Here is a 121,896-nt window from a genome sequence, read left to right on the forward strand (position 1 = left end):
TATGACGATGTAAAATTTGATTGTAATTTTTTTAATGTAGTTTTGATATGTATTTTTAGGTTTTTTAATGATCTATTGACAGAAAAGTAATATAATATACCTAACTATGTGTTCAGAATTGTAAAAAGACATAACATAATGAAGCGTTATGTTTTTATTACCTTAGAATGTATTATTTTGTCCACATACAGAGCAGGTACCGTGCATGTATTTCGCCATGTCGTGACAGCCGTCGTAGTGCTTCAAAAGAAGGAGGGAATGAACCGTTAGTTGCAATCCGCAACCTTGCCGCTAGATTTAATTTAATTTTACAGAATCATTTTATGTTATTTAGAGAAATGTATCATTGAGTTAGCAATATGCTTTGTACACAGATGTACTTGTATGGCACATAGAATCAGCCTTTATAGGTAGCTGTATATGTAGGGGCAGAGAGTGTTAACTGTTGTGTGTACAGGGAGCGAGTGGCCGTATGTGATCCTTTCTACTGTCCGTTCCTGCTCCATGACTGACACAGACATTAACAAATTCAGTAAAGCCTGGCTGGGCAAAAGACTTGGATTTATCACTGATGAAAATCTGGTTAATGTGGCGATAACTCGTGCACAGGATGGACTTTGCATTCTGGGTAAAGAGTTAAACATACTCAAGCATGTACACATATTTTTACTATACATTTGTTTTCACATTTTTTGCTGCTTGTTTTTTTTGTCAGGTAACAGTGACCTCTTAAGATGCAGTGATCTTTGGGAAAAGATCCTGGATCATTATGGTAAAAAGAAATGTGTGGTAAATCCAGCTAGTAACATTCAGGTTCAACGCAAGAAAACAGACAACGGTGTCAAATCTGGTACAATTTGAAACTTGTGACCAAGAACTGTCCAAGCTCTGTTCTACATGAAAGACTTCATTACTTCATATCTTCCCTTGGGTCATTTCTACAATTCCCAAATTTTTAGAACTTTCAGGGTCGTGAAAACTCTTTTTTTATCTTTATTTTGTTTATCTTGTTGAAGATATGTTATGAGATTTACTAAATTACTATTTACTTCTGATCAAACACATATATATATATATATATATATTGGCAGACGCTTTGATCCAAAGTGACTTACATTGCATTATACTATACATTTGTTTTTGTGTGAATTTTTTTTATATTTTTAAACTTAAACTTAAAACTATTCTATTGCTTATGCTTATGATTTTGTCCTTTTTAATATGAATATTTCCTAAAACTACATTATTTTGATATCCAGAAAACTGAAAGACATCTAAAAATGAGACAAACCAAACAAAGTCTGTCCTATTAAATGTGACTCTGTCTATGAAAACCTAGCTGAAGTCAGTGTTTTACATACAAAATCATCCAACGGCCTTCCAGCCGGCGTCATGTCTTATTTTGACTTCTTCTATTATTCGTGTTTTTTTATCATGCTTTGTATAGTTAGTATTATTGTTTTGGTTTGTCTGTCTTGTCTTGTTTGTTCCTTGATGATCAACAGGATTCTGCTCCTTAAGAGGGGGCTTCTGTCATGAATCTGTCCCATCTTGTCATGTTTCTCTTGATCTAGTGGCAGGATCATGACAGAACCTCATGTTTTGTGTGGAAAGAGGCATTTTTGTCCCAGTTGGCGATCCACATGCTCTCTCCAGGTCTTGTCTCTGTTCCCGCACTTTAGTCTCATTATTGGTTGTCAAGCAGTTCATGCCCTACACCTGTTACCTCTTGATTTGTCCCATTACTAAAGCCCCTGTGCCTTGTGCTGGTTCATTTGTGGGTGAGTTCCTGTTGATTCTAGTTAAGTTATTTGTAGTTATGTCATGTCATGTTTAACCTTTTAGTCCTGTTTAAGTGATCTTAGTCCTGTCCTGTTAGTATAGTCCCCTGTTTTGTTGTCACCCCATCGTGTTTTTTTTCTGTCTTTCTGTTATTATTTATTAAAGTCTTGTTAACCCACTAACCGCTGTTTGCACCTGGGTTCTCTGTCCGTGTCTCACCCCCCTACGTTCATGAAATAGTTACCATGAAACTAATTATAATACAAATATTTAAGAGGTAAAGTTTCATTATGTTGTTATTTTATGTTTTTTGTCCATTTTATTTACCAGAAGTGAGTCATACTGTGAAAGTATATTTATGGTCATAAAAAAGGTATTTTAAAGTATTTTAACATACATTAATTGTTGAACGAATAACTTATAAGTCATGATATATTGCTGGAATACATAACAAGACGTTTGCTCAGATTTTTGCCCAGATTTTCAGTCTGGAGTTGTTGCAGAAAGGCTGCGCCAGTCTGCAGATTTTATCATGTGTTGTTTTTATATGTAATTTTTCAAAACGTCTACAATGATGTCTAATTTTTTCATCTGTTCCAATTTTAAAGGTCTTGTAGTTTATTACAGCCTTAACAGTTCACCCAAAGAAAAAACAAATGCATCATTTATTTACTCTAATGTCCAATGTTGTTTGTAGTCAACATTCAAAATCTTATTTTGGTTCTGCAGAAGTCATACAGGTTTAAAATAACATGAGGGCGAATAACTGATGAATGAGTCTTATTTGTGCGTGATGTCAAAGATGCTCTAAATAAGTATGAGTCTTTATTTGGGGGGCTACACAATGATACACTACTTAAAGGGGGCGTTACAATGAAAAAGTTTGAGAACCACTATCTAAGGAGATTTAAATGAGTTCAACATTGTGTTTATAAAATTAGTCTCAGATGTTCCATGTAATTTAATATAATGTTGATTATAAATGCTACTTTTCTTATCAAAATCAGAATGAATAGGATAAAACTATATTTGTGTGATATTGCACGACTGCCATTTTATGACTAAAAATTGCCATATCATATATAATTGCAAGATTTAATTCATTGTTTTAAAGATTTATTTAGACTAAGAGGATTTCTTATGGTTTCACATATACACTTTTAGGAATACACATTAAAACAAACATATTATAATCAATCACTTGGTTTAAGTCATTTTCATTAATACCAGACAACAGAGGGCAGCACACTCATATCAGATTCATGCAACTACAAAAATGAGTTGATGTGTTTGATGTTAAAATACATTTCTAAGTTTGTAAATAATTGTTATACTTCCCAAAAGTCAGTCAATGTTTTTGATATTAGTAGCATATATCACAATTTACGTTTCAATGTTTTTAATGACAAAAACGTGCTTATATATTAATGGTTGCAGACAGATGAAGCTTTATAGAGAAAAAATCTGTGCTAATGTGATGATGATTAACCTCTTACATTAACATCACTGCCACCGCTTAAGAAATCAGAAGAGATGTATTTTGCCGAACACTTTTGAACGACACAAGCGCCAGCTCGACCTGCCAAAGTCTGCTGCATCTGGCCCATTTTGAGTTTAGAGAGGAGTATTGTCAAGAAAAAAGATATGAACTTGTGCATTTGTGCTCTTAAAAACTGCCATACGTACTTTAAATTTAATGATAAGAGTTTAGGGCTCTCAAAGGGCTGCAAATACAGGTTTTTCTCTGCAATGTAAAAATAGTCTGTGGAATCCCCAGAATGTCTCTGTAAAGTTTCAGCTCAAAATACACCACATATCTTTCATTATAATATGTTGAACATTACCATTTGTGGCTGCAATGGAAAACACGCCGTTTTTGTGTGTGTCTCTTAAAATGAAAATGGGCATCTGCTCCACTCCCCGTATGCAAAATATGACGTAGAGAGCTTAAACATGTGCTTTGGATGACATTAAGACAGGCAAAATCAACTTAATGCCTTGTTCATAAATACGACTTAAATAGAGAAGACAAAAACATAGATAGAACAACATATGCTGAATGAAATGTTGGCCATTGATGATTAATCATGTGCATACATATTACAAACAGACATAAACAAGGATATAGGCAAAAACATGCATTTTTGGACCAGTGTAAAGTCTCAGGTTTAGCCGCGAACATGTAAAAAACAACAGCCCCTTACGTGCTAAACACATTATTTAAAAACGATGTGTAATACTTTCTTCTTCCGGAGATGAAGTTTGATTGCAAACAGCTGATACTGAACCACTCTTGAGAATCTTTTGTTTTTGGCGAAACCCATGCTATACTGACAGGGCACCGGGTCCCGGAGCTTAGATTTTTCAACCTTTCTGGCTACTGGGAGCTAGTGGGGACGCAGTGACTCGTGGTCAGCGTTGTTCGGATCCCCAGGCGAGAGGAGTCTGCAAGCGGTCATGGGCAGGAGTAAATCAATGTGACATCAGAATGATAGGGGATCCCCAACAGCCTGTTTTGTGTCACTGTTGTGGTTTAAAGGAGATTACAAAAATGAAAAGATGGATTTGTATAATTACAGGGGTGTTTCTGCATACACGCTGGCGTCTAAATTTATGGAAGAAAGTAATTTTAAATAGCATTTTCTGGGATGACCGCCCTTTAAAGCAGCATTTTAAGGCATTGTGCTCCAATCTCAAGAATGCTAAAGATGTTTTTGGGGAAAATTTAAAGGCGGCTTTGCACTTGTTTAGGATTATATTATCACAAAGGAACACAATTTTTGCTAAAAAGGTCGCCATACATATATTAACAGTGAGTCTTTAATTTTTTGTCAACTAGCGCTTTCACTTTAAGAATGAACATGCATTCTTGTAATGACATCATTTATTGCCTTTTTGGCTCTGGATGATGAAGTCACAACCTGCTTCACTGTCAGCTGACCTTTATTTATATCCCACGTTATCTAATATAGCTTTGCAGTGATGTGTACTGTTAACAACTCAATGAGTGAACATTAAAAACCTTTATTCTTGGTAATGCGATTGACTTGAAAAATCTGATTCATTTAGACAATGATATCTTTCAACAACGATTCAGGGTTGTGCAACACAAAAGGCACTTATTAAGAAACTTCGGGCCAAATAAATAATTCCGCTCTGGAGTTCCTGATAGCCATAAAATAAATCTAGACTGTAAAATGTTTTCCATCAAAGCACAGCTTTCAGCACAGATAATGTATTTGAACAATATCTCTAGCAGCACTGAACCCTTGTAAACGTCTTCTTTGAGTTCATGAGGTTTAAAGAGTCCTGTGAATATCAAGCTTTGCATTATTTCTTATGTTGCTTATGACCACGGCTTGACAGAGATTCAGATCAATATCTCATGTATCTCATGTCTCAGACTATACAAACCACCTATTGCAACCTCCTAAATTACCCTAGCCTAGCATAATGGCAAAACATTTTGTACGCGTCTGTTTAACTCTAAATCAACATATCAAGATGGTTAAATGTGGGTTAGATTATGTTGATTCTCATTAACAGACTTATTCTGATCATTTATAGGTGAGTATTTGTTGTTTTATTACTCTTTACGGAGAGATGGTAGAGGGACACAGAAAAAAGAGAATGATTTCACAGTTTATCCAACAGAGCTTGGCTGTGAATTCATTTGAATCAATTGTATTATGCAGCTTGGGACAGTATACTAAACTATAGATGAAGGATCACGCAAATCACTTATGATGACTTCTTCTTTCATAGAGACAGGTGGCAATGCGCTTCATTTGCGTGCAAATGGCAACATTCTGTCATTTATTCACCATCATGTGTAAACCTGTATGTTTTTTTTCTGTGGAACACAAGAGAAGATATTTTGAGAAACGTCTAGGTGGTTTTGTGTCCATACAGTGAAAGTCAATGGGGCTCATTGATGTTTGGTTACCAACGTTATTCAAAAGATCTTCTTTTGTGTTCTGGACAAGAAAGAAAATTAGATTAAGCTGTCTAATGTGTTTTTCTTCTTTGCCTTTTTTTGTGGTAAATACCCTACACTTTATAGACAACTGAGAATTGTGCGTTTCATAAAAAGCGTCTACATCCTCCTACATGCAATATTGTTGCAGTCTATTCAAAATAAACACGTCATACATTTTTTTTGCTTTGAAAACGGATTTTTTGGCGTCTATGTGAAGTTGCTCATCCAGACGCATAAAGACGCGCGATGCGCTCGTGCTGCCAACCTCAATTCACGCGCATCCTCCTCTCTTCTTTAGACTTGGATAACAAGACTCGTTATTGGCTGTCGTGCAATCCATCCTCATCCTGAAATTGTTGGATGTTTACGGTTAATCTAAACTTGTGTCCCAAAAGGATCGCTAAGCGACGAAGTGGTGTGTGTGAGGGAGAAGAATACTGGAGTAGGCTGAGGATGCCTCTTTGGCACCATATGTTTTGGACGCATCGTGTGTCAGCAGTTAAGAGCATTTGACGTCCATCAACAGTGTCGTTTTTCCGCGAGTTTTGAGGACACCGGTCCTTCCTGAAGCGTTTCCGCAGTGATAACATCCTGGACTAAGCACGAGAAATATGGACGTGTTGGTTGTTTTTGTTTTGTCAACTTTTTGGCTGTGGGAAGCGTCGCGCGCTCGGAGCGTGTTCACGAACCACTGGGCTGTTCGCATCCCGGGAGGACCAGAAGAAGCGGAGACACTCGCCGCAAAATATGGCTTTGCTAATTTGGGTCAGGTGAGCACATTTAGGCTTTTTATAAACGACATGCATAACTGGACTGATCGAGGTCATTATCAAAAACATGCAGTTTTCGTGCACTTTTGTCAAGTGCTCTCAAATGTATTTTTTTTTGTATGGTTTAAGGAACAGGCCATACTTTTACTCGCGTAGATTTGAAAGACATTGCTTTTAAAATATATTACTTATCCAATTACGCTTTGGTATTAAATTACTTTAGCGGCAGAAACCCCATCACGAACAGTGCTTACCTTCGTCAACATGCATCAGTGAGTGCTGGGCGGATGTAGTTCATCCAGATTGACTACGAATTTCAGGATGTTTTCAAAATCATGTGCGCGTCCACATCCACATACATAAGTTCCATAGAAGTGTGTACTGTTCACGTATGTACTCGTGTGACCTATAGACGGTTTCATCTTGACAACGTTAACAAACGACCCCAACTGAACTTCCGGTACACATTCACATACAAGCCAAGAAGAATCGTTACTTGACGAAACTTGTCTCTCGACACCAAGCTCAACCGCTAGATGTCAGTGTACCATACGGTTTCTTTAAATGGGACCGAACTACTTACAGGACCCTTTTAACAAATTGTTTATTTAATAAAATGAATATACAACAAAATTCAACATTTGTATTTATTAAATACAATTATTATACAATAAAATAATAATAACAATTAAATAAAATATAATCAGTTATAATATATTAGACGCTAGCCAAACAGAAACCTGGGGGCGTGCGATGAACTTCGGTAGTGGGTGTTGTGTCCTTTTTGTATTTCAACGTTTCATTCGTTATAATTTGTATTTATTGTTTATTATAATTCATTTATTTTAGAGAGGAATCCGTTATTCTACAGAGTTTTATTTAGTGCGCCGTCGATAAACCCCTCCCTCTCGTAATGATTGGTGAGACGTCACAACCGAGTTGAGTCGGAAAGCCATGATGGATGCGTTGAGGGAAGTAGCAGCAACATAAGCCGATAAAACTCATTTTGTAGCTGTATTAGATATTTGATGTATTATATATGTATTATATGATGTATTATATACACAACTGGTATGAGATCATGTTAAATATAAGAATATATGCTAGTGCTTTACTTACGGTTGATGTATGTAGTGATGGGAAGTTCGGATCATTTTACTGACTCGGACCTTTGAGTCTCGTTCAGCAAAATGAACGAATCTTTTTTCGAGTCATATCGTTCCTTTCGTTCATTTTAGCAAAGTATAATTAAAATGTTACATGTCACTTTCCTAACAAATCTACTACTTATGCAAACGTTGATCACATTACAACCAATACAAAACTATAATGCTATAATAAACAGAAAAGATTAATTACTTGTTTACCTTGGTATTTCGTCTATGATTAGCTTATCTCACCTCTTATCTTGATTAATTTTTCATTTCACCGTCTTTGTCTATCAATAAACAAACACTAGGGCTAGGCTATGCACCCGTTTGTTAAGGTTGTAAATGAACTAATTTATCTGTCCAAAGCTGTCACGTCACATGACAAAAGACCGAACGACTCGAACCCGAAGACTCGAGAGGTGAACTAATCAATTCTCTTTCCGGCTCTGATTGCATTTGTTAAACGTCCGGAGCATGTTGCGCAATGCGCATGCGCGACTGAACGAATCACGTCCGATGACGACTCGTTCTTCCCGAGTCACATTTAAAATTCGTTTAAAATGAACGAATCGTTCACGAACGACCCATCAATAGTATTGAGCAGCCATATTAAATTCTGAAGTCAGGGTTGGTGCAGCGTTTGTCTCTACGATAAACAAAAATCTGACTGTACCGAATGATTTACGCACAATTAAATAACTGAACTGACGGAAAACGTCGGCAGGTAGCTCCTCCATCCATCACATGCGACCAAATGTGATAATAGCACCACCTAGTGATCAAAATAAAATCCACTCCATAAAATGCTAATCTGGGCCTGCACTTCGGTAAGACTGTAAAAGTTATTTACTCATGTTGGTGGAAAGAGTACTGGAAATGTGTACTTAAGTACAAGTACTGTTACATTGCTGAAATTGTACTCCCTTACAAGTAAAAGTACTAGTGTTAAAAAAGTAATTGGGTGTAAATTACTCTTCCCCAAAACTACTCAGCGTAGTTACTCGTTACTATAGTCTGTGCTATTTTATGAATTAAGAATAATTCATAATCAAATTTGGAGATTTATATAGAAAACAGCGTATTTTAACAAAACACATCTTTACAATAAAACATATAACCGCAGTCAACTACTCAGACGAAATAACCTTTCAATGTGTTGTTCGGTCTGTCTAATATGAGCTTCCAGTTAAATCCATTTATGCACTTCCAGCACTGTTCAATCATGTGGAGGCCCCGCAATGCTGAAATTAATAAATAAAAGCCCCAGATACTGCATGCAGAAAATGCAAAACATTTATAACCTAAAATGCATTGGATTAGCATTAACTGTAATTAATCTGTAGAGGAGCTGGCTGATCAATTTCTCAACCTAAAGCCATCCAAGATGTATTTGACATCGTTTCTTGGGTAGAACAATAAAGATTTTTACCTGGAGTTGTGGTCTATGGTTATTCATGGATCATGTCTGTAAAAGTTCAAAGCACAGACAGAGGCAACATAAAAATAATCCCTGCAGCTTCTTTCAATGTAATTACGTTTTATTTAAGTGAATCGATCGAACTGTGCAAGAAACTGAACGTTATTTACAACATTATTACTGGTAATACACAGTTTGCGAAACTGCTTCGCATGCGTTCCAATAGCATATTTTCCTTTCACACTTATAAGGGCAGAGCACTTGATGTATATACTACTCTAATAATAATATAATACTATTATAATATTCTTGACTTTTCATTGGTCTAAGGACAATGTATGCAGAGTTATAGACATAATGCTTGTATTTATATTCAAACCATATGCCTTTTATCTGATACTGTGTGCTCACTCTTACTGTGAATCTATCCTCTGTGGGGTCACGGTGGGCCTAGTCTGGAGCAAATCCCAGAATCTTGGGCCACAGGTGGTTTATATTGTCTTTATATTGAAAACGTATGAATCTGAATTTGTTTGACCTCTTACACTTTGAAATTGTGATATCTATGTCCGTGTTGTGTGTTATGCTAGTTTTTGAATCTTTCCTTTAATTATTTGGAAGGACCCAAGCTTTATGTTCACAACCAGTTTGCCTTTTTTGTATGTTTGCAGTCACATTGTATTCCCTGTGAACCCGTGCTCTCAGTGCTTGGGCCTGTAATTGCTGCTTGCAGATACATTAATGGCTGTGATGTCACTTATCTTCAAACAAATCCCTCAAGTCTTTATCAAAGCCATGAAGCTTTGTTTGGAGAAGATTGGAAATTGCAAATAGCTCAGTGCCCATCACAGCCTGTCAGGATTCATTTCTCTTTTAAAAGCACAGCGTAGTTTCTCAAGGTTTTATTTGCTTACATCAAGTTTAAGCAAATGCATTTTGTCTTGTTTTTACTTGACAAGTCATGTCAGTGAAGAGAGACAGAGGTCGAAAAAAGAAAGTTAGTTTTGTCCAGTTCTCTGTTACATTAATCTAAGTGTCCTTGTGTCACATAAATTAGCTTGAAGGCAAAAATACAATTGAATACAATTTTTTAAGCAGTCATTTATTATTATTTGGAAATTTGGTTAATTAATTCTTAAAGCAGAACTGGGTAATATTCAGTAGTCTTAAAAAAATCATGGATGCTATCAGAATACTTATTTTTAAAGTTTGCTTTTAAAGTACACACACTTATTCTCCAGAGAAGTCTTTAGTATGTTTTCTCAATACTTGTACTCAATCTTTTGATGGAGATATACTCTATAAATGTATAATGAATTATACTTGACCTGTAGTTGTGTTTACTATCTTAATTGAGTAGAAAATACTTTTAAAGATAACTTAACTTGGAACTTAAAAGACATGTACATGCAGCATAATACGATGCAGCACCCAAGTTTTGCGTTTTTTCGTGATGTGTGTGCATCATGTCTAGAACCTTTGTTCTACGTTGTGAAACTAAGTCCGTATTATTTAAACTACCAAAGGAAGAACTTCTGAGGAAACAATGGTTACAATTCATTTTTCAAAGGACACCAAAGGAGTATAACCCCAGGGTTTTAATGTACATGCATTTCACCGAAATGCTTCAACAATCTTGACACGTTCACTGCAGGATATGCTAAATGACTATCCTTGAAATAGGGGGAAATACCAACCTTATTTGAACCTGTTAGCTTCACAGGAGTGGAGTTTAAGTGTTCAATCTATTATTGTCTATCTATTATCTACTATCGTCTTCGGATGTTTCTTCCTCAGACTCGGGCTCAAACTGGTAAGGTAAAATCCCTGCCATCTCTTTCTTTACACTGGATATAATATCCAAACACCTGTAAACCGTAATCTAGTAATGATGGTAGGCGTTCCATTTGCGACACATGATGAACGCGTTTGACCAATCACAGCAGGCTCGTTATTATGATAGGCGTTCCGTTTGCATTTGACAAATCACAACCGACAGCACAGTCTGACCAATCACATGACACTGGGCTAGCAGATAGTAGGGGATTAGACGGATGAATCGCAGAACCAATCATATGTGAGTCAAACATAAAGTATGGTAAGAATAACTACCTATTATTACGACATAATAGGGTTTTTACACCTTGTACATAAACTTGTTGTCGGACACTCCATAAAATGTGCTACTTTAAAAAAAGTAGTGAAGTAGTAAACTACCTATAAGATTACTTAGTAGTAATTGAAAAGTTGCAGACTAGTCGTGAACTCAGCGTTTACTTTTACACTTGAAGGTGGGATGTCTGATTTCTCATAGCCATTGTTGATGTTCAAATCACCAAAACAGACACACCCTTACCTCCATCTTTCGGTTTCGTCAGCGCTCGGCTTGACTATAATGTCCACCCTGTGCACACTGCACTGTGCACCTTACTGCTGATTTGCTTTGTCTAAACAAGCGTAATTCAGAAATCGGACACCCTGGCTTTAAAATGTACGCTTTTATAAACTTAAAAGGGGATCAGATTAGCACCAAGTAGTAGCGAAACTCTCCAAGTGTTTCTTTAGTATAATACATTGGATTACTTAAAATATACTTGAACTCTACTTAAACAGACTCAATAAAATTAACTTGAAGAACAGTATACTTATTTTTGCATGAGGTGAGATAAGAAAAATACATTTTGGCTGGGATCTAATCTTTTTTTATTGGAAAATAAGACAAATGTATGAATTTGATGTTCAATGCACTTACAAATATTTGTAAATGAGAATATTTCAGCGAATTCTTGAGGGCATTATGTACAGTCATCTTCTTTCTCTGTGTCACCACCCATCGTTTGCTGTATGTTAACTCAGATTCATGAGCTGTTAGAATTGTAATCTTTCCGTAGTGAAATCTGTGCTGTTGTATCTGTTGAATTCGGTTGAGATACCTGCCAGATAATTTCATGCCCTCCACAGAAGTGTTGCTGTTCTTTTACCTGCTGTTTTTCATGCTTGTGTGGTTGTTGCTCTGTAGATCGGAGGTCTGGAGCATCATTACCACTTTCATCACAGCAGAGTGGTCCGCAGATCCACCTTCACCACCAGAGGAGCTCACAGCTTCATCCACATGGACCCGAAAGTAAGTCTGGACTCCCGTGGCCGCTCCAAACCCTTTGAACCCTCTGGTCGCATCAAGAGCTTCAAATGTTTTTTTAGTGAAAACATTCCAGAGAATCATGGTCGAAAACAAGTTTGATTTAAACAGATCCACTCCAAACTGTTCCTAAGTATGGTGAAATGTGAATTTGTTGAACCTTGGATGACATGAAGAATTGATGCCTGTTGAGGACCGGTATGCAGACTTGTGATTCACATCTGGAGGATGATAAAAATGTTGAGAAAATGTTGCTCTTTCATAGTTCAGTTTATTTGATGGAGTTCTCGGTCTCTTAAAATTGAAAAAAGAGAAGCATACAAAAACGTAGATTTTAGAGGTTGAACAATCTGGATTTGAGTAAATGTGAAGAAAGATGTTTGAGTTCCTATTGAGATCTTCAAAAATAGGTTAAAGTTTCCATTTCTAAATCAAAAAAGTTCCTGTTACGAAAAAGTGTTTCATGCATTCTGACTTCTTTACAATGTTAAACGTGCTGTCTTCTCAAGCTTAACATGGTCAACTTGTCAAAAAACGACGGTTTCTTAACAACTTTTCTTAGACCCTTATTGGACAATTCTCCAGGATACGTTAACGAATTTCAGGTGTTTGTTTGTTCACTGCATTTGGTTGATGAATGTAATATAAACTGTGGATATAACACTGGATTTGGAGATCGTTTGAAATTGATATATGGAGCTGTCCCAGCGCTAAAAGATGCCGGACATGCGGTGAGTGAAACTGATGTCTGTGTTTTGTTGACAATGGATGCGCACATGCTTTGGTTCAGCCTAACGTTTGATTGCAGACTTGACAAATCTTTGAGACATATCTTTCAAAAATTATCTCAGAAAACTGTTTTTTCTCAGGAGAAATATCTGAGATCAAAAGACAAAAGAAACAAAACTATTCGCCATTGAAAACCACAATACAAAACCAAATAAGATCAAATGTAGAGAAATTTTAAAACCTCTCCAATCGTAGACGTATTAATATATAGAGCAGGCACTTTCGCCCAAGACTTCACTTTTTAAAAGCAGTCAGGCATTCAGAGTCAAGCTGTTCTCTGGTTTTGGAAGGCGGCCTGCTCCTGCTAAGATTATCTCCGGCATTTGGGGAGTAATAAAACAGTCCAGGTCTGTTGGAGGGCATATGATGCCGGCCCTCTGATCGTATCTCGCCCCGGGCCATGTGTACAAATGGTGTGGTGTGGCAAATACCCAACAACCCGTTTCAGCGGTGTCAAACCACAGGCAGAGGCCATTCGAGGCATCACTAAATGTTTTGTACCCGCAAGCGAAAAGATGTCCAGCTGAAATGAAAACAAACTTCCAATAGTTGTTTTGTTTTGTCCTCACATAGGACATCTTTTCGGTCTGACATGCGGTTGGCTGTGTGTTTTACCACAAGAGATGAATCAGAGTTAGGAGTTAAATGTTTTCTAAATAATATATATATACATATTTTTTTAAATGATATAATATTATGACATATTAAACTAGCTAGCTACATTACACTATGTAAATGTTGCTCCTCTAGTGGCTAAAGCCTAGAACTGCAACTTACTTTTAAAGTCGGCGTGAAATGGAAGCATCAATTGTCCCTTTTCCGTATCGTGATGTATACTCGAATGAAACAACCTCTGAAATGTGAAAAAATGTAGTGCGGGATTTGATTTCAATCAACGACAACTTTTTGGATTGTTAAAAGGGTTGTTGCTAGAAAGGATACAGCTACAGCCAGAAGTGGTGCAAAATATCACCATATAATTACAAAAAGGGCGTTTTCAGATTGTGCTCGTTTGCCTCTGTCCGAACTTGATTGTGGATTCGAAAAAATCTGAAAATCTAAGTCCAAACCTTTTTATGACATGGGAAAATATCAGAGGCATTATGTAAATGTGATTGACACAACGCGAGGTCGTATTTATTTTTTAACGTGCGAAATATTCAGACGTTCAGTTACTCCTGGAGATTCCACAACATGCATCCTTTTCGCAATTATCCATAGTACACCATAACCACTAGAAACCGGACGTGTCACTAAATAGTGGAACATGCCAGAGCCCTTGAATAGGCATATGCCACTAGAAACCGGATGTGACACAATACTTAATGGCATGTGCCAATGGCTTCTGTATGTGAGATGCCATGCCACCTCGTGTTAAAACCCCCGGCGCCCCCCAGCAGTGTTGGTTTGGTTTCAGACTCAACTTGATTCTGTCCAACCCTGGTGTGTTTGTGTTCATCTTTCGTCATCGAAAATGTGCACTCCACATGACAGAAAACAGAACACGGATCAATATATTGTGTTTCTTAATAATTTGGTGCTATTATGCGCAGCAGAGTAAATGACATTTGGATTTACTGTAAGCACGTTACATGCAGACAGCTTTCTGCTGCTTGCAAAAATACTATTTTGAGGAATCAGTGAATTACGCTCTGATTTCACTATAATGTGAGTGAGGTTTATATTTCAATAAAATAATTGTCAACATCTCAGTTCTTTGGTGACAGGATTTAGGGTGTTAGCATGTTTTTTAATACAGCACCATCGTTTGTTTCTACTGGAAAGCGATGAATTCAAATGTTATGTGTTATGGAAAAGTTAAATCGTGGTTAAACACGGGCAGCGTACTGGCAGAAATGTTTAAGCGCAGGAAGCGGAGCTTGTAAACTGTTGAGCGTTTGATGTGAGGGGGAGACTAACGCTGTGAACTCCGGCTCTTTCCGCAGGTGGATTGGGCTCAGCAGCAGGTGGTGAAGTCACGAGTGAAGCGGCACGCCAGGAGCGACCACATTCATTTCAATGATCCCAAATGGTCCAACATGTGGTACACTGTTAGTACATTACATATTTCACATACTCTCGATCTGAAGTCTGTTCTAGTTTTACTTCTCAAGTTTTTTATACCGTGCAGAACACTTCAAGTCAAGCTGATGTTGTTTTATTAGTACAGTCAGAAGGGCTGTAAAAGTTGAACTGCCTGAAGTATGTTCCTGTTAGACATGTGCGCTATTGTCTTCAGAAACATTGCAGATTTTTTTCTAGAAAGAGTCTTTAGAGAGGTTTATATCATTGTTCTTTTTCTCTAACACAATCTCACGGCAATGCAAAACTATTTAACAAGGTTGCCATTTCGTATAAATTCAAACCATTTTTATTTTTACATTTCGATATGCCAATGATGATATCTCGCACGGTGAGATTTACAATATATTAGATATTTTATTGCATCATACAGCATAATTTCTTAGCAAAATCAGAGATTCTGTATGCATAATTTCTTCCTGAATATTATGTCACTGTTTTATATCATCACTGTCCTTCTGTTACCTCGTATGTCCTTATTCGTGTATTTTCAGGAACACTGGTGCACTTTTTACATACTTTTGTCATCAAAGTTAAAAATAACTTTTTAGTCCTTTTTATTGTTCAGATATTTGCAAAACCAGGCTTTGTGGAACAAAGTAAAACTGCAAAATATGGAGATACATACATACTTTTGTATTTCCTGAAGCTGCGACAAGCTTCCGAATGCATTAAAATATGTTTTAGACCTCAACGCAGCGTTAAATGAGTTAAAATCTTAATTTTTCTTTCTAATATATCAATTTTTTTCAAGATACTAAGACATTTTTTACCGTCCATACACTGAAATCAAACACTACATGATCAGTGCTTAATCCATTAAAGCACTTTCAGTGTTTATTTGTTTTTACAAGATTAAGATAACAGCAGAAAGGGATTTGAGATCTCGTCCCATCCTTCCTCTGATGTTGACTTCACATCGGGACGTCTTTGTTGATTGTGTCCTCAAGGACTGCCTTGAAAAGCATCTGAAATGGGAATCTCAAGGACACACAAACCTCTGCTATTGAATAAACATCCACTGTCCTTTTTAATTTACAGCCTTATGCCGACGTTTGCAGTGACATATTTCTATACAGACCAATTCAGTTGTAAGGTCATAGAATTAATAAATGTTTGGATTACAAGAAAGGGGAAATATCAGGCATTTCCAGGCATTGAACATGCATTGATGTCCGTGATTTTGTCCTCCAGCACTGTAGCGATAAAAACAACCGCTGTCGATCAGAAATGAACATCCTCGCGGCCTGGCAGAGAGGCTACACGGGACGAAACGTGGTCGTCACCATCTTAGACGACGGTATCGAGAGAAGCCACCCGGATCTGGCCCAGAATTATGTGAGATTATCAGTAACCTTGTTCATTTGGCGACATACTTTCAATTAATAACAAAAAAAATTAATAGACTTTGAAAAGACAAATTATTAAAGTACATTACGTAAAATAATACAAAAAATAAAGAAGTTTATTAAATGTTGTAGTTATTCATACATTTCACCTCTTGACCTTTAGGATCAGCTTGCCAGCTACGATGTTAACGGCAACGACTACGACCCGACTCCACGATACGACTCCAGCAACGAAAACAAGTGAGTCCTTCACTCTGAGTGTTATTGTGAAATTTCATTTGCTACAAACACGTCTCGCTTTGAAGCAGGTTTGAAAATCTGTTATTGTTTAATCCTATGAGAAAGAAAGGGTCATAAATTATGTCGTTAATGTCTCAGTAGTTTCAAATGTTACACTTAACATACACCAGGAGTTGCTTCACTGTGATCCTTCTCAAGGCAAACATATTTTTTTAATTTTTAAACAATGCTATTTGAAAGGTATTTTGACGGCTCACTTTATGGCATACACGTAGTTTGTCTTGCTAAAAGCAGAATTGATATGCAGATATTTAGAGGCACACAAATAAAGCTGTTGCACTGGACGTTTGTGGTTTCGCATGTCAGCAGAATAAGACGAATTTCTTTTGTGGCAAAGCGTCGAAGCCAATCCAATCCCGCGGGATTTAGGGCGTTGTGGATTTAATTGAAAAGCCTCCGTCTTTGATAAGCACCTGATTTAATGCTTGTTCTTCAGCCACGCTGCTTGTTTACCAATGAACTCTGCCAAGAGCTCTGGCTGAACTTCAAAGCGTTATTCTCTTTATACTCATCCTGATATGTGAAACCGGAAAACAATGCGACGTTCAGTTAATTTTTCAGTTGTGGACCGTGTCTCCCGGAGCAGAACATTCATTCAGACTCTATTGAAAGAGACTGCTTTGAGAGAGAGAGAGAGAGAGAGAGAGAGATCCTGTGCTCTGTATTCACTGTGTTAACTGTGTGTTGGATACAGCGGTTGTGCCCACATATTCACTTTAAAAATGAAACTCCAAAAGAAATTTGTGCTTTTGTCAAACACTGAAGCTTTTTACATCCAACCAAGTAATCGAACTCATGACTCAATCGGAAAAAAAAGTGTTCAAGTTAACATCTTAACCGATCCACCACACAGAGTTTTCAGATGTGCTCTGATTGGTCTCTATAGCTCGGTTATAGATTTAAACAAATATTTCGATATTTTCTATATGTCGATAATAAATATTGAGAAATGACAGCAGCTCAATGTTATCTAACTGTAATGCAATGTTTTTCTTGCAATAAGTTATTTTGTCCAAACTTCTTTAGTTTTGTCGTGGGTTGCGAACAATGTTCGATGTAACTAGATACTAAGTAATAAGTTACTGTAATTTAATTACATTTCCCTTGAAAAACTAAAGTAAGTGATTACTGTAATGTTTTCTGTAATTGAAATACAGTTACTTCTCATGTAATTAAAATAAATTCTTTGTGTAATACATGTGTGGGCAATAGTGAAACTGACATAATTCAAAGTCTAACTTTAAAATTTGAGCTTTAATGTATTATTCTCATATTTGTAGTACTTTGGCCAGTTAATAATACTATTTTATATAGTTTTATATTATTTATTTGCATAAATTAAAAGAACCGTTTCATATCCAGCCTTGAATCACTTAACTAATCAAGGTTGATATAGAAAGTAATTAGTTACAATTAATTAAATACTTTTTGGAGAGAGTCATTTGTACAGTCATCTACTTACTATTGACTATGTAATTAGTAACTAGTAATGAATTACTTTTTCAAAGTAACTTACCCAACACTGGTTGCAAACCAATTTTAGAAGTGCATACCGCCACCTACTGTGAAAAATGTCCAGAGACCACTTCTGTTAATGTTAACAACGCTGGTTCAGAAGAACTTCCTGTTCAATTCTTCAACACTAAACAAACGTTTGTACAAAATACATTCAAAAGAATATTTATAATTGAATAAAAAAATGTCAAATACACATATTTAAGATTTAATTATGTATGTAAAATTTTAAAATAAAATAATGAAACCGGAAGTGCTTCTGAATTTTTGTGTTTACATCTTATGAAGGGGTCTATATGTCTCTGTATTCCTTCTATTAACCCACTATTGCTTATATAAGATTAGATAGGTTAGTACTTCATTCAACTGTTTCCAGCGCAGTTTTGCTATAAGTTCCTTTATCGAATTGCCTGAAAAAACACCTTGTGAGACAAAAAGCTTGTTCATGATATATGGGAGTTTTTGCAAAATTTTAGCAAAAAAGTTATGTATTCGATTCACAATTTTAATTTGCTCAATTTGAAGGGTAATACTACTAATTAAAAAACAAATTCCACATGTCGGGCAAAAAAGCTTAATTTCGAATGTAAAAAAAAATGCATTTTCACATTCATTACATGATGATGTGCTGAAAGATGTTCTGAAATCTTTATGTAAATATATTCATCTGAAAACACTAAAATCTGTGTTTTGTCGTAGTTAGGATTTTGAAAACTAGAACTTGCACAATACTAATTATGTTTATACTGTATATTATTGTGCAGTACTTATACAAGGCAATGATAACACTCAGACATTTTGTTTGTAAAATTTAATGTACATCTAAACAAATGTTTGTGTAGGATTGCAGTGTTTTGGTTACATATAAACCAGTATGTTTATAATCTGTAATTGAATTGAATTCAGTTGGATGGAAGGAAAGGGGAAGTGAAGCTTTCAACATGACAAACGTTCTTGGTCTAATTTTGTAGTGGACTGTTAGTTGACATGTTGCACAATACCTTTCTGGGCGTCCCAAGTTCAAGTCTACGCTTGTTTTATTTTCTTGATCTCATCCCATATGATTTCTGTCTTCTCTTCACTATCCGGTCCTAAATGTTTTTACTTGTTCTGCCTATAAAACACATTAATGTCACTGATATTTTCATCTCTTCAGTTCATGGCTTCAGTTTTACTATACAATGCCCAGTTTAAATGATCCAGTGGATTCAGTGTTGTTGGTGTGAAATAATCTTCTCTTTTTTTTGTCAGGCACGGGACGCGATGTGCAGGGGAAGTTGCAGCTGCCGCCAACAACTCGCATTGCATTGTGGGCATCGCCTACAACGCCCGCATAGGAGGTAATCTGTGTTCAATACATTACTCTCACTGAAATTTAGAATATGAGTTTCAAATCTGAATTGACCAAAAATATGGCCAAATTTAGATGCAGCGGGGGCAGATTAAACAGGATTATTCCGCATGTGTGTGCAGGATTAAACCAGTGACATGTCCGGAGGCACAGAGGAGAGAAACAGATCTCATTAATTTAGCGGCTTGACATTCACGCGTTCATAAGCAATTAATCCCGTGAACATGCTGATGGCTTTTAATCAGAACGCCGGTGTCATAATATCCCAGCAGCCATCTGGGCTGGTTTTCTGATTGCTTGCAGCTGTGCACGCTGGCGTTAATATTTCCTTATTGTACTAGCAGGTGGCAAGAACCACATCACCAAACCTCGGACTCGCATTATTAAAGGCGTGAAAGTGTAGGGATGTAACTATGTATGCTAACTAGAAGCATCTTGTAGGGTGACTTGGATTTTTGCGAGGATGGGTGGGAAAGGTAGAGTCAGTCTGAAATAATGAGTTAAGTAACCAGAGGTTAATTTCTTATCGGTGCATCATCATGACTTCAATGTCATTGTTTTTATCGTTTTATTTCGATTGGAAACCATCTGAGACATCATTTATGTCTGTCACTTAACCGTAGATATGAGCAATATATATAATGATGCAAGCTTAGCAAACACTGTTATCACATCAAAGTGTTGGCTATAAATCTTTTAAAACACATTAAGTCCTGTACGGTTTCCAAAATATTACATCTTGTGCAGAAAATAGCTTTATTCTATCACTTTTACTAAATTTGCACTATGCTAAATGTTGGGTGAGATTCAAGTAAATGACTTCATCGGATTATAATGACATTTCTGATCTCGATTGGGCTGTAAAGTGAAAATGTAGAAAAGGTTCCTTTTTTCTCAGAAAAGCGTTTAAAGCCTGTTTACGTAGTGCCGTTGATGTTGAAAAATCAAGTGGAGGTGTGATGCAGCTTGTAAGAAGTGAGGGCAACGTCATAAAGTGTTGATGTTTTTCTTGGAGGTGTTTCATGGAAGGAAACATTATGTTGTAGAATAAACATTTTGACATATTTTGACATTATACAGTCAAGCTTTATGTTCAGTTTCACGAGCACACACATTAACAAATTACATATGGTTTCATTGACTTCTGTTTTATTTCAAGTCACAGTTCACTTTACATTATTTACTTCTCGTGTTGGTGCAAACTAATTTGGGCTTCCTCCAGTCAATGATGTGGAATTTTAACCTGAGGATGAACTGCATCTTTAAATGAAGCAAATTTATCAAGTTTATTTTGTCCTAGAAATTTAACTGATGTTGCGCTCACACTAGACTTTTGTTTTATTGACTTTTTCATACGCGTGTAGATCGGAAACATAAGCTCCAGTAAAAAAAATCACATTTTGATAAACTTTGGTTAACGCTGACCTGCAAATGGTGATGTTTTCAATTGGAGGAAATGCTAATAATAAAAATATCACAATCCAATTTTGTACTGTACAAGTGCAGATACGTTTCATCTTCTGGCTCATCTGTTCACCTTATGAAAAAGGAAGCATGTTTTTTATAGTGAAAATGTAGGAAGCATGGTTGTATAATTTTTGTAAATGTTGTGAAGAAATGAAAGCTTTCAAGCTGTGTTTCCATTTAACAATTAATCGCATCCATAATAAAAGTTTATGTTTATAATAGTGTATGTCTGTGTACTGTGCATATTTATTTTGTGTTCATAAACATGTACACATGCACATACATGTAGATATTTATTAAATATTTGCACGTATATATTAATATCTATATATCATTTAAAATATAAACAGTTTTTTTAAGATATACATGTATGTGTACAGTGTATGTTCATAAATACAAAGCAAATATGCAGAGTAAACAGACATTTATTATTATAAACACAAACTTTTATTCTGGATACGATTGATTGATGAACAGTCATAATCGAAAAGACACAGGAGATGCTGCTTGAATCCATTGAATTGTTTTTTTTTGTACAGTGCATTACAGGACTCACAAGAGTCGGATAAATCTGACACATGACGCAAATCTGATGCATGAGCGGTTGTTGCTCTTTCACAGGTGTGTGTGCTCTGTGTCCTATCTTTCATTGGTTTGTTTGCATCTCCCATTCAAGAAGATGAAATAAAGCACCACCATCTGCTGTTTAACACAGCCGAGAGCAGGTGAAGATTCCTGCAGGGCTTCTGTAAACCCAGCACACCCATACACAATCTGCCATCCACAAATCTACGGCTGACAGAATTGTTTTGGACTAAATAAGATGACGTCCATCGTTGCACGGAAACCACAGCGGAGAGACACTTGCTCTCTGATAGAGTCAAACTTCTTTGTGAAGAAGTGGAGTGGAAAATAATAATTTTAATTTCAATCATCTGGACTGTCTTCAAGGGCAAATCCTTCGGCATGCACTTTCATGTGTTGGGAAAACAGAACCTCTTGCTAAATGAAAGAAAACACAAAAAATATTAACAAACAGATATAAATTAAAAAACTATTTTATCCCTTCAAGGTGTTCGAATGCTCGATGGAGATGTGACAGACGTGGTGGAAGCCAAGTCTCTGGGGATACGGCCGGACTACATTGACATTTACAGTGCCAGCTGGGGTCCAGACGATGACGGGAAGACCGTGGACGGGCCGGGACCCCTCGCCAAACAAGCCTTTGAACTGGGAATTAAAAAGGTTGTTGACTCAATAACACATGCGATTCATAACATGAGTAATTGTCATTCGGTTTCCAGTTTTCATTAGCTGCTAAATTAGAACCATAAGATTTCAGATGGAAAAACGGAAGATGTTGTGGTGAATCACAGCCTGAGGTTAAGTGTTGTTTTAGTTGAAATCCTGTGGAAAGCTGGTATGTCGCAATAATATCTGACACACAAATGGTGATTTTGTAGTGCTTCTGTGTAAAAGTGTTAAGTACGTTTGCCCGATAAAACATACACACTACAGCGTTACAAGATCTGCATATTACTGATACGGTAAAACGTATAAAAATGTTATTATGTATAGATATATAATGCATGCCAGGGCAGGGGGTGATGATGTTGCGTTTTAAGGAAACAGCACATCCGCATACACTGTTTTAATTTCAAACCGCCTTTCATACACTTTGTTATCATGTATGTGTGTTTATAGTAGTGGGCATATAAATACTACATCTCTGCTGGTTGTAGTAGATAGTGCATTAAAATCTACTTTTTGCTGTGGAAATGATAAAAAGTATGTCACGCCGCACAAGCATGGAGCATGAAACCACCATTATTGTTTGGGGAATACTCGAGTTTACACAGAAACGATAATGCTGTTGTTTTCAAAAACTTGCCCTTTGAGACCCGTTTAATTTCTAATATTTCTTCAATCAAGATAAATTTCCTTTAAAGGAAAAATAACTAGAAACAAGACTAGAAATCTTCTCAAATAAATATATCTTGATTTAAGCAATTTTGGACATTTTCTTATTGGAAAACAATTTTGTCTTAATTTAAGTGTTTTTGCAATAATTTGAAATACTGAGTAAGAATGTTCTTTGCAGTGTTGGGGTATAAACTTTTTTTTTGTAGGTGGCTCTGTTGTAATTACTGTTGCTTTTGTGTGTAAAGCTTTTTCTGCTAAAGCTGTAATCAGAAACATTTGCCACTCCATTGCCACCTCTGTTTGAAACATACAATTGTAAGTAGCTTTACAAACTTATGTTTGCATTTGTTGAAAAACAACTTATATTTTGTCATTTTAACCAACAGCTCAAATTAGATTTTTTTTTAAGTTTAGCATTGAGAACCAAGTTTTATCATCTTTATTACTGTACGTACAAGCAGCCTGATGTTATAGCGAAATGAGCCCCTTCAGTGCTTATTTCTGCGAAAACAAACGGCTGCCTGTACATTATCCCTTACATATTAACTGGATCATGAAAAATTAAGTTTTTAATATTTTTTTGCATGATGTAATGTTCTTTCTTCACATACGCATATGTCTCTGCAGGGTCGTAAAGGTCTCGGTTCTATCTTTGTTTGGGCGTCTGGTAACGGAGGCAGACAGAGCGATCACTGCTCCTGTGACGGTTACACAAACAGCATCTACACCATCTCTGTCAGCAGCACTACTGAAAACGGCAACAAACCGTGGTACCTGGAGGTCTGCACATCCACCCTCGCCACCACATACAGCAGCGGAGAGTTTTACGACCGCAAAATAGTGAAGTATCCATTCTCTCTTTCTGTGAACGTGAGCTGATTGAATGAAAATGTTTACTCAGCTTCCCCACATAAACTCTGAGATGACTATTATTTTACAATGCGGGTATGATCAATTTTTCTCTTATCTTTATTGCACACGTGGCCTTGAGGTTAATGTAAAAGTAGTAAAAATATTCAAAAGCTAAATCGCTTCTTAAAAGCAGTTTTCAGTGAGGAAACAAGAAAACACATCATGAATATCAATGCTGGGTTCTCGAAAGTTGAAGTGTGTATCTTTATAACACTGGCTCATATGTGCGTTAATGTGCCTTTTGCATGAGAATTGAGTGCAAAGAGGCATCATATCATACGCCTACTGCCAGTGGGAAACGCTCTCCATGGAACCCGACTCTGTAGCCAGAGCTGAAGCAGTTTCAGGTGCATCAACCCAAGGGAGAGGACCCCTGCCAAGGACGCCATGTGCCCTAAACTAGTTTGAAGTGGTCCCGCCGAGAAGGGGGCTTTCCAGGTGTTACTGAGTTCCTCATGCACTTCCTGGAAATACGCCATCGGGGGCGGGCGCAGCTTGGAGCCAATTTCATTGCCCTTTTCTAATCTAGTCAGAAGATGATAGGTTCGACACAAAATTGAGAGACCAACAGAAAGGGCACCAACATGAGCTATGAAGATGATTAAAGGGATACTCCTCCCATAAATGGCCATTTACTCACCCTCAAGTTGTTCCCAGACTGTAGACATTTTTTTGCTCTTTTGAACACAAAGCATGATATTTGGAAAAAATGTTAGGAACTGACATTTCTGGGACATCATTGACTACCTTTGTAGAAAATGATTGTATCTTTGTTAAGTTAAACGCAAAATTAGATATTTTGAATACTGTTGGAAAGCAAACAGTTTTAGGACACCTTTAGCTAACATTTTATGACACTTGATGATCTCCCAGAAATGTCAGTTGCTAACATTTTTCTAAATACAGCTAGAATGTAAATAAAATTAAAAGAAATGATCCTTTAAAAATATTTATTAAACAAATTACTTTATTTTTTACTGGAATTTAAAACAAAATAAAACTTAAATAGTAATATAATTATAATATTTTAAAATTAACTACAATAAACATGATTTAAACTATTAAATACAAATCAAAAAATATATGAAATAGAATTATTTTACTGGAATAATAATACATTGAATTTAAAAAGCAATATATTAAATAATTAAATGATTAAATTACAAATTGCTACTTTTTTTTAATAAAATCCACTTGAAAACAAAATCTATTACATTTTGTTATTTTCACTGGAATAACAAAAATAATTAAATGTTTATAGCAATATAATAAATAAAGAAATGATAAAATGATGAAATTGATATTTAAAAAAAAATAAACTAAAATCAATGTGACAAGGAAAAACTATAAAAAAAAATCCAAGTGAATATAATTTCATGATTTGAATAAAACTACAGTAAAACTTTGATTCAAACATTTTTTCTATGTTGTATATGAATACATGTTCTCATTCTGTAAGGTCATGTGACAGATTTTAGGATTGGACAATCTTTGTCTTGAAAAATCTTTCTCAGATTTGACAGTAACCAGGTCAAAAATGTATCCTGTTTAGATGTACAGGTCTTAAAATCAGAAATCTTTCACTTAGAATGTAGTGAAAGGACATCAAAGACACCAAATGCAACGTTGTTTTCATGGTCTTCTTGTTGAGCACATGTGTGTCTCTTATCGTAAGGAAACACAGATCTTTCTGATTTGAGTTCATTTAAGACTCAAGCTCAGTTTTAATTGATCAGAAACGTTCTGTTTGCCTGTGGCGCACCAGCTGAGCTCTGTGTGTGTCCCGAAGTTACTCAGAAGAACCAAAGACAGAGAATATTTACAAAGCGAGAAGCCTCACAAACACACATTCCCTCACATTCTTTCAATTAATGCGATCCAGAAATAAACAGATGACCTCATTTCTTTTAAACAGATAAAGTGACCACACACCGATGCAGACAGACAGACATACCTGCTCATCACAAACCACATAAACAACCGCATTCTTCATCCAAATTCACTTACTAAACATTCAGTGAGTGACTGTTAGATTTTTTATCTAAAAGCTGATGAAAACATACAGGTTTAGACATTGGAATGAGACAAGGGAGAAGACAGAATTTAAGCAGATGGAAGCATGCAGTGTTTGTTTAGTTCACGTGATCCGTGTGCACTTCTTCACAGGCGTAATTGTTTGTTTGCAGGTGACCACAGATCTGCGTCAGAGGTGTACAGATGGTCACACGGGTACTTCAGTATCTGCACCAATGGTGGCGGGAGTCATCGCTCTCGCTCTGGAGGCAAAGTCAGTTCACTGTTTCTCAATCCTTCCGTTACCTACCAGCCAACTTGATCTCTGATCATTTGAAATATGAAAAGCTTTCATTTTAAGCAAACATATAAAAACAATATAAAAACAATAATGGATAGTCAACAATTAATAGTATTGACAGTTTCATCGGCCGCAAACGCCTGGCCTGAAGTTTATTTCCGGTCTGTGATTTTGTTTATAATATAACTATTTATTTTATATTTCATTTCTATTAATATTATATAGTTTGTTTATGTTTTTACTGTGGAAACTATCTATAGACTTATTCTAATATCTCATTATCTTGTTATATTTCAGTCCTCTGATAACGTGGAGGGACGTCCAGCATCTCCTGGTGAAGACGTCAAGACCGGCTCACCTGAAAGCCAATGACTGGAAAACCAACGCAGCCGGACACAAAGGTGACCGCATCACAAGAGAATATCAACTGTACACTTCTTCATTTCTAGAATGTGGTTATAATATAAAAAATTTAAATGCAGAGGTGGATTTTTATTACATTACCTACCTTACATTATCAAATACATTTTACAAGTATCTGTACAAAAGAAGCACACTGTATGTCATACTTTTACTATGCTACATTTCATTAAAACATTTGTACATGTATTTTTACCTTTAATACATGAAAATCTAGTACATTTACTTTGGATCTCTTATATAAGTATTACAGTCAAAATAAAAAAACGTTAACGTTTAAAATGAGTAACGGCAACTCGAAAATAAGTGCATTTAATCATGAGACACAGAGGCCGGATTCACAACACATTCCTAAAAAAAAAATGAAGATGTTCTTAAGAAAATAATAAGAAATTAAATTGTGTGTTTGTTTACTAGTCAGTCATCTGTATGGCTTTGGTTTGATTGATGCCGAGGCCATGGTGGTGGAAGCCAAGAGGTGGAGAAACGTTCCTGCTCAGCACACGTGCACCAAGAGCTCAGAGCGCCGAACCCGGTGACGAGAGAAACTTCTTCACAACTCACTTTCACTCCATATACACTTCACTACTGTCATATCACATCAGAGAAAGAGTTCACCAAACATATAGTATCTGTTCTAACCGACACAGTGTCTACAGCAGACAAGACCACGTTGCGCATCCGGTGTGGACAAAATGTCAAATTATAATGGGTTCTAATGCGTTCTTTTCACATGTTGCATTGCGCCGCGTCCAGTGTAGACACCGTTTGACTCACTGCCAGGTCATCTCTGAGGAATATATTATTTCATAGATGTTGTTTTTTCATAGTTCAGGAAATTTAATGTTTGAAACTCAGATGACAGACACATTTGTCAGATTTCGGACCCTTTCGGATTTTACTTTTATCGTTAAAACAAACGGAGAATTTTTAGTACATCACATGAGATCATGAAAAAGACCTTTCATGCAGTGTGTAATGTTGCAGTGTTTGAAAGTAAGCAGTCTGCCAAGTTGTAAATCTAAAGGTGAATAAATAACAAAGTTATTGGCTTGGAAAAAAGGGAGTCGACTCTGAATCACGCAAACGAGTCGTCCCTAGTCCGATTCACAAACTGCCGCAGATTTACGTCACTTCATATTGTCCCGGCATACATTTTGCTAGGACTGCCCGCGAAAACTTCACTCTTCTCCCCCAAACACTGTAGATCGTGAGCCTCATTTGCGGTAAACCAATCACATCAGGCTAGACCATCTGACCAATCAGATCTAGACCATCTGACCAATCACATCAGACTAGACCATCTGACCAATCAAATCAGACTAGACCATCTGACCAATCACATCAGACTAGACCATCTGACCAATCACATCAGACTAGACCATCTGACCAATCAGATCAGACTAGACCATCTGACCAATCACATCAGACTAGACCATCTAACCAATCACATCAGGCTAGACCATCTGACCAATCAGATCAGACTAGACCATCTGACCAATCACATCACACTAGACCATCTGACCAATCACATCAGACTAGACCATCTGACCAATCACATCAGACTAGACCATCTGACCAATCACATCAGACTAGTTCTCTTTAAGATTCATAAAAATGTTACAATTTGCCCAAATATGAGAGAAATGACATGAGAGTGAGTGAATAAATACAGAATATCATTTAAAATTCTTAAATGAGGTGAGAGATGTCTGGTGGGTTTAAATCAGTCCCTGTGGGTTTGAAAGACTCCAGTTCTTTCATTCGAAAACTATATCTGATTATACTGAAAGGCTTTTACTTCCATCAGGAGGCCATTGGAAATAACTGGAGCATGTCTAACATTTTTGGCTCAAAATCTGCTCTTCTTTGGCCCTAAAACAGGAGGACGCATCCCATCAGCAGACATGTCAAGATACAGTGTATTTTCTGAACACCATTGGAACAAGCAAGGCGGGATGAGAGCCGTGAGGGAACAACGCACAGCTGACAGTCATTATCACTCACGTCACCGGCCTCGCGTCGTTCACTCACGGCTCTCGTTCAGCCTCGATCTTTACAATCATAAACTGTCACTTAAACATTTAAAACAACATTTAAATTTCATATCCCTGCAGAAGTCTAAATTGCTGTCATAATGTGATCAAGACAATGATCATGGATTGTGCCCACGTCTACATCTGTCGTTTGGTGGCAGTTGTTTGCCTGTTTATCTGCGTGTATTTTTTCATGAAAAGCATGTTGACACAATGCTGTGTCCGTGTCAACATCGCAGGCGGACGGGAACGTGCGGTTCACCATCGAACCCAGAATGCTTTGGCGCTGGTTCAAGGGTCGTTGGCTTGAGTTGTGTCCTGCGGCTTTGTTCCCAAACACAGTTTGAATACTTGACTGTTCTGTGTGGCCTCATTTAAAGTGCAATATCTCCTGTGGCTGTGAGTTCATCAAATTTGATGTTGAAGGGGATTGTGGGTCCTTTCATATCTGGCCTCGGAGGATGAGCTGTCACTGCATTCAAAGGCAGATTGTGGTGTTGATGTGTTAAAGGGCATGATGAAACTCGTGTGACCTTCTTTATATTATGATTCGTGCATTGTCGCATATCTTGTTTCCATTCAGACATGCGTCAAGTAATTAAAGCGTGTTGAGAACAGCACTGAATCCGGACATGAAAGAAAGAGAAGTTGATTAAGTTATGTTACTTTTCTATTGTCCGTGTCATGGGATGTGATGCTTTCACACATACTGAAGTAGTTGATTGTTTCGTTGGTCTTGGAACAACAGTTGTGCTAAAAAATCTCTAGTCATGATTGTTATAATAATGGTTTGATAGACATGTTAGTCCTGACACTAACATTGGGAATTAAACTTATCTTAAAATAAAAAAAATTAAGTCACCGGTCCTTTACATAGGACTGATGATGTCATTGATACAAAAAACAATCATCTTTGCATACTTATTTCTTTATGTATTCTTGCCTACGAAACCTTGAATGCACTGTTCTGTAAGTCGGCTTTATCCAAAGCTTTTGCCAAATGCATAAATCTAAAAAGAAGTTTTGTCCATTGGATTTCAGAGATACGCTGGATAAGGGATTTATGTAAACAGCTGCATTACGTTTAAATGATCTTTTTTTTAGATTATTTTGTTGAGGACCGATGGCCAGAGGTGGGTAGAGTAGCCAAAATCTTTACTCAAGTAAAAGTACAAGTAATTAGAGAAATAGTTACTCAAGTTGAAGTCACTATTTAAAAAAATGAAAAAAAATGAAAAAAGTATACAATGAAAAAACTACTCAAGTAGCTAGTCACTTAGTTACTTTGTATTTGATTATAGACCTACTATTCATAAAATGAATATTAAAACCAAAATATTTTAATATTACATTTACATTTATGCATTTGGCAGGTGCTTTTATCCAAAGCAACATTGCAATATCCTAAACATTTATACATAGGTATGTGCAACCCCCTGGGATCGAACCCACAACCTTGCTCTTACTGCTGAGCTACAGGAAAGCTATTCGATTTTAATCAATATTTTTAATTATCATAAGCACATATGTTTGCAATATACACACAGAGACTTAAGAATAGACAAATAAAGAAGAGACATGCAGTTCTATAAATCTTCATCTAGTCCTGATGTCAATATAGTTAACACTATTTTTTTTAGAATAATAGACCATGCCAAACTTAAGTGAACCTTCAGAGTTTTGCGTTTAAAATGCATTTAACTAAACTCAGAGCATTTCCTAAGATGATCTAGGACATCTGCAGTGGTCTATTATATAAGGGTGACCATAATGAGCCATTTATCCCGTACACTTCCTTTCCAGTATTCGGATGCGTCTTCCAAGGAGTCGCATTTCTTGACCACACACGTCATGAGGTTTATTATTTCAGGTTTTATTTTAGAAAGGCAGCTGTTATATTTCAAGGTAAGAATGACTACAATGAATGATGACAAATGATAAGTTAAATGATAATTTTATAATGCTTTTTTTTACTGAAATGTGAGAACCTCGATGATGTATGCGGTTGTCAAATGTGACTCCCGGAAAACTTACCCAAATCCTGGCAAGTACGCGTCCGAGAGAAATGGCTCATATGGTCACCCTATCTTACTTGAAATACACAATTTTGACAAAGCTCATGTTTTCTTGTGTGTTGTGACTTGAACAGTAAGCAACACGGCGCCCATCATAAAGTTTTCTTCCTTCTGTTCTTCAAATGTAGGTCTATATTTCTGCAAGCCCACGTCTCTGTGTCTGACAGGTAGAATGCATTATGCTGTGTCTGACGAACAGGTTGTGTGGTTGCGCCCATATGGCGGGGATTTATCATTGCTGGCAAACAATATGACACATTTGATTTCATAGATATAGATTCATATCCACTTCATCCAACGCTCATTGTGTTCTGCGTGTTCTTACGTCTCGAGGAGTGAGTAATCCACCGATGATTCAGATCGTGCTGCGAACTGAACAAATCATTTAAACTGATTCATTGGCCTTTCAAATGGTTTTGCCTATTGTTCAATTAATGCTTTCAAAAGAATCGACTCGGGAATGCTCGTAAAAGAAAGAAACTACTAACATGTTACGTGTTTCATCCGGATGTGTTTCTGCTCATTGTGATGGGTGTTTGTTGTGCATTGTGTCAATGACATCATCTGTCCTCTGTCAAGGACATCACATGGTTTGATTTTTGTCCCGGCTGTCCGCGCACACGAAATTTGCAATGTGTGTGAAAAAGTTGTCAAAACAAATCAGCAGCTATTGATCATTTCAGCTCGGTGTCTGTGCAGATGACTGGCATCATCGGCCAATGCTTTACAGAGAATTTTAACTAAACTAAATGAAAATGTTTTTTTTTGTTAAAGTTATTGGGTAGTAAAATATTTGTATTCGGTTTGTGCGTCATATTTTCAGTTTTCCCAAAATATTGTTTTGGACTGGTGAAGTATTGTGTGGCTTGTGTTGAATTTCTTTTTGTGGTAACTATTCTTTCAGTCATCACGATTCAATTGACAATCCAATAACTTGTGGTGAAAAGTCTCTGCCAATTCAATTTCATGACCCCCGGAGGAAACCAGTTCTCAAATTAAAAATTTCTCCCAACAATGATTCATTTTAATTGTAGATGTCTTTAGATGACCCTTTTCATGTAAATGGAAACACAGGCTGCGTAAATGAGTGAAAATGCCTCTCGGTCATAGATGGCTTTACCCACTCACAGGTTTTTATTCGAGGGTTTCTAATTGAACGGAACAGAGTTCCAATTTAAGCATGTTATCCAATGTCAGTCACGAGTTTAAGACGGGGCACGTGAAACTGGCCACTTTATTTCTGGATGACGCCCGCGTTGAACGTGTGCTAAATTATGTCTCAAACCTCCAGTGAGTAATTTCACCGCCATCTGCGCTGTGTTGTTTATCAGCAGAGCCATAAAAGAGGCCTGTCACTATTAGAATGCCCTTGAAAAACAATATAGTACAAAGAAGACTGACCGATGTATTATCCTTCACCGTAAATATGATGATGTTTCTGTTTGTTTTGGTTTTTCACCGTATCTAAAGGCTCTAATGCTTTTCTCCATTGATACTTTTCATTAATCTCCAGTGAAGATTTTATGTTCTGGGGAGGTGTGATTCAGAAAACTGTGTAGTTGTAATGTAATATGTTCCTCCCGTGATGGAGGTTTCCTCAGTTTGGGGAAGCAGGCAGTATTTTGAGCTTTTCTGTCATTCTGGGACGTTCTTAAGGCCCGTTCACATCACAGATAGTGATAAATATAATTTTCTAAATTCACGAAAATGTGTAACAAGTGTAACAACACCAGTGAACGTTCCGACTTCGATCACTTCCAGATTGAGCCAATCGAGATCGACTCAAATTTAAAGGGTTCGCACATTTTTATTTGTATTCAAAATAACGCATTTAGAATATTTAACGCAACTAACGCAGCAACCTTTTGTTTTGTCATCCTTTGTATGGCATTACATTATATATTCACGCTCTTGTAAAGGCCTTTAAACCACTTCAGCGTGATTTGAAACGGTTGCTTTGACGCGTTCAGAGTAGATAGACAGCTTCTGGCTGTGGGACGTGAAAATATACAACATGACAGTGTTCCCGTTTGGACTGGTATACACAGTCACAGGCTTAAAGCTGCGTCAGTGAATGTCTTTCAGACAGCACACCAGTATTACGTTCTATTTCGTGCTTGAATGAATAAAACCACAGAAGATGATGCCAGAAAGCCATTTTTTGTCTAGCATTTTTGTAAGCACAGACTTGAACGTGTTAAATTAAATCTTAAATGAATCCATCAGATCGGTGTTGAGAGACTGGCTATAATTAATGTTGAAATAAATAAAAAAAGTATCAATTTAATGGAGAAATCAGTTTGGGTACTAGTATCAGAATGATGGCTTTCATTCATAAAATGATGTGGTTAAAAGAATCTTTAGTTTCTACGTTAATAAGGAGATTAAATGTGAAATTATTAGAATGTAAAAGTATATTAAAAAGCATTAATGCTATGTGCGATTAATCGTGATTAATCACATAAAAATGCGTGATTAGTCAGATTAATTTTTTTATTAATTGACGGCATTAGTATTTTAGAATATTGGATTACTATTCTTTCAAACTGTTCTTCAATATAATATATCAAAGTGTGTATAAAGGCTGTCAAACAATTAATAGCATCAAGAATAAAGGTTTGTGTTTACATAATACATATCTGTGTACTGTGCATTTTAATTTTGTATTTATAAAGACAAAACATACACATACTTGTCTATATATTTAGAATTTTTTAAATGTATTAATTTATATTTGTTATTTTTTATATTTTTCTTAAATATATTTATAAAATGTTCATAAATTCAAAATGAATATGCACAGAACACCGGCATATATTATGTAAACACAAACTTTTATTCTGGATGCGATTAATCACGATTAATCGTTTGAAAGCCCTAGTATAAAGCAAACTGACAAATAACATTCACATTAAAAAAAATTTTGAAGCATTAAAACAATGATGCTGTGTTTGCAGACATATGGTGAATTTTACAGAAAATAGAATGAAGGCTTCAGTCAAACAAAGTGATGTGGTCCGTAGAGTTTGACGCAAAAGAGGCGGTACGTTCCCAGAAGATGAATTTCCTTAAAACACACTACAGTTCAACATCATTTTCTGAAACATTTGATCTCTGTCGTTGCTTAATGTGATTCCAGAACATCGAAAAAATAGGGAGTTTGTGTTTTTAGGCAGCGCAAATCATCTGTCATTTGCCTCAGACATTCAAGAAATAGCAAGGATGCCTTATACCTCCAAAGGCACTGCAAAAAACGACTTTCTTACCTAGTATTTTTGTCTTGTTTTCCAGTACAAATGTAATTTTTTTTTGAATCAAATGCATTTTCTTGGTAAGCAAAATGACCTTAGAAACTGAGTCTTGTTTTAAGAAAAAAAAATGAAATTTCAGTGAAGATTTCCTTATAACAAGCAAAGAAATATCCCAATGGGGTAAGAAAAATCATCTTGAGTGTAGGATGACCTTTTTCTTGGTCACTAAATTCAAGAATCGAGCGGACCTTCCATAAGTGAGAGCTGATTTCTCTAACCATTCTGTCAGATAAACATCATCAAAGACATCAGTGTGCACTTTATTATGCCGTATAACTAAAAATTATGAAGAGAGAATGAAGAGAGAGTTGTATGTTTATTATGGGGGTGTGTGACGTGTGTTCTCCTCATGCAGGTACATCAGAGCGGATCAGAAGATCAACAGCAGCATGACGAGCACGGGCTGCAGTGAACAGAGCGATCATCACGTCATGTTTCTGGAACACGTGCAGGTGCGTGTGCTCATCGTTCATCCTCGCAGAGGAGACCTGGAGATCAACCTCATCTCACCGTCCGGCACACGATCTCAGCTGCTAGCTCAGAGGTACGCCTCATCTACTGTATGATCTCCATATCATACTTACAGCACAAATCATCACATCATGAAATACTTTGCACACAAGTAGACATGTATAGAAGTGTTTGTGCAGAATTTTCTTTTAAAGATTTTTTTAAAGATTTTATTTAAAGAAACGAAGAATGAGATTTAGGGTACACAAAATTAAAACATTTTGTTGGACAAATTATTTGGCATAGAGGTAAACTTTAGCATAAATGGTTGTTTAAATATCTTAACCAGCCTATAGTTATTTGAGCCTTTTTGTTTTGTTGTAGTTGATTCATATCTTGAGTTAAATTTTATTCTTTTAATTTTCATTTGAAATTTAAATACATTCTTTTAGTAATACACTCTCTTAAATGCAGACTGAGCCATTGATAGAGACATTTGCCTTCATTCACGTAAAAGAAAGCCGGAAAGCTCTGATAATACAAATTCAACACATCTTATGTAACGGTTAAACTGATGGCAAATGATCTGTGATCCACATGGATCAGAACACGCATAACCCAGGATTTTATCATTGTGAAGGATGAGTTTTGGACCCGATTCACATTTTGCGTCTAAAACTGCAAGGAAATCGCGAGCCTCACCTCCGTCTCCTCAAATGACCCACGGTGTGCGTACGGCACTCCAAAAAGTATTTCCATCTCGAAGCGTTGCCTATCCCACTAGAAAAATGTGCATGCTTCATTGCATGCGTGTATTTACCCCCTATTTGCACGCGCATGCCGTGCGTCTTCATTTAAAATAATGAATTTGCACACGGGAAAGACGCGAAATGTGAATCGGGCCAGAAGACGCAGTGCAGCGTCGCGTAGTGCTGTTGTTTGTTAAAATGAACATATTGTTGTATATGTATGTATGTAAGTGTAAACACACCGGCGCCGCCATTCCACACAAGGCCTCCTCATAGACATCATGGTTATAGTTGTTTCCAAGGTCCAGAAAAGTACTTAAGATTTTGTTAAATTGGTCCATCTGCTCATAGTGGCTAATTTAATTTTTTTGAAGCGTCAAGAATACTTTATGTGCGAACAACAAACCAAAATAACGATATATTCTCCTATAACACACCAAATGTGCATGTGTCGAAGTGCTCTCGTGAACGTGCACCATAGACTGACAAGACAAAGGAGAATATATTGAGCTTGTCTAGTGTCTGTCCCACATGAATCTGTTGCCTGTCAATCACACATCGCTCTTAAACTCTCTGTATGTCTTCACATTCTGTTCTTTCTAAAATCTCTCATCTCTATAGTTTTGTATTCTCTTAGCAGCTTCATCTGTACGGTCAGTGGCCCTGAAAGATCCTCAGTACCATTCTTATGGCCTTCATGAAACAAACTCTCTCACAACCTGTTTCCAACGGCTCTGCTTCAGCACCCACAATGAACAACGAGTCCAAATGTCTTCAAATCAAATATTGAAATTAGTTAATCTGACGTGAACTGAAAGTAATTGGTTTCTAAATGTCTAGATCCTCTGTAGCATTTTCGACCTGCTGTGTTATTTTTGATTGGCAACCCATCGGTCGAGAGCCCTTTTTCAAAGATAATGTGTTTTCGTAGTAATAAAATGCTTTCTCTCCAAAACAATGTCTGTCTACATGGACATCCCACTATTCTCTTCACAGTGAGATCTTTGTTTTGATGCTCTACGACTTATTTACAGAAGACCAAAATCAATGATTTATAAGTCCACCGCCGTACAAACATCTCCCACCGAGCGTCTTGCTTTAGCCGTAACCGACATGACAATATAATGGGACTTCCCGTGTTCAGAGGCCACATTTTATTGGCAGGTGTTCGCCCGACGCTGCCGATCTCTCACCCCAGGCTTTTGCCGGTGGAAGAATGAATAATACGGTTGAAGGAGTGCCCTACGAATGCCAGGAAAGACATGTGCATTGAATTATCACTGGTTTTGGAGAAAGACACTGCGTTCGGGACCTCTTCTAATCTCATCTTTTCGACATGTACTGTACAGTACGCAGCAAGGGACAAATTTACCATCTACTCGTAGCAAAAACCCTCTCCATTTGGAGGCTGGAGAGGAAAGTGTTCACAGCTAATGCTTTGAGAGCCTGCTAAACAGGGCCAGATTCAGAGAAGTGGGCTTTGTGGAGCACTCATTAGAGTAGTGTGATTGTGGCCGGAGCCCAAAGGGTAACAAGTGTTTTCATCTGAAAGACGAGAGTTCTCTGAAATAGAAATAGACTTAATTTCTGGCACGCTATCCTCTCATGACCCAATCCAAAGTCCCGCCCACATTTTGCTGTCGCTGGGCCTTATTTATGAAACGAAAACTGGGCGTACGGTCGTTTCCACGCAAAACTTGCCAATTATCAAAATGGACGTGAGTGGTTGTTACGATCAAATCTCACGACAGGTCTCAGTTCGTGCAGGCAAGTTTTGAGAAAGGCCAAAGGTTCGTATTTGCTTTACCCTTTTGATAACTGATAATGAATAATGATAAATAGAAAGATAGATTAACGTTTTTTTCATTTAGTATGACAATGTAAAAATAGATTCCAATGCGTTTCTTATTTCATTACATTAATAAACTATTTTAATTTCTAGCTTAATTATATGATATTAAAATGCTAGAAATTACAAGTTTAACAGGTGCTTTTGTGTATAAAACCTTAAAGGCTTCTTAAAGTAAAAAAAAAACTACAATAGGCCTAATCAATATATGTATATGCAATGGATTTGTTTGACTATTTGCAATTAGATAGTTTCTTTCTTTGACAAAATGCATTCTAATAAAAACAGACAAATCGATTTAAACAGACACATGATTTAAAAAAAAATTGTGCGATGTTCGCTTCGTGGTGGAAGACGCGCACTGGGTCAAAGCTTGCAGGCTCCGGGCCGGTTTGTGGGGGCAGAACACCACTGTTTTGGTTCTTGCCTCTGATAGATCTGAAAGAGTTTAAGTAAACATAAAGCAGTGTGTGGCGTGTGGTTAATTTGAGCAGCCTGAAATGCAAGATTTGCAGCATTAGATTTCTTTTAGAAACATGCATCAGTCTCCTCCGCCACAGACCTTTTTCTCTTCACCTAAATGAATAAAAATTGTATAAAAAAACACTTACACATCTAATACACATTTGATTGCGCCACAAAAATGATCAGTAGGGACTAATTTACACCTAGATTCATTTTTAAATTAACAAGTTAATGTAACTCAAACACAGTTCTTAAAGACTGAAGTCAGATTAAAGCAACAACAATGTTAAAATAATAATAGTGAAACAATAAATATTTTATTTGCGTCATTGTTACAACACATAAATATCCAATAAAAATTCAAACCTCAGCTGGAGTTCGGTTCGCTGTTGCCCGCAGCAGTGATCTCTTAATAAACTGTTTTTCACTTTTTCTGATTTCGCTTTTCAAAGTTAAAATTTACATGTCTAAATCGTAACAGTTCCTCTGTTTGGCCTAATTACGTTTCTCCATGTCGCAAAATCTAGGAGTGTCTACACCCTGAATTTATAGGGGTGGGATATGTAAATTACAATCGATTTCAACCGCCGCATTTATCAAGGTACGATCATTCGTACAATGACAAAAAAAATTGTAATAATAATGGATTATAATAGTTGTTTAACAGTTGAGCTGATGGGAGTGATTTACGTAATTACATAATCTGCAATTTTATGATGAAAACAGATGTGGCGTAAAGAGGCAAACGTTACAGACTGCAACTTTAATCTCATTAAACAAGATGTGTAGAACGGTGTCTTTTAGACAATAATTTTGACTTTTATTAAAAAAAAAGCAAATCTCATTGGCAAGCATGCAGCACTGAAAATTTATTTATTTTTTATGTGAAACATCCTAATATTAGAATGGTGTTAACATCCCGTATAGAAAATGTGCTTAAGTCAAAAAAAATTAATATAAATGTTTGCTCGGGATCTGTTTTAAAAAAGCTGGAATAGTTATGATCCTGTGTTTGTACCGCCTAATGGGACACTAACAGCTTCACCTTATTTCACGATTTCTACAAATTATTTGTGCTTTTAAACCCACTTATCTGCTTTAACTTTCACTTTTAACACACTACAGTGACATTTTTTTAATAGAAATTGTACGCAATGTATATAGACAATTAAATTGTAAGACATATTTCTGAATCAAATTAGCACCAGATGTCAGACTATCTCAGATTAGCGCTACATTTCTACTAGATTAGCACTTCTAGATTTACACTTTTCTGTGTTAGAAAGCATCAACCTGCATGTTTTTAGAGCTCACTGAAGTTAACTGTAATCACAGAATGACCGGATTGTTATATAACCAGAGAAAGTTTAGAACACTGTGTCATGCAACCGGCCCGAGATCACAAAAACCGAGCCAAAGCGTCCATCTGTTCCATCGCTGTGATACAGTCCTGTGACGTCACATCACAAATCTTTCCCTGTGAACCTTGTTAAGTGACGCCAGTATGCGAATGCCAATATGAGCAACAATCTCTCTCATTATTGATATTTGCTACTGAAAATCAGCTAAAAAAAGTATAGGGAATCGATATTGCTTGAATCTGCTCTGTTAACATTTTAGCATGAAGTGCTAGCATTTCTTTAATGTAAAAAACATTCATTGTATGCTAATCACTAACTGAGATACGATCAGGTGACTATTATTTCACATTTTCTGTGCTGATTTATGAGAAACATCTGCAGAATATTGGGATTTTATTTAATTTCAAATTGCAGCACCAGATAGCAGAGGTACGTCTGTAAAATGTCTACTAAAGATCTGGAAAACATCTGCGTTGTCAAAACATCTGAGAAACGTCTTAGTAAGAGCAGTTTTACATTCATTATAAATCATAAACATCTTACCGGCATCTACTAGATGTCTATATAATATCTGTCAGAAGACATCCTTAAACATATTGCACATGAGTAAACAATACAAAATATGTCTTGCAGATGTAAATGCAGACATCAATTAGACGTCTCCCAGATGTATGTGTGCTATCCGGGGCTATTTCAGCTTTTTCTTTTACGCTTCTATCAATGCTCCCCAGCTTGCACTGGTACGTCTGTAAGATGTCTGCTAAAGATCTGGAGATCTGGAAAACAACTGCTGTGTAAAACCATCTGGTAAACATCTTAGAAAGAGCAGTTTTACCTCCATTATAAATCATAAACATCTTACAGACGTCTTATGGATGTCTATATGACATCTGACAGCAGACGTCTTCAAGATGTATTGCAGATGAGCAAACTATGTCTTGCAGATGTCAAATAGACGTCTGTCAGATGTAGTGTCCTATCAGGATCAGTGCTCATGTGATTAATCGACAGGTCTGAAAGCAGTTTTTGACCAAAGATCGGCGAGTATAGCAGATAAAACTGTTACTCTTTCACAAACATTTAATATCTCTGTTTGTGTTCCAGATTGCTAGATAACTCCAACGAGGGCTTTAGGAACTGGGAGTTCATGACGGTGCACTGCTGGGGGGAGAGAGTTGAGGGCACGTGGACCCTGGAGATAACCGACTCGCCTTCTCAGCAGCGTAATCCAGAAGTGTTGGGTGAGAATCATGTGGATTAGTGCCGTTTCTTCAGGAGTGTGGAAAACACTTGAGAAGTCTGTACTGCACCTAACCTCAGTTTTGTCATTCATATGAACACGGCATGTGAGCACCTGAAAGAGAGGGATAGATTTCATTGGGTGAATGAAAATGAAGCATAGCACATTTTTGTCCGTTTAGAAATATTTCATATTTTCGAGAAATGTCTGAGTGGTTTTTTGTTCATACAATAGAAGACAATGAGGTTCAGTGTTGTTTGGTAATCAGCATTCTTAAAAATATCTTCTTTTGTGTTCTGAAGGAAGAATGATGTTTTTTGTGGTGAACTGTCTCTTTAACAGTGATATAGCGAATCTGTAGAGTCGAGGGGTTTGGGGCGTCAATAAGCTGCACTGTGGTCTAGATCTTTTGCTGTTTATTGAAAGGCTACAGGAGTGATTACATACTTGTGTCGTTTCCTACCTGAACGGCGACGTTTCTTTTTTTGTTAAGTTTAGGCGGGCTTACATTTAGTCTGTTTCTGGTTTACCGCTATCTAATTCATTATAATGCAGAGCAGATCTTCTTCTGTCACACTTCAACGCTCCGTCACTTTCTTCTCTCTCAGGTAAGCTGAAGGAGTGGACACTAATCCTTCACGGCACGTCTGAGCACCCCTACCAATCCCAGAGTTCCCATCACTCTCGCTCCAGGATGCTGGAGATTCCCACGGCAGGCGTAGAGATGAAAATTCCTGATTCATTGCCAGGCGTCACTGAGCCTGAAGAAGAAGAAGAGGAGGAATATAATGGTAATGTTAGTCATACCCAGTGCATGTTTTCTGTGTAGAAATCTTGCAGAATTATGTAAAATGCTGAGACTATAATGCTCTTATTCAAATTTAAAACTTATTTACAACTCGGAGCTTTATACTTTTTAACTCTTTTCCAGAAAGCCTTTAAAACAACAGTTGCCAGACACATCATTTTAATCATATTCACAAAACTTTCATGACCCCCAGAATGTTTTGTTGAATGAATTCTGCTCTACAGAGTGCGTTTTGTAAATACAGTAGCCCCAAGAAGCGAAAATGCCACGACATCTTAGTTCAGTGTCAGCAGATGAAGTGCTTTGAAAGGGAGGGGTGGAGTGAGCCGTTAGTTGCAATTCCTAACCTCACCACTAGATGCCGCTAAAATATCCTTGTTGCACCTTGAAATTATTAAATTACTTTCTATTGGTTGTCTATTTTGGGACACACATTTTCTCAATGTTTCATAAAAACTGAGGAGAAAAGTATTTAGTTATATTACTTATAACAAGCTATATCCCCAACAAACTTACATAATATTATAAGTTTCTTAATCGAAAATGCTGTGTGATTGTAAAATAATACAGAACAAAAGCATTTTTGTTAACTTTATTAACGGAAGCAGAGCTGGTGTGTTTAAAGAAGATGCATGTCTGCGCAGCCTGCCATGGAAAGACAGGAGGGTCATTTTTATTTTTTTATTTAGCACGTCAACAACGTGTTGAGAATGCACTGTTTAAGCGTACAGTATGTGTAGGTTACACATGAAAAATCGATGCGTATTTGATGTGTTAACAAATAGTGCGCAAACAACACGTAGTCTACATGATTCCGAGGATTGAATCTGCCCGTTTACAAACATTTTCTTCTCCTTTTCCCATCCCTCATCAGATTGAAAAGGCATATTTGTTTTAGCGCAAATAAAGGGAATGATTCGAAAGTCTTATACTCACAATACCAGCAAAAGTTAGTGTTTTTGTTAGACAAGAAAAAGGATGCCCGTTCTGCCGTCCCCATGACCTGCCCAATCTAATTTATCAAAGATACGATTTTCTGTTTATATTTGGCCTTGCCTACCATTTAGGCCATCCAAAGCATAGGCTACTCGGCACACAGGTAATATTTTTGTAGAACATGTCTACTTTCAAATAAAACAATTCAGATCCAAAATTTTATGTAAATATTTAAGATAGCTATGAGCAAAAAAGTTCAGAATTTACCTTATTGTCAGAATTAGAACTCCATTGGACAAAGCATGTGTTGCGTTTGTTATTTATATCCGTTAGATTTTATATGAATAAATATTGTTACAGTTAGAAAGAATAGGTTTAAGTTTCACCAGACTTGATGAAAATAAAGTAATGTTTTATTATAACATTTTATTGAAATATAAGATAAATAAATACGAATTTATACAGAAATCTATTTTTCTCTCCAAAGAAACTCATTGCTGCCTGAACACACAGAACACGTTGTGATAATGTGTACGCGTAGAAAGTATAAAAAGTGCTTCTTTAAAAAAATAACCACATTTATCAATAATAGTCCCAACAGCTAGCAGTGGTGTGGTTTTTACATTTTAGAATGAAAATGCTTTCATTCGTTTTCTTGAATATAATTTCTGAATGAATATAACCAGCATCAATAAAAAAATTCACACTTAAGAAGAAGAATCTAATGTTTGCTCAGGTTTTCTAAACATTCTACAAAAGGTTTGTCTCTAATTATAGACGGAGAAATAAATTCCTTCCATAACAAAATCTCTACACGTAACTACACGTACTCTACGCGCAAACAACATGTACTCAACGCGCAAACAACTCGTTCACGATTCTTTGTTGACGTGTTAAAACTTGAGCGTTTTTGACTCTCCTGGCTTTCCATATATAAAGACTTGTGTCTGCATAGCCCGCGTTGTATAAAGAACACGCATATCTGCGCAATTTTCTGGTGTCATGAGGTGAAGGGTGTTTTGTGACTGTATTTCAGGATCGTGTCATCAGGAATGTGGAGATCAAGGATGTGATGGACCAGACGCCGATCACTGTCTGAACTGTGTTCACTTCAGTCTCGGCAATCTCAAGACTGGCAGGTCTGAACCCATAACACGTTACAACACCTGTTCCCCTTTTCACTTATTTATCATGAGCTCCATTCCGACATGTTGAGTCTTAAGAACATGATGGCATTTTGTTATCTTTGACCATAGGACTTGTGTGAGTCACTGTCCACTGGGTTACTTTGAAGATGGAGATGCCAGGCGGTGTAGACGCTGTAGTCGAGGCTGTGAGAACTGTGTCGGACGTGGAGCCAATGAATGCAGGTCGTGCAGGAGAGGACTTTACTTTAACTTAGAGGAGAACAGCTGTGCGGAGAGCTGTCCCACCGGCTATTGCCACGACGAGGGTGAGGGACGCACGGTCATTACACTCATCATGGGTTTATTGACCGGTGAGAGTCTGCAGTACCGTTCACTGGCCCGGAAGAAATCTCCTCGATATTGCCCCAGTTTTGTTGTATTGCTTAAAAACAATAACAACACATTTGTCATTGTTGAAACACATAAAGAGTATTGAGGCAAAATAATCTGGATTTGAGTCAATTCAATGAGAAACATTTGAGTTCATATTGAGATCTACGATAATATTGGCTTTTGATTGCAAACTTGACAAATTGTTAAGATCTCTAATGACATTATTGAGATTCCAGACTTGTTCTCTCCGGAGAAATATCTGACACACAGACTCTTTATGTAATCTCATTTGCATCTAGGATAAATCAGATGAGGTCAGCGATGATTAGTATGACACGTATGCATGTGGCATATGTTTCTATTTCGTTTAGACCAGATATCGGGATGGGGCGGCTCCTGTTATGTCCACAAATGAGCGCGTGGATGGCCATCTTTGACACTCTGTCTGCGTTGTGTAGAGAGATGATCAAATCCAGTTGCGACTTTGACTTTGCTTAACTGCTGTTTGTGTCTCGGCCGTTGAACACATGCAAACCTGCACATGTGGAGCAGATGTATATGTGAAACATGAGTGGATATAAGTTGCATGTACACAAGTTTAAAATGCAGCCAGATATCCTGATATTTTCTGGAAAATGCCAGAAATTAAAGATAATAAAAAACGTTTATGGTTGAAATGTCTCTCTGGCTCTCTCTGTATTTTAACTCTATTGTGACCCTGGAACACAAAACTGGTCAATTTTTGTAAATTGAGATAAATACATCACCTGAAAGCTGAATAAATGAGCTTTCCATTGATGTATGGTTTGTTTGGACAATGTTTGGCTGAGATACAACTATTTATATCAAAACATTGGTAAAATGTCCATCAGGTGTCCATCCAAAAGGTGTCCATCAGAGGCGCTGTAGCAGGCCATTGCTAAGAAGAAACCGGTTTGTCTTGACGCTCTCTATTGGCTAACAGCTGGAATGATGTTGTGGAGAGCAGATGAACCCGAAATCTTTACATAGATACCAAACTTGATTGGGTCAAAGAGCGGACAGCAGCAGTTTGTAGGCATGTTTCCGGACATTTTTGTTAGCGATGTTGCTGCATCCAAAAAATAAGTTTTGGAGAGACAAATTTAAGCAAGTAACAGTGTAAACAGAAGGTCAGATTGAGCGATGTGTGTTGTAGGTCACAGTATTTTTGCACTTTATTGCACATTACTACAAATATCTTTGTCTGTATGTGTTTCAGGTCAGAGGCGGTGTGTGAAGTGTCATGAGAACTGTTTAAAATGCTTGAGAGATGCAGACAGATGTACAGCATGTCACAGTGGCTTCAGGTAATTAATTCTGAAATCTGAAATCATTTTCTTCATCAACATTTCCAACTGAACCCTATACTGAATATTCTGTCGGTCACCATGATTAAACTTTTATTTAAAACTGCCTAAATGTAGTTTCATACTGGATATAGTTAAATATAAAAAGACTGTCTTTGGCTGAATTTCCTTTTTTGTAAAATGTTGACAGTGCTTCAACTTAAAGGTCCAGTGTATGAATTTTAGCAGCATCTAGTGGTGATGTTGCAAATTGCAATCAATGGCGCACTCCACCGCTTATCCCTCCCTTTCGAAGCACTACAATGGCTGACACAGAACTAAGATGTTGTCACGTTTTCGCTTCTTTGCTGAAGGAGATAATGTATTTATGAAATTCTGTAAAGCAGTTTGTCCATTTAGGGCTACTGTAGAAACAACATGGTGAACTCCATGTAAGGCGACCCGTGCTGTATGTAGATAAAAACATAATACTTCATTATGCAAAGTCTTTATACACCTCTGAACACATAGTTTGGATATTATATTGCCTTTCTTTCAAAAGATCCTCCAAGGAAGAGATGTATACAATCGTGCTTATTTGAGGTTGAAAGCCAAAAAAAATATAGCTTGCCTCTCTGTCGCAGTCTCTTTTTGGAACATAAAATTGCAGGTTAATTTGCATACTTATCTAAATGTGTTGACGTCAAGTGACATCAAATTGACATTTCCGACAAAATCTCACCAGACAGGTCAAATGATAAATTATAACCATAAAATAGTTTTTGAGAATCGGGATATGCATTTTTATGGACTTGCAAAAAAGTTCCAGATAGAAAGTCTTAATACTCCTAGCATGCCTTCAGATTGTGGTACTCTGAAAAGTTTTCTGGGATTTTTTGATAATTGTAGCCGGATTGTTGACTATGGAGAAGCATGTAATCAAAGCCAAATGTTTTGGGGTTAGAGCATTTGCGTCTCTCGTAACCTCTCAACTTTATCTCACACAGATGGGAGAGCGTGTTTTTATTGCATAGTGAGTTATGAACATATGGGAGGAGTTTGGAGTGAAGATTAATTGACAGAAAAAAGTGAGACTTTGGGTTATAGAACATTTAGGGTTCATCCGGTCATCTTTATGCGTGCAGGCTTTCCTGTGGTTTAGAGCGAGTGGAGGGAGGCACATTAGCCTTTAGCTCTTGAAAGGCCGTCTGGTCATGTGAAGGCTAAAACCCTGCATTTTACGCTGTGACCAATCTACAGGGTTATAAACCATACTGTCATGCACTGTGTTTTGTAGATAAAGATATTTCATTTTGCATGTCTGGAAGCTTTTAGTTTCACATACTCTTTTTCACTCTTTCTCAAAAGAGTATTTCATGTTGTTATTGTCATTTTCAACCACTGACTGATAATGCCTCAGTGCCTTTATTTAACACAACAGTTCATCTAGCTACGATTGTGAAGAAGGGCTTTCTTCTTCAAACACATCTTGGCTATTAAGCCTAAACATGATCCTATTCTCTCATGATTCTTTTAGTTTTTTAGAGTATGTTTACACAACATTAATTCATTTCCAAAAGTGGAAAAGTGTTTATGAAACATTTTGCAGACACATTAAGTTTTCAAAGCAATCCCCTTTCACACATATCCCCAAAAGCAATAAAAGTTGCTGTAATGTGCATGCTAGGCCAGCATTGATAATATGCCCGCCTTTTATAAACGACAGATACAACTGTACGATCTTTTCTGAAAAAAGACGAGCTGCTGGAGGCAGGCAGTGGGATGGAACTACCGCACGAGCACACAATACATCATCACATTAATCCCTTTTGGGTTTTTCATTATGCACGTACACGCAGAATGGCATATAAACACAGACATATGTCTTAGTTCCACTTACCATGTGCCGTTCATGTCAGCCATCTTTTAGCACTGGAACGGCTCCATGTCATAATTCTGCCTCGTCATGTCATATGTTTCTTGGTATTTTTTGCAGAATCATGACAGGATTCCTTGTTTTATGTGGAGAGAGGCATTTTTGTGGCATTTTTGTCCCATATTCTCTCTAGGGTCTCGTCTTTGTTCCCGCCCACTTGGATTCCTCGTTATTGATCGTTAATTAGTTCATGCCCCGCACCTGTCCCCTCTTGATTTGCTCCCCTTAAAACAACCCTCGTGTTCATTGTCCTGTCCTCGTTCATTGTACTATTGTGCCCTGTACTAATGTGATTACTTGTATTCATTACCTGTTACCAATGTGCTTACCTGTTCCTCTTGCTCGTGTTCCTGTTCCTGTTGTTTGATTATTCCATCTTGTCTCAGTAAGTGTTGAGTTCAGTTCATGTCTAAATCATACTTGTCGGTTGGCACGTGGGCAGGCTCTTTCTTTCACCTTCCCCCGAGCGTGCTTTTCCGGGAGTGTTGCCCAGTAACCAATAAAAGGAATAGGATCCCTGTTTCGTAACAGATTTATGAAAAACGTTGGGGAATGTATCAAGCACAGAAATACTACGTCATACATCCAACTAGTTTTTTAACAAGTTGACCATGTTAAGCATGGGAAGCCAGCACGTTTAACAGTGCAGAGAGGTCAGAATGCATGTGAGAATTGAAATTACCGCATGTGAGAATTTAAATATTTAAAACACTATAACTTAATGGCCATATGCTATCATTTGACATTTTTACTACCATCAAGTCACTTAGCTTGATGGTAGTTAGCTTTAGAGTTAACTTTAGAGTGTTTCATTACCCACACCTGCCCCTTGTCTATTATTCTTGGTTAGTCTCCCCATATAATGCCTTCTCATTTCTTGTCCTGTGCTCGTTCATTGTATTGTAATCCCCTCGATTCTGTTGTGCCTACCTGTGTGCTTGATGTTCCTGTTCTTGTTGGATGTTAAATCAAGTCTAGTAGGTGTTTAGTTTAGATTATGTCTGATGTTGTTTGTCATGATTCTGCCATCATGTCATGTCTATTCTTGGTCTTGGAGCGGAGTCATGGCATAGCCTTAGGTTGTGTGTGGAGGGAGAGATAGTGATCCTATTGGCTTGCTATACTCTCTCTGGTCCGGGAAGTCTTTGTTCCTGTACCGTGCATAAGTTCTGTTTTTCCCCTATCGTAGGTGTTTTCTTTGTTCATTGTCTTGTGTTAAAGTCTTGTTTTTGTTGCCGCCGTATTGCTGCCTGCGCTTGGGTTCTTCCCCCAGCAATACCCTGACAGAATGACAAAGCCATCACAGAACCCAGCAGGCAGCATTGACAAGTCGGAGGAGGCGTTTCGGAGCCGTCAGGCTCACACCTTGTTCGGCTTTCGCCAGAGAGGTACCCCAGTGAAGACCTTTGCCGTGGACTTCCTCTACACCGCGTGCCACTCGGGGTTCGGCGAGGCAGAGTTGAAGGTCATCTTCAGCAGGCATCTGGGCTTCATAGATCAGCTCCAGATCACGAGGAGTCCAAGGGACTGTCCGTGGCGGAGTCTTCCATGGGGCTGGGCATGATCCCAGAGGATCGTGCCTTGCAAATCGGGTTCGTGGGCCTCTCCGCAACTTCCGCCTTGTCTGCTGCAGCTTCTCCACCACGACTAGCCTGGCTTTTCGTGGGACTCCCCGCCCGACTCCTCCAGCATGGAGCTAGTTGTGCCCCCCACTGCTTCTCTGCAGCCGGCCACACCTGCCGTGGGCCGGTCGAAGAAGCCGAGGAGGGGGGCACTGCCCAAGCCGTGGTCCTGAGTCCGGTGGTCCCGAGTCTGGTGGTCCCAAGTCTGGTGGTCCCGAGTCTGGTGGTCCAGAGTCCGGTGGATCTGAGTCCAGTGGTCCCAATTCCGGTCCAGCCGCCAGAGAGCGCTGCCCAGCCACCTATCCAGTACTTGTAACAGCCGTCAATCCAGAGAGTGTGCCAGCCGGCAATCCAATCCGTGTGCCAACTGGCGTCAAGCCCTGTCCTGCCGGCCTTCCAGCCAGTGTCAAGCCCTGTCCAGATGGCCCCCGCAATACCCTTTATCTCAGCTTAGTGTTAGTTAGTCTATGTCCTGTTATTATCCTGTTTTTACTGTTATACCCCATTGTGGGTCTTTGTTTTGTCCTTTTTATAATAAATCTTTGTTAATCCCCGCTGCCTGCAATTGGGTTCTTACCCAGTTACCCAGTATTTCATGACTTTCATGATTTTTTCATGAATCATTACTATTGGTCAACCTTCATGTTTGTCTGATTTAAACATATTGAAATAAAGAGTATTCAATTATATCTTGTCAAGTTTGATTATTGATTAATTTCCTGTAAATTTAGTTTTGGAGATTCTAGATTTCTGTTCCACATGCAGCGATGATACGTAACATATAAAATATGTAGTTGATTATAAATTATAGTAATGTATGTAGATTATGCAAATAAATTACTATAAAGCATATAAATTATGTTATATTCGTTTGCTTTCAGGTATGTGAACATTTCACAGATGCACACATCACACTTGTGACTTGCATCTGGTTTTAATAGTAAATGTACAGTTGGATGTAATGTTGGCTGGATTGGTTGTTTAAAACTGTGAAATCATGTGAATGTTTACTTTTAATCTTTCTGTCATTCTCCTCTGATTAAAGTCTGGCAGGAATGACCTGTGTTCCTGAATGTGCCAATGGGACTTATTTCAACCTGGAGGAAATTAAATGCAGCCTATGCCATGTCTCCTGCTCCACATGCACAGGTCTGATTCTTTTCTATAATGTTCATTCTGTTCTGTTCATCTATTCTACTCTACTCTACTATACTATACTATACTATACTATACTATACTATACTATACTATACTATATTATATTATATTCCAATTCTATATTGTTCATTCTATTCTGTTCATCTATTCTGTTCTATTCTTTTCTATAATGTTCATTCTGTTCCGTTTATCTACTCTACTCTACTCTACTCTACTCTACTCTACTCCTTTTCTATTCTATTCTATTCTATTCTATTCTACTGTACTCCATTCTTTAATGTTCGTTCTGTTCTGTTTATCTATAATATTATATTATATTCTATATTGTTCATTCTATTCTCTAATGTTCATTCTGTTCTGTTCATCTATTCTATTCTCTAATATTTATTCTGATCTGTTTATAATGTGCTCTATTCTTTTGCTCAGTTACCTCCTTTCTATTCTGTTATGGTCTTTCTATTCAACTCTTTTGTTTTCTGGATTCTACTCTAATCAACTCTATTGTATTTAAATACATTGTATCTAAATGCATTTTAGTGTATGTCCTACAAACGGCAGTTTCAAGCGTGACGACCACATGATATAGAATTGATTCACATCAGCAGTAATAACAGCATCTGCAAACAAGAAACCGATTGTTTCTTGTTTTGATCCGTCTGTTCTTATTATGAATTCAGAGCAGAATCAAATTGAAGTCATAAACAGATGAAATACGGTGAATTCAGAAGCCGACAAATGAACAGATTGCAGAACACAACGTTTGCCAGACATCCCCATCACCGGGGCAAAACCAATTCAGATGGAGAGACTCAAACGTAAAGTGATTATGTTGTTTTCAGGAGTGTCTCCGCTCAGCCGTAGAAGTTAATTAACTTACTTCACTATAGCTCACACTTACCAGAGACGCTGTTTGCTTTCAAACTCCTCTGATGCACGGAGAGCTGATGATATAGATACAATGGGAAATCAATGGACAGATTAGCAAGTGAAACACATGAAAAGAAAGCTTTTCGGTGAAAGGTAAACTCTTCCAAAAGACTGACCCAAAGCACCTGTCCATTATTCTAAATGAAAATCTAGAATAAAAACAGTAGATAATTGCATTATCTACTGTTGTTTGAAGACACTTGCGGTATGACACCAAGTGCCGTGATTCTTTGTGTCAGTAGTTTTGATAGCACATATTATTCTGTTAAATGGTGCGGGGATGAACACCTTTGAACCTTGAAAGGAATTCACATTATTGTGCTGTAGATGTGATTTTCTCTCAGTCAACAGATGAAAGACCAATTCTCACAATTTGGTTGTAATCTAAGATGTGAACGCATCACAGGAAAGAAACCTGGAAGCGAGCGGGAAGGGTCGCCTCACTGAACCCAATACATTAAAATCCCTCTTGATGTTCTGAGTCATGATATAAAGTGTAATGTTTTGCCTTTTTGCGTTTGCCTCTGGCCAAACCCATTAAAACCTAAATAGTCAAAGCGTTTCCAGAGGCATCATTAGAGTAATGTGTGTGCGTTGTGTTGACAGGGCCGGGGATGGAGGAGTGCATTCAGTGTGCCACTGATTTCTTACAGCAGGAGTGGCGCTGCGTTCGCACATGTTCCCCCGGATACTACAGAGGAGAATCCACGGGATACTCACAACGCATGTGCCGCAAGTGAGTCTTTTTATTTACTTCTCCATCATTATATGTTTGTTCTTTTGACACCAACTGCGTATAGATAAAGAAAATATAAATGGACAGAAGAACGGCCGAGATTTGAGAAGCATTTGTGTTTTGTTGATGACTTTAGCTAATTGTTTTTCGTATCGGGGTAAACATGTTCTCACTCCTGACACGTCACATGTTGCCGTTCGGGCAGCGTCCCTTGGCATTGCTGTTTAACATGTGGGGTGTCCCTTTGTCCTCAGTTTTCAACATAGGGGGTAATCGGTTGCTTTCCATTGGAAACCATCGGCGTCAACACACAATTGAAAAGCAAATTTTACTGTTATTATGTAATGATATATTGGGGTGTAATTTTGTAATGACGGCATGTGTTGGGGTTTGATGTTCAGTTTAACAGCCAGGATAATTGTGTTCAGTGTTCTATTCAGGCAGTTTGACCAAGTAGCGTAACTGTTTGTTTATCGTAGCATGTAAAACATAAGATAGAAGGAGTCACAATGTCGTTCAAAAAAGCCAAACGATCGATTTGTACGAGGAAAAGATGCAAAAGCAATCACCATCCACTGAAAAGCACAGAAAGGGTGAACGCAGATGTTCAAAAACCGCCGGCAGAAGAAGCGTTGCGTCAGCTTCGTTTGTATAATTGTATTGTGTCTTGTGAACGATGGCGTAATTACGTCTTCTTTGAATGCCAAAAGGTATTCGCTCACAGGATCGATAGTGTCATGCTAATGTTATGGTTTATGTTTGAACGAGCTGAGTGCACACATTGACGGACGCAGAGTTCATCATATAAAGTTATCGTACGGCTTTGGTTCAAAAGGTCTGCGACGCGAGCATGTTATACTTTATACAGTTTTTGGGTCAGTTTGTTCAATAAACAACTGTCACTGTACTTTTATTTTCGAGTTGTGTTGGTTAAGAAGTGGTTGGGTTTTGGAGTGGGGTTTTGCTCCAAAATATCTTAAAGGTCTCATGAACTGTGCTTGTTTATTGTTTTCTAATGTTATATGAGGTCTACTTATTAGGTTACTTCTACTTAGGTTATTTTCTACATGGTTTTGAGTCCAGCTCTGCAAACGCTCAATTTTAATGGGCGTGCCGCATTGAGCACTTTATAAGTAAACACCCACTGCTTTAATTGGATAACAGCTTGTGTAGTTGGAGCCTTCTGTGAATTTGGTTAGAGACTTAACGTTAGGTTACACATTAGCATCATTCAAAGTTTTCGCAGGGCATCAACAGACCTCCTGGGATTTGTAAATGATCTCCCCACATCAGTATTTCATGTGACGCATTCGCACGGCATGATTTTACTCAAATTTACTGACTTATTTCCCGAATGTGATGGCAAGGCTTTGCGTATATTTTGTATAGTCTATACTTGTATTGCGTTTAATGATATATGACCGTACCTGTCAGCATTTGAGACCAGAGATCCCGAACCGGACAAAAGATCACTGCGATCACGGGTCTCAAATTTTACAAGAGTTTCCATGATAAATAAACAAACGGGAGACTCCCGGTAACTTATGGATATCACCCAGCACCCAAAATAATACCAAACACTTCCTGACCCTGCCAAATCGCAGAGATGGCGATTCACGCAAGCTGAAGATCACAGACAACCTCTGCAATTAATACAAACTACTAGAGGTCCGAATAGTGCTCAGGGCACATTAAGCGATTTCTAACAAAGAAATAGTGACGCATAGTACAAACATGTTTTACTCACATAAGATTGCTGCGCCATTCCTATCGGATCCAATTGAAGGCACTTTAATTGATTGCTTTTAAATTTTTGTCATTCCACAAATTCAGTGTCGATCTCTGCCTTGTTCACGAAGGAATCGTCTGAGAAATGAAACGAACAAATGCTTCATGATTTTCCCACATGAGCTGGAACGTCTTCAAAAATAAACTTTAACCCCACATTACTAATATCAGAATATGAAGGAAGGTTATGAAGCGTCTGTATTCTTCCACAACCAGGGGTGTCACAATATTTAGCTATCTTTAACGGCATGTTTGTTTATTGCTTGCTCGCTCTATCTAGTTCCACGCCACTTCAGAATTGTCATGCGTGTCAACCAGTGGGCGGGGCTAGAGAAGTAGTCGTTGATATTTTTCTATGGAGGCGGTGTTCAACCTATCAACCTATCAACCCTGCCGTTCGCTGGGCCTGGTGTCAATAACAGATGTTATTTCAGTAACGAGGGCGTTTTCACTTCTGACACTTACATGATGTTCTGGTGAATACGATTCCCTCTTATAAAACAAAAGCTCTAGTTAAAATTGTGATTTAAATTCATCACTCCTTTAAAAAACAAAATTCTATTTTTACAAATGCAATGAATGAAACGTGTCTCCGTCTGGAGTGTATAGCAATCATCCCAAATCAACAAAATACCCTGTGAGCCAAAAACTACGTACTCTTTGCATTAAAAAGCGCTGCCTGAAGTGACGGAGAGCATGTTGCTTAGATTCTCTTAAAGAAGTCATAAGACACGGCTAAGACGTATATTATCATTTGTTTTAGATGTAACGGAATGTGTATTCACGATGAAAAGCGAATATATTTTACAAAGCTCATGGACTGAAAAGCAAGGTGTGCTATGATTGGCCATTTAACCAGTGCATAGTGATTGGTAGAATACTGCAAGCGTATCATGGAAATGTATCGCCTCTTACCATATTTGGAACATCACGTTCCAAAGCAATTGTACAGGTACGCCCGCCTTTCTTATATACTTTTGGGCAGTCTTAGTCAAATCAAACCACGAACTGACGTAGATTTGTGGGGCTATGGTTGCACAAGGCGTTTCAGTCAGGTCTGGGTGAGCATTCACTTTTAGATAGAATGCATCTTTTGGTCTGACACTTTAATTTTTGCAATTTTATGTGTCTAATAGATGCATGGGCAACTTTTAAGACATCAAAGACACAGAAAAACACGTTTTCACACAATATAACCCATTTAACATCTGATCATAAGATAGAAAATATCGTCCTCAAGTTCGCAGTTTGATTTCTAGTAAAAAGGCACAAAATCTTGTTTAAGTGCAGTTGCTTGTTTAAGTGACAGATGAGCATTGACATTTAAAATGCAACTAAAATAAAAAAACTAAAATAAGATCTAAATCTAATCTTATATATAAATATTTACAAATGTACAAATTTAATTCAGTTTATTACACAAACATACAGTATATAGGATTGCATTTATATGGACTAAACATTTGCTTTGTGGATACTAGCAAATAAATGCGAACAGATGAAAGCAGAAGGCGAATCTTTCTGGCTGTGTGAGAGATTTACTTTAGATGTCTGTAATGTGGGGAGAGGAACACCGCCTCTGCACTCCACAGTTCCTAATGCCGGGCTCTTTTGCTTTATGAACGCTGTCTAAAGCAAATAGAGGCTTTTATTAAGGTCACGGATGGTGGTTGCGGTAAGAGTGAGAGAGAGCGACTGAAGTTCACTGGAGGCAAATAAAGCAGACAGTCATAAAACGGAAGAAAAGTGCGACCCTGAGGGTAACCCATCCTGAATGAAGGACTTTCTGTTTGAACATACGGACACGTATGATAAATACTGTACAGGTGCCCTGAGGTCACAGAAAAAGCCGTGGACTGAACATCATAAAAAGTGTGAGGGATGACGGTAGAACCGTCTCTCTTGAATTTAAAACAACAGTATTCTTAAATCTTTATTATCTTGACTACACTTAGATGTTTTTCGGATTGTTTTCCTCTGAATATCTCTGGGATGCAAGATGCTGAGGTGGTTGTATGGGACAGATTTACTAGCACGCTCTAAACCAGGTTCAGCTCTATAAACGTGGCTCCAGTATCCAATTTATGGCACAATATGACTCATGTCACCTTACGTACTTGTTAAAGGCAGTGTTTGAAAAAAACTGCTATGAAGAGTGACAATGGACATCACAGTTATTCCCAGAATGCATTGCTGAAGTTGCTAGAGCTTATAAATATTGTAGACAAGTGCTTTGTGATCATGAATAAACAGATACTCTGTCAAATTCAGTTTTTATACTAATAAGGTAGTGTGTACTGCATTCCTGGTATCATCTGATCTCTACTGAGGATTATATACTAATATTTCAATGTTTTTGATATTTCAATAGTATAGTTTTTATATTTAGCTTATTTTATTTTATGCTCATCATCATTTTTGTTAACCTTTTTATTTTTTAGCATAATCACTTGTGACCCTGGATCTCTGATGCCAAAGAAATATTGTATGGCTCCAAAAAAATATATATATATATTTTATGCAAAAAATCACTAGGATATTAAGTAAAGAACATGTTCCATGAAGATATTTTGTAAATTTCCTACCATAAATATCAACAAACTTTATTTTTGTGAGTAATATGCTATGGACTTCATTTCGACAACTTTAAAGGCGATTTACTCAATATTTAGATTTCTTTGCACCCTCAGATTCCAGAGTTTTGAATAGTTTTATCTCGCCAAACAGTGTCCTATCCTAACAAACCATACATCAATGGAAAGCTTACTTATTCAACTTTCATATGATGCATACATCTCAATTTGGATTAATTTACACATGACACTGGGTTTGTTGTCCCGGGTCACATTTCTATTTAAGAAAAAGATTAACAATTATTTTCTGTCGCCCGACCTTTTTATAGTTCTTTTACAATTGCGTGGTTCTAATATTATTTATTTCATATAAGCATCTTTTAGTGTATTTAGTGTATGTGCAAGTAAAAGTTGAGCTTATTTAATTAATTACGATATTTCGGAATATTGCACATAAATACAATATAAATTTTTACATAATTTTGAAACTATTTTTCAATTGTCACTGTCAGAAATGGTAGAAATGTCTGTAGCACAGCGATGATAGGTTACTATGTCTGGAATTTGGTTCGTGAGGGCAGTATTAGTCATAATAGACGATCAAATGTACACTTCTGTAGTATTGGTCGACTCATTTTTAGTAACTGTTGCGTTAAACTGTTGTTTGTGCTGAGTTTTATGGCAGTACCTTCTCATTTTTTTTTTATTTACCATCGATGATAAAAAAAAATGATTTTCGTATTCAGCATACAGTAAAAATAAAAGCGAAACAACCTTCTAATTTTTTTTACATTGTGTAATTATTATTTCTTTTGGTTTTCTTATTCTTTTTGCCAATTTATATCCTATTGTTTAAATACATGTCTGAAGATGTGGATCAGGTTGACATTGAACTACACAGACATACGTTTTTTACAGTTTGTGACTAATAAAGATCTTCATCATGCTTCCTATTTGTTTATCCTCCCTTGAGTTTTATTGTTTTATTAAACAGCGAAAATACAATGTGTCATTTATATTTTAAAGGACTTTTGTGTGATGATGTCTGTATGTATTTTTTCTGGTTGTCAGATGTGAGGATAACTGTCTGAGCTGTCAGGGTCCTGGTATGAGTTGCACGCAGTGTAAGGATGGATACAGTCTCTTCAGCCGGACGTGCATCATGAACTCCACCTGTAACAACGGTACGTTCCTTCACTTTATTTGGATGTATGGGAATCACAATTAATTCAGAAACATCCTAAAGGCTTGTTCGGATCGAGGGTTACAAAAAATCTTTCTAAATTTAAAGAGACAGTTCACCCAAAAATTAATATATGTTCATTATTAAGTCAAACTTACCTCATTTCACATTTTTTCTTCCACAGAACACAAAAGAAAGATATTTTGTAGAACGTTGGTAACCAAACAATGGCGGCACCCATTCACTTCTATTGTATAGACACGAAACCAATGGAAATCAATGGGTGCCGCCGTTCTCATATGTCATCTGGAGTGTATTGAAAACAAAATAATTGGCAAGGGTTCAGAAAAGGCAAACTACAGTGCCGCATCAAATTCTGCATCGGCTTCAATTTGAGAGGTTTTACTGGACTTTCAGATCTACTCTCTCAAACACAGATTCTCACACAACTCACAGCTGGAAACTATAAACGCTGATGGTTGGAGAGCCAGAGAACACAATGAGTAGATAGATTTCAGACCACAGTGACGTAAGGATAATAGATGAAAGTCGTATGGCTCAAACGTGACTGACAGACTGGAAACTAATGATAATAACGTGAGTGCAGCTCCAGAAAGATTTGGCACCACGGCTGCAGTACGCCAGCGTCAGCTCACTTTTTTCTAAAACGTATTTTTTTGCATTTCATATCGCTTTTTTCTATCTCTCACTCTCAGCGGATGAAGTTTTCTGCGAGATGGTCAAGTCGAATCGGTTATGTGAGAAGAAACTCTTTCGTCAGTTCTGCTGCAGGACATGTCTGATGACCGCCGGATGAAAGAAAACAAGAGAAACGTTGGACTGACCTCCTCTCTCTCTCTCTCTCTCTCTCTCTTCTGTTGTATTCTATAATGTACATCATAAGCTAGTTATAGTGTGATAGGAATGAAAAATCATTATTCTCATTGTAAGAAAACCCCATTGGGGTGTTGATTTCAACAAGATCTATTTTTAAGAATCTCTGTTTTTTAAACATGCAGTACGTGTATAAATGACTTGTTTTTTATTCAAAGGCATCGCTATGAAATAGATCTTATATTTTGATGATTGTGCTGTGTGTGATGGAAAGCATCTGGAGCGCTGATTTCCAGAGACACAGCTTCAATGGATGGATGTCTCCTGAAGTCATCGCTGATGAATTGAAATGTTACAAGAGACTGGTCACATAAGAGATGTTTGACATGTAACTGCACGTTCTGTACATTTATCTTATTTGAAGGTGGAACAGGTACATCAGTGATATATATAAATCTCACTTTCTTTGTCATCTGTTTTTCTTTCTTTTTGTCTTAAGTAACCTTTACACAGCACCTATACTGCAAGACCCAAAGCACAGATGCAATATCTTGACACCCATCTGATTTTTTTAAATGTTCACGGATTGTTTATAATAAAACCCAAAGTTTATTGAAATGCGCACAGAAACCCGCATGGTGTTACAAGATTTGTAGTTTTTTTTCTCTGAGATCAAATGAATCCATCGTGACTTTGGGGTTATAGCAACACAAAAGTAACCCAGTAATATTTCTGCAGATGAGGCGCCCGAAAAAACAACGAAGTTATGGCGTAAATGTCTTTTCATTGATATTTAAATACAAATGATGCCTATTCATGTATTTTAATTTCATGCTAGCACTGCACTTTCTATTTATCTTATTATTAAAAACGATAATTCACTGCTGTTCTGACATTTTGTGCTACCATCAGATTGTGCTTCCGTTTCACGTAAGTTTGGGTTGGGGGAGGGGTTAGTCTCGTATTGATTTATTACAAAATACAATGACACAAAATATTCCGCCACCAACTGTAGATTATGAACCAAGACAACAACCCACTAGGCCTACATTAAATTAACTTATCAAAATCCACTGGAGGTTTTGCTGACCCGCCCATCTGCAGCTAGCCCCAACCTCTGTTCATACCCAACTAGAAAGTTCTGTAAAAACAATTATTGTGCAGGATTTAGATTCTCACTACAGAACTCACAATAAAGATTGATATTTTTTTTTCGAGTAAGTAAGCAATACTACTAGTCAAATTCATCTGTTCTTCAGTTGATGAATCGTACTCAAATAGGGATACAAAGAAAAAGATGATAACCATTGTGACTCGAGCATATCATGTGTCATGATAACACACTTTAATAAGCAGTCTGCTTTCATTTCAACAAACAAAACCATGTGTGCACCAATATCTGTGTATACTCTTCAGAAGCGTTGAGAGAATCAGTTTACATTCGCTGTCCTCCAGCATATCAAGAGAGATCAAAATCTCGATTGTTAAAGTATTATCAGATGTGTGCAGTAGGTCAGATTAACCTAAATGTGTGTGAGATGACTTCATGTTTGATACATATCAGATTAAGAATGCCCGATGGCATAAAATCTGACATCGTAAATCTGTGTTGGATATAAGTGGAAGATAATGGAATTGATTGACAGTTTAAAAGCCCCCTTGTGTTGGGTGAGCTGAAGGACATTTGTCTTTTCTCACAGTGAGGACTGTGCCTGTCCTGGTGGTCTGCGTTTCAACACTAATGATCACATGTTTATTTTCCTGTGATTTCCCAAATTAGAACATGTAAATATTTGGAGTAGAAGGACTATTCCGAACGCGTCCTCAAGACTAGTCTGATAGTGTGTGACCCGTAGTGACCCGATGATGATTTGATTGCAACATCACACACAAACAGTTCACAGCTGTTTTAAATAACACTAAACAGAGCTAATCCCTGACCCACAACACTGTTTCAGATACTGTTTTCACTTGAGCTTGCATGTTAATGTTTTTATCTCAGATAGATCATCTCTTAGATGATGATGTCACGAAAACACAAACACAGCTATTGCCAAAACACAAAAATACATGGTGCTTTATGAAACAATTTGATTTCTCAGAAATATAATTAAAATGACACTGAAGTACACATGACTTATATTAGCTCCTCTACTTTGACTTAGTTCTTTGATGGAGATGTAATTAAAAGTGTAGACCAGTTTATAAGATGTAACCGTTAGTGTAGATGCACTTCAATTTCAGTTTTTGTTTTTTTATTTATTATTTGTTTGTTTTTATCTTACATGTATAATGACATAGACATTTGATTATTTTTTTTAATTGGTTAAAAGTCTTATTTTGGTTGTATTTTGCAATTTTTTGACATGCACTGTTTATGTCATCCAAAGAAGTCTATAATGAAGACTTTGTTGTTTTTACTCTTTTGATTGAGCAGCCTATTTAATAATGTCTTATAAATATACATGATTTAGGTTAATATACTAACAATATCATATATATATATTACTGTGTTAAGTTCACTTTAAAGAACGAGAGTCTACTTTAAAGTGACCTTTCATCAACTGAAAATGTGCTATACTTAAAAATCAAGGTGCTTAAAAGGTTCTTCACAGCTATGCCATAGAAGAACCATTTTTGGTTCCACGAAGAACAATTCAGTCAAAGGTTTTTTACAGAACCATCTCTTTCTTACTTTTTTGTAATATGAAGAACCTTTTTTCACCACAAAGAACATTTTGTGACACAGAAAGGTTCTTCATATGTTAAAGGTTCTTTATGGAACCATTTAGACAAAAAATGTCTTCTATGGGATCGTGAAGCATCTTTATTTTTAAGAGTGTACAAGTATTGAACTGTAAACCTGTATCTGTAGGTTCACTTGTAGTATAGTTGAAGTATAAACAAAAACCGTAGTTGTAAAGTTGTTGTATACTCAAAGTTTACTACTGTGACAATTTAAGAATATCATAAAAGCACACTTCTATAAACTGAAAGTATGCCAATTTGGTCCAAGTAGTATTGACAATATATACTTAAAAGCATACTAATAGTACATTTATATTACTTACTACATGAAGTGTACATACTTAAGTACCAAACAAGCAATGTAACGTCTAGGTACAGTCACAACACACCATATCACCATTTACATGTGCTGCTGAGTGCTTCATGACTACCAAAACGTGTGTTGATTCTCAAATAGTATTCCTCTGTTTTTTTTTTGGTTGGGTGCAGGGGGTCTCGTGGAACGATTGCTGCTTGTTTATGCCATTTTCATGAATGAACAAAAAACCTCATTCAAAGGCAGACAACTGTCCACACAAACATCTCATCATCTGATCTTGCTTCTTCATTATGACTCGTTGAACCTGATAAAGCAGAGGTGCAGGAATGTTTTTCATTCACATGTGAACAGTGATATCTTTACTAGTCAAATGCTACATTCACTACATTCACATGAGATTTTAATATAACTCACTATCATTGGGTCTGTTGGCCAAAAAATGATAGAAGAAGTGACTTCGGCCTACACTGCATTGTACGTGTTATCAGGACTCAAACCTTTTACCCTGCTATCACAATGCTTTACCCATTGAGCTACTGTCACGTTTGACACTCTACAAACTAGTGAGAAATAATGTAAAAGATCATTCTTCTTCTTAGGGTTGACAGCCATCTAGTGATCGTTTTATATATTGGTCACTGCATTCAGCATTAAATCATTAACTTGCTTGCATAACTGGAAATAGACGCTCAAAGATATCAGCATGGCTGCAAAGTGGATTAATAAACTGATGAAGCTTTTCTGAATGATCATGATGCGTCACTGGTCAGAGCCGCCCAAGAAGAGAAGGAGACGTCTGACTGATTTCAAGCTTCTGTTCTTTCTCACATCCATGTAATCTGGCATTTTTCCTCTGTCTGTTTCCCTAAAACAACACATGAACACAACCACTTAATTTTATCATATGAATCTAATGGGGAAAAAATGACCTCTGTTATTTATGTGACAGTGTTGGGTAAGTTACTCTGAAAAAGTAATGAATTACTAGTTACTAATTACATATTCAATGGTGTAATTAGATAACTGTAAAATTACTCTCTCCAAAAAGTATTTAATTACTTATTACTAATTACTTTCTATTTCCTACATCATGATTAGAATTGAGTCAAGGATGAAACGGCTTATTTAATTAATTCAAATAAATAATAAATAACTACATCGATTTTTCTTATTAACTAACCAAAGTATACACATGTGAGCAGCATACATTAAAGTAAAGTTAGACTTATAATTTTGATGTCATTTCCACCATTGAATATATTACACAGTAATTAGTTTAATTACATCAGAAGCAACTGTACTTAAATTACAGAAAAAATAAGAGAAATCCCTTACTTTACTTTTTAAAGGGAAAAGTAATTCAATTACAGTAACTAATTACTTAGTAACTAGTTACACCCAACACTGGTGACAAATATGACTGAAAGTAATTTATTCTTTAGGGAGAAATATAAAAATACTTCTAAAATAGTTATTAAACGGTTACATTAAGTGACCCCAAGTGGTTATTAATCAATTATATTGTTATAGTTCAGTTCTGGGTATTTTGACGGTTGTCTATTAAATATAAAAAGTTCTGCGTGTTTTCGGTCCAATCCTCCAGTCCGCCCGGTGGCGCTGTAGCTCAACTCAACTTCCTATCCAAGAAAAACGAAGAACAGACGTTTCCGGTTGGCGGCAGCTTTTCGCGTGCGTTAAACGCAGACGACAATAAACTTCTCTTCAGAAGTAGATTTTGGTTTTCTCGAGTTTGTTTTCTTGTCAGCTGTCGACATGGTGAAACTGACGGCGGAATTAATCGAGCAGGCGGCTCAGTACACGAACCCTGTGCGGGACCGAGAGTTAGATCTGCGCGGTGAGTCGACGCTAGAGGCCCGGGCGTCTCAATATCTCGGTTCTTTTTACTGTATTAAAACTTAACTTGGTGTCTCTGCAGGCTATAAAATCCCCGTGCTGGAGAATCTAGGAGCCACACTCGATCAGTTTGATACCATTGATTTCTCAGACAATGAGATCCGAAAGCTGGACGGGTTTCCGCTGCTGAAGAGACTCAAGACACTCATGATGAACAATAACAGAATTTGGTGAGACAGACACGTTTCTTTTGCGAAAACGTGCTTTTTCTAAGCTTTGTTTAGAATACTGATAACCAAAGTTGTACCACAAGTAGCATGGTTAAACTATGTTGCTGATTTGTGTCGTACCATGAGTTTTCTATAGTGATGCGAATCTTTGTTTTAGGACCTAACGTGACATTATAGAGAACGTGAAGCTGACGTCACGCCCTGTGTTGCATGTTGCGCCACCATCTTGGGAGGATCATACTCCATTGCTATTATTGTTTTGATTTTTCCAGTTACTTGTTTTGTTTGCTATATGGCGAAATCGAAAGTGAAAGAACCATGGGCTGTTCGTGAACGACTCTGCGTAATACTATTGCAGTTTTTAACACATCAAGACCCACCTACCATAGTTATATTTCCTAATTAAACCCAACACTGCATTGAACGCACTAGCAACCATCCTCCAAGATGGCGCAACATTAAATGTGGTGTGACGTCGATTAACAAACTCTATTCTGTAAATGAGGGGACGAGTTTTCCATGATAAAAGTTGTTGCATGGCACCGAGGGACTATATTTATCCAGTATAAAGACATAAGATGAAAACATTAAAATGTACACATTGTGCTTTCATTAAAGTACATAATGTTACTTCATATGGACACATTCTTAAGGTTGCTTTTTCACGTGTTGCAGCCGAATTGGAGAAAACCTGGAGCTGTCTTTAACAGACCTGAGGGAGCTGGTTCTCACAAGCAACAACATCCAAGAGCTGGTGAGTTCAAAGATAAGATGCCTGAATACACGTGATCAACTATTGTGAGCTGTTTCATTGAAAATTAAACTGCTTGTTTTTTTTAACAGGGCGATTTGGATCCTCTGGCATCGGTGAAAACATTGACCCTGCTCAGGTCTGTCCTGCATTAACCATCAATTTACGTAACGTGCTGCTTGTTAACGTAAGAAAATCGAATCTTTGCTTTATTCCTTTCAGTTTGCTCAGAAATCCTGTTACCAACAAAAAACATTACAGATTGTACGTCATCAACAAACTTCCGCAGATCCGCGTACTGGACTTCCAGAAGGTCAAACTTAAGGTAGAGTGGAACTGCGATGCGTTATCGGTTCTCTTCAATGAAGCTGGTTATGATGGAGAATGACCGAAATGTTTATGTGCAGGATGTGTCTGATGTGTTTGTGGAATATGTTTTGGCATTTCATTGAGAGGTTTGATCTTGAATGAATCTCATTATTTCTGAAAACCCATTATTCAGCGTTTATTGAGTACTAATCACTTCTGAATGGAGTATAGCACCCTGGTCCATGATGTAGCATTTTGTCAACGTTTGCTTGAACTTTCTGCTGTATCGCCGTAGGAACGTCAAGAGGCTGAACAAATGTTCAAAGGCAAGCGTGGTGCTCAGCTTGCGAAGGATATTGCCAAGCGAACCAAAACGTAAGATGAAAGTCCTTGATCGAGCTCAGCTCTCCCGAATGACCGGAGTGTGGAAGTGGGTTATAAACGCAACATCTTGAAGATTTAAAATCTATGCAGATTTGGCCACTTTATGCTAACATTTCCACCTAAACAAAATGAAGCAACACAAAACAATCACAACACGACTTGTTTCTCAGGAGGGCTGGCTCGAGGCATTTCTCTCGTATCTGTTTATTAATATTGATAAGAATGTGAAGATACTACACTGTGATTGGGTGAACAGAAGTTGAAAGGCTGTAGAAGGAAACACTGATGTGCGATTTCAAACCCAGATTTGCTCTGTTTTCAGGTTCACACCGGGAGCTGGACTTCAGGCTGAGAAGAAAACGGGACCTTCGGCTGCTGATGTTGAAGCTATCAAGGCATGGCATTATATGATGTATATATGCATTTAACGGAGGTTGTGCTACAAATATTTGTATTACACTGTGATGGACTGAGTTGTGAAACACAGGGAACCTCTTTATACTCTTTAACTGTTGACCAATAATTTGACTATAAAATGTCCAGTTGTAGAGTTCTCTAACCTCTCTAAAAAGTGGAGGCAACCCCTGAGATTTGCAAAACTGTCTGAAATGGCAGTTATTAATGTATGTGGTATTAATGTTTGTGTTTTGTGGGCGTGTAGATTGCTATTGCTAATGCCACATCACTGGCTGAAGTGGAGCGTTTAAAGGGATTTCTGCAGTCCGGTCAGATTCCTGGACGAGAAATGAAATCAGGTAAAGTGATCACGCTCGATTCAAATGAAATCTCACTTTTTATATTTGTGAGAATGTAGCTATGAACAGAGAAGCAATTAAAGTGATAGTTAATTAAATGCATCATATTCTCAAAAGAAGATATGTTGAAGATGGTTGTTAACTGGGCCCCATTCACTTGCATTGGTTTTATGTCCGTACAGTAGAAGTAAAAGGGTGGAGTGCTGTTTGGTTACCAACTTTTTTCAAAATATCATCTTTTGTGTCATAAAGGTTTAGAGGTGACGTCATTTTAATTTTTGAGTGAACTATCCCTTTAATGCGTCCACCTCGACAGTATCGAATCGAATGGCAATTTGACCCTATAAGGCTTTTCTTAAACGTTTTGCTGTTTTTTAGACGCGGCTAACATAGTTGAGGAGGAAGAGGAGGAGATGCAGGAGGAAATGCAGGAATCGGTCATGTATGGTGAAATGCAGGCCACGGGAGAGGGAGAGAACGGAGACGGCGAGGACATGCAGCAAGACATGAATGTTAATGGATCATAGTGATTTTGTTGTTTTCAGAGCTGTGTGAGAAGCAGTACATGTTTTGGTTGTATTTTTTTGTAAATTAAAGTACATTAAACTTTTTTTTAATTAAAGTATGTGAATTGTGTTTGATTTAAACTTCGCAAAATAAACGGATTTATTCTTGATGAGCTGTTTTTAACTACATAGTTTCCTTCCTCTAAAAATATAGTTTGTTAATGTAATAGTATTTTAAGGGTTATTTATGGGAATAAAGACTTTTTTGTAAAAGCCTAAAATACATCGTATGGGTCAAAATTATAGATTTTTCTTTTATGCCAAATATAATTAGGATATTAAGTAAAGATCATGTTCCATGAAGATTTTTTGTAAATTTCCTACCTTAAATAAATAAAAACTTTCTTTTTGTGAGTGGATGGCCTGCCATCTCTCCCCAGGAAATTTTCACAATAATTTTTAGCTTTAAACGGTTGTATCTCAGCCAGATATTGTCCTATTCTAACAAGTCATAAATCAATAGAAACCTTATTCATCTTGTTAGATTGTGTTCAGATAATGGGTTCGATTGCACGTAGTCACAAACAAATGTATATTACAATGCACTGTAAGTCGATTTGGATAAAAGCGTCTGCAAAATGCATAAAGGTAAATGTAAAGATCTCAATTTCGAGAAATTGACTCATAAGAATGGTTTAGTTGTCCAGGTTCACACATACGTCGTGCTGTCAATTGTAAATTTGGTGTAATGTCTCCACCTGGCGTTCGGTTCTAGCACATGTAAAGATGGAGCGCGCGGCTCCACGTCATCTTACATCTGATTGGTTGAGGTCTTGGCTACGGAAATCCGTGCTGCGTTTGGTTTAGCGTCTGTAAAACTGTGTAAAATGTGATGGTTAGTAAATGTTTTCATAACAACTGAATAAAAAAAATTGAAGATGGAAGCGGCAGACGATGCCCGTGTGAGTAATGAAGATGTGCCTCCTCAAAACCAAGATCTGACTTTAATTCACACATCCGGTATGTAAACAAGAGCTTGCGCCGTTCACTCGAGCGTCATTTTAGCATTGATTAAGATATACAATAATATTAAGTTATAAAATATATATCAGCTTGTTTGATTTCGTCTTATGGGTTATAAAAGAGCTCGACGGGAAAGTGTTAGCATAGACATCATCACGTTTAGATGCGGAGCTGAACTGTGGCATGACTTGCACATAAACAGTAGAACTCAAGTAGACACAACATTACATCAGTTCATTGACATTAACACGTCTTTAATCGAGATCACTTCCATGTTATCTCTAATTTAATGCTTTATTCAATGATGACTTTTAAGTTTGAAATAGATCTCTAAATAGACGTTAAATTATGTAGATACTAGGTCTATACTTGTTGGCTGTTTTGGTTCACTATCTACCACAACAAATCCATTTAAATAAATAAATCGTTTTATAAATGAATTGATGCATTGGTATTTTTGTATTGAACTTGTCATATATATATATATATATATGTGTATGTGTGTGTGAGAAGAGTTTGTTTACAAAATTTAAAAAATCATGTTTTTTATTATGTTATCCTGTTTTTATTGTGTAAGTTAGCTTTATTTTTTTAGTTATTATGTCTTCGATCGAAACAAACCAACTGCAGTTTTACTGGTATTAATTGGATTTTAAGAATATTTTTTGAAAAATGTTTGAAAACAGAGTATATATATATATATATGTATTGTTGTTAAATCTTCTCTTTCTTCAAATTACTTATTTTTTTCTTCAAATTACTTTTTTATTATTAAAATATTTACAATATTTAATAATTTTTAGCCCACCTTCACTATTTCATTATTTCAGTCTTTTTCTTAATGATGGTGCAAACACACCTGGTTAATCTGTTTTATGTGAATTAGGCTTGGATTCTTAATAGTTTAACTAAAAGTCAAACTAATACAGTCTCTTGAAGCTAAACAGTATCAGTCTCTAAAACTGTACAGTATATTATTTTCAAGCTATTCTACAAAATATACTAAAGTGTCTGCGTCATATCAAAAACATGCTTTACTTTACTGTAAAAATATTTTGCCTTTCACAGTTGCTGTGTTTCTGTCTGACTATGGCTGGTATCTTTTGTTTCTCGCCGTGGGAGTCTATCTTCTCATCCAACATCTCAGTAAAAAGCGATCCGGAGGAAATGAGAGCCAGTCAGCCTCAGCGGTTAACCAAGGTCAGAATAAAGAATGTCTGATCTCTAAAAACGTAAAAAATGCATTGCAAATATTTCAGACATGAATATGTACGCGTTTATCCGCAGACCCCGCATCAGTGGCGAGACGTCAGGAGGCCCTCGAGGTGTCCAGGCAGAGAATGCAAGAAGAACTGAATGCCAAAGCTGAAGAATTTAAAGAGAAGCAAAAGAGGGTGAGCTGTAGAAACGTCATATCAGGCCATGCATTTGAGATCTTGTGAGCAATACTCATGCTGATTTATCTGATCTTTGTAGCTCGAGGAGGAGAAAAGAAGACAAAAAATCGAGATGTGGGAAAGTATGAAGGAAGGAAAGAGTTTCAAAGGCAACGCACGAGTTGCACAAGTAAGACGTCTGGGACTTTTGCACTGTTCTGAGACTTAAATCTCCAGGCCTTTGTTTTTACGTAATCTTTCTTATTTCCTGCAGAATACTGAAGAAGCTTCGTCCTCCACCGTTTTGAAACCAAAGACAGATCAAAAGCTTCGTAACAGTGGTATGCATTTATGATATCCCAGAAGATTGAAACAATATAACAGTCCAGACAAAGTTGTGAAAAATTCTTATTACATTAAATCAGACGTCAGAATAGATTTATTGTTGTTGTTTTGAACAACGAAAGACTGCTAAAGACACTCACAATTATGTAATAATATTAAAATCATTAAATTGTATACGTGCACTACATAAACTGTACAATGTCATTATATAGCATGAGTGTTAGGACAGACACTTCATACTGTAGTTTTTTTCAAACCTATAAAGTTAGTATAATTATGACTCTATAGTTAATTTTGTTATTCAATGAGAAAGATGTTTTTGAGAAAAAGATCCATTTTTGAATAATCCAGTGAATAGGTGTTAATATAACTTCAGTTTACACATAAGTAAAAACAGAATAACAAGCATTTAGTTCTTTAAAGACTGATTAGTAGAGTCACATTGTTGTAAAATATTAGATTTATAAATATTCTGAGGGCATGTCTTTTACTTTTCTAATTTTTGGATACCAGAGCACTATTGTACTATTTATATCATCCAAGCTGGTCTGTTTCTCTTTTAGCGTAGCCCTACATTTCCCAGCGGAAGATAATTGTTCCAGTTGCTAAATTTAAAATCTCTATAAAAGGCAAAATCCCTTAATGAGTCAAGTCTTGTGTATTATTAGTCTCAGTTTATTTGGTGTCTTTGTTTTTTTCAGGATATAATCCTCTGTCTGGAGATGGAGGAGGAACGTGCTCCTGGAGACCGGGCAGGAGAGGGCCTTCCACTGGTGGTGGATGAGGTTAAAGTGAGGGTCAGACCCAAACCTCTGACCCTTTGACATACAGGAACATATTAATATAAATAACTGAATGAAGCTGTCAGTGTATACACTATACCGAACATTAGCACACTATACACGACATCATCATCTTCACGTTTTTTTTCTGGTAGGAGGCTAGGCACTCATGAGAACAACTTAAAATTGTTAAAGTTATTTAATCTGTTTTTATTAGGAACATGGAATACCGATGTAAGATGACATCAGTAGTATAAGATATTGTTAAAATTGTTACACGTGTATTTATGTTAACAATTCTGTTATTATTGACAAGTTTCAAATCATGGTTTATGTTACATTTTAGTTGATAACAGAAATCGTGGACAAAAAAGACAAACCCTATAAAAATAGATCAGACTCGTGTGATGTTTTCCTCATCCTAAATTATTATAAATAAGAATTATGAGTTCAGGGAAACAGAAAAAAAACGTTCAAGTAGTGTTTTATTTCTTCCTATACTTACACGTATGTGTCTGTGTGTGATTGACAGCTTGTAATGATGCCTCCTCATTAAAGGTAGTAATACCGTGTGGCAGGCTGATGACTTTTAGTTATCAAATGTTCCTGTGTTCATGACCCTTTTAAAATCTGTGTAGTAGTACGAAAACACTTCAAGCATCGCATTCATATCTTTACAACGCTTGTCTTCGGTTATACAAAACATGTTTTCCAACAAATCAAATCATGCTGTTGTAAGTAATATTGCATCTGTAGCGGTGTTTTCAGGGAGATTTGTTAAGGCAATTTAGTTGTTGTGTCACAGATTTATTTCACTGTTCTTGCTCTGGGTTTCTCTGAATAAAGTCATTCTTGCTCATCGTTTGTCTTTGTGTCAAAGTAATAAAATTTGCTCTCGTGTTCTATGGAGTAGACACAATAAGAGTATCAAATTGAGCTTTTTTAGATTGTAAACATTTTTTATTAAGTTTAGGCACTTTGAGAACAATAAACAGGAGTTCTACGTAGTCTTGAATCTATGGATCAATAGTTCATTAAAGCTAGTTTTTAAAATTCTATATATTTTCCAAATCTATTTCTACCTGTAATGGTAAATCATCAGCACTAGTCCATAAAACTTAAGAAATCATGTGAACATGCAGATATTAGGTCCACCAGGTGGCAGGATTACAACATGATGTGGCACGTGCTACAGTAATACAGGGGGAATTTCTTTACAAATGACAAAATTATGATTATATCACATAAAAATCTAAACGAAATGAAACACTTTTTATTAGAAAGACGTTTTAAATTAATTTCAGTTCAACAAATGGCGTTTAAATATTATTATAAAACTTTCCAAGTAACGAGGTTCACATGTTCCTTCTTTTTTTTAACAGGACTGAACTTCTTTTAAACACATTATGGTTTTTCTTTACGTTTTTTATAAAGCGTGACTAATACTTAAAACACATGATTAGATATTCCTTCGCTAACAGCACAACTCAACGTTGCGAAAATGTTCAATTTATTACATTTATAAATGTTCATAATAAAAACAATGCTTTGGTAAAAACTAATGGTAATCAATTCGCCAAAAACGTTAATTTACAATCGTAAAACTGTTATTAAATGTATTAAATCTTATTAAAGTTCGAAAGGAAAAACGCAACGCTTTCCCCCGTGCACGTCACCAGCCTAGTGCGCGACGTCACACTCTTCGTCCAATCAAGGTTAGGCTACGGCGCCTCAAATGGGTCAGAAAGCCTCTCGCGGTCAAACCGCAGACGCGTTTCGTGCAGCATTCGCTCAATGGCGAGGTAAACGGCGAAGAGGAGGATGCAGCCGCGGTCCGTTACACGATAGACTGTAAAATCCCCGTGACGTCCCATCGATTTAGTCTCGAAAGCGACGGAGAGACCTTCGTAAATCCGGTCATGACTCGCGCGGAGCGGATAAACGGCGATTAGATGGCAGTGGGTGGTGATATATGGGGACTGGAGCGATGCAACGTATGCAGACGGCGGCGGTGAACGGTGATTGGCAGCGGTGACCATGCTCGGACCCGAACTCAGCGTTCAGGACGGGACTGCTGCTGCTACTGGCGTTTAAAAACAGTCTCGAAGACGAATTAAAGAGCCCAAGACTCGATTCTCTCGGGTCGGAGGTGCGAACATGGCAGGCAGAAGTCGGAGGTCGTGGTTTAGCGTACTGCTGGGTCTGGTGGTCGGGTTCACCCTGGCGTCCAGGCTCATCTTGCCCCGGGCCAGCGAGCTGAAGAAAGCGGGACAGAAGCGGAGGGCGAGCGGCGGCGCGGGCGGCTGCGGAGGAGGAGCGATGATGATGATGATGAAGAAGGAGCACGGAGGGCTGCTGGTGCCCGCCACGGAGAAGCCATCGGTGTCCCACTCCGGCAGTTTCCTGTTCGTTGGCGTCATGACCGCTCAGAAGTACCTGAACAACCGCGCCTTGGCCGCTTATAGGTAATAAAAATCACCATGGTAACCGGAGCGTCCGCTCACACTATTGTTGAAATGAACAATAGAAAGCATCACAGTCTATTGGTGTTAATGGTTATAGTGGGAGTCGTACTGTTTGTAATGGAAACTAATATGAACCTCTGCTGGTACTGTGTTGGGTGGGATGTTACCTGGTGGATGGGCTCATGGCATGCCAAGTCATTTTTGGGTTGCCATGGTAAATGTTTGTAAGGCAGAGTTCTGCTGAGACAAGCATTTCATTTGAGGCGTTAAATCAGCAGTTATTTCTTGCCAGCGAGCTTATTTTTTTGATGAATGGCCAGGGTGACCCTTGCTGGAGAAGCAAGATTATGAATATGTGTCTGTCTGTTATCCTTAAGAAAACGTAAAGAGCTAATTCTGCCCAAAATCATTTTTTTTAATGTATTTATTTCCATGTGTGCAACCTCAGTGGAACACAAAAGATGATATTTTAAGATGTCTTTGTGTTCATACAATGGAAGTGTTGTTTGGTTATCAACGTTACACAAAATATCTTCTTTTGTGTTCTGCAGAAGAAAGAAAGTCATAACGGTTTGAAATGACACGAGAATGATGTCATATCGCTCACCCTGGTTTGCAGTTTCTATTAAAAGTGCATTAATTAAATTGCACGGGCGACTAAGAAATGCTGAAGAGAGCTTATCCTCAGTTCTTCTGTAAAGAAGAGATTGAAAGTGTTGTTGGGTTGTGTCTGTGTCTGTGTGTGCAGATGTCAATGTCAGGTCAACTCCGTGTCTTAACTTTAGGCTTGTGCAAAAGGTTAATATGCGTATCATTGGATTTCCCTTTTGCTGGGAGCGGGATTTTGATACAATTAGGTGTTGGCGAGGAGAACAGACGTTATCTGAACAAACAATGCTGTCTTTTTACATGTTGTCGTGTTGTCTGGGCAGGATTAGGAATGTTGTATTAAATGCATCTGTAATGCTTGACTGCCCGGAGTAGATTTGAGTCTGATTTATTATTCAGTTTTGCCAAGAAAGGTCAAGGCAGGATGGAGCTTATGGCATTTTTCACTTTATATCCTGTTGTTGAGTGACTTTGGATTATTGTTTTTTTCACATTTGTAGTTACAAGTAAATCAGTTTGTGGCTTTATTGTAAAACCACAAGAATCATTTTATTGGCAAGCGATGTTATTCTTTGTTCTTTTCTTGTAAATATTTCATAATTTCCAGTTTTATAGTTGTCTCTACTTTTTGTATGTATTTACTGGAAAGCTGCATATAAAAAACAAAGATATAGATGACTTGTAAATAAAATACTTTTTTTCAGATTTAGATTAAAATGGAATATTTCTATTTTGGTGCATGCTTATAATTTTTAGTTTTAATTAGTGAATATGTTTTCATCATTTGCGATTAAATAATTGAATACGATCTGAATATTTTTTAAATTTGTCCTTAAATTGATAATAGGGGATGACTGATAATATGAGACGTATGTAATACTGAATCAAATAGATGTTGTTTTCCATACTAGATTATATTAATTTTGGGCTTTGCAATTAATCGAAACTTAAAGGGAAAGTTCATCCAAAAATGAAAATTCTGTCATCGTTTACTCACCCTTAGGTTGTTTCAAACCTGTTTAAATTTATTTGTTCCCACGAACACAGAGAAAGATATTTGGAAGAATGTTTGGAATTTTCAGTTCTGACACATCATCCACTACCATAGTAGGAAAATAAATATTGAATTTTTGCTATTTACTTACAATCATTTATTTATTTGTTCAAGTTTTTATTTATTTTAATCTATGCCGTTTCAAAATTCAGCAAGATACCGTGTTAAAAAAACAACATGTGACCTCAATATTGGGCAAAATAATCATGATGTTGTCTGTCATTATCGAGCAGCCCTATATTTATCCAAAAGACCCCAAAGGTTTTATAAACAGAAGATGTTTATTATCTGTCAATAAGGTTGTTGAACTAGGAGGAATGATCTAGTCTGATATAAACAGTCTCAGGTCATAGATTAAAACAGTTGAATGGAAGAACATCATGCATCTGTTTTTCTGCCTTTTCTTTTACGTAGGACCTGGGCCAAAAGCGTTCCCGGCAAAGTGGAGTTTTTCTCCAGCGAGGGATCCGACACGTCGATCCCCATCCCCATCGTGGCGCTACAGAACGTGGACGACTCGTACCCCCCACAGAAGAAGTCCTTCATGATGCTCAAGTACATGCACGACCACTACCTGGACCAGTTCGAGTGGTTCATGCGGGCCGACGACGACGTCTACATCAAGAGCGAGAAGCTGGAGAGCTTCCTGAGGAGTCTGAACAGCAGCGAGGCCATCTTCCTAGGCCAGACGGGCATGGGTGCCCGCGACGAACTGGGCAAGCTGGCGTTGGAGCCCGGAGAAAACTTTTGCATGGGCGGCCCAGGCGTCATCATGAGCCGGGAGGTCCTGCGCAGGATGGTGCCCCACATCCGCCAGTGCCTGCAGGAGATGTACACCACACATGAGGATGTGGAGGTGGGCCGCTGCGTGCGACGTTTCGCCGGCGTGCAGTGCGTCTGGTCCTACGAGGTAAATATGATGCGTGATGTTAAATTCATACAGATTAATGAATGTTGTGAACCAGCTTTTCTTTCATGGTGAAGATGATGACGGTGTGATCACGTGCTGCATGGTGGACAGGGACCTTTCCCATAATTATCAGTGTCCTCTATTGCCTCCAGGGTCTGGGTTTATTATGCAAGTTGTCTAAAAATCAGTGTCTTTAGTGATCGTTCAAAGAGCTGCAATTTTCAGGCTGGAAAATTATAGGTTGGCTGTTAGTAGAAAGAGCTCTCCAGTGCTTTGATCCATCAAAAGAGTTAAGCCAAACCCGAGCAGACATCAGAGCTGGACGACAGTGTAATAATATTGTGTGTTTCCGCTGTACAGGGACGTTTTCTTCACATCGGCTCTTAAGAAGGCTTTGAGTTATAGGAAATGAAGCTTTGGTAGCTGACTTTTTTTAAGAAAGGCTGACTTCTCTGACCTTTGAGAGATGAGTCATCGGCTCTCCATTAGATAAACTGTGATGGTTTCTTACTTTTTTTGCTTACCTAAGTGTAATTGCCAACTACCTTACAGGACGATTGTTTGCGTCTGAAGCCTAGTCCACACGTACAGGTGTATTTTTATAAGCTGAGTTTAAAAAAAACTGCCGCGTCCACACGAAAATGCAAAAACACGCTGTCAAAAGCATGCCAAACCAACAGGCGGCGATATAAACCTAACCACACAGCCGTGTTGACCAATCAGAAGCCTGTAATCTGACGTCAAACAAAGGAGATAGCAGCACGCATTTACGCCAAATCTCCATCTACTCAACAACACTGAAACCGGAGTTTCTAAAAATCTTCCCCCTGGCAGGAGTTTTTAAAAAAGGTTGGGTTTCAGTGACCGAGTGCTATGTTTTTGCGTGTGGACGAACGGCCAAACTGTATAAAAAAAAAAAAACCTGTCAAGAGTATAAAAAGAAGTCAATTATAGGACTGTTGTGGCACAGATCGTCTCCCATGTTGTCATTACCGTAATGTGTTTTGAGCTTTTGTGTAATTCCTATTTTTTCAGTGGTGATTCTCGCTTCAACTCGCTTCTCACTTCAAACATTTTTTTTACCAGTGACGCCGTCATTCTGGCAGATTACAATGAGGGCAATTTGTAAACACCCGTTTCCCTTCAGCGTGATATGGTCGCGAAGCGATCTGCGTGTCGTTGTCATTTGACAGACTAGACATGTGATGCGATTTGGGAAAACCCGTCGGGTGTCGCGCTGGGACGCGGGAAAGACAGTTCACCTATCAAAGTAAACCACATAACATGAAGAATGAAGAAGTATTAATGTACATTTTCCGCCAGTCCTGTGTAAACTATGGCATGCAAAGTTTTTTATACAATATTTTCGCGAGGTGACAGAGCTCTCAGTCTACGGCACCAGGAGTTATGCCCGCTCCACTGCTCACGCGAGCCGGACCGCGATCGCAAAATATACAAGAGATGATCAAATGTCCAGACACTATGCGCATGATAAACAGCGTAAAACTTGCTTCACTGCTTATTAGTTGTTGTCCGTAATGTTTCCTCGTGTTGTGATAATGGCAGAGCTCTCGATCTTTAAATGTGCGCTGCACCATTTTCATTACTTTCGTTTTATTCCAACGGTTTTGTACAGTATTTTTATAGACTTCAACACTAGGAAATGTTTTTTTTTACTAAATTGTTATTAGAGTAAGTCTCTTACCACTGTAAAGTGTTTTTACTTGTGATATTGGACTGTTGGGCTTTTATTTTCATAACTTAACTTTAAACACGTTTTTCTCCAAATTCCGTTCCTGAACATCATAGCGCTTCAGACGACAGAATAAGTTGGTTATTCTATTCTTAGGCTACTTATTATCAACTTTGCACATCTGCAATTCTTGGTGCATTTGTTGTTGTTAAAGTTCTACAGTTAACACATGGGCTATGGCAGTCTTTGTTTTGATACACTATTATGTTAAAGGCCTACAGAGAAAATATTGTTGTATCTTTAAACAGTTGCACTTGTTCTGAATAGACTTTCTTGTAGTAGTCCTACAGAGAAAAATGTAAAATGCACTTGACCTAAATGCACTTTGTTTTCATGAGAGAACATTTAATTGTACAACTTTTCAGCAGGCCAGTACCCTGTACATTATTATTTAATATACACATGTGTGGGGTCAAGTTAAACATCTTAGTTTAATTTTATTTTATACTGTGCATTGTTGCAATGTGCTAAATAAATATTTGCATAATTTGTAATTGATTTATTCTTTGAAACTTTAATTATGCAATTGCAATGCCTTGATTTTAGTAAAGTTAGTACACAGTAATAGCCATAAATGCAAGGGTACTAATAATTGGCCAAATTTCTTTCGGTGTTTCGGTTTTCGGCTTTCGGCCTTGGTTTCCTCTTTTTCGGTTTTCGGTTTCGGCCAAGAATTTTCCTTTCGGTGCATCCCTAGAATTAAGTGCATATCTCTCTCCCAGTGCTTATTATTGTAACAGGAAAATATTTTATAAAACTGTCTATTTAAACATGTGTTGTATTCCATTTAATTTAGGGAGATTTAAATCAAATAACATTCAGTTATTTCAAAATGACTGCACTGGGGTAATGAAAATCTTATCAGAATCACTATTGATAATATAAGTAATTACAATTAAACTCTGAGTACAACATTACAGTCATGAGTAAATTTAGGTAATGTGGTCAATTGTCAATAAATTGATGCCACGATGCTTCTTCTGTTGCTTAAAATAGATTCGTTTTGGAAAAACATTCTCTTATTTGGATTTTTTTGATGTATGAAATGAAGAGTATGAAGATATATATTATGGAAAAAGGAGTGGAAACCATAGAAGATTATTGATGTTTGATCTGGATCTTTCAGCAGGGTTTTATGTTTTATCTGGATTTCCTTTGGTCTATTCATTTGCAAAAATTGGCTTTGAGAGGTGAATCAGGCTTTTATTTTTCTGCATTTTTTCTCTAACATCTTAAATAAGTCTTTGTGTACCGTTTAGCTTGCATATATCTTCCATCAAGGCAAGATTATCTCATTTTTTCAATCCGCTCCATTTGTATGAGCCATACGATGAAATTTATCATCGCTAGTTTTCACAAATTCACCAAAATAGAAAAAGGAAAGTGGTTGGAAAGAGGTGTTGGATGAATCTTTTCGGGCTTGTGGAATGGGGCAAAATTGGAAGCTCTGAGTTTTAATGAGTCTCCGCTGTGACTGGGGCCGCTGGGATTTTAATGTGCATTTGATGTGTACTTTAATTACAACCATGCGGGATTAGCTAGAGACTGCACAGCTGGGTAACCTGCTATTAATGTTGGCACATTCAGCCTGGTGTTCTTTATGGAAACGGCCGAGACCTACTGCACGGCGCGTCTGAACAAGTCCAATAAGGGCCTTATAAAGTGACCTCAAAGGTCTCTCGGCTCAAAATGGCAGCCTATTACACTCTTAAATACTGATATTAAGCAATTTTGTCTGTTTGGAGCCTTTGAGGCGTGTGTGTCCCTGTGGTACTGGACAAATTCAGTTTGTTTATGAGCTGAGTGTAAATGGTCTAATTTAACCTCTGCCTTGGGTTCGGAGCGACATTTATGAGAGAATTTCAGTAAGCGCTGAGCAAAAAACACAAAATTTTAAGATTGTTAACAATTTTGTTAATACGATTGTATATCAAATTCATATAAAAATGATGTTAATAAATGTTCTTTTTGTATATATCAGTGAATCTGTTAAATACATTGTGGGGGATATCCCAAGCCTCTCCATCACACAATTTGTCCATTTTGATGCTTTTATCAGCCTAGGTTTTGTATAAAATTGAAAAGAAGTCAGTCCGAATCGTCTTCTGCTTTAGACAGAAATCATTGCAAAATGAAGTCATTGATAAAGTAAGTGGGTGCATATTTGTCTTAGTTGAGTGATCGGATGCTGGAGGACATTTGCACTTTTTATTAATTGTATAAGGCAGGGTTTTCCTGCATATAAAAATTGGAGGAGACCGCATCCGTCAAATTCGTGCCGCCACCGACACCCATCAAAATTATGTTTGGTGTGGTGTCTTTACAAAAACACTGTTCACTTAATGGACTGTCATTTGCAACTGTAGTTGCGATATTACGCCACTATTATGGCGCTCTTTCGTCATAAGCGCAGTGAGGCGCTGGAGAGTTGCAGTTTATTTTCCTCAGTTATATTAGGATCTCTATTAGCTGTATTTTGCGGCTGTTCAGGTGAATATACTTTATTTTGCATTCTTGTACGTTCAACATCTTGAAAAGGTTTCTTATTAAGGTGGTTTTCGTCAATGTAATGTTTTAAGTGCAGATGGCTCGTTGAATCCGTTTACAAAACGTACACTGTACACTTCGAGTTCCCCTGTGAGAACACACAGAACGACTCGCAAACAAATTACTCTTTTGAACTGATTCGTTTAAAAAATAGAAACTATTCTTTTAAAGCCCATTTAACCACAAAAAACGCAGGCTTTGAATGAGCTATGTACATTTAGTAAAACTGTTTAATTCAGTTGGCTCTTGTGGCGGAAAATGATAAAAGCTTGAATTTGATTTTAAACAACTTTTTTGTTTGGTTGAATGAATTTAATATTTTCTAAAAATGTTTTATATAAATTAATAATCGGTTTCACAGAAAAGGCTTAACGCTAGTCCCACACTAAAATGAATGTGTGACCTGTTTAACCTAAGCTGTGTCTGTGAAACCGGGCCTTAACAAGTTGTTTGTAAAGTGTTTGTTTATGCCACTTAAAGGCACGGTAGGCCTACACAGGATGAGCCAGGAAAAACCCCGATTAAGGTCCTTGGTTTTTATTCGTATAACCGATAACACTGTAATGTACTTATGGGAAGTTCTTAAAATCTGTTTTCTTAACCGTGCCTTTCAGTGTAAGCTTGAACAATAGCCAACTGAAATAAAATTAACCAGTCTTACTAAATGAGCTATGCTCATTCACATCTTGCATTCTCTGTGGTCCACTTTAAATGATTAAATGAGCTCTTATATTTACTAGTGACTGAAAAGTTAATATAGTTTAATTGAATCTGATCAAAGGAGTCATTTGTGTGCGAGTCATTCTGAACGCAATGTGCGTTCATACTGGTGAACTCGCTGTGTACAGTATACGCTGATTCAACGATCAAACTGCACAACTGAAGACATTACAACGATGTACGTCATATTATTTTAAGAAATTAAATGCACTTGGATGCAAAACAAACAGCCGTGAAACACAGCTAGCTCTTGTTCTGCAACTTTCTAGCGAGTCAGTGTGCTGACAACGAAACATCACTTCTACTGTGGCGAAATGCAGCAACTGCAGTTACAAATGACAGTCTGTTAAATGCACGCAGCAGTTCTTTTGAGGACAACTTTGAATTTTCTCAATTTCTCTATGCAGGATAAACCCTGGACACAACTTACAACCGTCTTGGTTATTTCAAACAAATGTGGCCACTAAGAGTGTGATAAAGTGGTAGTTTGGCACATTGAAGATGGCATGTGGACTTGAAGCGAGAACAATGTTAGACGATGCTCCTCCTGTTTCTTGTCTCCTGTAATGTGATTTAACGTTCACATTCTGATTGATTTTGACAAGCTGTTGTTTACCCATTATTCAGTTGTCAGCCCATCTGTTTGTGCTAAAAACAGCCGTAAATGACAACCAAAGAATAGAAGCGGTAAGTCAGTGTTGAGTTCCACATTTGTTCCATCTGCCATCTTGATTTATGGCGTGTGTCACTAAACTGTCAGTGTGGATTTATTTGGTTCATTTTTTTTGTTTGTCGAGGAATAATATCCCATCGTTCTGCTTTGCAATTTTGGAGTTTTGACAAGTTTCTTTATAGTCATCGTTGGTGTCAACAGGCCTTTATTTGCTTTTTTTGTGTCATGTGAGGCCTTCATTGTGGTTTCTGTCACTACACTGCAGCGATGATGCGTCTTATTCGCTTCCTGTTCCAGTGGTTTGATAGTTGCACTTATCTGTGAGTTCTCAATTCCGGATGCTGTCAGATATGATTCACCTCTCTGCGCTTAAGAAAGTATGCATGGAAAACCTGAATAGTGTCCTAAAATTAACCGAAATACTTGCTTTAAGGGATAGTTCACACCAGGATGAAAAAGGGTATCTCACCTTTCTCTTCAATGAAAGCGTGTAGATACCATTTCAGATTTGTTTTCTGGTCAGACGGCTACAGGAAGTCAGACTCCCACACACACATTCTGGTCTTCGAGGCCTCACAAACAAATGCCTGTAGTCGTGTCTATTTATTGCCCCACAGCGAGGGCAGAAATTATCCAGCCAGTGCAATCCAGTATTTTGTGGGTATTTTCATGGAATCTTTTTTTTGACATTTATGTGAGATGGGTCATTATAGTGTTTGGAGGATTAGATGCAGTATTCATAAATGCACAACGGGAGTGTGTCCGTTCTATAATTTGCCGCTATGTTTAACCTATGTAATGGTACAACAATTCTTACATTTTTGCTATTATGTGTTTATGTGGCATTGTAATGATGGATGTAATGCTTCTTGTTTTTTTGTCGCAATCTTTGGTCAAAACCTCTCTATGTCTACATGTCTACATAGACAGCGTTTTAAGTCATTACAGGTGCGTTCCAGATGTGAAAGATGCTCAGAACAATATGATTCTACTGCCATGTGAGAGAATGTCTTTTTGGAGCTTCAAAAAATTGCCCACCATTCACTCCCATTCTGCCTCTTGGAAGAAAAATGATACGTCGTATCCTGATAAGCATCAAATAAAGATTTATTGATTTCTATGTATTATTTATATTTTAACATATCTGTATGTGTTTAGAACCCCAAAATTAATCTGCACAGTACACATGTTATGGATTATGTTAACTCAATTACTTGAGTTTTGGATGTGATTAATCGTGGTCAATCATTGAACATCCCAACTTTTATCCAAAAAATGTATCAGCATGTGTTAAGGAGAATATTGCGCCTTTGTCAAACTACTAAACTGGAATCAATTATACGTCTCCGGCAGTTGAAGTGAGGAGTACTTTTTATGTTCCACATAAAGTTGATGTCAACGTATAGCGTTCCAAATCCGTCACTTTTGACTTCTGTAGCCATGGGCAGTAGATAGTTGTCTGTGTAGACAGCATGGCAACTCGCCCAGGTCTATAACCGAGCAATTGAGCATGGGTTACAAGTGTTTGCTTCTACGAGTGTGACTTTTATTTGGCTGTTTAGAGTTACAGTGTCATCCAATCATATCAGAAGTTGTGATGCTATCTTAACAAACCATGTGTTTACACAGACTCCAGTGCGCCCCACACGTCTTAATTCATCCGGTTAACAAGGATAAGCTCGATGTGACACCCGAGCATCTTCACCTTCAGAATGAAAGGACTAAGAGTGGCTCTTTCCTACACTTTTTTTTACGTTCTTTGTAGCTGAGCACCAGTGTGCCGTGTATATGGTGAACCTCGTGTATTTTCAGACATCCGGTGGCAGCTGGACTGTTATTCTGTTTCTCCTCAGCGCACCCTCGTAAAATGCTAGAACTGTTGTTGGAACGAGCACATAAATGTTTACTAGCTTTATTCAAAAATAAGCACAAACTTTTCTGCATGTCAATTAGAACGCTTGAAATGAATCGTCTGTGCTGAAGAAGGAATTACAGAGGACACGTCGCCAGCTGCTTGCGTGCATTTCAGAAAAGTGTTCGTTTTTAATGGTAATAGCTTCCAGGAATTTTGCAAAAATATTATTTCAAGGGCAATGTCGTCAAATGGTTTGTTCGTCACATGCATTACAATGAAATTTGACACGATGCGTTTATCCTTTTTTATTTTTGTTTGTTTACATGTTTGTAAAAGCTTTTGATAACGAGCGTGACATTTTCAGTCAGGCATGTTTTAAGAATTTTTTGACATTTACTCCAGGAAACGGTCTCAGTATGTCTTGACCCCCTCCGGGTACACCGGACATTTTTCAGGGCTTACAGAGAGACTCAAGCTGTCTTTACTCGCCTGCGGGGTTATCATTCTGTACTTGATCATTTTCTCTGTGAAATATCCTGAAAGCTCTTTGCTTTTTCTCTCGGTTTCTTTTCCTGTCATGCAGTAAAGATCTCTCCATCATTCATGTCACACCATCTTTGCCCACCTTGATTTCTGTGTAAAAAGCTTTTGTGAAGTACAATAGTGCTTTTTAAAATAAATATATGGATATTTGCGTTAACACTCATCATTGCATGTTGTTTTTACTGCAATTTATATGTTCATGGCGCATGTTATTCAAAAGAAACAAATGTTTGTCTTTATATTCTTCCTTTAACATCCCCTTATTTTTCATGAAATATTGTTCTTTGTAAATAGTTTATCAATGTGGGTCGTTCTCATTTAAAAATGATTGTGCCCTCGTGGTCTTTAGTTTTAATCTGAATATGCACTAATGTGGAGACTATCCATCTTCAATTATGTATGTTAGACGGCTTGGGCGGAGCATCTGTTAACTCCTCCCCTTCATATGTCAGTCTGCTGCCAGTTCTATTTTGACAAGGGCAGCTTTTTTACATCCAATTAAGTCGCAGAGAAATACGAAAGCCACGCCATTAGAAATTCGGTTTCACTCGGGAACACGTCTAAATACAGAAGTAAAAACGTTCGCAACTTCCGGTTCACGGGGACTTCAAATGTAATGACTCGCTCTGCCTCTGAAATGACATCACAATCCTCCCACGTTTTCAGCTCCTCCCCTCCAACCACTTGGCTTTGTTCTGTTATATAACCGCTGCTTTTTGATAGTCCAATTCATTCTTGGTGGTTAAAATCAAGTCCATCATTTTCCCAACACCACTCATTTTTATTTTTTAATAAAACAACTTGGCATACAATTTTACTTCTGTGTGATGGGATGTTTTTCAAAGTAAAGTAGGGTATTGAAAATATATATTTTTAAAGAGGAAAGGATTCAATTGTCAGAATTCATTGGATTTTGGAAAGTCAGCATTTAACACCATGACAGAAACCAAATGGAAATGCACTTTTGCACTATTTTGTGGAGCAGCTGAGAAATGTCTCCTTGAAATGAGGTCATATTTATTTGAGTTGGAAACTGATAGGTGACGTGAAACCAAAGGTTAAGTTCACACTTTAGAGCATCTTAACATAACAGAACCTCTTCTACTGAGTTTGTCATCAATTACAGTATTTTCTATTATTGCTCTAGCTTTTTAAATCAACCACATTTATGCTTGCATTTCCGTTTTTATTATTTTAATAACCATCAGAAAGAAACAGAATTATTTGTATGTTTTCTGGTTTGTATGAAGGTCTGCGTGATCTCATGACTGTATGATACACGTTAAAAGTCCCTGTATGCTAGAGTAAAACAGTGATTGAGGATTTGTTGGGTTTTTTAGAGTGTGGCATCAGCTAATGAAAATCATCAGCATCTGTTTCCTTCAGCATCTGTTGACCCTCTGCACGCCTCACCCCACATGCTGTCTTTATATCAGTCTCTCTCAGACAGTTTCTCTCTTTCGTCTTCATGTTTTCATGGCTAAACTCTAACAAGTGCGTCTCTGTGGCACTGGCCTACCCGCTGCTTTCCCTCACTAGTGTACTGTAACTCTTAAGCGAAAACCTTATGTCGTTTGTTTCAGGTTTTTCTGTTATTTAATCAGGATTTGTTGTCTTTAGGAGTTGAGGTCCAAAGAGAAACATGCAGTCATACACTGATATAATACACAACCTGAGATAGAAACGTCACGCGATTTGCTGTTTTTGCACTCGAGTCTGATGTTAGACATTTGAGGTCATGCTTCGTTTTGATTGGACGTTTATTGGAGTTATTTCACTCAGTGACATTTCACTGTTGTAACGTTTATTCATTTGTATTTTTCTTAAAGATTTTTGGACGGATAGTGCGCGTCACAAAACAAAAACATCAGTGTTTGATGCCAAAACTGGTTCAATTTCAGATGGCAAAGCAAAAGTAATGATTAAGCACACCGCTTCATTTGATAAAAGATGAAATGGCAACATAAATATTAACTTATAAATGTTGTTGTTCAGTGAAGTGAACGTTTTCTTGAAATGTGCTTTACTTTGTAATACATTTCTGATTCTTTTGAAAATCAGCACGATTTCTGTCTGTTTTGTATAACAAAATACTGCAAAACTTAAATGTGCATGTATTAAATTCAATTAAGTTCAATTTTATTGATATAGCGCTTTTCACAATGTGCATTGTTCCAAAGCTGCTGTACAGGAGAAAAACACAAAAAAGTTAAAACCTTTAAATAAAATGTGTCTTATCGGCCAGCCCAAAAATATTGGCTGAACCAATGGCACAAGTGTGGGGCGGGACTACCTGTTTGTCCAAGGAGTGGTGGACGATTTGTCTTTAGTGCATTTTTACAAATTGTATTTTAGTTCTAGAGAAGTGTCGAATACGGCTCGTCATTGAATAGAAAATCTGTAAACTTGACGTTGTGACACCCAGTGGTCTCGTAAGTTTTCTCTCTCACAGTGAGTTGAGTGTGTGTGGATTCAGGAATGCTGAGGGGAAATGAGCGGATGGCAGTTAGCTGACGACAGATTGACTTCACTTTGCTTCCTCAATTATGTACTTGACGCTGATGTGTAAATGTGACCTTCACATCACACACATCTTGTGCGGCAATGGACACAATACAGTTTGACCTTAGTAGATGGATTTTATTTTTGACGTGAATACACGTTCAATCGATGACCAATAAAACCGACTAATAAACCAACATCCTATGAAAATACTACTGCTGTGTAATATTGAAGACAAATGCGAAACCATTTCTATTCATCGTGTAGCCCTAAAAGTATCTGTACTCTTCCTATTTGTGTTTAAGATTATTTAAATCTATTTTGTTTCTGAAATACAGTGCTTGTGGATTTCATTTTGAGGAACTTGTGTAACATGACTTGTGATGATGACACCATGTTGTTTGTGGTTTAAAGTCAGTCTGAGAGGAAGTATCGGTAGATAACACTTTTTAATTGTCTGCTTTGTCATGATTCTCAATATCTCATGAGTAAATTCATGCATATGTAGAAATGCACTGGCAGGCCTCATCTCTGGTTTATTTGTTCGGATGGCTTTGGTCAATAAAGTTCATGTTCAACAAGTATCGATAGCCGGAGACAAATTCATTACTCGTTTCTTTGCCTTTGTTACTTCTGGTGGTGGCTTGTTGGCTGTGTTCACAGATGCTTGTTGCTGTTTGACACCTTGGTTTAGAGGAAGCCAATCGGAAGCCTTCGTTTTCAGCGCCGGCTTTATTAGGGGCCTGCTGCTCTGTCAGGGCTCTTTGGGCGGGTTTATTTTTCTGTTATCTGTTATTCCATTAGGAAATTTTGGTCTGTTTTTAGCTCACAGTAAGTGTAAGGCCTATTTTAGGGGTTTTATTATAGTAAAAGTGAATTGACCAGAATTGAAGTAAAACCGTGGTTAATTTATGCTTAATATGGTTTATGATTATGAGACTTTTGCCTGGTTTTCTCAGACCGGGTCATATACTTTATGCTCATCCAGCTTTTTTGTAGTTTCCGTCTTTAAACTACAAACACGTTAATTTATTACTCAGTTTATTCATTTGATTAAGATTTCATTGGGAATGAGCTATATTGAGCTAGTAAAACCTGCTATCCTGAGTCCCAGCACTGGACTATTTGGATCACGTCTGACCTGTTGAGGACCAGACAGGATCCGTCATTTCAGTCAGACAGAGGAATGTGAACAAAATGAAGATCCGAGAGATCCAGGCAGATGAGAGAAACTCAAGTAGGACGAACACAGAGAAATTACAAATGACATGAAGAATGATGTCACGTCAGACAGGTGAAACGAACAATCTAAGAAATGAGAAAGAAGAAGAAGTGAAGGATCTTAGAGCAGGAGAGGGGAAAAATGGGCTCTGTGGAGATGCTGATGTCAGCACATCTCAGGGTTTGTCCATGTTTAGTGAGCGTGAGCTCCCGGTCACTCCCTCTTCCTCTTTTGGAAATCGTCTGCTTCTCCAGCTGAATGCCAATACTTCTATTTTATCCAGCTCGGATACAATGTAAATTGTTTAACATTTTGTTTTCAGTGTGCTGTAAAGCTTACTCAAAAAATCAAATACTGTTTTGCTCACCCTCATGTTGTTCTAAACTTAGAGACATTTCACTGTCCTTTTCTCTGCGTGTGTAAACCACATGGCAAATGGCAAAAAGCTTGTACTGGGTGAGAAACAAACTGAAATTTAAGTCAACAACAAAAATGCATGTAGGGCCTATGAATTTTCAGTCTTTATTTTTCCCCAAATTCCATCGTTTTCCATTTATATATGTATATATATTAGTGGTGGGCATGGATTATTTTTTTTTAATCTAGATTAAAATGGCTCATTTGAATTCTCCCGAAGGCATTCAGAATATGTGTGCCACCCAAATAATGACTAAAAGTAAGTCTTTGAGAACGGGTTTCTCAAGCCAGGTGGCGCATTAGACCAGGGGCTCATCTCCTGTTTCCAAAATGCATCACAAACTGCTTGAGAAAGCTACTATGATAATAAGTGATGAAAATAAATTATGTTCAATAAGATGTACTTGTTTACTTCAGCATTAGCTAAGGGATGATTTGCGTTTAGGTGGTACTGGAGACTGGAAGAGCTCCTACAGTACATTTACATTTAGTCATTTAGCAGACGCTTTTATCCAAAGCAATTTACAAGCGATATGTCATACAGGACCCATAATACATTAGGTGCCAATACAAATTTACTGGTTTCAACTAAAGCTAGACACTACCTGTTGAGAGAAAGTGTTTTTTTTAAACCAATTCCGCATTGCACAAGGTGCAAACAACCTTAGTCTTGTCGATGTTTCCATTTGGAAGCTTCTTAAAAATGTTTTTTCCCTGAAGCAACCCGGCGGCTTCATAGCTGCATCCATGTTAGCACGTCACGTTTGATGCGGTAATTTCACAGTAACGTTATGTTGTGTTTAGACCAAACGCGAATGGCGCGTCAAGCACGAGTGATTTGCATGTTAAATCAATGCAAAGACGCGATAGACCTACTTGTGGTGCGAATCCCGCAAATGAAGCCCTGGTCATGAGATGATGAGGCGGCGCAAATGACGCGAATTGCGCAAATCACGTGATTTGAAAAATCTCGTTCTCACCCGGTACAGTGCAATTCAGCTTGGTATACATCCGCGCTAAAATATCAAGGTGAAAGTCATCATAGCTTGTGTAGTATTGACCCAGCTCCCAACCCAACTTTGAGAATAGATTAAAGGCGACATTTTTTTATCGCGCGATATATATATATATATATATATATATTTACCCACATGAAAAAATACTTCAGTAAGCTATAGTATTCACTTATAAACTATATTTAAAAACATACAGTGGATACAGGGAAAAATCTGTTAAAATAGGGTATAATGTTCTTGACTATCTTAAAAAACCATCTTGCCAGTAATCTTTTTTCTTTTGTCTTCATGGCATCTTACATTTATTTAATATATTTTATTTAAATAAGCACTATTTTAACTATCATTTTAACTACTGAAGTAAATAATATATTCAGTGATTGACATGCAGGATTTTGTGTTAAAATTTAAGTGTGTTATCATTTATTCAAGTTAACCTGACTTTTATTTTGACTGGTCGCCGCAGTACACACAACCGAACCAATAATACAGACATGCAGTCACCCAGTCATGAAGTCGTTCAATGCATTTACATCTTTATGAATGGTGCATATCAAGTTTGTATGGGTGTCATCTTGCCTGGGATTAAGCTGGTGAGGAGACCAGGAAAGCTTGGATTAGTTTTTAAAGGGTAGAAGCGAAACTCGACGATGGTTTTGATTCCTACTGTATCTCCATTGAAACTTATCTGTTTGTTGAAGCCATTGTCGCGATTCACAGCGGTTGGCTTGAGGAACACTGTGATCTAGATCTGCTCTAAAGGCCACAAAGCCTAAGGAAATAAGAAGCCGACTCCTATTACTACTAAATCTAATGTGCTTCTTGGCTCGCTTTACTATCAGAGAACTATAATCACCTTTACTCTGGCCCATCGAGGTCATTCCCATGCCAGGGAAAAACAGTAGTTTTTGTTTGTATGTTTGTTTGTTTTTCTTTGTGCATGACAAACATTTGAACAAAGACACGCAAGGGAAGTATTTTTCAGGAAGTGCCCTGCTTCCTTCAAAAGTTCAAATTAATTTGAAGCAGGTAAAATCCATTAGTTGGGGATTAAATATTCTTACATGTGGAGCCTGGCTACCACCGCTGGTTTTGCAAACAGCTCAGAGTCTTACTCTTATTATTCTAACACGAAGATAAATATGTTCTGCGCTTACTTTGGGTTCCCCAATTAATTTTTCCGTAAACCACACGTATCAGATTTGCGTCGTGGTCAAAGAGCCTCACATGATTTCAAAATCGTCTCAGTGGGTACATACCGTCCTGTATCTCCCCAATCTCTAGAAGTTTCTCTGGCAAAGTCTCAGACTTTCACTCGGCTGAGTCAGTCTTCTAAGTCTCCCGGCTTTAGGGCAGTCAGGCTTTGCCAAGTTACTCATCCCGTTTGTCTCTTTTTCGGCTTTAACAGTCTCCTTTCATTTCTGGGCAGCCTTATTAAGAGTACGTTTAGGAGTTGCAGGAAAGGTCCGTTGGCTTTTCTTCCCTGGCACTCATGCCGCGGAGACTGGCTGGCAATGGCGGCATGTCTTGGCACCTCTTTGTGGGTATAAGATGGGCATCTTACTGGCACATCCCAACCACAGCCTCATTTCTCCCGTCCTCCATTGCGTATGCAGTCTCTTGCTTAGTTGGCAGAATTTAGTTTATTACACAAGAAGGAGGATGGAGTGCCCTTAATGCCCTTTGAAATGCCCTACTTCTCCATGTCTAATAGTAACTAATGCAATGCTGGAAATGTTGGGCAACTTTTAATTCTGATATTTTAAGAGGTGCTGTAGAACAGTGTTGCCAGTGGTTGTGAGCTTTAAAAGGGTCTGAGGAGCAGGCTATGTTATAGGGCTGTTAAAGTTTTGGCAGAGTTCCCGCCGGTGGGGCGCAGCTCCCTGTGTACCTGTAGAAGTATAGCTGAAATACTGCAGTCATTCAAATACTGATGTTTGTCACAGTCTGCATTGTGATGGAGCTTTTACTTGATGACCTGAGGCATTGCCTTTTTACTGAATGAGTTACATGGTAGAAAGCTCAGCAGGTTCTGCAAAATATAAACCCAAGTCATTCACAAGGAACTTTTATGTTGGTCAAAGTGGTCATTTAATTCAACCGTTTTGTGAACAGATGTTTTGCTATAACTACAAATGCGTTTTAGTATTATTAAACTGTATTATATACTTCCTCCAGGATTTTTTGTGATTTACTTTTGATTTACCATTTTGACAGATTTTTTAACCAATTGGCGTCCACATTTTTTTTTGCAAAGTATACAGAATTCTCCTGTGTTTGGAGGATAATTTAGTGCAGATTGTGGTAAAAGGCGAGCAATCCTCCTGCTGTCTGATGACTAACTCCAAATCAGTCACTTACTGAGATCGTCAATAGAGCGAGAGCTGTAAAATGCAAATGTGGCGCTTTCAGTGCCGCATCCCAGCGGGAGCATTACACGCCCCCGTCCACCTGCGCGCTGATCTAATAGGCAGAGATTGTTCTGTTAAATCTGTCGATGAAGGGTCGAGCGCCAGCCTGGGCTGTGGCAGTGATGGAGGGGGCTGACTGCTTCCTCGATCTGTACATCTGTGGGACGATGCAGCGAGTCAGGCAACATCTGGCACCCGGTGGCGGGAGAAGAACATGCAGATGAGGGGATGTGTGGTTATCTGCGGCACGTATGAGTGTGTGCGTGTGCTGCCATCTGTGTGTGTGTTGTGGAAGACAAAGTCAGCCCTTCAGAGTGGAACGCTCAATCGGAGGAATTGAATTAGAGAGTGGTGACATCCTGCTCAGGTTTTCTTTAAGCCATGTGTAGAGGTGTGACGCTTCTCACTGAACCAGACAGGGGGTCTGTTATGTATCATGGCGTTCAGAAAGTGTGCTAGCAGTTCACCAGGAAAGCCTTGAGAGCCTTTGTTCTTCCAGATCTCATTTGTCTTCCTGCTGCTCCCGTCTCCTCATTCCTCCATCCTCTCCATCTCTCACGTGTGTTGCTGTTGGACAAATACAAAAGAGTTCATTTCGAGTGGATAGAGAGACCGGATGCTCATTAGAATAAAACCGAGGAAGCTCTTTGTGTACTTTCCTTTGATGTATTTTTTATATCATTATTGTTTTTAATGTTTAAATGCCAATTTTTATATTTGAGCGATCTCTTTATTCAGGGTTTTTCCTGGCTCAAAATGAGGCAGAGTTGGTGCCATCCTGATCTTGTACACACACACGTACTACCGTGGCTTAACCAAAGTGATTTCGACATATTAAAAGTTCAAATAAACTTAGATGAAAATTACAATTATTAAGTTATATATAACTATTAAAAATATTACTTTTTATTCAACCAAACAGAAATGTTTTTTCAATCAAATAAAGCTTTTCTATTTATTTCAACTTACTTTTCAACCCACAATAGCCAACTGAATTAACCAGTCTTACTAAATGATCAAAGCTCAAATCGCAAAGCGCTAATTTTTTAATGTCTGCTAACCTTCATGTAGAAATGCTTTGTGCATAAAGAGTTTTAGGAAATCTGCGGGGACTTTCTTTCTTCCATCTAATCTTACCAGCATGGATAGTTGTAATTTGAGAATCTGAAGGGCCCTCATTATCCTAAAGCAAACATTTTTTCTTTGCCTACCGGTTGGAATTGAAATCTTTAAAATAAAGACTCCAACATTTCCTTTCAATAATAAACAGTGGAGTCTTAGCTTCCGTAGTTGGCATGCATTTGTACCATCCCTCACGTGATCAAAAGTAGTTACGTACAGACTATAAAGGCGGGTCTGTCTACAGCCTCTGTTGAAGTGGAATAGTTCAGTTATAAAAAGGAGAAACATTAAACAAAGGGTGATTCTAAGTGAATCCTTTTATGTTTGGCCTTTGACCGATGCTCATATTCTGTAATGTTTTCTATTTTTTTTCAGGAGATAGAAAAGAGGTTTGATGTCTGATGGAACTTTTAGAAAAATGAAGCCAGACTTCATAATCCACTATTAATATGTTTATTGGACACCAGTTTTGACATTCACAACAAACAACTTCTTGAGGTTCTTTTTCCCCCAGAATCTTGATTAAAAGGTTCAAGAATTTGAATTGGTGAATAGCTGGAATCTGATTCAGTAACATTGAAAAAATAAATGTAGCAATCGGTGACCATTTTATTTTGTGTATTCACTTTATTTTTAAGTCCTCATGTGTACAGCTGCCTGTTTCATATTTAGACCGACTGTTTTGACGTTGTGGCAGTTCAAGGGTGATGTGTGGGAACAGTGTGGCGCCTTTGCTCAAAATAATATTGGACTTCCTTGAAATACCTACTTACTGGCTTGTTAACAATGCGTTTTCACCAATGACAATGGCATTTTGAAGACAAGCTTTTAGAGGACTTGTCGAATTCAAGTGTGAATTTTTCCAACATCTGGAAAACCTGTGCATTGCGAGAACTTCACAATGCATAATATGGAGTTTGTTTGCGGTCATTATGATTACACTAATGCAAAATAACATATAAATCAGTCTTGTTGAAAGCTTGACTTGTAATGAATGACCATCATGTGGATTTGATTTAAGACATTCCGCCTAAACTCAGCTTAACATCATCTACTTTAGGGCTGCAAGATTATAAAATAACTGAACTCTTTCCCAGAAAGAATGTAAAACATGTTTTTTTTTTTTCGAGTTTTAGTTGTTAAATATACGACCCAGGACAAAAAAACCTTAAAAGTAAAAATCAAAAGTCTTAAAAGTCCATGTTTTGAAATTGCGATTGATACATCACCTGAAAGCAGAATAAACAAGCTTTCATTGATGTACGGTATCTGGAATCTGAGGGTGCAAAACAAAGTTTATATTGAGGAAATCGCCTATAAAGTTGCGTAATCAAGTCCTTAGAATAGCATATTACTCACAAAAATAAAGTTTTGCTATATGTACGGTAGGAAATATCCAAAAATATTCATGGAACATGATCTTTACTTAATATGCTAATGATTTCTGGCATAAAAGCAAAAGACATAATTTTGACCCAAACAATGTATTTTTGGCTTTTACTGAAATTGTTCCAGTGCTACTTAAGACTGGTTTTGTGATCCAGGGTCACATTATTTTTAATACAATATATTCCACTCATGGTGTGGGGAGAGTTTACAAGTGTTTGGTTTAAGAAGTGTTATACCTCGAATCCATCTCATCCGTCTATCCAGATGTTTGTGGATCAGACTGGCAGAGTTCATCTTTAGGGCTGTCCTTTAGACGTCAGGAGCTTATGCTGTATGTTACTTCCACCTGTCATGAGCGTGTGAATCTCAGCAGTGTAATTACCCTTGCAGCAGGATAAACACAGACCAGCGACAGCATTGTTCCACCTTTCTGTCGAATGTCCCATATTTTGCAGCAGCTTTCGTCTGGGAGAGGAGGAGGGGAATCTCATTCCTTTTTTGGCACAGAGACAGATGTGCACTCCAATGTCCTAATGTAAAATATGCTTCACCCAAGTGCCAGCTCTTTCATAGATGAACGTCCAAGTTTTTTGGGGGGGAATGCCCTTTTCCTAATTTCCTCTGCAGTGAAGCTGAAATGTGATCATGCTAAAGTTTAATCGTAAAGGGATTGTTCAGCCAAAAATGAAGTTCGTTCATTATTATTTTTTTTCACTATTTGTTTTTGGGTGAAACTTCTTCTCTGAGCTTCGACCGGCTTTGTGTACCCATTGTGTGCGGGGTGGCGATTTATTAACCTGGGACGCATTAATGAGGCCATTCGTCCATCAGTTTAAATGTTGCTTGGCTATGACATTGTTTGGTAGCAGTCGCTGTGTAACGGTTAAACTCTGGATCCTATTAAACAGGATTACTCTGTAAGAGTCTTACAGCACACAGGCTGTTCACCAGGTGTCTCTGCTATACAGACTGAATCCACTCTACAAGAACCAGTCGAAACAATTTCATCCCATTACCCTCAATGTGATGCAACACACAGGCATCCATTAAGGTCTTCGTGCTCTATCGACGTTTAGGTTCAGCTTGCCGGTGATCGTCCAAGTGTGAAAGATCGACGCCTTTGTTTTCAAACATGCACTCAAGCATGTAAAGGCAAACATGTGTTTGTCCGGCTCTTTATGATTCAGAGCCGCTGGAAAAGTCTGACACGGATTTATCACCGTCAACCCTCAGTGATTAGAAATACAAATTCATCTGTAGTACTACACAAGACGGTCCATTTTTCTTGGGATGATTCTCTCGAAATCTTGTTTTCCAAGATGTGAGTCCTTTTTAGGCATTAAAAACAAGGTAAACTTTACGTTAACCCCCCCCCCCCAAAACAACACGCTTAAAATGTCATTACCGCAACAGTTTAAAAATGTCATTACCGCAACAGTCTTAAAAAGTCATCACACCAACAGTCTAAAAATTTCAAAACCTTAGTAAGTTTTTATTTATCATACATAATAAGGCATCACAGAAGTACATTTTTATAGAAAATTATAAATGTAAATCTTTTTAATGTGAAAAACTACCTGTATTTGTAATGATAGTCATGACTTTGTCATGTAAACAGTACAACACGAGAATACTAAACTTTTATATAAAAGGAAATATGTTTTGAATGGTGCTGGAAGATATGTGTGTCATCCAGTAGAATATTCAATTATTATTTTCTACTCCCATTTATTAAAAAATATATATTTACATGCATATCGCACACTCATAGCTGGAGGTGTTATGGTAATGAGATTGTCAGCAGAAAATACAATACAACACAAAATAATTTATATGTTAAAATCATTTTTGTGTAAAAGAGTAATTTATACGAGAGTATTATTACTGAATAATGCTTCATGTTTAAAATCGTTACTGATATTATGTTTCAGTGGGACTGACAACTTGATATTAAATACGTTTATAATACATAATGATGTCATTTGAATTGCAATTGCTTTTTATTGTGATTAAATATTCACAATGTGCATACGTAATGATCAAATCAAAATGATCAATACGAAGTGTGAGGTAAATATCAAACTGTTGAGATATACTGAATGGAAGTGTCCTGACAGATCTAGATGTGTGTGTGTTGAGATGTGTTGGGCCTGTTGTCATTGTGGGTGGTTTGTTGGGATGACTGAACTAAAAGGCCCGGGCGTATTTGTGTACCTTCCCAGGGTTTGCTTTGTTTCCTTAACTTTTGACCCCTCACTTCCATCTGTAACTTTACACTTCTTACGCACAGAGGAGGGAACATATCCAAAGGTTTCCTCAGAAACTCATGATACAGAACGCGGACAGAACAGTTTCAAGGCACAAGACTCGAGTGTAGACGCATGGAATCAAAACGATGAGTAAAAATAGCAAATCGAAGGTTGACATAATCATTTGCTTAGTCTACCAAAGTCTGCAAATGAAAAGTGTTATTCCCTGTTGAAAATCCGTTGATGTTTCGGGTACAGATAGCTCCTGAACTTTGAATTGTTTCTATACTAGATTGTCTAGGAAACGAAGGTGGGGGTCAATATGAATTTTATACATTATAAAATAGAAAAAAGTGAAATACTCAAAACTGAAAACTGTGATCGATATGTTTCTTCAGCTCTTCATGAAATAAACATTACATTGTCTTGGCTTTGACCTGCTTTCCAAATGAGCCAAGTTGTTGTTTGCCCGAGCTTAGTTTCAATGTTTTTATTAGTTGCAGGCCCGCAACTGTTCCCTGCTGCGAAGACGCTCTTAAAGTCTCCGTTTATCCTTTAATTCCGGTTTAATTCCTTAGATTACCTTCGGTCTTATCAGAGCCCATGCTGGGATAACCTTGTCTGGAAGACGGAAGAGTGTTGGTCGGTGAGATAGTGCCGATGTGTGGTAGCACAGCTTATACCAGGTTCTTGCGACAAACCCTTTTAATTACACTCATTGTTAATGGCTTTGATAATGAAACAGACGGTTGTTTGCATGAAGTCGTCTTCACATGTGTGTTAATCACAAAGTGAATCGGTTCCACGGGAAAATTTTCATTTTGAAAACAGACGTGATGCATCATAATCGTTCAGCTCGGACTGTTTAATGCGGAGCGTGATAATGGCATTTCAGTGTTGGCTGAACACGAATTGTCCGTACGTGACCATGAATACTTTCTTTTTAAAGATTGTTTGATACGCCACATGACTTGATCTAGATGAGTTAAATTGTGTATTTATCTTGTGTTTTCTTTTTAAAGGTACTTATGAAAATTCTTCTCTAGAGTATTTTCTAGCACAGCTCTTGTCATGCTAGTGTCTATTTATTTTTCCTTAAGTATTTAATATGTTCGAGCATTATATCTATTGGGCTCTTATACTGTACATATAAGCATAGAGACGAACTTCTGAAGTTGTCAATGGTCAGATATCAGTTTCCGGTTTACTTTTTAACTGGTTTACCCAAAAAGAAACTTCTGTCATTATTTACTCACCTTCGAGTTGTTCCAAATCTGTATAAATGTTTTTGATCTGATGAACACAGAGTAAGATATTTGGAAGAATGCTTATAACCAGACAGATTTTCCCACGCATTGACTCCCATAGTAGGAAAAAGTACAATGGCAGTCAGAAAGTGCCACAGAACTGTTTTCTTTCCTACATTCTTCAAAATATAAAAGTAATTTTCCTACTATGTGAGTCAATGGATGTTGAGATCTGTCTGGTTATAAGCATTCTTCCAAATATTTTTCTCCGGGTCCACAACGCATTTTCACTTTACTAATTAAAGTTAAAACGGCAAATTCCGCTGTGTAAATAGCGAATCCGCCATGGCGCGAGCGCAACTGGCACTTAAAGGGAATGAGAGTTTTATTCACTGCACGTTACGCTCAAAAGCAACCATTTACTCATTAAGAGAACCGGGACAACCGGTTTAGACCATGCACGCCGACCGTTTTCCCGTCTTTAAACTAGCAAAAGTGGATTCTGACACGCCATGAGTGCACCATGCGCTTCAGACCATGCTCTTAGATCGTTAAAATAGGGCCTAAAATGTTAAAGTGTGAGGAAGACAGACTTACTTGTACAGTAATATTTAAGATTGATGACCCAACGCATCGTGATGCATCACAATATCGCATCGAATCATTGATGTAATAATCGTCTCGGTCTGTGTAATCTGAAGTTCAGAAGAGACTGTCTGAGATTGGAAGCTGTGTGTTTTATTGACAGTTAGACTGAAGGACACATGAAAGCCGGTTCTGTTGAATGTGACTGACGGGTTCAGATTGATGTACTGGTGATGTTCATTATGTTGTCTGTCTTTGAGGAGATTCCTCAAATGTCCTCGCTGTCGCTCTCAACAAAAGACTTTTGAATGTGACACAAGAGGAGAATGCGGTCTTTGTTGGCGGCTTTAAGCCTTTTGCAGCGTGCCACACGATCTGCTGCTGCAAAAGAAAAAATGTACATCTTCGTATGCAATGAAAGCAATTTCCTTCAGACTGTAAGATACAGTCAAGGTTCATCGAGGTCTACATGTCTGGCCACTTCAGACTCGCTGAAATATGAACGTCATCGAAGTGTTTATGTATTTAAACAATAATGACAGTGTCTTGTGGAAGCGGTGTGTCATATTGGCTGAAGTGCCAGCATGGCACCTGCCGCACACCTCCAGAAAAAACATGGACGGCACTTTCATTTTTCCGATGAGGATTGCCTCAGCCCTCGCTCTCTTTTTCCATGCTTTTCTCATGAGCTTACTCGGAAAGTGCCGTCTCACCAAATCCCACTTGATGCGATGAAGCGGGGCTCGATACTCAGAACCGGCAAAGAATTTATGGCATCCCATGGTATGACTCTAATCTAGTTTTGGGGAGAAGCTGAGCAAAGATGACGTTAAAACATTTCATGCTAGAACCGTTGCATATTACGATTGTTCTTAAAGGGACACTTCACCTAGAAATTAAAATTCTGTTATGCACCTTTCATGCCATTTAAAATATATATATGAATCATCATTTGAACACGAAAGAAGATATTTTGAGAAGGTATGTCTGAGAGGTTTTGTATTCATACGATGGAAGTCAATGGGTAAGATGTTGTTTTGTTAGCAACCTTTTTCCAGATACGAAAAATGATTGAGATATTGATATTATTTATGATCAACATGTGAACGAGTCAAATAAGATGTTAAAAAACAATTTAGAGCTGTTTTTGGGTGTATACAGCTGTATTTTGATTATACTCAAAGGGCTGTACCGTCCACAATTTTGTGAGGGTTTTGTTTCCATCATGCTTAAATTTGGTTAGTAACTGTTGCTGTGTATAAGTTTTTATCAAAGGCTGTTATGATGTCATCTTTCCTATATTCCCATATCGCACCAGAAAGCAACCACTCATAGCAGCTTCAATTCGTTCCTCTCCCATATGTAAAGACGTTTGCTTTTTCTCAAGAGGTTATCAAAGCATTTTGAAAGAAAAAATAACGTGAATGCATCGTAGTGTGCAACTTCTTGTACATCAAAAGCGTTTTCGTCCTCCCTGTAATCTCGACGTTCGCCTGCAGAATCTCTCTAATGTGGTATTTTGATAGTCTAACATTTTACGATCTGTGTGTCTTTTTCCGCAAGCTTCGAATCTAGAGCTTAATGACAGAGTGCTATTTATCGATAATGACGCATCCTAAATATGTTTTTCTTTAGGCCTTTATCTTTACTTTAGTAGCGGAATTATACTTTTGCGCTTTCAGGGTAACGGACATGCATGTAGCTGTTTTCACCCGCTTTTTTCTTCAATCGTCCAGTCTGTGGTTGGCTCTTAATATGTCAGACGCAGTGATGATATTTTCATCTCATGTGGAGACATTGGTTTCCTTTCTGTGTTTCTGAATCACTGCTGAAAGTGCCTAGCCAAAACCTAGAAGTAGGGCAGAAGGAAGGCTAACAGTTTCGTGGCACCGTTGATGTAGTCTTTCTTCTAAAATACAGTAAAAAAACGCCTTCAGCAACATCACAGAATATTCGGGTGCTGTCTCTGACTGTGCTTTTGGAAGATGTGATGTGTTCATACTGGTTCCACACTAAAGGCCAGTTCACGAAGCATATTTTATTAACAGATGTGTCCGGCATCTTTTGAAGTGTTTTAGGATATAATTCACTTAAATATTTCATATATTTCTTGTTGTTTGAAACACAGAAAATATTTTAGAGAAATGTCATGTTGGTTTTGTATGATGGAATCATGTGATTCTACGTGTTTGTCGTGTGAGTCCGGATCCATTCCCTGAATACCTTCCCCATTTCATAATTTGATCATCCATATTTGATTTCATTCTTTTTTTGATGTAATTTTTTAATCGTTCAAACTGTACATCATGCTTTGTGTCTTTTCGTTATTAGTATACGTTGGTTTTTATGTCAATGACGTTGTGCCAAAACATTTTACATTGTGCAAATAAAACAAGCGATTAGTCAAAAGGTGGTGGTGGGCCTACTGTAACTTTAAGTGGCTTAACCAAACACTTTACATATTAAAACACAAACATATGAAGAAAATGACAATTAGTAAGTTATTTAAAACAACCAAACAGAAATAGACACAATAGACAACTATAGGAAGTAGTCTTCCAAAGCTCATTCACATCCTGCATTCTCTTGTAGTTTACAGAGGTTGAATGATTCACAGATTTTTTTATATGTGCTGGTGACTGAACAGTTTCAAAATTTTAAAAAGACGGCCTTCTACTATGTTTCTATGCAGGAAAAACCCTGAGCGTGAAACAGGTTTCCACAAACGATTTTGAAAGGATTATAAACCACTTATTGCAAGTGGAAAACAGATTTGTCATTTTTTGTTCACACTTGCTAAATGTGATCCGATCTGATTTCAGTCAGACGTGCACCAAAACCTAATTTGGTCTTCTTACTCAGAACAGCTGGCAAAACACTAAAACACATTGAGCAAATCAACTTTGGGTCTGTTAAAGCTAATTATTGATTTATAACATGAAGATAGGGAAGTATGAAAATGGCCTTCTTTTAGCATCTGTATTATGAAACAACATAGCTCACAGTGAGAGCGTCGCCCTTTGTTTCCGCGTCTCGGTACGTTATTCGATTTCACTTGCACGTGGAAAGGCTGGCGTGTCTGTGTACTGACAGAAAGATGGATGTCTGATGCTCGTCCGCCTCTCATGAGCCGCATCCAAATGGGTTTCTGCTCAGTTAGAGAGCACCAACCCAGACAGATGGAGTGAGAGAGAGATACGCCGGGTCCCTCGGTTAATTCATGCCGCGCTTTTTGGCAAACTGTTTTACAGAGATAAGTGTGAGCCAAGCGGATCTTTGTACTGTATCTCTCTGTTAGTGATGTTTTTAACTCCAGCCTTGATATCATGTTAAAAGCTAGTAACTACTCTGGCACGAGATGGTTTTCGCCTATGTCTAGCGACTGAATTTTATTTCTAAGGTCAGCTTACTTCCTAACGCGTTTTGTTTCCTAATTCAATGCCAGCTTGACATCTCTCCAAGTATGACAAATATGTAGAGAATATTTTCAAGGGCGGTCAGTATTTGAAACGAATCTTCTGTTAGGAACGGGTAAGGACGTCCAGCAACCGTTTACATGATAAAGTGCACGACGCAAGTTCTCAGAGAGTATGTTAGTGTCTTGTGCATTAGCTTGACTAAGTACTCATCAGTAAGTTACATCTTTATTTTTTCTCTTTAAAGCACCGCCACTAAAGCCATTAAAGCATTGCATATAAATTTAAGACGTTTACTGTTGGACTCTAGATCGCCTGCTGTGACCAATGTTCTTGCCCTTATGCGTAATCCATTCATCTCCTTTTTTGTTTTGACTATATATTTTCTGCAAGAAACAATTAACCTAGGACTGGGCGACATATCGTAAAATTCTTTCCGTGTCATAACCAAACGCGACGCGTGATATAAGGTATCTTTTCCATGTTAATCAGAGATTTTGTGCTAACCAGCCGCGACAGCGCTGTGCGACCAGTAACGGTCGTTTCTATTTCTATTTTATACCTGAAATTCTGCAAGAAGTTAAAAATCAAAATTTTGATTTGCTATGTTAAATGAGTTTGTCAATATATCAGCACCTTCGTTTTCAGCACCTCGTACTTCTTGATAGTACGGCGACTACGCGTTGTATCTCATGTCTATAAATATTTTCTGTCAGAAACCACGTTATCACTTTTTAAGGTTACTCAACATGCCTGACTTCCCACTCGCTAACAACGTCTTTCCTCTCTTGTGGTCTGGGACTTTTTGGAAACGCTCTTGGAAAGAGGCCCAGAACCGTTTCAAATATGAGAACTTGTGCATCCGCCTGTGTATGATAACACACAGCTGTCCCCCGAACACACGGCCAACAGCGCTGCTGTGCTCAGCCCTAAAAACGCCACGGCCTCTGTTACAACGAATTAAATTTGCAATTAACCTTCTCGGGAGGTGAGACGACGGCAGGCGGGCAGGAAAAGAGGCTTATTGCTCTTTGTGCCGCTTGTACCTCAGTCACAGCTGGAGGCTCATTGTGAGCGGCTTCACGTGAACGCTGATAAACACCATTCATTAGGCTTTACTTTAAAACTGTGAGGAACCTGTGGAGCACAGCCGGCCAGTCGTGTTTTCTGTTAAAATTTTAATGCATTTCGGTTTGCCAAGTGATTATTTTTAGCCACCCATTTTATTTATGTACCTTATACCAATGTGAATTTCTTCATTGCTTTTCAAACACATTAATGGTTCACGTCTTGTCGTATGGTGCTTGTGTGGACTTTGTCGTTCTTATTCTTAAACTGACACCATCATATATAAGTATTAAAGAAATGCATTATAACACACTTCTCTCCTAACCTTAAGAATAAATGTGACTGTTGGTGAGTAACGGTGCAGAAAACACAGTCTGTCTGTCTGTCTGCATGTTGTTATCTGCAGTAGTTTTTACATAGCGGTCACAGTTTTGCATATTGCCCATGAAATTTGGTGAGGTAGAGAAAGCATTTGCATGTAAGGGAATGTCTGCTAGTTCTCAGTGTCCTCATCTCCCATCATTACTTTCAGCATCTCTCGACTTTCTTTTCCTGTCATGAGCATAGCATCAGACACAGCTAATGTATTTCCCATCATAACATGCAAGATGTTTCTGAATTTCAACATACTATCTTATGTCTAATGAGCACTTAGGAAAGTACGCACAGAAGTTGTGTTTCATAACAGCTAATACCAAACTTTAGAAGTTATAATATGCAGATTCATATCAGCATTAACGTTAAACAGAGACGGGCACAGTGGACACAGCTATTATAATATTCAAGCGGTTACTCAAACAATTTTATAAGCACAGATGTGTTTATTTTATGTCACAGATGGCAGCATAATAATGCACAGTTCATAAACGCCAAACAATGTCTACATATGAATCAAGGACGTTTTAAACAGCGATTTACCGTGTTTAAACCAGTAAATCCTTCCAAGGCACAGTGAAACGTTGACATTTTAAATGCGTAAAAATAGCAAAATGCTCCTTTAGAGATGACAAGCATATGGAAGTTTGTACAGCTTTGTCAGATTTATGGCTTTTGTTTTTTTTAGCAACATCTGCTTGTGCCGTGTGTCATACGCCCTTACGTCTGAAGGACCCAACGACGTCTTTGCATATACGCAAAACTTCCTACTTCTGTTTTCAATCTGATCTTGTCAGATCTGTCATTTCAAACAGATTACAAACGGCATAAACCACCCCTTACAATCCGATCTTTTTTTTAATCTGATTGGTGTATTTGTATTGAGCATGTTCATGTGGATTTGACTTTTAATCGGATTACATTGGTCCGTGTAAACGTAGCTACTGTCAGACACAATACATGGCACTTGGTTCAGTATTACAATAATTTAAAACAACATTTTAAAAGGAAATAAACATATTTGAATTTCAAAGCATGAGAATAAATTGTTGTATTACTAGAATTGAGTTTAAGCTTTTATTAAACCTTCTGACAAGATCTAACGCTGTTGCTTATTTGGACAAAAAATTGAAATAAAAAAAGTTATTAAGAAAGCTAAACCCTTACCGGGAACATAGTGGTAAATGCTCGAAATCAAATTACGTTTTGACATGCAACTCAACCAATAGTATTAACCAGATATCATGACGTGGAAACAATTCATCACAGCTCTATAGACCAGGCCGGATGATGTAAAGGACTCTGGTCCAGTAAAACAAAATATAACCAATTAAAAATGTCAAACATCTTTAAGATTTAATTATATATGTAAGATACAAAAAAATACTAATAGGGCTGTCAAATGATTAATCGTGATTAATCGCATCCAGAATAAAAGTTGTGTTTCCGTCATATATGTCGGTGTACTGCGCATATTCATTTTGTATTTATATACACATAAATGCATATATATAAGATTTTTTTAAATATAACAATTAATAAACATTGTTATAGAGTTTCAATTATTGGTAAATATAAATAAATACATTTAAATATTTCCATAATATACACTCACCTAAAGGATTATTAGGAACACCATACTAATACTGTGTTTTACCCCCTTTCGCCTTCAGAACTGCCTTAATTCTACGTGCATTGATTCAACAAGGTCATGTGTGTCATTCTTTAGAAATGTTGGCCCTTATTGATAGGATAGCATCTTGTAGATGATGGAGATTTGTGGGATGCACGAAGCTCCCGTTCCACCACATCCCAAAGATGCTCTATTGGGTTGAGATCTGGTGACTGTGGCGGTCATTTTAGTACAGTGAACTCATTGTCATGTTCAAGAAACCAATTTGAAATGATTCGAGCTTTGTGACATGGTGCATTATCCTGCTGGAAGTAGCCATCAGAGGATGGGTACATGGTGGTCATAAAGGGATGGACATGGTCACAAACAATGCTCAGGTAGGCCGTGGCATTTAAATGATGCCCAATTGGCACTAAGGGGCCTAAAGTGTGCCAAGAAAACATCCCCCACACCATTTCACCACCACCATAATTGAATTGATGAGAAATTGAACAGGTGTTCCTAATAATCCTTTAGGTGAGTGTATATATACAAGTATGTGTATGTGTTTATAAATATAAAAAAATATGCACAGTACACCAACATATATTATGTCAACACAAACTTTTTTTCTGAATGCAATTAATCGTTTGACAGCTCTACTAATAATAAATAAATAAAAATTGAAACAGGAGGTGCTACTGGACCATCTTGCAAAATAGTCTTGTATTGTGATATATTGTGGTGTGATATAAACAAACATACAGCGATATCACTGACACCTGAACAGCTGTTGATCTGTTTCAGCCGCTTTTGGGATTACAACAGCGCCGATTGTTCTGTTGTCAAACAGTCCTGTGTCTTCTCTGATTAAACAGCAAAACCTTTGACATCCCATCAGCCACCTGCACGTCTCATCGTGCTGACCTCTCACCTGTGCACCTGTGCTGTCTTTTTAAAGAGAATAGTTTCACAGATGATGTTCATAGAGGTTAATTGATGTGTATATATTTTGCCGGCCATATTAGCAGTATACAGTTTTCACACTGAATCAAGTTTGGTCTCTCCGCCTGTTTTGTGTCTGTGCTGAAAATATGGCAGAAATGTGGCGTGGATCTGTCTGTAAACACAACGTTTTGCAATAGGCTCGACTTTGGTGAATCAGCACAAAATAACGGGGTAAACGCCTTAAGCCATCGCTTTAAAAAAGACACCTGTCACAAGTGTTTTCTGTTTAGTCTGTCTGAATGAATCCAGACGCCCGCTTTGGGGTTTGAATTCGGACTTTAATGAATTGCGATTTGGACGTAACTGTGCTCCCTCTCCTCATAGAGGTGATATTTCAAAACAGTCGAGTTTTTAATGATTCCTAGGAATTGTGTAATTAATGGTGGTTAGGAAAGGAAAATGTTGATGTGGCAATCACATCTGTATAGAGTCGCAGCTTTTACGCAGCACAAACTTTGTCAGTTTGATATTTTAACGTGAGTTTGACGTTCCTTTTACACACCACAGATTCAGGATGCGTTAAACACTTCAGACTCTTCAAATCATGTCACATCTGCTAACACGTGCGTTTGTGCGCTGAATCAACCGGCCCATATTCATGGTTTCAATTAAACCTTTTTATTACACACAGAGCCGGTACGTGCGCAAGCATTGTGGGATTTAGAAGCAATCTTTCTGGTGTGTTTACATAGAAAATGTCAACTTTAGGAGCGTAATCCTCCAGCGTCTCACAAAATAAATAAAAGTCTGAAACTAAGGTTTGTGTACTTGTCTGCTTGGAAATATTACGGTTAAGGCATAAAGTAAAATAAGAAGACGCTTTGAAGTAAATAACAAAGACACAATTTATATTAGGATTTGCATTACATTTACAAAGAGATTTAGAAAGCAAATGTAAGATGAACCTAAGGACTTGTTTTAGACAACACATAAGCTGTTACCATTATGAGGGCATTCTCAATTTTCCTGTTCACAAACAGCTGGTACGAGCACAAAATAACAAAAGCATTCCTTAAAACTATTTATTACCATAAGCAGCACTATTTTCAACTGGACGCACCGCCATAAAATGCGCACACATGTGATGTTCAACTCGACGGCCAAAGATCTTACAGAGAATTCAACAATGACTGTATGTCTACCTGAAGTAATTATCTAAAATAGGTATGAAAGAAAAAGTTTTGAGAAATATTTACAATGACACGGATTCACAGTTGAGCGTGTACCGAAACTGAACCCGAGGCTATGACTAAAATTAAAACAGAAGTTTTTGCCACCCTTTCACAATGGAATATATGAGAGCTGGAAAGTGACAGCGCTATAATCATCCAGCTTTGTCCAGCTTGCAGCTATATAAACAAATCTTCCATTTGTGGTGGTCTTCTCTCAGTTTACATTTAGACTTTATAAACTTAGCTTTGGGGCTTTCCAAAAAAATGAATCTCCAAAAGCTTGGTTGTGGGAGTGAAGTCAGAGACGCACTTAAACCGATTATATGCAATTGGGACTCTTTTCTAAACTGCATTTCCCTCTTTGTTTCGCTTTAATCATTTCAGTTCTCCCAGCAGCAGTTTCTGTCCGCGTCCTCCTCCTCCTTTCCATGGGCGGCACCTCTTAAACTAGACCAACAGAGCTTCAGTGTGTGCCACAGCTTTCCTCTACACTGTTATTACTGCTCTCAATAAAAGAACAGACGGACCGTATCAAAACTGACTTTAACATCTAAATCCTGCTTCAAACTTTCATCTGAGTTTTACCTGTAGGCTGTTTGGTCCATTTTGTGACGAATGTATGCTAATAGATGTTGCCCAACAAGAAATTATGAATATTTTAATAATGTTTAAGCAGTTTCATAAAAGCCCTAAGCACTGTTTTCTTGCCTACTGTCTGCTGCCTTCACAGCCACATAGCACAGGGACGTCTTTATGATGTCTGTTAAAGATCTGGAGATTTGGCTACACTTGCATGTTAGAAAAGTCAGTTTTACACACACACTAAATCATAAACATCTCACAGACATCCATTTGACATCTGACAGGAGACATCTCAGAGACGTATGATCGAAGATGATCAAACAATAAAAGAATGCGTCTTGCAGATGTAAATGCAAACATATAGACATCGAACCTAGAACGATAATTATAAATATTGAATATTCTGAGCTTATGATTTTTCGCGAACTGCTGTTTCACATATTAACGAAGTTCATTTTGGCTGTTAATATTTTACCTTTCATCGACTAAAAAGCGCTCAAGTGTTTCCGACGGTATCGTTCCTCTGTATTAATATCGCTACAGTTGTGATGCCGACGCTGTTATTTTCAGAAATTTTGGGGGAAAAAATAAACTTTGTTATAGTTTTAGTTTGTCCTCTGTGTGAACAGGCCTTGATACAAAATCCTTGTTAAAATTCTTAAATTCTCGGATTTCTTAATGTAAAGCACAAAATGTTAGCATGTTGCTAAGCAAATAATGCGCTCTCAAAAATAAAGGACACTCATACTTTTCAGTTGAAATCGTCAATCTTGAATAGGACTTATTTTAAACTATTCTTTTCCACGTTGTCAGTTGTCATAGGTGAAGGAATATTAAAATTTTCAATATTAAAATTTTCAATATTTATTTCGCCTCGTCCATTACAAAAATACATTTTGGGGTAGTTTTCTTTATACAGGATACATGTAATGATTTTATTAGAACGTGTGCTGCCTAAAATATTCCCTAAGAAGGCAACGCACATGGAAGAATCGTCGGTGGACGACGCCCTTTATCCTTACATGTTCCTTATTGCTTTAGATCGTAAGAGTGTAGGAACTTTTGTAAATTATTACCAAAGAGACAAAACCTGATATTGCTTTTGCTGTTGTAAGTGTCTTTTAGTTAACATTGTTCGATCGGTCTCGGCGAGGTTCCGATTGATGGTGTGTGTCTTTCGCAAACACTTCCGAGGAACAACAACAAAGGTTAATGCATCATATATTACACTTGCGGGTATTCTGTGGGTTTATGGGTATCTTTCTCACCCTGTTTGTTGAAGGCATTTAAGAGCTGGAGAGGGCAAAAGGGATCTCTGGTTATTGAATAACTTGTCTTTGTATATTGGGCGTATGGGTTTTAAAGTTCTCCGGCACACATTCGCAAGTGTGTAATATACCTTGAGCCTCTGAAGGCCGAATGCAGTGGAGTTTATTGCATTGGCTAACTTTTGAGATTGTGACTGAGACCTTCATTCACTAGTTCTGAAGATTTATGACTCCCTTGCACTCACAATCTGGATTTAGGTGGTTTTCATCTTTCTCATTTCACATGAAACCAGTCATGCCATCTAACAACCAAACCTGAAATGAAACTTGGGCTTAAGGACTCTTCAGTTGGTGGCCAGTAGTGAACATTCTTAGTTTGATCGTGTCGATCCACGAATGAACACGCTTCAGGCTAAAATCCAGGTCCAGATATTCAAGAAGCTCGAGAGAAGCGTGAGGGAGTCATCAATTATATTGGATGCGTTGCGATTATTGCGTTTCGCTTCAGCCCACCACGAAATGAAGAACTTAATGTACCTTTGTGCAGTTTGATCTCATTTCCTGAGCCGACTCTCTTTGTGTTTTAACGTGAATGATAGGCCTGTAAGTTTTACTTCTTTCCAGTCTTCCCTTCTTCTGGTCAGGTACACGGATTCTTCATTAGCTGTCAGATTACACATGCTTGAGAAATCATTTTAGACCTCGCTGACTAACAAGCTCCTTTTCATGATGTCTTGATAACATTCGCTTGAGATTTGAAGGAATAGCTCATTATGAAAAGAAAATTCTGTCGTCATTAGTGCGACAGTTTCTTTCATCAAAAACTTAGAAGCTCAAACATTGTGCCCAACATCAAGATTGATTGGGAGTTTTTTTGAGGGTATCTGATTTCTTTGTGTGAGGAACAGATTAACATTTTGTTCAGTCATTTGGATTTCTTTCAAAGGATTTAAACTACATGCCAAAGCTTTGTACCCAGCATGCCAGAATTGATGACTTGATAACTTTATTGTAGGCGGTTTACAGTTCGCATTCAAATCAAGCGTATAGCATCAGTTCTGGCAGGCCTTGAGTTAGTCGAGCTCACTCAGCTGATGTCATCAGGTGCACCTTATCAGTGTCAACCAATAGTGATACAACATACATGACTGTGTCCTATTTAAAGTTGCCTTCTTATAGCTCTTCTACAGCGTTTTAATCCTGCCACGCTAAAAAAAAACACCATCCCCAACTCCTCCTCCTCCATCCTGATTCATTTTGCAAATCACTGTTGCCCAAGGGATTTGTATCCCTCTTTTGAAAATTGTTCTGGTTCCCCATGTGGGGGTATTTGCAGCAAGGCAGCATGGGCAGGCGGAGAGTTTTCCCAGAACAGTTTCATCCCTCCAACCTTAAATATTGCTGTTGTTTAAATGTTTGACGGAAGTGGTCATGACAGAACTGACATTTATTTGAAAAATCTGTCTTCGTGTTATAAATATAATGTTATATTTATTGATTGTCATATTGGTTTTAATCAGAATTTAGACATAAATATTAATATACATTATGTTTAGTTTGTAGATTAACGCAGCACTGTTGTTTGTTGTAGATTATCTCTTACTAGAATATGTATCCTAACATCATCGTTTGATTTGGATGGAAGCCACTTCAAATAAAGAGATGAGAGGTTTTGATGCGTGTCCACCAAGATTTAGCATGCGCACTTCTGCAGAGCCGCATTCTCGAAACCTGTCAGGATTCAGATCAGTCTTAAAGGGATTGATTACCGAAAGATTCGTTCATCATTTACTCGCCCCAAACATGCTCCAAACCTGTGTACATTCCTGTACTGTTGAAGACACAGAAAGATATTTGGAAGAATGTTGATAATCCTAGTGAGGCACTGTTGACTACCATAGAAGAAAAAAGCTAATAGGGTAATCAATGGTGCCCCAGTTTGGTTTCCCACATTATTCAACATATCATCTTGTGTGTTTAACAGAAGATCAAAGACATGTTTACAGATTTGGATCAACTTCATGGTAAATAATGACCCTTTAACACTTTTCAGAAGCTGCCGCTACTGAGATTTCATTGTGTCTCAAGATTTTTTTAATGAGTTGAAAGTCGATGTGATCAAAGTTGACATTAAATTAATATTAATATATAAATATTCCATTTCCAATGTTTTGTACACATTCCACTTTAAAGAAAACTAAATCTTCATAATCTTTTATCATTCCATAATGGTGACGTCTTGCCTCTTTTTAATGGAAGTCGGTCAGATGAAATAAAATGCCTTTGTTCTCTGTATTGTCATCATAAAGCATCATAAAGCACAGAGATTGGCTTTCGTACTGCTTTTCATTGTTTTGATATGGCTCTGATTCATGCCGCCGCTTTGAAACCCACACCAGGCACCAGTTTATTTTCTTACTGTGCGTTTTCCGACTCCTGACTGTTTTTAGACAAATTCAGTCACCACCAATCAGGTAGCTACTGTTCCTTTTTCTTCCTGTCAGACTTGCGGTTCATTTTCAGTCTTTGTGTTGATATGGCATTTCCTCTATTCTCTCTTGACAGGTCAGACTTTCCAAAGTTATTCTTTTGTAATCTCGTCCAAGTCACTTCCGCAGTCCCCATCTGCCATTAGATTTTGTGTTTTGGCGGATGCAGCGACTGCCAGGGACACCTGACTGAGTATTTTTAGGGGTACTGCACTGTCCCACCGAGCTGGTTAGCTTTGTATTTCAATTACCTAAAGATAAAAAGCAGAACCAGCCCTGGTATTCATTCTGTTGACTGAGAAAATCATAGGCTGTGGCAGTCATTTTGGAATTGGATTGTAATGGTACGGGCCGCAGATACAATTTCAGCCGGTACAAAATGAAAAGCCTCCATCATTGTGAGTAATGTAGAGTAAAATAGAACAAATCTGCTCTGAGCCTGTGACTGAACGCACATCTGCAGTTTAAGTGGCTTTTAGCGGTGATGTGTAATGAAAAGCTGTATCATAGTATACAGAGTCATTTTGTCTCATGATCGAGTTGTTTCAGCTGGAAATTCAGTGAACACAGTTTAAATATTACATAAAGCACGCAGACATGTTTATTTTCAAGTAATTTAGTGAATTAAATGTTTTCCAAACGAAAGGTCTTTTGTTAAATTCATAAGAAAATTTGATGCAAATTAAAAGGTGTTATTAATAATCAACAAAATATTAAGTTTTTTATCATCAGTTTTAAAACATTGTATTGCATTTAATGAAATTGGATAAATCACATTTTAAGCCGTGGTAAAATAGTTCATTTTAGAGGGAATCAGGGGTGACCTAATATACCGTCTCTGATACCAGCAATTCCAACACTATAACGGAAGCTGTGATACCAATAGTACTACCACTAGAACGGTAACCGCGATACAATATTACAACGGCGACCGCAATACAAACAGAGGCAGCATTTCAACGATAACCTTGATACCGATAACATCAACTTTATAACAGTGCCCACGATATCAATATTATAGCGGTCGCCGTGACACCAACAGAACCAACGGCGTAACGATAACCGCGATGGCAACAATATCAACACTACACTGCTAACCGAGATACCAACAGCAATCAACAGTAAAACAATAACCGTGATACCAACAACATCAATATCACAACGGAACCATGATACATACAATAACAATATTATTGCGATAACCTTAATACCAATAACTAAGTCTATCAATACTACGATACTACACATATGACATACCAATTGATTTTTAAAGATCTTGTGGTTTAATATTTTTATCATTTCATTTGTTTCTCCTTTATAACTGACCACATGTGAGTAGTTGTAAAAATAGTCCTGAGCTTACCATCACCACTCATCTCACAACCAGACCCGCTTCACAATTCACAACAGATTTAGATTGGGTGTATCATAGTAACCCTGTCTGAATGGGTTGTCGTGCTCACAGTTATCAGTGTGTGTTTAGGCATCGGGACGATTGGGTCAAGTGTTTAGAATAGCCCCAAGACTGCTCATGAATGACAGGTTATAATGTCAGAAGACCAGACCTTGAGAGACCTCTTCTCATTGGCTGCTTATCTACTTCAATGCTGCATGCTTATCTTAAGTTTGCCATGAAGACAATACTCAAGTTATCTTTAGAGATAAGGATTTGATTTAGATGTGCTGTCTGTCAAACCTAAATTTGGCTGTACCTAACACGGACGGGTCTTATGTCAGGTTGTATTCATGGTGACATCTGCTTTTTTTTCTGGGCTCTACCTTCTTCAATTCTGAGAATCAGATGTTATCGATTTTTAAGGTCTAATGTATGAAATTTAGTGGCATCTAGTGGTGAGGTTGTGAATTGCAACCAATTACTCACTCCACCCCTCTCTTTCAAAGCACTACGGTGGCTGACACAGGACAAAGATATCGTCACATTTTCACTTATTTGCCTTTTGTAGATTATTTATTTACAAAACGCGTTCTTTAGAGCAGTTTGTCCGTTGAGGGTTTCTGTAGAAACAACATGGTGAATTCCATTTAAGGGGACCCACGCTGTATGTAGATATAAATGCTCATTCTATGGTAATAAAAAGCATAATGCGTCATAATGTAAGATGTTTATACACATAGTCAAGTATTTTATATTGCATTTCTGTCATTAGATACCACACAATTCTACACAGCACCTTTAATAGTTACACAAAATGTGTTGTTCTTAAGTAGACACAGAGATGTTTTTAAAGTATTTATCTGATTGGAAATCTTAAACTTTCTATTATCATTATAATTTCAGGTTAGACTCGCCAATTGATTATTTAGGTGATTATTTCGTGCGGTTGTTGCCCCCAAAATGTTGTCTTAATATTCCCTCCCGGGCACCTAAAACAACAAGTTTTTTCTAAATCCAGTCACATCAGTAACACCCACCTGAAGTTTCACATTTGATTTGTGTCCGAGTGCTACAGCGGATGTTACAAGCAAGACCTTGACTGCCCGCTCGGCCTTCAGGAATCTGTATCTATTAACGTCCTTTCCTCAGCGTTTAGTTGATAGGTGTTGGATGAGGCCATCAGTTGTCTGAGGTGTTTATCTGTATCCAGATCCGTGAATTGATTCAATAAAGAGGGCAGTGACAGAAACAGCCATGTCTGCTTGGCATCTCTTCATCACCATTCATTACGTTCTGAGTCTGTCCTTTGTCATGAGACCGGTGGTCTGTCAATGAGGCCGATTATTGCCCACAAAGATCCAATCCATAAGCACTGATGGATCATTTGGTGGCTCTTTATTCAAAGACCGTCTTTGTTCTTGAGGATTAGATACTGTATCATGAGGAAGATTGGCTGATTCTTCTTCATAAAAGGATTATAATCCTAATCAAGTTTTGATTTTGTGGGAAATGTCAGTTTGACATCATTTGATTTAAACACGCGTAAGGACCTTATACTTCAAACAGAGATGGTGATAGAGAGGCCAAAGTTATGACATTTAACATTAAATTTACACACTTTATCTGTTTCGTTGACCTTGGCAGTCGTATTTCTGGCTGGATCGGTGACTTATTTGTAATTCTGAGAAGACGTCTCAAAGTGAACCTTTCTCACATTCTGTATTATGTCGATGTTTGTTGTGTGGATGAGGAAGGACATTTCTTGTCAACAATATTTTTTCATAATAATGCGATGAAAGCTCCTTCATGTGTTGTGTTTGCGTCATTGGAGCGGTTGCATAAGCATGTGTTTGAATATGGCATGCTGAAGTGTTCTTATGAGAGAGTACAAAAGAATAATCGTATCAAAACATCCCAGACCGACGTAATGGATCACAGAATGACAGCAGCTGTGAGATCATCTGTATTTATTTTCTTCAGCGTTTTTGCCTTTAGTTTGAAACCTCTTAAGCGTCATACATCCCAATTTGTTTTTTGTGTTTAAACATGTTTAAAAGTTTGCAGTTTTTGACACATGTAAAATTATTTGTATCGCTAGTTTGCGGCTGTATTTCATATCTCTTTTGAAAATGGCTCCATGCTGACGTGAATAATGAAAAGATTAATTCTGTTAAAAGATTATGGAATGTGTCCTTAAGTTCTTGAAAAGTTTTTCCTTAATTTGAGGCGGTTGGTAAAACATATAAATTCTTGAATAGTCTTTTGAGAAGTGTCGCCGTGTTTTTTGTGATCGTACAATGGATGTCATTAGGGTTCTGTGTTGTTTGGTTACCAACATACTTCAAAATATCTTCTTTTGTGTTCTGCAAAGAAAAGGATCTCATACAGGTTTTATAAGTAAATAACTTTTTAGTGTGTCTGAAATCTACACAAGGCCTGTAAGAAGTTTTGTTTTCATACTGTAATTCTTCTACTGTAGACTGTATACTGTAGAGAAAGTGTTTTAGATGCTCAGCAGAAAAGTTGTAGGCCATCAAATCTGACATGTGTTTAACATCAGACGTAAAGATTGGAAACATTTTGAGCGAATGTTTGTTTGTTTATTTATTGTTTATTTTTACACGGACAATGCGTTTAGCTAATAGCTAATTAACATCTGCTATCCAAACAAATAAAATAACATACAGCATTACATATACACCACATAAACATCAAAATAAATTTATCCAGAAATGTAAGATTTATAAAAACAGTATTTAGAAAACACAGAACTCTCAACACAGTCATTAGTGGTTGCAAATTTGCTCAAATAGAAATAATTGCTTAAGATTCATTTAAAGAAACTTTGGATCTGTCAATGTTTCGGACATTTGTAGGTAAGGAGTTCCATAACCTCACTACTCTAACAGAGAATGTTGTTTGCCCAAAGGCAGTTTTTCTGTGCTGCGCTACTAAATCACACCTAGCAGATGCCCTTGTCCTACCGGCACTGCCGTTATTGAGGGGGAGCAGGATTATGGATAATTTTGTACATCAAGCCTACATCACTATAAAATACAAAATTATCAAAAGTTAAAAAGTTTTTTGTCTAGCACTTGCTATTGGAAGTTTACATATGGGTCTATAATTTGATGGGAGAGTCCAATCACCTGCTTTTGAAATAGGTATCTCTACTGCCATCTAGCAAGATGGAAGAGTTTGTTATTGACAAATCTATCAGATGTGTTAGAGGTTTGCAAAGAGATGATTTGTAAATTTAAAAAATTTGTGCGTCGATATCATAAACATGTTTAGACCTAGAGCCTTTTCAGTTATCAAATATTTTCATTACAGTAGATTCTGAAACATTTTCTATTGTGGATACAGGGGCTTTATTGTTTATAAATTCTATAAAGTTTATTACAAAAAATTCAATCTATCTGAATTCAAGAGCTCCTCCTCCTCTACCTAATTTTCTATCTTTTCTAAAAACATGATACCCAGGTACAGAAAAAGCAGTCCTTGGTGATAACTCGGTTAGCCATGATTCCAAAAGGAAATGAAGGTTTTATTTATTCAGTCTTTGATACAATACTTCTAATTTTCAAATGTCCGCCGAGCAGTCCTTTGGGTTTTAGTCGTCGATCCCACAAGACTTTTGCCTGGTTTACTGGTTGAATGAGTTCAAACTTCCTTTTGGTCGTCATACTATTTAAATGTTCTTTATGTATACAGCCGTTCAGGTTAAGAATAGTATTTTGAAGTTGCAGTCTGACTTACAGATCGGTTGTCGCGTCCTTGATGTAATTTGGTGGCATTTACAAGCTCAAATGTATCCAGCAAAAGTGGCTTTCGTTCAACTTGACCAACAGGTCCCGAATTTAAATGGACGTCAACTGCCAGTAGAATCGTATTAGCAGGTAGCCGGTTAGCCTGTAGCTACAGGGCTTGGAGATTTCATCACGGAGTCTGGCCGGGCAGCAGTTGGTATATTAGCCCTTCCATTGCTCACGATATTTGAATTGCAGCTTGATCACTCTTCTGCGCAAAGACAACAAGGTCCGTCCACTCAGCACCGCCAACTCGACCGGACCAGAAGCAACGGAGCGAAACCAGCAGGAGAGCAAAGATGTAAATAATCATGCCGAAAGTGTACGCCAAATTTCCATTAGATTGCTTTAATCCAATTCCAGTTCTTGGTTTGAAGTTTGATTTGCAACAAAAAGCATTCTTATTGAGATTTATCTTGTACTTGTATTTGGTTTTGACCGAGCCAACTCCCGCAGCACATGGCGTACTACGTTTCCGCTCCACAATCTTTTTTCACCCTGAGTTGCCCACAACTCTCTGAATGTTTGTATTCTCTAACTGTATCTTTTCCAGTGAAGTTGTTATGTTATGTTTGATTTTGGTAGCTTCTGTTTTATAGATGTTTGTGTTGTTGTTTCTTGGTGAGCAGATAAATCCTGATGTAGTTGTGTTAACACTGGCAGTTTTAAGACTCTGCCCCGTCAGAGGCACATTTGCTGATAAATTGCATTAGAGCTGTGGGACGGGTGACTAATGTGACCTTATGAGACAGACTGTATAAATCACCACTAACACACACACACACACAAGCAGAAATACAAAGATTAATACATTTCACAAGTAAGGGTTTTGAAGGGCCTGTCTATATCTGAATGATTTGAACAATGCCTCATTGTTCGCTAAATTGCGATTGAACAGAAAGCTTTTTATCGAGTTAATCTCAAAGCTGGGCCGGATAATATCATTAGAGTTACTCTGGAAGAATTTCTGTTTTTCCAGACAAATCTGAGAGTAGAAATCTGTCTGGTGTTTGCGTCCAGTACTGATGTTTTTAAGAGCAAAGAGATTTTTAAACCGGGCTCAGAGAACTCAGTGTTATGTTTCTATTCAGGTTAATACTGCCAACATGGATCTTAAAGTTGCCAATTATTTAGTTGTCTCAATATCACACGTATTACTTATCTAAAAAACCTTGATTGTTTCTATCTACAAAATATACATGAATGGATATGTATTTAAGGAAGAGGGTCCTCACAAAAGGTTCAACATATTTGGGGGTCCTTTGCATCTTAGACCCTATCCATCTTTTCTCTCCGTTTTGGCCTTTCGTCCACACTGAGAGGGTTTTTTCGTTGATGAAAAAGCTAGTGTAGATAGAAAACCTCTGTTCTAGAGCAAATATGATATATGCCGTTTAATGATAAATAAGCAAACACTTCAATTGGCGAAATAGTTTCATTTATTTCTTACTCAAAAAGCTTCTAAAGACTCTTTTAGAAGATCGAAAAATCTACTGTAGGAAATAGACCAAACAATCACAGTTATGAGAGAATTCTTGAAAAATGAAACCACAGACGTCCATTACTAGAACATATTATAACAACACAATGTTTTATATTCATTTAAAAGTTTTTTTTTAAGGAAGTGTTATAGGTAAATATGTGCAGTTATCTCAGGGACTCTCGTATTACTGTTATCTGATCTGTAGTCAGTTAAAGTGAATTGAATCAGAGGTGTAATCTTGAATCTCACGCCTGAGAGGAGCGACGTGCTTCTTCATGTCAGATATTACTCGGCGTACATAACCATAGCAGAACAAATCAACCTGACACAGACGAGCAGCCGTGCCGACTGTGGAGCCTTTAGATATCGTCCAACAGAAGAGAGAGAGATTAGGTGCCAGAAGCTGTCAAGGCTTTTATGCATGTCATGAAAGGACATTTATGACCCGTTCTATTTTATGGGTCATGAAAAGTAGGATTCTGTACTAGAATGAAGGCGATCGGAGAGGTTTTGGTAAAACATAAAATCATGAATGCATGTTACGAACGTAAATAGGGTCAGTTTTTTTTTTCATGTGGTTCACGTTCAGATCCGTGCGGTGTGTATTAAAAGGGCAACTGAGTTTCCCCGGATAAAAGTAATTCACGTGTCCCTGTCTGAGCCGATTTAGCCTGATTCCGTGTCAGATTAGGTCACGCTCCATTTTTGCCTGATGCTTATCTGATTTATTTATTTATAAAAGTAGCAAGAAAATAAATGCTTTGTTTATGCAACGTATAACAAGTGCTTTATAAATGTACTGAATTATTTCACAGTAAATGTATAAATATAGTGGTTTAGGACACAGTCAATGGCTGAGGGTGAGAGTGTTCAAAAATAGCTTTTCGGTCTTAGGGATACTTCACCCAAAAAGGAAAGTTCGATCATCACAACACAGAGAAAGTTATTTGGAAGAATATCCAAACAGATTTTGCCCCCCATTGACTCCCATAGTAGTATCAGGTGTTTTTTTGTTCTGTTGAACACAAAAGAAGATACTTTGAAAAATGTAGGAAAACAAACAGTTCTGGGGCTATTTTTTCCTACTATGGGAGTCAATGGGGGGCAAAATCTGTCTGGTTATAAGCATTCTTCCAAATATCTTTCTCTGTGTTCATCAGAACAAAGACATTTATGCAGATTTGGAACAACTCGAAGATGAGTAAATGATGTTTTTTTTGGTGAAGTATCCCTTTAAGCTAACTGAAATGCGAGTGTAATGGAAATCTGGCATCCCTTGATGAAAAGCAGAGCCATGTCATCGTGTAGCCCTGGGAATTCATACAGTCTTATCTGTTGGAAGTGATTGTGTCTTGTTGTAATATATTTGTTTAGGCTCCGAGACGTCGGATGACAGTCCTATCAAAGAGACAGCACATTCCCTCCATGACGCATGAACTTAATTTCTCTGGCATTCTTTATTATAAGGACGAATGCGCTATCTGAGCGTCAGCGTGATGTTTTTATTTGTGTCGACCGCTAGAAGCTGTGATATGGATGGGAAAATCTTTCTAGAGTCCAATGAAGAGTTTATCCATCTTGTGGTGCGATAGGTGATTTGCCTTGAACATTCGGGGTGTGACTTGCATCATTAACGTAACAGACGGTAATGACGGCTGGAGTTGAGCCACAAAATCAAAATAAATGTATTGCAAGCTTTATACAAATGACTAAACAATGGATAGAAAAGTGGGTTAGAATTGTGGGAACCCCTTCTAATAATAATGCAGTGTACTTGAGAGATAAAAGCGTGAGTTCTAAAGTGAGCTGTAAGTGGTTGCTTTAGGGCACAAAGAAGCTGGTGTAATTCTGTTAATAACAGTCATGCTGTTTGTCCTGGCATGTGAAGCTCAGATTTGAGTTGGAACGATGAGTTCCACTTACCGCTCTTGGTTTTATTTCGGTGTTCGGCTGTTGATCTCGAATGCTGTGATTCTGCTTTATGGTGTTTAACCTGCAACTTTAATGAACATCAGAGGCTTTGATGGACTTTTTATAACGAGTCATAAAGAGGTTTAAGAAATGAAGAAGTGACCGGGGGTGTTGGGAAATGAGGGGCTGTTAATGATGCAGTGACTTTTCCCACGCTTTATCAGGTCAGCCTAACCTTCATCATTGACAATGTGTTCTTCTCACACCCTTAATGCCTTCCACTCATTAAAGCATGACCTACAAACAAATGGTTTTTGTCTTTAGGTATAACACATTATTACTAAGTACGGAGATCCGTACCCTGCATCCAATATTGTGTACTGTGACTAGGGTTGTGTGTCATTAGAATTATTTTGTTCTGATTCTGCTTATCGATTCAGTGCTGTCTGATGCTGTATGCACACATGCACTCTTATTGAAATTGGTATTCTCTCATCGTATGTCTTGTGTTTTCCAGTGTCGTGAAAAAAATGTGTCTCTTTCAAGTCTCTTTGTCTTGGGTGTTTGAAGCGCACACTGTAGTAGGACTGCCATAAAAATGTCTCACTTAGGTCCTCTGACTCTTTGATAGTGAGTGTATCAACTTCCAAAGTCCTCAGACAGGCCTTGTCCTGTAATTCTACCCATTTTACCAGAGCACCTTTAATTCCACGATGTGGTCACTTTCCATCCTTCTCCTATGTCTTAGGGTAGACTTGAATGTTTTAGAGAATGAACTAGGAAGCTACAATTATTGTTAACATTATCAAAAAAATCGACTTATGTAGAAAGTTAAAACATTTTCAAGTATTAATACTCGTTTCCTCTGTTCTCTTCTAGATGCAGCAACTGTTTTACGAGAACTATGAGCCAAACAAGAAAGGCTACATCCGGGATCTCCACAACAGTAAAATACACAGGGCCATAACTCTTCACCCCAACAAGAACCCACCGTACCAGTACCGACTGCACAGCTACATGCTGAGCCGCAAGATCGCCGAACTGCGGCACCGCACCATCCAGCTCCACCGCGAGATTGTGCAGATGAGTCGCTACAGCAATACAGAGGTGCACAAGGAAGACCTGGAGCTGGGAATGCCTCCGTCTTTCATGCGCTTCCATCCACATCAACGAGACGATGTTCTAGAATGGGAGTTCCTCACGGGCAAGTATATCTTCTCGTCATCGGACGGACAGCCTCCCCGACGCGGCATCGACTCCTCGCAGAAGATGGCGCTGGACGACATCATCATGCAGGTTATGGAGATGATAAACGCCAACGCCAAGACGCGAGGCAGAGTCATCGACTTCAAAGAGATCCAGTACGGCTACCGGAGGGTCAACCCCATGTACGGGGCGGAGTACGTGCTCGATCTGCTGCTGCTTTACAAAAAGCACAAAGGCAAGACCATGACGGTCCCGGTCAGGAGACACGCCTACCTTCAGCAGACCTTCAGCAAGATTCAGTTCAGGGAGGAGGAAGAGATGGACGCAAGGGTGCTGGCCGCCAGGATCAACCAGGACTCGGATTCGCTCTCATTCCTGTCCAACTCTCTGAAGATGCTCGTTCCGTTCAAGCTCAGCGGTCCCGGCGTAGAACCGCACGAACCCAAAGAGAAAAAGATCAACATTCTTGTACCACTGGCGGGACGCTACGAGATCTTTGTCCGCTTCATGGCCAATTTTGAGAAGATCTGCCTCATCCCCAACCAGAACGTCAAGCTTCTCATTCTGCTATTTAGCACAGACAACAACACAGAGCGTGTCAAGCAGATCGAGCTCATGAGGGAGTACCACATGAAGTATCCCAAAGCAGACATGGAGATCAAGCCTGTTTCCGGCCCCTTCTCTCGCGCCATGGCCCTGGAGGTCGGATCGGCCCACTTCACCAACGATTCCTTGCTCTTCTACTGTGACGTGGACTTACTTTTCACTCCCGACTTCTTGAGCAGGTGTCGGGGAAACACTGTGCTCAAGGAGCAGACGTACTTTCCCATCATCTTCAGCCAGTACGACCCCAAGGTTGTCTACGCGGGCAAGGTCCCCAGCGACAACCACTACGTGTTCACGTCTAAAACGGGCTTGTGGAGACACTACGGTTTTGGCATCGTCTGCGTATACAAAGGAGACCTGATTCAAGCGGGCGGCTTTGACGTCTCCATTCAAGGTTGGGGACTGGAGGATGTGGACCTTTTCAACAAATTCATCCAGTCCGGGATTAAGCTGTTCCGGAGCACGGACACAGGTATCGTTCACGTCCACCACCCCGTCGTTTGCGACCCCAATCTAGATCCCAAACAGTACAAAATGTGCCTGGGTTCCAAAGCGTCCTCACACGGCTCCACGCAGCAACTCGCCGAGCTGTGGTTGGAGAAGAACGACCAGGGATTCCGAAGGATCACGAACTCTAATAACGGATCCACGAGGACAGAATAGACCCGCCATGTACTCATTTGTCCGTCTTCCTCTTTATGCTGTTTTTTTACTACCTTATTTATTTTTACAGAAAAGACTGTGGATCTATTTTGAAAAGACTCGTTTTGTAACGTATACAGGAGCAAAGAGCAAATCCAGAGTATTCGGACTCAACCTTTTTTAGCAATGTTACAAATTGAAAGTAATGAAAGGAACACAAGAGTACGGCGTAACAGATCTGTTTTACGAATCCAATACTGAACATTATATTTATGACTGCTGTGTACCTCGCTGTCTGTGCACCAGTCAATGCATCACAACAGAGTTTGATTTACGATGTGGTGTCCGGCAAAGCGGTAAATATTTTTGTGAATGTTTACAGAGAGCTATGAACAAGTGATTTCCAGTCGGGCAGGGTGATCTACAAAAACAACAATCTTAATTGTGACAATTAAGGGCCATTGATCAAAAATTTGCTTTATTTAGTTTGTTTTTCCAGTTTTTTTTTCCTGGGGGGTTGCATTGTTTTTTATTTGTTAAGATGCGTAATAACACTGTTTTGTTTTAATTTTTTATTGACTTCTGTGAATGAAACTGCTGGAGGTAGATCTTTCCAACTCATTCCCACTGTTTAATTTATTGATGGTTCAGTCTTGTTTGATATCAGACTGCGGTTGTGTATATTAGCGATTGTATAACCGTCTCAGTCATGGATGATGTTTTTGTTTAACTCTTTCGATCTCAAGTTCCTTTGATTACCAAAGACTTTTTTGCACAGTTGCTCTAGGTTTGAGAATGCTCGCGTGTGTTTGTGTATGTGCGTGCGTGTGTGTAGTGATGGAGCAGGATATTGTACTGTAAGATAGCGGTACCTTTGATCAGATTTCTATACTACACAGCTCTCTGAAAGTATACCGACAACAAGCCACTTAACAAAATGAAGAAAACTCTTTCTCTTGTAATCTGATGGACGAGTCCTTTGCTCCTGTTTTGTTCTTGAATTGTTATGTAAGGATGCACACAGGCAGTTCTTTCGTCTTCAAGCTGATCGAGCCGTCCATCAGTCTGATCAGATTCTGGTATAAACACAGATCTCCCACAGTTGTTTTTTTCTTTGGGTTTTTTTGGGGCATCGTCATTCTTCTGTTCTCTGTTAGCCTCCATACAACTTGGAAAAAAGTTTTATATTTAATAAAATGAAAAATGTTTATCAACATTTGTCTTGTGCATGTTTTTAACCTTTCCACTTCGTTGACTATTAAAAGCACAATTATCAATATAGTGTTGATTTTGCACATATCATAGTTTTGTAAATGATCAATATAGAGTGAAATCTAAACATATCTTAATATCAATTTTGATATAGTGTTATCTGGACACGTCACAGTATCATAACTAATTCAGTGCGTGTTAAAGTTTTGCCTTAAGAGAGCTTACAAACTCTCAAATGTGATGCATTGACCGAAAGAGAAAAGAAAATTTGAAATATGGCTGATAGTATCATTTATCGCTTTAAAAACATCCAAGAGATACCGTGATAATACCGTTTCCGCAAATTATTTTGGTCACAATAATCACGTAGTGAAAATCTGATATTGTGACAGCCATACTTGCGTTGGAAGTCAATGGAGAGAATATTTAATAGTGTTCAACACTGT

General features: G+C 37.8%; 5 protein-coding genes across 7 annotated transcripts in view; all 5 read left to right on the plus strand.

Moving 5' to 3' along the window:
* helz2c (helicase with zinc finger 2c) overlaps positions 1–2,072 on the plus strand; it is a 13,920-nt gene extending 11,848 nt beyond the window's left edge. For both annotated transcript variants that reach the window (XM_056736578.1, XM_056736658.1), the window contains exons 13-14: positions 458–628; positions 716–2,072. In XM_056736578.1, the coding sequence (XP_056592556.1) occupies positions 458–628; positions 716–861 (317 nt within the window). In that variant the 3' untranslated portion in view covers positions 862–2,072. The remainder of the gene's footprint in view (positions 1–457; positions 629–715) is intronic.
* Positions 2,073–6,008: 3,936 nt separating this feature from the next.
* pcsk6 (proprotein convertase subtilisin/kexin type 6) lies at positions 6,009–58,409 on the plus strand. Of its 2 annotated transcripts, none has more exons than XM_056737567.1 (21): positions 6,009–6,531; positions 12,119–12,223; positions 14,974–15,078; positions 16,304–16,447; positions 16,622–16,698; positions 19,525–19,613; positions 22,164–22,336; positions 23,642–23,854; positions 26,113–26,213; positions 26,538–26,641; positions 27,078–27,195; positions 34,438–34,626; positions 40,061–40,197; positions 40,805–40,987; positions 42,977–43,079; positions 43,197–43,393; positions 44,701–44,788; positions 49,371–49,474; positions 51,017–51,146; positions 56,579–56,691; positions 57,407–58,409. In XM_056737567.1, the coding sequence occupies exons 1-21, from the start codon at positions 6,373–6,375 to the stop codon at positions 57,505–57,507; spliced, it is 2,733 nt and encodes a 910-aa protein (XP_056593545.1). In that variant the 5' UTR covers positions 6,009–6,372; the 3' UTR covers positions 57,508–58,409. The 2 variants fall into 2 exon arrangements, with proteins under 2 accessions (XP_056593545.1, XP_056593553.1); XM_056737575.1 differs by lacking the exon at positions 57,407–58,409 and adding an exon at positions 56,875–57,373.
* Positions 58,410–62,241: 3,832 nt separating this feature from the next.
* On the plus strand, positions 62,242–65,499 carry snrpa1 (small nuclear ribonucleoprotein polypeptide A'). Its single transcript, XM_056739729.1, has 9 exons — positions 62,242–62,446; positions 62,528–62,675; positions 63,351–63,429; positions 63,519–63,565; positions 63,649–63,751; positions 64,031–64,110; positions 64,442–64,514; positions 64,781–64,874; positions 65,253–65,499. Exons 1-9 carry the CDS (start codon positions 62,365–62,367, stop codon positions 65,399–65,401), a joined length of 855 nt encoding a protein of 284 aa, XP_056595707.1. The 5' UTR covers positions 62,242–62,364; the 3' UTR covers positions 65,402–65,499.
* Positions 65,500–66,203: 704 nt separating this feature from the next.
* On the plus strand, positions 66,204–69,767 carry selenos (selenoprotein S). Its single transcript, XM_056739974.1, has 6 exons — positions 66,204–66,400; positions 67,472–67,603; positions 67,691–67,797; positions 67,880–67,969; positions 68,054–68,120; positions 68,826–69,767. The coding sequence occupies exons 1-6, from the start codon at positions 66,319–66,321 to the stop codon at positions 68,906–68,908; spliced, it is 561 nt and encodes a 186-aa protein (XP_056595952.1). The 5' UTR covers positions 66,204–66,318; the 3' UTR covers positions 68,909–69,767.
* Positions 69,768–70,647: 880 nt separating this feature from the next.
* chsy1 (chondroitin sulfate synthase 1) lies at positions 70,648–121,452 on the plus strand. Its single transcript, XM_056737679.1, has 3 exons — positions 70,648–71,371; positions 73,449–73,944; positions 118,664–121,452. Exons 1-3 carry the CDS (start codon positions 71,064–71,066, stop codon positions 120,257–120,259), a joined length of 2,400 nt encoding a protein of 799 aa, XP_056593657.1. The 5' UTR covers positions 70,648–71,063; the 3' UTR covers positions 120,260–121,452.
* The last annotated feature ends 444 nt before the right edge of the window (positions 121,453–121,896 follow it).

Source organism: Triplophysa dalaica, chromosome 1 (genome assembly GCF_015846415.1).
Source record: "Triplophysa dalaica isolate WHDGS20190420 chromosome 1, ASM1584641v1, whole genome shotgun sequence".
In the NCBI taxonomy this organism is placed as follows: Eukaryota; Metazoa; Chordata; class Actinopteri; order Cypriniformes; family Nemacheilidae; genus Triplophysa; species Triplophysa dalaica.

Excerpts from the sequence above, each read along its gene's own strand:
- pcsk6 (XM_056737567.1), top strand. The coding sequence starts at position 6,373 with ATGGACGTGTTGGTTGTTTTTGTTTTGTCAACTTTTTGGCTGTGGGAA. Across the intron at positions 40,988-42,976 it reads AGAAGAGGAGGAATATAATG|GATCGTGTCATCAGGAATGT; the intron begins GTAATGTTAGTC and ends ACTGTATTTCAG. Across the intron at positions 49,475-51,016 it reads CTCCTGCTCCACATGCACAG|GGCCGGGGATGGAGGAGTGC; the intron begins GTCTGATTCTTT and ends TTGTGTTGACAG.
- snrpa1 (XM_056739729.1), top strand. The coding sequence starts at position 62,365 with ATGGTGAAACTGACGGCGGAATTAATCGAGCAGGCGGCTCAGTACACG. Across the intron at positions 62,676-63,350 it reads ATGAACAATAACAGAATTTG|CCGAATTGGAGAAAACCTGG; the intron begins GTGAGACAGACA and ends CACGTGTTGCAG. Across the intron at positions 63,752-64,030 it reads TCCAGAAGGTCAAACTTAAG|GAACGTCAAGAGGCTGAACA; the intron begins GTAGAGTGGAAC and ends GTATCGCCGTAG.
- selenos (XM_056739974.1), top strand. The coding sequence starts at position 66,319 with ATGGAAGCGGCAGACGATGCCCGTGTGAGTAATGAAGATGTGCCTCCT. Across the intron at positions 67,604-67,690 it reads AGCCTCAGCGGTTAACCAAG|ACCCCGCATCAGTGGCGAGA; the intron begins GTCAGAATAAAG and ends GTTTATCCGCAG. Across the intron at positions 67,798-67,879 it reads TTAAAGAGAAGCAAAAGAGG|CTCGAGGAGGAGAAAAGAAG; the intron begins GTGAGCTGTAGA and ends TGATCTTTGTAG.
- chsy1 (XM_056737679.1), top strand. The coding sequence starts at position 71,064 with ATGGCAGGCAGAAGTCGGAGGTCGTGGTTTAGCGTACTGCTGGGTCTG. Across the intron at positions 71,372-73,448 it reads CGCGCCTTGGCCGCTTATAG|GACCTGGGCCAAAAGCGTTC; the intron begins GTAATAAAAATC and ends TCTTTTACGTAG. Across the intron at positions 73,945-118,663 it reads AGTGCGTCTGGTCCTACGAG|ATGCAGCAACTGTTTTACGA; the intron begins GTAAATATGATG and ends GTTCTCTTCTAG.